This window comes from Dasypus novemcinctus, chromosome 13 (assembly GCF_030445035.2).
Source record: "Dasypus novemcinctus isolate mDasNov1 chromosome 13, mDasNov1.1.hap2, whole genome shotgun sequence".
Classification (NCBI taxonomy): Eukaryota; Metazoa; Chordata; class Mammalia; order Cingulata; family Dasypodidae; genus Dasypus; species Dasypus novemcinctus.
This window is the reverse complement of record NC_080685.1, coordinates 44,288,216-44,432,394: the sequence shown is the minus strand read 5'-3', so window position 1 is coordinate 44,432,394 and position 144,179 is coordinate 44,288,216. Positions and strand designations below refer to the sequence as shown.

At 38.4% G+C, this 144,179-nt stretch overlaps 1 protein-coding gene and 2 pseudogenes across 1 annotated transcript; 2 read left to right on the top strand and 1 right to left on the bottom strand.

The window, feature by feature from the left end:
* Window positions 1-11,113: 11,113 nt before the first annotated feature.
* Window positions 11,114-12,607, top strand: LOC101434330 (ubiquitin carboxyl-terminal hydrolase 14-like; annotated as a pseudogene).
* A 66,535-nt stretch (window positions 12,608-79,142) lies between these two features.
* Window positions 79,143-113,956, bottom strand: LOC101434761 (flavin-containing monooxygenase 5-like). Its single transcript, XM_058310060.1, has 8 exons — window positions 113,822-113,956; window positions 91,779-91,967; window positions 89,675-89,837; window positions 87,315-87,457; window positions 86,498-86,697; window positions 82,478-82,827; window positions 80,985-81,057; window positions 79,143-79,825 (listed from the first exon to the last, which is right to left on the bottom strand). The coding sequence occupies exons 1-8, from the start codon at window positions 113,954-113,956 to the stop codon at window positions 79,471-79,473; spliced, it is 1,608 nt and encodes a 535-aa protein (XP_058166043.1). The 3' UTR covers window positions 79,143-79,470.
* A 13,531-nt stretch (window positions 113,957-127,487) lies between these two features.
* On the top strand, window positions 127,488-128,929 carry LOC101435198 (motile sperm domain-containing protein 1-like; annotated as a pseudogene).
* The last annotated feature ends 15,250 nt before the right edge of the window (window positions 128,930-144,179 follow it).

Below are 144,179 nucleotides of genomic sequence, written 5' to 3'. Positions count from 1 at the left end.
ATAGCTTCAGCTCCTGCTAGACAAGCTTGCCATGGTTCCAGCTTCCCCTGGCCCCTGGCCTCTGGTGATCCTTCCTCTTCTCTTTGACCCTCTGGATTAGGAAGTTGTGGTTTCCTGCTTTGCCAATTGCCTCCCTGTTTTCTGTTTGGCTTTATAATTACCTATGTAGTGAATTTTCTGGATTAAATGCCCTCTATTTTAAATAACTAAAGCAGTTTCAGTTTTATTGGTGGCCCATGAATGATGCATCATCCACTTAACTTATACACCAAATAGTGGGACCAGAAATATTGGACAACAATTCACATGCTGTTTTAGTTTGCTAGCTGCTAAAACAAATGCCATACAATTCCCACCATTTAACCACAGACCTGCAAATCCCCAGAGTTTACCTGCTTCTTCCCCTGACCCTCCCCCCAGTTCCATGGATAGTCCAACCCAACCTCCCCTCTCTACTTCCTATCACAGACCAGCACCACTGAATCCAATCACATCACTGCATCACTGTCATGCTCCTCCACTGCACAACTACACAACTTCCATCTTATCATAGATTTTGCCCGTATGTGCATCGGCTCACCACCTCTATTCCCTTCTGTCTCCTGAAAACCTATCTTCCAGACTCTAGGTCTGTGAGTCTTCTCATTTGATTAATTAATATCAGTGAGGTCATGTAATATTTGTTCTTCAGTGCCAAGCTTACTTCACTCAACATAAGGTCTCCAAGATGCATCCATGTTATCCATGTGTTAATACTACATTCCTTCTTACAGCTGAATAATATTCCATTGTATGTATATACCACAGTTTGCTTATCCATTCATCTGTTGATGGACATTTGGGTTGCTTTCAATTTTTGGCAATAGTGAATAATGCTGCTATGAATATTGGTGTGCATATATCTGCTTGTGTTCCTGCTTTCAATTCTTCTGGTATTTACTCAGCAGTGGGTTTTGCTAGATCATATGGCAGTTCTATATTTAGCTTCCTGAGGAACCAAACTGTTCTCCACAATGGCTGCACCATTCTACATTCCCACCAGCAGTGGATAAATGCTCCCTTTCCTCTACATCCTCTCTAACACTTGTAGTACTCTTTTTTTAAATAGCCACCAGTCTAGTGGATGTAAGGTGATATCTTATTATAGTTTTGATTTGCATTTCCCTAAGTGCTAGTGATGTTGAGCATCTTTTCATGTGCTTTGTAGCCACTTGTATTTCTTCTTTGGAGAAATGTCATGGTATTGGCACAAGGATAGATGTACTGACCAAAGAAAAGAACTAAGAGTTCTGATATATATGGTCAACTGATATTTGACAAGGCCATTAAGCCCATGCAACTGGGAGTGAATGGCCTCTTCAACAAATGGTACTTGCAGAACTGGATACCCATATTCAAAAGAATGAGAGAGGATCATCATCTCATGTCCTATACAAAAGTTAATTCAAGTTGAATCAATGATTTCAATGTAAGAGCCAAGACCATAAAGCTCCTGGAAGATAATGTAGGGAAGCATCTATGAGATCTTGTAGTAGGAAATGGTTTCATAAACCTTACGCCTAAAGCATGAGCAATGAAAGAAAAAATAGATAAATGGGACCTCCTCAAAATTAAAACCTTTTGGGAAGCGGACTTGACCCAGTGGATAGGGCATCCGTCTACCACATGGGAGGTCCGCGGTTCAAACCCCAGGCCTCCTTGACCTGTGTGCAGCTGGCCCACGCGCAGTGCTGATGTGCAGAAGGAGTGCCGAGCCACGCAGGGATGGCCCACGTGCAAGGAGTGCGCCCCATAAGGAGAGCCACTCAGTGTGAAAGAAAGTGCAACCTGCCCAGGAATGGCACCGCACACACGGAGAGCTGACACAACAAGATGATGCAACAAAAGAAACACAGATTCCTGTGCTGCTGACAACAGAAGCGGACAAAAAAAACATGCAGCAAATAGACACAGAGGCCAGACAACGGGGTGCTTCAAAGGAGTTTGTCAAGAAATTGAAAAGGCAGCCTACTCAATGGGAGAAAATATTTGGGAATGATCTATCTGATAGGGACCTAATATCTAGTATATAAAGAAATCCTACATCTTGAAAATAAAAAGACAAAAAACCCATTTAAAAAATGAACAAGTGATTTGAATGGACAACTAAGGTTTCTTAACTCACACCAACACTTTTATGAATAACTTTATTAACTAATTTTTCACATTATTTTGCAGGAGTTTAGCCCTTCAAATGAATAAATCAGTCTTTCATTCTTTCATTTGTTTCTTGATCAACCCCATTTAGAAGACCAGAATTTGAAGGTAAACAGGTATGCACTAGGATTAAAAAGCCATTCTTATGAAATCTTGTTTGGCTCTGACATCTTAGTGACAAAACTATAAGGGCATATAGCGTTACCACTTGAAGAAATTGATTTAGTTTCATCGTAGTTAAATGTCTTACTGCTTTTCCAGGTTGTTCCATTTGTTTGATATCAGCTACCCTATCACTCACTGAGGGTAATGTGTTCAGCCCTAGGAAAAAAATCTAGATTCTAAAGAAGATTCTTTTGACAAAGACCCCCAATCAAGGGAATTGGGTTTAGGAAGATGCTTTCACGTACAGGAGGTAACACCTACATGTGAGAACTTCTCCAGCAGAGGGTTTCCTAGATTCTGCTCTTTGATAGAGTCATGAAGCAAAATTATCTTTCTCTTCATGTGGGAAGAATTATTTGGATTTGTTCCCAATTTTTTTCCTAAGCTCATGCCTTGGAATGTTAGGTATTTACCCTGATATCTTTTATGTGTTTCGGTGTGCCTTTGTTTAGAATCTTTTTGAACATCTTGAAAAATTCAAAGACCTCTTTGTGCTCACATGTTTTTATTATGGTCCTCTGCTGACTTCAAAGGTTTCATTGTTTTGGAGTAACCTTCTTATATTCCATATCATTTACCAAAGATGGCTGATGTCTCAGTGAACTCCTTCATATTTGGTTTCACTTGCACTCTTCCAAAAATTATGCAGTTGGGCAGTTCATCACTAAAAGTAGCCTGGGGGCTGAGAAATCTGCAAAATAGAGATTCAAGGGAGTGAATGTAAATTTTATTTGGAAAAATGAGCTAAGTGAATGTCTCAGAGAAGAATAACAATTCATCAAATTTCACTCCTCCATACTTTCCTTGTTTCCTCAAAGAATATTGGATTAAAACTATTTCAATCCAATAAAATACACAGATTTTTGTCATTCTTTCCAACGTTTATTCCAACTTGTTGTAGTCAATGGGAAATTTCAAATGATTGCATTGGGTGTTTGTGGTCTGAGAAAACTTTGATGCATGCAAATTACAAGTGAATTTTTATCAAGGTAAACATTTCAGTAGAGTAGAAGGACCTACTGTATTGTGAAAATAAAAGTACTAGGGAGAGATGCTAATTGTAATTGGGAATGTTTTAGTTTCCTACCTGCTAAAACAAATACAATATAATGGAATGACTTAAACAATGGAAATTAATTGGCTCGTGATTTTGAGGCTAGGAGAAGTTCAAAATCAAGGCGTCACAAGTCAATTCTTTCTCCCTGAAGATGGGCATTCTGGGGCTGTCTGCTGGCAATATTGGGGATGTCATTTCCTTTCTCTTTTGGCTGTTCCCCATGACTTTCTCCCTCATTGTGTGTGAATTTCATTTTGCTGATGAAGGATTCCAGTAATCTGGATAAAAGCCAAACCTAATTCAGTTGGACCACACCTTAATTGAAGTAACATCTTAAAGAGATACTATATATAATGGGTCTACACTCACCAGAATACAGACTAGACCAAGAACATGTCCACTGTGATACACAATTCATTCCAGTCCATCCTCGGGACCCCAAAAAAGACATGTTTTACCCACATGCAAAGTATACTAATTTCACCACAGCATCCCAAAAGTCTTAAGCTATTTTAGAACAGTGTAAAGTAAAAGTGTCATCAAAGTCAGTTATGGGTGTGGTCCATCCTAGGGCACAATTCCTCTATCTGGTCTACCCATGAAACCTAGGAAAAAGTTATCTGCTTCCAATATGTAATGGTGGATGAATGTTCCCATTCCCATGGGGGGAAACTGGAAGGAATACAGGGGTCACAGGTCACATACAAGTCCAAAACCCAGCAGGGCAAATTCCATTAGATTTCAAGGTCGGAGTGTCATCTATGGATTGATGCTTTGTTCTCTGGGTCTGATGGAGTGGCAGCCCCACCGCCTCCAAGAGCCTGTGCAGTGATCATGCTCTCCCTGAACAGAGGGGAACAGGCCCCATCCTTTTCAAACATTGGGGTAGTGGCACTCTGGTAAAACAGGGCATAGGCCTGCCCGCTCCAAACTTAGGGGCAGATTCACCCTCTCCACATACATGGGTGGGCCTACTCTCTTAGCCCATGGAAGTCTTTTTGGTTCAGACCTTTGCTTACACGGTTCTGCCCTAGAAGTCATTCTTCCTTCAATTTATCCTTTCTGTGTCCTTTTCAGTCCAGGCTGGTGGTGGTTTTGCGTATACAAATTTTGTAAAACCTTGTTGATTTTAATGCAGTTCAAGTGGGTCCAAACCACCAGACAACAGAATTTTCCACAGATTCTTCCTGGATATCTGCATCTCCAATCCTGTCTTCAACTGAAATGGATGACTGATCCATATTCAGCTACACTCTCTTTAACAAAGGGTCGTTCAGTTAAACTGTCACATGGAGCGCTGTCCTCTGGGGACTCAGTTCCCAAAAGCACAGGGAGGTCTCTGATACAGCTGCTTCTGGCTCTAGTCTCAGAGCACACTATCTGGATAGGCTTCGAATTTTCCAAACCATCATTTCCTGGTTTCTTTGTGCTTAAGAGTATAGTTCTTTCTTTGTGCTTAAGAGCATAGTTCTTAGCTTATCTTTTTCTTCTCACATTTTACTCTAAGTTATAAGGAGAAACCAGTCTGGATCTTCCATACTTAGATTGGGGATCTCAGCTAAATACCCAAGTTCACTGTTTACAAATTCTACTTTCAATCTAACATCAGAACACAATTTTGCCAAGTTCACTGCCACTTTATGATAAGGATTGTCTTTCTTCCAATTTCTAATAACATGTCCATCATTTCCTTCTAAGTCTTCATCAGAAGTCTCTTCAAAGCAATTGAGGCTTTTTTCTATGAAGCACCTTACAATTCTTCTAGCCTCTACCCATTACCCAATTCCATAGTTTGCTTCCATGTTTTTAGGTATTTGTTATAGAAGCATGCCACTTTCTGGTACCAAAAATGATTTTAGTTTCCTAGCTGGCAAAACAAATACAGTACAATGGGATGGCTTTAACAATGGGAATTTATTGACTCATGGTTTTGAGGCTAGGAGAATTCCAAAATTGAGGCATCAGCAAGGTGATGCTTTCACCCTGAAGACGGTGGCATTTAGGGGCTGGCTGCTGGTGATCCTGGCAGGCCTTAAGCTTTTCCATCACATTACAATGTACATGGTGGTGTCTTCTCTTTTCTTTCTGGATTTCATTGACTTCCAGCTTCCAGCTGCTCCATGCTTTCTCCCTCTCTATTTGAATTTGATTCTGCTTATAAAGGACTCCAGTAATCTGGACTAAAGCCCAACCTGATTCATTGGATGACACTTTAACTGAAGTAACATCTTGAAGAGATCTTATTTACAATGGATCCATACCCTCCAGAATGCAGACCAAGATCAAGAAATTTCCAAACTGCTCTACATAATTCAATCCACCACAGGGGCTATTTGGGCTTTTGCAATTGCAGCACTGTCTGTAGCAATGTATAGTTACCCTCCTTGATGTTAACTGTAGAGGGAAGAGTTTACACTAAAACGTATAATTTTCTCTTGATGAATCAATTCAGTTAAAAAATGCATGTGTTTTAGTGCTAAAGGATGCCAATGCAAAATACCAGTAATGGGTTGGTTTTTATAAGGGGCATTTATTAGGGTAAAATATTACAATTCTGAGGCTGTGAAAATGTCCAAATCAAGATATCATCAGAGATGGTCTCACCAAAGGTTGACTACTGGCAGATCCTGGATTCCTGACACATGGCAAGGCAAAATGGTGGCTGGTCTTTGTTTTCTCCTCCAGGCTCGCTTTCTCCCTGAGCTCAGCTGTGCATGATCAGGCAGTGGTTCATCTCTCCTTGGGCTAGGTCTCTTCAGCTTTGGGCTGCTCCACTCATTCCAGCCTTGGGCCTCTCTCTTAGCTTCTCGGGATTTCTGACTTTCTATGACTATAGGCAATCCTGGAGTCCTCTCTGTCAGGACTAAAATGTCAGGGTTAAATGCTAGCTCTCTCTTTCTATGGTCTCCTCCATTTATATAGGATGCCAGCAAGAGCCCAGGACCCACCTTGGATCACATCTCACAGAAATACTCCAATCAAAGTCTTCCAACTGAATTCAATCCAATCAAAATAATGGATTAACTCCAAAAACATGATCTTTTTTTGGTTTCACAAAAACTGCCAAATAGGTGTTGGGGGTTACAGGTAAGAAAGATATTGTCCCTATTGCTTTCAAGCATATATAATTTGTGGGGGTTCAGATAGATAAATATGCAGTTATAAAATAGGGGTAATGATCATCATAGGGAAAGTAAAATTGTTGTGCTTGTGTCTACCTCTTATTCCAACAATCAAAAATAAAGTAGCAAAAGCCAAGGGGATGAAGGTTGTTCAACATGGAGAGGGTGGGAGCTGTTGGAGCTGCTAGGATGTTTTAGGAATTTAATTTCTTCCTCTTATGCTCACAAGGAAAATGAGGTGGTGATTATCTCCTCCACACATCACAGATTCCATTTAGGGTAGAAACTCAGTTTCGAGGTGCTATAAAGCCCTTCAATCTGGACTCTGGAGGATACCCATAGGGCTTACAATCTATATTCTAGGTCTCTGATTGCCTTTCCTACTCAAATTAGGAATTTTTAAAAAATCCTAAACCACACCTGTGCTGTGGCTGTAGATCATAAATAACATGATTTAATTAGTCATTTAATTTACTTTCTGCCCACCAGTTGATCAAGAAAGTGGGGAGAATATAATTTAGAATACTCTTAAAGTGAGTGAAGAGGGTAATGTCTACAGGGTACCCATTATCCCAAACTTGGTTCCATATCCATGCACCCTGTCTTGTGCTGAGGAATACCTGGAAGAGAGAGAAAAGAATACACAATAATCATTTCCTTTCCCCAATATTATGTTTTAATTATTATAGAAAGGTTTAATTAAGTGATAAGAAGTCAGGCTATTTTCTCTGTTTTTGTCATCTTTACCTATTCCATTCTCCTAAGCATTTTCATTTTACACATTTTTGCTGAAAGAGTCCCTTTTTCCCCTCTCTCTGTCTTTAAGGAAGACTCACCTTGAAAATTATGCAAAGTATTTGATTATGTTTTTCTTTCTTCCTATTGCACCAAGATGAAAGGCTTTATGAGAAGCTAATTATCTTTGAGAAAATAGCTTTCAAGTATTTAAATATGAGGAGTGGCCCTGGATAAGGCCACCATTCCTTGAAGTCTAGACTGCAAGTGAGCTATGCCCTGTGTGAAACACAGAAGGGTGGTTTCATTGTAGAAACAGAGTTGTCTTATTAATTGATTAATACATAGAGCACATATTCTGGTTCAGGTGCTAAGCATGTGTTGTGAATATAAGAATGAATAGAGCTTGGTCCCTTATTGTACACAGCTTACATCTAGAGTGGGAGACAGAGTACCAAACCTGTTCAGCAATGGGGCTGAGTTCACATGCTATATCAACTATTTTTCACAGTAGTTTTAGATCATCAAATACTAAATCTCTGAAGCGGTAATGGCTGTAGATTGACTATGTTATGGCTGTGATTAAACATTTGGATAAATTCTAATATGTTCTAATGTCCTGAAAAAAATATTATTAAATGATTTATTTAACTCGATAATTTTTATGTGCCAGGAGAGAGCAATGAATAGATTTTGTGTCTTGCTCTAAGAAAGTTTCCATCCAGAGAAAGAAACATTGCTTTATGATATTCTCCTGCTATTTGTATTTACTAGTTGTAAGAATCTCTAGAAGATCTCAGGAGGGACAAAGAATGCAGGAGAAGGAAGCCAGGACTGGTCTGCATTGGGGTTTGGAACCTGATGGTCACTAAGGGGAACTAGAGAGTAGTACAGTGTTTGGTGGACAAAAGATTGTAGCAAACCTGGGGACGATACAAGCCACCACTCATTTTCTAGGGGTTCTATAGAATGAGTAGGGCATGGTGCAAGTAATACCAGGCAAAGAAAATTCAAATGAAGATAGGCAAATAGTAAAATAGCTCTGGATGAAACAACCATCCATATGGGTGCGATGTTTGGGACAAGACATCAATCTAATTAGGAGATATGGAGAATAGACACCAGCCTCTTGGGGTGTGCGGGAGGCAAACTGTCTGAGCTCCAGTCAGTCAGAATGGACTTTAGACAAGTTGTTACTTCTTATAATTGGGAAATTGAAGCCCTGAGCAGAAAATCAAGGCATTCTTGTTCCATTTAGTTTGTCTTTTTTTGAGCCATATCATATGTCAAGCATTGGGGGTAAGCAATGAAGTATAAATAAGATTAAGATACAAACCTTATCTTCAAGGAAATTGTGTTCAGTGGCAAATACAGGCAAATAAAAAACATGCCTTGATAAACTATAGCATGGTATCTCGCATGGAGGGAAGTATCATGGAGGGAAATCGTTTTGGCAATTGGGAAAGGGAGATGATGCATTCAGTTTTCGACATGGTAAATTTGGGATGTGTGTCCATTTGGCAGTTGGATATGTGAATCTGGAGCTGGGCAGAATGATCGGAACTGGTGATATAGATTTGGGGTTCATAAGCCTATTCTCTTGTGGTAGCTAAAGTCACAAGGGTGGGCAAAATTGCTTAAAGAGATAATATCTACTGAAATGAGCAGTGGGTCAATATTTAAGGGACAGGAGGAAACAGAAAAGGAATGATCAGAGGGGTAGGAAGAGAACCAAGGAAGTAACAATGACAACAGTGATAATAATAATGATCACAAATGCTGACCATGCTTTAGGCTCTGTTCTCAAGCCTTTTAAAATTAATTTATTCCCCATTAATCAAATCGTCACCCAAATTTAATAATTGTAGAAATTGGGCCACAAGGAGGCTAACTAACAGGACCAACATCTCAGAGCCAGCGGGAGGAGGGTTAGCATTCATCCCTGGTGGTCTGGATCTTGAGTTTGTACTGTTAACAATGGGATTCATAAAAGTCACAGATGTAGGAGTCTTCGTCCACAGAGTTAGAAGCAGTAGAGGAGAAAATCCAGTGAGGTAAGGTCTGAGTTAGGTAAATTTCTTTTTCTTTTTCTTTTTGTTTAAATCTTTAGGACAAGCAGGTCCAGTAAAGTAATGGATAAGGGAAACCACACTTCGGTGGTGTATACATGAAAGGAAAGTGAGGAAGGGGTTCTGGAAAGGAAAAAGCCTGTTTGAAAATACTAGGAATGAGATGGGATAGTAGAGATTGATCTTGTTCACAGCTGAGCGAAATTCCCTAAGGGAATGAGTTAGGTTGGCGATGATAGGGAGAGGCATAATTGATGGAGGAGCTCTGAGGGGTGGATGGGCTCCAGGACTTCCACTGAGATGCTGGCCTTGACCTTTGAGAAGGGACTCCTCCCAGGCTGGAGGGAAGGAGGGATATAGGGCAGATGGGAACAGGAGTTTTGAGGGGTCTTTTATTTGATTGCCTCAATTTTCTTGATGATTTTGAGAGGCAAGGCACATCCTGAGGGTGCTGGAATGTGGGCTGAGCTTGGAGTTAGAGGAAAGAGATAAAAGCTGAAGGAGTTCACTGTGAGGAATGAGAGGGGGAGATGAAAGACAAGTACACAGTCCCCTGGGAGGCTGTTCCTGATCTCCCGTCTGAAATTACAGCGTCCCTGTCTACCTGTCTACATCATCATTTCTGACCCCCTTAATTCACACTGTGTTTCCCCATGATATTTATCATCTTTGAATGTACTCTATAGTTTACTTGTTGGATTCAGCTTATTTTATTAGTTTTCCACCTCTAGAATTTAAGCTCTATGATTGTCTATTTGTTTACTAAGGTACAGTGTAGGCACTGATACATATTTACTGGATGACTATTCACATGGATTACCAGGCACCAACATTCCCAGAGATGTGTTTTTCTCCAGCAGTGCTAAACAGGCTGAGGAAAGTTGAGATTGGGCTGAATCTTGAGTGAAGATTTTGCTAAGTGATGTAGCCGAAGTGCAAATTCTGAGGTGTGTGAAATTTCATCTGATGAACAATCTTAGGCAGGGCCTGGGCATAAATGGGACCAGGAGAGCTGATGGCCCAAGTTCAGCTGAGTCCCGGCTCACACAAACAACACATTCCAGACAGTAAGGATCCGGGAAGGGCTGTGCCCACAGGTCACACCCTTGAATGACTACTGCTGACTAGGGGAAGGGAGGCCAGAGGCAAAGCAGGAAAGTGCATCTCTATCATAATCTATTAATTAGCATGGTTTTAACTGGATAATTATCTCTGGTTTTTATGTGGAGCGTGTTTGCACAGTTGCTCTGTTAGCAAATCATATGTCAGATGAGAGATTTTTAAACAAGGATACCGTGAGTGAAACTATCCACTGGGTGCAAGAAGAAAATATTATGCTCCTACTGTATTTACTTTTGCTTTAAAAGTGAAAAATGCATCAGCTTTTTTGTATTCAACATGCGCATCTATACTGTCATAGGACCCATGTCAAAAGGTTCAAAGCACGTGCCCTTTGCAATGATCCTGGGGTAATGGTGGGTTTGACTGCGACACCTTCACTCAGTCACTTCCTCTCAGCAAGTGGCAACCCGTGGCGATTGACCTGAGCTGGGTTATATGGATTTATAGAATAAGCTATTTTAGTTCAACTAAGATAACCTTCACAAAATGGACATGTAGCTTAAAAAATGTCCAGAAATCCTTGATTGAAGATAATATCGAGCAGCTGCCACTACTGTGCTGCTACAACAGCTTCTTCTTGCTTCTTTCCCTCACCAAGCCCTGCCAGGCCAGGCTTCCTGTGCCACCGCCTCCCCTCGCTCCCCACCATGCTGCTGTACTCTGTTACTGTAAAATGAGGAAAGGAGAAATTTCAATGTGTGGAATTGATTGCTGATGAACCTCCAATGGTATTCACGGCTCAGCTTTTTGCACTGACTGAAGTCCAGTTTGACAGACAGAAAGTTACGGTGAAAGGAGGAACGTTGAAGGATGATGATTGGGGAAACATCAAAATAAAAAAAGAATTACTCTACTAATGATGGGGTCACCAGATGCTCTCCTGAGGAACCTTCAGTTAAAACTGTCTTTGTAGAAAACATGACAGAAGAACAGTTAGCATCTGCTATGGAATTACCATGTGGATTGACAAATCTTGCTAACACTTGCTACAGGAAAGCCATAGTTCAGTGTTGTCTGGTCTGTGCTTGAACTCAAAGATGCCCTTAAAAGGTATGCACGTGCCTTGAGAGCTTCAGGGGAAATGGCTTCAGCACAGTATATTACTCTAGCTCTTAGGGATTTGTTTGATTCCATGGAAAAAACTTCTAGTATTCCACCTATTATTCTACTACAGTTTTTGCACATGACTTTCCCACAGTTTGCACAGAAGGGCAAACAAGGACAATATCTTCAACAGGATGCAAATGAATGTTGGATATTATTACAAATGATGTGAGTATTACAACAGAAATGGCATCTTCATCTGCATCAGCAGTGGCACCTTCTAAAAAGAAAAGTTTAATTGATCAGTTGTTTGGTGTTGAGTTTGAAACTACCATGAAATGTACAGAATCTGAAGAAGAAATCACTAAAAGAAAGGAAAATTAGCTTCAGCTTAGCTCTTTTACCAATCAAGAAGTTAAGTATCTTTCTATAGAACTTAAGTTGCAACTTCAGGAAGAAATCACCAAATAGTCCACAACATTATAAAGAAATGCTTTGTGTATCAAATCTTCCAAAATCAGCTGGCTACCTGCTTACTTGATTATTCAAATGGTTTAGTTTTTGTTTTGTTTTGTTTTATAAAGAGAAACAATCTGTGAATGCCAGTGTTCTTAAGGATGTTAAATTTCTTCTTATGTTAGATGTGTATGGACTATGTACACCAGAACTTCAAGAGAAAATGATCTCTTTTTGATAAAAAGTCAAGGATCTAGAAGATAAAAAAGTGAATCCCGAAAAGAAAGAAAAGAAAAAAGAAAAAACAAAAATAAAAAAGTGAATCAGCAGCCAAAGAAAGTGACAAAAACAGTGGTCTCCAGAAGGAAGTTAAGTGTGAACCCTTTTCTTTTGCTGATGATATTGGCTTCATTAACTGTGGATGCTATGACTTACAAGCAGTGCCGACACATCAGGGAAGGTTGTTATATGCCATGGGTGAAAAGAAAACAAGATGAATGGATTAAGTTTGATGATGATAAGGTCAGCATCGTTACACCAGAAGATATTTTGCAGCTTTCTGGGGGTGGAGACTGGCCTTAGCTTATGTTCTACTCTACGGGCCTCGCAGAGTTGAAATACTTGAAGAAAGTGAACAGTAATCTTCATTTTAGCTATTGATGCCTAAGTGTGAAATAAATGTTGCTTGTTGATAATTTCTGTAATCCAGAGCTTTAGTGGAAGCTAGTCAGCTGATTTTGTTCCCCCTCATGTGGAACAAAAGAGGGCAGAAGCAGACTTGAAAGCCACAACATGAATCAACATAAAATTTACAGAAAAGATAAAATTATTCTTGGACTGTGCTGGCTGCTCTATATAAAAAGTGTTAGGAAGACATTTTTAAAAGGCTTATTCCTAGCATAATTAAAAATATATATATATACACTGAAATGCCTTTCAACTGTGACCTTCTGAGATTTTTCTCCCTGTCTTTCTTAGCCCAAGATTCAGCAACCAGGTGTTTATTGCATACCTGTTACTTTGTTATTTGTTGTTGTTCTTGCATGGTTCAAACCAGCATTCATAGTTGCCCATTCTTTGCCTTATCTAACAGAAATTTTTTCCAGGAGGTAGAATGGAAAGGAAAAGTGTTGCTTGCATTGTATAAACTTAGTGCTGCTGTCTACTTCCCATGAACGCATGGGTACAATCAAGCACTTGCACAGCCTGACCAGCTGACTCAGCCTGTTAGGTTGCTGGCTTTTTATGACTTTAAAATAAGTTGTGATCAATAATAATTTTTAAAAAGATAATATTGATAATATAAGCACCGTCTAACAAAGAGCCTGAATTGATGCATCTCTGATTCCTAGTATGAGCTCTTACTCCACACATTAAGAGGTAAAAAAAATCATGATAATTGCATCAGATTCATCAGGTTCTCTTGTTCTGTCACTGTGGAGAGGCACTTGGGAGCCATGTACCTCAAGACTGCCGGCCAGTCAGAAGACACCCACTCTGGCAGGAAGTGAGCCTTCTAGCCTCTCACGCCAAGCACCAGCTAATTCCTGTTGTTAAGCCAACACATTTTTTTTTTTAAGATTTATTTATTTTATTTATTTCTCTCCCCACCCACCCTGGTTGTCTGTTTTCTGTGTCTGTTTGCTGCGTCTTCTTTGTCCGCTTCTGCTGTTGTGAGCGGCTCGGGAAACTGCGTTTCTTTTGGTTGCATCATCTTGCTGTGTCAGCTCTCCATGTGTGTGGCACCATTCCTGGGCAGCCTGCACTTTCTTTCGCGCTGGGCGGCTCTCCTTCCAGGGCGCACTCCTTGCGTGTGGGGCTCCTCTACGCGGGGGACACCCCTGCGTGGCGCGGCACTCCTTGCTTGCATCAGCACTGCGCATGGGCCAGCTTCACACGGGTCAAGAAGGCCCGGGGTTTGACCCGCGGACCTTCCATGTGGTAGGCGGACGCCCTAACCACTGGGCCAAGTCGGCCGCCAAACCAACACATTTTATGGTATTTGTGTTAGCAGTTGGGAAACTAAGATACCATCTCAGGAATTGGGGACAAAGACCAGCCAAGTTTTTCATTATAGTGCACTAAGATAAAATAAAACTATGAAATTATGGGATGTTTTGCAGTTTGTTTAAAGGAGTAATAAGAACTTATTTTTAAATAATGTAAAATCTCTATTTTCTGTAAGTACTATCACTTACTGAAAATCTGTAATCTTATAAGTCTTTACACAGAACTTTTGAGATGGGAGAGACCTGAGGTGAGAAACCTGAAGTGCAGGGTAGTTAAGTGAGCAGTGTGATGCAGTAAAGAAACCACAGGCTTGGAGGTAGATGGGTGTGACTTTGGATCCTAGTTCTTACTAGCTGTGTGACTTTAGGCAAGCTACTTAACCACTCTGGTAACTTAACCTTATAAATGTGGAGCTAATGGATAGTATCTACCTCACAGTTTGTCTGGCATATATAGGTCCTTACAAGTGCTGGTTACCTGGGTACACAGGATTTTCTGGGTACACAGAATTTTGTGGCTCACTGGGACAGAGGGAAAAATAGAATTCATTGACTAAATTGTCTTCAAAGAAAGGGGGAACCCTTTCCAGCATTTTGATATCTTGCTCTGCCTAAGTTTTATTGCATATTTCCAAGATATTTTTTTCCGTCAAGGGAAGGTCTTTGTTCTCTTTGCTCTCTTAGATACACAGAGGAAGAGAACACATGCAGCTGCCGCCACCCGATCAGTCCACCTGTGTTTTCTGTTGCCGCGAGTACAGGTTTGTAGCAAGTATCAGTGTCTCCTGAGCAGTAGTTTTGCTGCAAGAGAAGAAGAGGAAGTTACAGGAAACTTCTTTGAGGAGGGCAGCTCAATAGCTTTGGGGTTGACTGTGGACTCAAGTGAGAGAGTGGCACCCCCCACCCACTCTGCCCCACCCTTTCTGGACTGCACTGGCATGGGTGTGACCATACCTCCAGAGAAGCATGGGGAGTTGGGTGGCAATCCTCAGGCTGAAGGCAGGAAGGATGAAGGTGTCTTCACGGGGAAGTGTTGCAATTAATTTCTTTAGGATAAATTTCACAGGTATTGCCAATGGGGGAAATTAACATACAGCTTTCACAATTTTGCATCTCCTCTGAAGCTAAGGAGGACGGAATGACCCAAGTACCTGGCCATCGTTTCTGTGTGTGTGCGTATATGCAAGCATTCAAGGAAACCGTGGCCTAAGGAATGTGCTTCAGAACCAGAGGAATGTTTTGTCAGGGGGCACTCATATCTCAAATTCCTATGGATTTAGCATGATCTGTAGACTCTGGGGATGCAAAAGTCATTATCGAGTCACAGCAGGAGTACCATTAACACAAGAGGAAAATTTTAATCGGCATATGGAAGAGCATTTGAATACACAATTGAGTTAAAACTCCGTGGGTTTTAACCCAGGCACGGTTTTGTGGCTTGGATTTCTGGAATAAATCTGCTTCTAGATAGACTTTGCCTCTGTTGATGAAAGCAGCAGTAATGAAAAGGCACAAAGTATAAATGAACTGTGATTAGTAAATATGCTTATTTTGTAGTTTTTGGAATGCTGCATTAGCTTAGATTCATTTATTTGTTCAGTCAACTAAGAATTTTAAGATGACAATTTTATTTTAGGCATTGTACTTGTCAGTGGTATATGCACTGGTTGCTGTAATATTTGATATACCTCAATTCAGGTTCACGGCTAAAATCAAAGTATTATTTCACAATGTCCACAAGCCAAAGTTGGGGTAATGCTGTCATGTATGCCCCACAAATATTGTAAACTAGCCTTTGTTTGAAGAGAAATGGTTTTGGATATTTTACTTGTGATGTAGAAGAGAAAATAAATCTCAAGTGGCAATGTTCCTCCAACTTCACCAATATATGCAGAATAAAAAATGAATCAGCTTCCCATCTTGCTCCATGTAGACTAAATCTTGGGTTTGGGGCTCATACTAAAATACTCAGGTTCTCATATACGAACATTGCATCTCTCTCTAGTGTTTGTAACTTCCTTTAGGTTGCTTGAGGAAGTTGTCCCATTTTTTTTATATAGGGGCTATACATTTCTAAAATGGTAATATATTTTGCTGCTAGTAGTGTTGGAGTGGGCATCTCCCAAGGTTTAAGAGAACTTAGTTGTACAACTATGTGGTCCCAGAACTTTTAAAAGAATAATTCCTTGGTATCTTTTTCAATTTTTGGTTATTGGTCTAGTCACATTTTTAAAACTCTTTTTTTGGTGACAATTTTGAAAATTTACATTTTCTCAGAAAATCAGCATCCTTACTTAAAATTTTAAGTATATAAATCCATAATAGTAGCCGTATAACTTTTTAAAATTTTCTGTTTCTGTTCTTAGGCCCCTTTCTTCTCAGTTTTGTAATTTCTCCCACTTTGTATAGGGGAGATTTATTCTTAGAATGTCCAATATTTTATGTAATGTCGCTTTTTGAGTATACATTTAAAATTCCCATTCATAAGGATGTTTGTGTTTGACATCTTTTGCTCAAAAGTTTCCTCTATTTTTTTCTCTTTCTCCCTCTAGATTAGAGCTAGTGGCAGCTGAGGCTACCCAGTGGCTCTTTCTCACTGTAGTATCTGAGTACCCAGGACAGTGCCTAGCCTCTAACTTCTCACCTGAGAGCCAAGGCTAGTCTCACAGGCACCTCTTTACACATATGCTTTGAACTTGCAGATTTAAAGTATGTGAAGAGATGAAAAGCAATAGGAACAAACCAATTAAAACAAGAACATCTGTACACAGACAATACAGAATCAAAAGTAAAATATAGAATTAAGAGTGAAGTAAAGTTTTAACTGGAATCTAAGCCCCATCTTGATCTAGAGGTGGAGTGAACATCACCATCCCAATGTCCACAGAATGGAAAAATAAAACATGGAAAAATAAAAACTCTAATGAGTGGACTTACTGATATTCTACTATAAAACTATTGTGACTATTAATAGAAGAAAATGTAGCACTGAGGTGGAGAAAGTGGCCACAGTAGTTGCTGAGGGCGGGGAGAGGGAAGAAAAGATGTGATGTGGGGGCATTTTTGGAATTTTGAGTTGAACTAAATGATACTGCAGGGTCAGATGCTGGACTTTATATATCGTGCCGTAACCCACTGAATGTACTGGGGGAAAGTGTGAACTACAGGGTAAACTATTATCTATGTGGTGTAGCAGTGCTCCAAAATGTGTTCAGCGGGTGTGATGAGTGTGCCACGATGATGGGGGAGGTTGTTGGTGTGGGAGGAGTGGGGTGGGTGGGGTAGGGAGTATAAGGGAACCTCTTATATTTTTTAGTGTAACCTTTTTTTGTGATGTATATACCTTCAAAAAATACAATTTACAAAAATGATGGGGGTGGGGAGAGGGTTATATGGGAACCGCTTATGTTTTAAATGTTTTTTAATGCAACATTCTTTGTGATCTATTAACTTTAATTTAAAAAGTGTAAAAAAAGTTTTAACTGAAATTAATAATAAAATATTGGGGAAGAAAAAACATATTCAAAAAGAAATAATGTACTCATCAAGAAAACAATGAATTAGTAAACAGAAAAGCAGTAGAATGAATTTATAATGTGAAGATATTATTCTTTAAAAACAAACAAAGCAAACCTCTTAAGGAAGAAAGGATGCAGTGATGTTTAACTAGTGTTTCCTGAGTATGTTGTTCTCCTGCCCAGCCCTTGCCCATGGCCTTTGGCATAGGACATGGGTTGCTGAGGGCTGTGTTGGGTGGGACTGGAGTTGGGAGAAGACTTGCAATGCTCTGCTGCAGGAAGGGCTTTCTTATGATTTGTTTTAGTTTGCTAAAGGCTGCTAAGGCAATATTCAAGAAATGGGTTGGCTTTTACAATGGGGGTTTATTCCCTTATAAGCTTACAGTTCCAAGGCTGAGGAAAGTGTCCAAATTAAGGCTTCATCAGGTGATGCTTTTTTCCCTAAAGACAACGGCAGGGGATTCTGGACTCCTCTGCACATGGTGGCATTTGCCAGTCTCTGCCTTCTTCTCCAGGCTCCATTGCTTTCAGCTGCTGGCTGTTCCTTCTGTGGCATTCTCTCTCCCAGTTTCCATTGATTTCAACTTCTTGCTTTTGTGGTTTTCTCTCTCAGCTTCTATAGGTTACTCTCTGAGCTCCTGGGTCTTTTCTCTCTGTCTCAGAATTCATTCCATTTATAAAGGACTCCAATAAGAGGATTAAGACTCACCCTGGGCTACACCTTGCTGAAGTATCTAATCAAATGGTCCTTAAATGAATCAAATTTAATCAGATGGCCCACCCACAATAGGTTCGCACCCAAAAATGAACCAATTTAAGAACATAATTTTCTGGGGTCCACAAAAGCCTCAAACTACCAGGCAATAGAGGTAAACATTTGAACCAGATTAGAAATGTTTTCCCAAAGGATATCATATGGCTGCACAAAGACAGTAACATTTCCTAAATTACGATAGGCTAGAGCACATTTTTGCCTTTTGAAAATTATATTTTAGAACCCCCAAAGGCCATAGACTTCTGTAAAGAGCCACCTTTAGCTGATCTTCATCACAATCATCCCATGAGCAAATTGGGACTATTGTAAATACTCCTTAAAATATAATAACTAGATATATTGCTATGATTAGGTCCTTTTGCGCATTCAGTATCTTAATCCCCTTGGATAAAACCCAGGATAGGCTTCCTTACACTACATTCTTCTTTAAAGCAAATAAACATTCTGAGCTGTGTATAGTAAAACTTCGTATAGTTTCTTCTAAATATGTGTCTATTTATTTTGTTATTGAATTCAAATTTTTTATTTTTGTTTGTTTTTGCCACCCTCCCCTAGGTCAGAAGCAGCCAAGGGCAATGATCTTAGATATTTATTTTCTTTTGCCTTTTCCAAGCTTTAGAACGTTATTGATTCTGAAATTAGTGTTTCCTATGTTCCTTTGACCTCAAAAAAAAATTTCTGTGGACCTTTTAAAAATTCCTTTACCTATGTCAGAGAAATAGTTGGATATGGACAAGTTTCCTCTTAGTTTCCAGTAGATGCAATATGGAGTAGAGGTTTTTTCACAAAATAATTAATCTGAGGTAACCAGGCTTACTGCCCTGGTTTTTTTGTTTGTTTATTTTTACATTGTTTTTTAATAAATCAATTTTATTGATACATATTAATAAAGCATAAATCCATCCAAAGTGTACAATCAAGGGAATTCAGTATAATCACATAATTGTACATCTGTCACTTCAATCCTTTTTATAGCATTTTCGTTATTCCAATAATAATAATAATACAAAAGACAGACAAAAAAACTCATCACCTCAATCTTTCTGTGCTTCCCCTGCCACACATAACTGTTACTCTATTTTTGTCTAGTTTACTTGTATTTATATTTTGTAAAAACAGTCTTATATATACGCAATGTTACCCATACTCATATTTTATATGAGGTTTCACTATGTTATACAGTCCCATGTTACATTTTTCAGCTTTCCTTCTAGCAGTATACATGACCTTAGACTTACCCTTTAAACTAGCTCTGCTAGTTATAAACACTATGATGTGCTCTCAACTTTTCTGTTAATTTCCAAACAACCTTTTTACCAGTTCTGCACAGATTAACCCTCAGCTTTCCATTCTCTACCCTCATTCTATTTTCTGGTGACCTGGATTCTAATTATTAACTCCAAGAGTTTACATAATAGTTCATAATAGCACAATCATACAGTATTTATCTTTTTGTGTCTGGCTTGCTTCACCCAAAATAATGCCCTCTAGGTTCATCCATGTTATCATATGCTCCATGACTTCATTTTCTTCTTACCGCTACATAATATTTCATGGTGTGTATACACCACAATTTGGTTTATCCATGCATTAGTTGATGGATACCTGAGTTGTTTCCATCTTTTGGCAATCATGAATAATGCTGCTATGAATATCAGTGTGCAGATGTCTGTTCATGTCACTGCTTTCAGTTCTTCTGGGTATACACCTAGTAAAGGTATTGCCAGGTTACAAGGTAAGTCTATATCTGACTTCCTTAGGAACTGCCTAACAGTCCTTCACAGTGGCTATACCATTCTGCATTCCCACAAACAGGGAATAAGTGTTCTTAACTCTCCACATTCTCTCACAAACTCTTATAGTTTTCCTATTTTTTAATAGTGACCATTCTAATAGATGTGAAATGATATTTCATTGTAGTTTTGATGTGCATTTCTCTAATAGCTAGTGATATTGGACACTTTTCCATGTGTTTCTTCATCATTTGTAGTTCTTCTTTGGAAAATTGTCTTTTCAAGTCTTTTGCCCATCTTTAAATTATGTAGTTTGTATTTTTATTGTTGAGTTGTATGATCTCTTTATATATCATGGATATTAAACCCTATCAGATATGTGATTGACAAATATTTTCTCCCATTGAGTCAACTACTTTTTCACCCTTTTAACAAAGTCCTTTGGGGTGTAAAAATGTTTAATATTGAAGAGGTCCCATTTATCTACCTTTTCTTTTGTTGCTCATACTTTGTGTATAAGGTTTAAGAAACTACTGCCTACCACAAGCTCTTGAAGATGTTTTCCTACATTTTCTTCTAGAAATTTTATGGTTGTTACTTTTATATTTAGGTCCTTGATCCATTTTGAATTAATTTTTGTATAAGGTGTGAGATAGGGGTCCTCTTTCTTTATTTTGGATATGGCTATCCAGTTCTCCATTTGTTGAATAAACTGTTCTGGCCCAGCTTGGAGGGTTTGACAACCTTGTAAAAAATCACTTGACTGTAGATGTGAAGGTCTATTTCTGAGTTCTTGATTGAGTTCCTTTGGTCAATCTGTCTGTCTTTAAGTGACCTTGTTCTTTTTTGTTTTGTTTTGTTTTGTTTTACCACTGTAGTTAAATAATATGCTTTAAAGTCAGGAAGTGAGAGTCCTCCACCTTTGTTCTTTTTTAAAGACTAATTAATGACATTGAGTGTGTTTACATTTGTTTGTTGGCCATTTGGATTTCCTACTTTGTAAAATGTTATTCAAGTCTTTTGCACATGTTTTTTAAAAGATTTATTTTATTTATTCCCCCTCCCCCATCCCTGTTGTTTGCACTCAATGTCTGATCTCTTTTTTTAAAGAAGACACTGAGAACAAAACCCAGAACCTCCCATGTAGGAGGGAGGCACCCAATCACTTGAGCCACGTCTACTCCCCGCTTGTTGTGTCTCTCATTGTGTTTCCTCACTGTGCCTCTTGATTGCATCATCTCGCTGAGTCATCTTGTTGCATCAGCTCACTGTGCCAGTTCATTGCATCACCTGGTGGTGTCAACTCACTGTCTTGCTTCTCTTCTTTAGGAGGCACTGGAAACTGAACCAGAAACCTCCCATGTGATAGGAGGGGGCCCAGCTGCTTGAGCCACATCTGCTTCCCATCTTTTGCACATTTTTAACTGATTATTTATTCCCCCCTTTGCAGCTTGCTTGCTGTTTGCTCTTTGTGTCCATTCGCTGCCTGTTCTTCTGTGTCTGCTTGTCTTCCTTTGTTGCGTCATCTTGCTGCGCCAGCTCTCTGTGGGTGCAGGCTATCAGCTCTCCGCAGGCGCGGCCCAGCTTGCCTTCACAAGGAGGCTCTGGGACGTGAACCCAGGGCCTCCTATATGGTAGACAGGAGCCCAATCAGTTGAGCCACAGCTGCTTCCTTCTTTTGCACATTTTTAAGTTTGATATGTCTTTTTCTTACTGATGTCCACTTTTCCATTCTTCATATTAGTAATTTGTATTCCTTTTTTTTCCCTTAAGAAGTCTTACTAAAGGTTTTTCAATTTTATTAATATTTTCTAAGGCATAATTCATTGCATTTACTTGTACTATATCTTTTTTTTTTCTTCTTTAATCTGGAACAGTCCCTTAGTCTTTGTTTATGTTCATGGTGTTTGCATTTTTAAAGAACACCATAAAATTGTTTTTTTATAATGTCTCTCAATTTAAGTTTATTTGCTGTTTCTTGATTATATTCAAGCTGTGCATATTTGACAAGAATACCATGAAAGAAATGTGTTCTTTCTCAGTGCATCACATCAGGCGGCACCTGATATCAATTTGTTCTATTATTGATGATGTTAGCTTTGCTTACTTGGTTAAGATAGTCACTACCAAGTTTCCCCACTGTAAAGTTATTTTCTCCCTTTGTAATTAATAAATATTTTGTGGGGAGATATGTTGGTACTATAGATATGTTATTCTTCATCAGACTTTCATTCTTTGCCTTTACTTCTTGTCTGAGTCAATTATTACTTTGATCCAATTATTATTCTGGTGGTTGGCAAATGGTGATTTTCTAATTATATTATTCCTTCTACATTTATAAGTAGGGATTATACTGTAATGTATAATTTCCTTATAGTCTGTTGTCAGTGTAAAAACACATTTTAAAAAAATTTTTGGCCTTGGATTATCCAGCAATTTTGCTAAAATTCTTATTAGTTCCAGCAGTTTGATGTTCCTTTGGATTTTCTATGGATATATCATATTATCTGATAATGAAAATAATTATCGTCTTACTTTTAAATCTTTTTATATTTTATATATTTTTCTTTCCTTATTTGTACTTGGTAGGTTCTCTAGTGTGATGTTGAATAGAAGTGAGTTAGTAGACACCCTTGTCTTTATTCCCAGACTCAGAAGGAAACTGATCAATATTGTACCAGTAAAGGCTTATTGCTGAGACCAGCTCAGCAATAGGTTTGCATGAAGGGAAGGTAATGTAGAACTGAAGAAATAAAAGGACAGAAAGAAAGACACAAGAGAGGAAATAAAGATGGGACCAGGGGGCTCAACAGCTTCTGGAACTGAGAGCCTCGACCCTAGTTTCCACATCGTATTTATTAGAAATTACAAAGCAGTAGTTATCTATGTTTATTTTCAAGGCTGCTTGTTATTAAAGCTGTAGCCCCTGCAATGCTAGAGAGCAGCAGGCCATAACAAAGTTCAAATGTTTCCACATGCAAACAATTTTTGTACTGACCAGACAGCGTTCCATCTAGTCAAGTCTGGTGTTCCTAAGCCCACACTTCTTATCTGCATTATGGAAATGTTTCAACTTCAAGCCTGGTTCCCACATTCAAATTCAAGCTATTTTCCCACAGCTTATCTGTAAATTTTTCTCATAGATTCTCTTTTTCAGATGAAAGAGATTCCCTTCTAATCTTAGTTTGCTGAGTCTATTTTTTTAAAAGTCATAAATGGATATCAAATTAGTGAATGCTTTTTCTGCATCTATTGAAATAATCATGAGATTTTTCAACTTTACTTTTGGTAATATGATGAATCATATGTTTTTATTTATTTATTTACTTGGGGCGTCATTTTTTTGCTTCCTTGTTACCAAAGCAAATGCCATGAATGCGTTGGTTTAACCAATGGGAATTTATTGGCTCATAGTTTTTAGGCTAGGAGAAACCCCATATCAAGGTGTCATCTTCCTGAAGATTTTTTCTTCCTGAAGTCTCACATTCTGGGGCTAGCCTGTGGTGACTCTTGGTCCTTGGCTCCTCTCTCATATGGCAATGCATAAGGAGTCCTCTCCTGACCTCTTCCTTCTCTTTCAGGTAATTGACTTTCAGCTTCTGCCTCTGTAGCTTTTCTCTTTATCTGTGACCTTTCCTATTTGGTCTTTGGTAATAGAATTAAGATTCATTCTGGGTCACACCTTAGCTGAAGCAACCTCATCAAAATGTCCTGCTTACAAGGTTTCACACCCAGAGGGATGGATTAAGATTAAGAACATTTTTTTTCTGGGGTTCATAGCTCAAAGCTACCACAGGACACATGATTTTGAATGTGAGAATCAATATCATTTATTAAATACAGAAAATTTTCACCCCTTTTCAAATATTATTGCTTTCTATTTTTCTTCTCTATGATTCTATTAGACATATATTGAACTGTTTAATTTTATCCTCCCTGTCTTTTAGTTTCTTTTTCTGACTTTTCCAAACCTTTATCTCTCCGTGTTGCATTTTGAAAAACTTACTCTGACATATCTTTCAGTTCTCTAATTCTGCCTTTGGGTATGTCAAACCTGTTGTTTAAGCCAATTTCTTAAATAACTTTGATGATCATAATTTTCTCTTCTTGATGGTTTTTCAAAACTGTGTGATCCTTTTTCATAGTGTCTTGTTCTTTTATATAGATTTATGTGTAAAAATTTTATCTTTTTAATAATTTTTCACCATATTGTTTAAAATCTTTGTTTTTTCACTTCCATGCTTCTTTCATTCTTGTCTGTTCTAGGTACAGCAGGTAGAGTGATTATTTAAATGAGAATGAGGTTATAAGACTCCCCTGTTCAAACTCTGTAAAGGTTTTCCATCATAATTACTAATATACCCCTCTTTTCCCTCTGTCTAGTTTCCCTTCCCCCAGGTATTCACAAAATCCACTCCCTCTGTTCTTTCAAGTCTCTGCTCAGATATCATCTATTCAGGGAGGCCTTTCCTAGCAGACGCCTCTGGTGTACTGACTCATATCCTCACTGCCTCATCTCTAATTCCATCCTCAGCCATGGCGCACAGGACTGTATATGCTTCCTCTTATCTCAGGCTCATCCATTAAGTCTTCCACTTTATGCCTAAGGACTTCTTCAACACTGTGGACTCTTGTGGGAGCTCTCTTAGCCCGTTTTCCTTGGAAGTGCTCAGAAATGCTCAGGAGTTAGCATCCCTTGGGGCAGCCCTCAGTCAATGGGGCATGAGAACCAAAGGATAAATTCTCCTGCCTCCTGTCCTTTGCACAGACAATTCTGGGAGGAATTGTTCCCTTGGCAGAAAAAACATACTCGTACATTAACTTTCTTTCTCCTTTCTAGTCCCACTTTTTTTGGTTCCCCACTCTTGTTCCTGGGATCACTTTATGACATACCATGTGTGCACAGCCCTTACCTCTTCAACATAAGACACCTTCTCTAACCACCCCATCTAAAAGAGCATGCTACTTTGTTTTGTCCTTAACTAGCTTTATTTTATCCTTATTGCATTTTACTGTCTGACATAATATCATATATTTACATTTTATTTGTTTATGTACTCCTTCAACTAAATGTTTTTCCCTCTTTATAGTATCCCTAGTGCCCAGAAAAATGTCTTTCATATGGTGGGCACTTCTACGCATTTATTGAATATGGAGGATGGGTGAAAGGCAATGCTTGGGTGTTAGTTCTGCTGCTTGTTTTGTTTTCTGACACTTGATTCTTGATGAAATATTTCTAGATGTGTTTTATAGTTTTTGATTATCACATCATCTTATGTGAAAGTTTATTGTATGACTTTTCTTTTTTCCTGAGAGAATCCTATGTGCTCTGGCGACTATTAGTTGTAGAACATGACATAATGAGATGCAGGCCCTAGTATTGGGTTTTGGTTAAATTTTCCTTGATTTCCAACATATTTTACTTCATATATTGCAGCACAATTTTTTTTAGGCATAAAGGTTCGTAACTATTGTTAATCAAATTTGAATTGCACCATTTACCACCATTTACCATAAAGAATGCTTAATTTAATGTTTTGCCTTAATTTCTTCTTTTAATTTTAATATAGCAAGCTCTATTTTTTTTTTTTACACATTTGCCTGGTATAATAACATGGACAATTCTTTTAATCTTTCATCTTTGTGTAACTTTGTTTTAGATATGTTTCTCTTATGTAATCTGGATTTGGATTTTGCATTCCAATATGAGATTTTTAAAAAATTGTCAAAGGTTTACCCATTTACATTTATTCATATATTTTGTGTTTCTTGTGTAATCTTTTTGTTTTCTTTTCCTTGTGTTTTTGTACTTTTTCTTATTTTGCTTCATAGGCTGTTCTAAAAAAGGAAGTCCTAGCTCTTCTACTAACTGCCATATTGAAATATTTCTGAAGAGTTCTTTAACCCACCTTTTTCTTATTGTTTGCAGTCCAGAATGAAATTGAACTTTTAAATCCTTCCCTCACTTTCATACTAATGCACTGTCAGTTACCTCTCTTAGGAAGAGTTAGAACTTGGGAAGATGTGTAAAGTCCAGAAGCAAGAACAGAAATATTTCTTGGACAACACTATTTTTCTTTGCCTATAGTTATCTAAGCAGCATGACTGCTGGTCTCCTGCTATATAAGAGGAATTGAAATACATAGCTTTATTTTATCAACATTCTAGCACTAACGTGATCGTCATCTTTTCTGTTTTGGAGAGTGTTTTTGTTTGAGGGTAAGGAAAAAGCAGTAATGACCTAAAAATTAATTCTCACCCATAAATCTTACTGAGACTTTCGGGCAGTGAGGACTTCTGGTTAGTTCAGAAACCCTGAACTGGGTCTTTTCCTGGCACTGGGCACCTACATGACTGCAGGCAGAGCGGGTCCTGCTTGGGAAAATGAGCTGTTGATCTCAAACCACGCCCCCACCCAAGATGGAATGTGGCTAGACTGCAGAGATCTCACAGATTTTGTGAGCTATCTGAGAAAACTTTAAAGGAAATTTGTATTTTGGTTACTATTGTAGAAACCTTTATCCTCTAATAACAGACTAGTGAATTTTTAAACTCATATTTACACTGTCCATCTGGGTGTTGCTTTTCTTTTTGATGGATTTTGTTGATTCTTAAAGATACATGTTATTAATAGAAGTGAAGTAGAGATTGACTATGTCTTCTAAAGTTCTTTCCAAGTGAGCTGAGCAACCACAATAACCAGAGAGGTTTAGATGAGGCCTGCTACAGACTATGGAATAAACTTTCAGAGGTCTCTGGCAATCCAGAGTTCACTCTGATTTTGAATACATGTTATAAAAATAGAAAAACAGGCTTATTTGCCCCAGACTCTAAATTTATTGAGGGCAGAGGTCATATCCCTTTTATCTTTGAAACCCCAAGGCTGAGGACAGTGTCTGGAATATTGTAAACCCACAATCATATGTACTGAACTAATTCAGTGCTTTAAAGTTAAACACACTCTAGAATTTCCAGGTCATCTTTTAACAACTTTAAAAAATTACGAAAAACTAGGAATAAGTCTGCAGAGATTTAATTGACATTAATATTTTCAGCAGGTTTAAACTCAAATTTATTTTTAGCTTATTTTTGAAAGAGCCCAGTATCTAATAATATCTCATATTTAGCTCTAGATTTAAGCTCTTCCTTTGTAGTTAGTAAACTGTGTTATGGGAAGAATTTCCATCAGCTTGTAAAATCTGTTTTTTTCTTAACTGCCTCTTTGTCAGATACCCCTTAAGCTATAAAATATTATGTTACTCAGTCAAAACTGTCAAGCTGTCTTTGAGAAACTCATGGGATTATGTCATGGGATTATGGCTATATGCATGTACAGACACAGGATTTATCTCTGCAGGAAAGAGAAAATGACAAGGTACAAGACTAGGTTAACTTCACAGAGGCGAAATGTAAACAGTTGGGAGCAGATGTCGCTCAAGCAGTTGAGCACCTCCATTGGTTCCCCAGTGCCTCCTAAACAAAAACAAACAGACAGCAAGCAAAAAACAATGAGCAAACAAGGAGCAAACAAATGAGGGAGGCAAAAGAGAAAAAAGAATGTAAACAGTTGTCAGCAGTGAAAAGAAATATTCTTGTCACATTGTAAAAACACCTACATCACTGCATTGTTTTGAAGCAGTTGCATAGATCCTCTCTACCTGTCAGAGAATACTCAATATTCACAAATTGCACATGTCTGAGAGAACATTGTTTTTAATGTGTTCCAAATGAGACTTTGCAAAGTGGGATTCACCTTCCACTTCCACTTCCAATAATAGTAAATCTGTTTCTTATAAAACCCCTTTGTGGTTGAATTCTTACTCCTATTTATGATTATTATTATTTATCAAATACATATTTATTGAGCATCCACTTTGTGCCAGTTATTTTTCTAGGGACTGGGGATAAAGAGATAAAAGGACATAGTTTCTGGCCTCTAATGAATAGCAGAAAATAGTCAACGACCAGACACTGTGCAACTCTGTAGTAGGTGCTCTAAAGGTGGCATGTAAAGGGTAGGGAGTGCAGAGAGGAGGGAGGGTTTCACCAGTTAGTTGCCTTATTAAAATGCTTGTATAGAGCCAATTATTCCTATTGTAATTCAGTTTGCAATATTTGATAAAGTATTCTTAAATCTCTATAACACAGCAGATAGTCACTTTTTTTCAGTTTTTTAGTTTCTTTAGTCTGTGTCACAGAAATAGCCAAATTCAAAATCCATAAACTGAAAGAACATGTTTCCAACATCATATTGTCTTGGTGCTTGCTCTGAACCTGATATGGAGGTGACTGAGATTTCAGGATGAGTCCATTCCATCATATATTTGAAGCCTCTTCACTATACACAACAGCTATCCTATGAGGAATGGATTTAACCATAAAATGTCCTCTTCTCACAGAAGAAATGTAAACGGCATCTATTTCTGTTCAGGTCCAATCAGGAAATTACCCTTGTATCTGGAAGGAGAAGAGAGAACACTGTGGCATCTGGAGAATAGAGAGCTAACTGGAATGTAGCTTAGGGGAGATGGAGGAAGCTTCAGGGCCATTCGGGTGAAGAGAAAAGCCATTTATAAAGAAATAGAAGGCAGCAACGTCACTGAGACCTTTAGAAGAAGAGCGTTATAAATATTATTGAAAAGGGCTTGGTGTTTAAACTTTGAGCAAATGAAAATAGACTAAGAATTTACTGCAAATTGTTATAGGGAGACTCTATAAGCCAAGAATTTGCAGAGAGGAAATTTCTTTTTTTGTCTCTGTGTACTGCACAAAAATCAGAACCCCTCTGTATTATTTACTTTGAATATTTTCGGAGAGATCTGTCCAGCTCTCAGCAACTTCCTTGATAGTCCTCTCTCAGTTCATGGGCTGGGCTCCCTGCTGCCATGTAACTATAAAATGGCTCTGTCCTCTTCTCCATACATAGCTGCTTGGTCCAGGGCTGGGTGTTTGACCTAAGTTGGGCCAGCGCCCCTTCACTGGGAATTTAAAACCAGTTTGGAGAGAGACATAGTTTCCTCATGTTTCTAGCCCTGTAATCACCCTGAAGCCTTTGGGCAGCCTAAATCTGCCTTGTAGTCTGGGAGGAGAGCTATCTGTATGGAGAGAGGAGGGAAGGAAGCATCTGTAAGAGCGGGCTTATAGCAGGGAGGGAGAAGGTTCTGTCTGCGTTTTGAGCGATTTTCCTATTTCTGGATCCCATCCTTCTTAAGGCCAGGCTGTGTCCCTGGCTTAAGTTAGATAACCCTGCACACATTCTCTCTTTTGTTTAATTCAGCTCTGTACTACAGAGGGCTGACAAATTGGCATTAGTGCTTGAATTAATTGTAAAATAAACCATATATAGTTCTTATTCCAAAGTGAGGATTCCCTCATTGGCAGCTAACCCCTTTGCTGTCTTCACAAATAACTCATGTGCCACTGTTAGAGTCGCACCTCTGGGACAGTGGACGCCCACTTGCTGGCCATAGTCACAATCTGGGGCTCAGAGTTGTAAGGAACACCCTCTACAAAGCTGCTTTGTTCTGGCTTTCTGTTTCCTGGGCAGGGTTTTGTCTACCAATATTTTTTCTTAAACAACCTGGTCTTTTTTTTTTTTTTTATGTTACATTAAAGAAATATGAGGTCCCCATACACCCCATACCCCCCTCACCCCACTCCTCCCCCAACAACAACCCCCTCCATCATCATGGGACTTCCATTGCACTTGGTGAACACATCTCTGAGCACTGCTGCATCACATGGTCAATGGTCCACATTATGGTTTACACTCTCCCCCAGTCCACCCAGTGGGCCATGGGAGGACATACAATGTCCAGTAACTGTCCCTGCAGTACCAGGACAACTCCAAGTCCTGAAAATGTTCCCACATCACATCTCTTCTTCCCACTCCCCACCCTCAGCAGCTGCCATGGCCACTTTCTCCACATCAGTGCTACATTTACTTCCATTACTAATCACAGTAGTTCCAGATTAGAATATCACTAAGTCCAGTCTAATCCATACTCTATTCCTCCATTCTGTGGGCCCTGGGATGGTTATGTCCACTCCACCTCTATATTGAGAGGGTGTCTGGTCTTAATATATGTGTTTAAAGGGTTCTACTACTAGTGATTACTCAATGGCACAAAAATAGCTGCTGCCATTTATCTGTGCCAGGCAGAGTGCTCTGTGTAGGACACAGACTGTCTTCTCAATAACCTTTTGAGGGATGTACTGTAATTATCTTCCTTTTACTGATAAGAAAATAGAGGTCCAAAGAGGTTAAATAAGTCACCCAATATTATGCAGCTAGAAAGTAGTAGAGCCGAGATGCAAACCCCATTCTGCCTGAGTCCCAGCTCACCTCCAACCACTGTGCTCCTTGGCCACTGCAGAGCCTCCCTTGCCTTGCGCTGCTGGGAGGGAAATAGGGGATCTCTGTAAGTCTCCAGCTGAGGCTTGCTACGGTGCTCCAAAGACTGCCTTCTCTTCCTTTCCTATCATCAGCATTTTCGTATCAGGGCCTGGTTACTGCTATTGCTTCTCTTCTGTGTTGTGTGGGACCTGCTACTGCAGAGATTCTTGGGCAAATTACTCTTTGGATTATTCGTATTCCTAAAATCCAAAAACTCAAGACATTGATGTAAGAGGTAGAATTATTCTCGCAATTCCTGGAAACAGTCCCAGGCAATCTTTAAAAATAGCTAAGTGGTACTGGTGGCTGAAGTTGCTCCTGGTGGGTATGTATTCAGGCAAGGTGCTGCTCAGTGAACTCAACTGTACATCTTAATGCCATTCAGAGTCAAGCACAGCTCAGGATCCCCAACAGATTTTAGTGGCCTTAATATCTGAATATATGTGTGCATATGTGTTTCTTAAACTTCTAAACCTCCTTAACCAACCAACACTTTCAGACAACCTTACTGAATTCTTCCTCAATCTTGGGTAACAAATGCATTGTTTCTATTTTTTTGTGTGTAAATTTAGTTTTTCCACAGGTAAACTTCTCATGTGGTTCAAAATGAAGACTATATAACACAGCATCCTTTCACTCCATCCTTGTATACCCATCCATCCTCCTCTCTGCTCCCATCAAGTACCTACTTTCATTAGGTTCTTGAATATCCTTCCAGTGTTTATTTCTACATAAAAGCAAGCAAATATAAATGTAGACTTTTATTTTCCCCCCTTTCATTCTCATAAGGCAGCATATTATTTACCCTGTTCTGTACTTTTTTCCCTTAACAAATACCTAAATATTGCTCCACATCAAAACACAGAGGATTACCTCTTGCTTTTTTGCAGTTATTCCATATTCCATTGCATTGTTGCATCAGTTCTTTAATCAATAATTTATAGATGGATATTTGGAGAGTTTCCAATGTTTGTAATTAAAAACAATGCTGCAATAAATAATCTTGATGGACCCTCTTTAAAAGAAAAATAATTCTTGAGACTCTACCATATTGACTTAAATTCTTATTATTAAAGTTACTTACAAATGTACAAACCTAAAAACCAGGCATCAATTTCTTATACTTAAGGCTCTTATATAACTCTAAAACCAAATCAAATTTAAAAATTTAATGCAAACAAATATATTACATTTATTTAACATAACAGATGCCATTTTAAAAACTTTATTTTTTAATTTTTTATGTTTTAAAAGATACTTAGAGTACATAAATGTCACATAGAATAGATAGGGGATTCCCATGTGCCCCACTCCCATGTCTCCCGTCTTTTCCTGCATTGGCAGCATCTTTCATTAGTGTGGTACTGTAATTGACAAACACATTTTGGAGCATTGCCCCTAAGCATGGATTATAGTTTACATTGTAGTTTACACTATCTCCGACTCAACTCTGTAGGTTATGGTAGGATATATAATGGCATGTATCTGTCATTGTAATGTCACTCAGGATGATTCCCAAGTCCCAAAAATGCCCCCAAATTACAGCTGTTTTTCCCTCTCCCTACCCCCAGAACCTCCAGTGACCACTGCCTAACATCAGTGATCTTTCTTCCATTTCTAGAATCAAAGTAAATCTATAGTAAAATACTAGTAAATCTACTTTAGCCCATAGTTCATTCCCCAATCCTGAGGACTCTGTAATGGTGATGCCAACTCCACCTTTAATTGAGGGGGCCTTCGATCCCATATAGCTGATGAACGGGACTCTCTTGCTGGCAGTTGTAGATACTCTCGGTTCCTTGATATGTTGGTTGTCCATCGTCTCCTCCTTGTTAGTTGTCCTGGGTGAGTCCAATGAACACAGATGTCATTTTGATGAAACTGAAAGACTGCTCACTGTGTTTCAACAGTGTTGCTTCTATTAGGGTCACAGTAGATTCATGTTTCAACTGGTTTTGTCTACTAATGAAGCCGTGTACTGGAGCCAGGTAACGGATGGATTTTCTGAGGCTGTAAGAAACCTGTCCATGCTTTGAAATGGATTGAGCTGGGCCACTAAGCCATGAACCCCCCATTGTGATGCCCATTTGAGTGGCAATAACTACAAAAACTGCAGGCCTGCGAGTCCTTCAGGTTGAGGTATCATTGCTTGAGTGTGAAGCTGCGTTGCAGTGGGCAGCACAAGCAGACGGTGCCTGCACCTCCTGTGGCCATGGAGTCACGTAGGCTCATTGACTGACTGATGAGGTGATTTCCTTCCAGGCTTTGGGAACAGTGACAGCACACCTGTGTGATTCGAACCACAAGATTGACTCTGGGAGTTCCAGGCCCTTGATCTCTACTCACAGTGGTGCCTTAGGCCAACCGACTTCACATTTCTGTTTCATCACCTGAAACACGAAGGGATATTAATTCTTCTTGGAATCTAAAGGACATTCTGGAGAGTAATTAGTTCATGTTTCAAATTGCTCCACATTTATCAGTATTATTACTTTGAAAGAGACTCCTTCAAAGATTCAGGGAAAACCACATGTTAAAAATACTAAGCTTATAACATGTCTTCTTAGTCAGTTACCCCCTTGGGCATAGGCCTGCTGAACGGCAGTTATTTGGTCAGGAGTGTTTGTTGAGCTTCACTGTGCCAGTTCCTTGTTGGGTGTTGTCGGAAGAGGAGGAGAAGTTGGAGGTTTTTAGATGCCCTACAAAAAAGATCCATGTGTTCCAAGGCAATCTACCTGTAGTGGATGATCCATGCTCAGCAATATGTACATCTTACTGTGTGGATTGATTTGGGGCTTCCTGATGGAGACCCTACTACCTTGGGTCACCCTCTCACCTTACAGTATCAGAGACTTCTATAGAACCAAGGACAGCAAACTATTCCTTAGCAGGCACCTGGGTTCACATGTGACTGCTGCCGTGCCAAATGCCTTCAGAATTTAAACATGTTTGAGGATGTTGACAACATCCCTATTTCTAATAAAACTTCTCTTTCAAGGATCAGCTCAACACTTTATTTTGAATTTCATAAAACAACATATTTATCATCAAAGTTAACATTTTGGGTGGGTATATTTAATGTGCTAGAGAATTATAACTATTTGGGAGGCACTTGGATTCAGAAAACTATATATGTAATTCCCTATGAGAGTACTGAGAGTCTAAAGAAGTTTAAGGGTGGTGGTGGACTTGGCCCAGTGGTTAGGGTGTCTGTCTACCACATGGGAGGTTCAAACCCCAGACCCTCTTGACCCATTTTGGGTAGCATGAAAGAAAGTGCAGCCTGCCCAGGAATGGTGCTGCACACACGGAGAGATGACACAGCTAAATGACACAACAAAGAAGACGCAGCAAAATAGACACAGAGAACAGACAACCGAGGTGGGGAGAGAAATAAATAAATAAATCTTTAAAAAAAAAAAAAAAGAAATTTAAAGGTATTTTATCCGGGGACTTTCCAGTCTTGGCTTGGATAAAGTTTTTCAGGCACATAATGTGAGTTCAGGGGCGTTCTGCTGCCCATGCCATCCCAATAGCTTTGTGAATGCCTTTTGTCAAAGGTCACGTGCTAACTTGCATTTTTACCTCTTCAGGAGACTAGGAATGCAGCAGAAAATTAGAATAAGCATAGTAATATAGTAACTAATGCTTATAAGGCACAGTGCTAAGAGGCACCACTCATGCTTTACAGATTTATTCCTCATGACTTTTCTGTGGAGTAGGAACTATTATTGTTCACACAGTGATAATATTATTAAGGACATAGGGGAAATGGCTGAGTAAGGCAGCTTGCCCAGTATTCATAACAATAAAATGTAGGGTTGGGATTTGAACCCTTGTCAGTCTGACTTTGAAACCTGAGGCTTTCAGCAACAGTCTTGTGTCTAGACTCCTCCCATGGCTCAAATATTGGGACTGAATGTGGAAAAAGAATTAAGGTATTACTAAAACCTTCTTTAATGAAGTGGGGAAGCCAAAAGTCTACTAGGATATATTGTACATTGTATATGTTCCTGCTATATTATTTAAATATTAAAACAAAGAAATTAAAAAGGTATACAAAAGAAAGAAAAATGTGAAGAAAAAAGGGGGCAAAAATGAACAACCAAATAGCATAGTAGAATTGTATTTTAAAATGACATTTGGCTGGCTCTCAAGCAGCCCATTCTCCACATTTGCTATTCTGAGCTAGGACCAAGATGCTCAACTGGTCATAAATTTGTGATTCTTTTTGAGGGGGTTGAAGTAGTTTCCCACCATTCCCATCTTTCTACACAGATTCATAAAAGGCAATTCTTAAAAACTAGTAGACTTGGACTAGTGGTGTTGGAAAGCTGGGTTGTTGAGGGAAGAGTTTGGGATGAAAATGGTATTATAAGAAGTGTGGTGTCCACAAATAAAACTCTGTAGGGCAAAAATAGAAGTTTTGGAAATGTAGTTTCTAATGTACTTTACTGGTTCAGTTTATCAAAGAATCAGATGTTGGAAGTAGGAAAAATATGACAAAACATAGGTGAAATAGAAGAATGATGACTATAAAGGGGGAAATTAACTGAAAGCTGAGCATATCAACTTGCCCTTCAGGTTCTGTTCTGAGAAGAGAATCTGACCATAACAAGAGGAAAACTAGGCCAAGTTCAGGATAATAGTGGGGGATTATTTGGAATAACGGTAATATCCAATATTAGTAGACTTGACTAAATAAATTACAAGTAGTAGGTAAAAAAGAATGTGCATGGTATAACCCCATTTTTGAAGAAAATAATAACGTAAACATCCTCAATGAACTTTGTAAAAAATATTAATTAGGAATGTAGAATTTGAGAGAGGGTCAATTATTTGCATATAGAAAGGCCAGGACTCAGGAATGATTTTGAGAAGGAAAAATGGTTTATTGATGGTTAACTGGACTCGGGAGCTTTCTGTTTCAAACCCGAGCCCTGAACAAGATTTTCATGTTCCTTTTATACAGGGTAAGGGCTAAATCGTTCTTTGTTTCAGTGCTCAATAGGTTTGAATTAGCATGTATCTTCCACATCCTAGGTAAGCTTTTAGCATGGACTTCATATATTCTAGATAAGCTTTTAGAACATTTGGTTTGCATTTTCCTTGAATATTTAAAGTTTATAGAGTTTGCTGTTTCTCCGGGACTGGAGTCGTTGCCATGGTCACCAAGGGCAGGACTGCAGCCTCTTACCATCCCACGCCCACAAATCGGGACAGACAGCTTAGGTTAACGTTATCTCCAAAGAGACAACGAGCCTCCTACCCATAGCCCACATCAGAAACACATATGATTTTGTCAACTTGGTGTCACATGAAAATTTTTCCACTAAAAAATATCATAGTCAGAATCAGAAATGTGTAACATATACATAAGAGAATTTGAAATGATAGTTGTTTAATAAAATAGCTATGTTTGAGCTCTGAATATATGGTGGGTATTATTTTAAACGTCTTCAGTGAATTAATTTATTTAAACTTCTTCAAACCCTTTGAAGCTGTGTGGTTGCTTAAAGTATGTACCCTAATTTAGATATGTTCTAAATCTTAAACATACAATGAGTCTGAACTCATTTTAAACAGGATATCCTGAAGATGTTGCTTTTCTTAAGATGTGACCCAGTTGATTAGGGTGCGCCTTAGTCAGGATTACCGGAGGCCTTTGTAAACAGAAGAAATTCAGGCACAGTGAGAAAAAGCCACAGAGAAAAGCTGGAAGCCAGAAGTCAATGGAACCTGGAAGAGAAGGCAGAGCACATTGCCATGAGACACTAGGCAGGGATACAAACTAAGAAATGTCAAGGATTAGGAAGAAAGCTTTGCTCCCCTGAATTTCTATCAGACTTAATTTCTGCTTTGCTTATTGACCTCATTATCTTCTACTTATTATAGCATCCTAATTTTATTCATATGCATTGTCTTCCTTATAGACTACAATCTCTAAGGACAAGTTGTGGATTCCTCACATCTTTAAAGTTCCCCAAGAACCCAGTAAAACGACATTCATGAGGAAATAGTGAATGAGTGAGTAAATGAACTCTTGGACATTGATCACCTTTCTAGACACAGAATCCAATTCCTTATGTAAACCTCGGTCGGTGAGAACTATGAGTTGAATAGAACAAAGTGTTAAACTTCATTGCTTATTTCCTGTTTCCAAGCTACATAAAATGCAAGTATTTTCCATTATTCATTGTTTAAAGTTACAGGCATAATTTCTGTCCTTGAATACTTCTAGACAGTCATAAATTAGTTTTAGTTTACTTTTTTATGACTTGCTCCAAATACCTGGAAATTAAAAACCTCTTTGTTAAGTTACTTTTGAATCAATGAGAAAAGAAAACAGTAATACTTGAAAAATATCAAATTTTATCAAAATTTCCAGAAGAGACAAATTAGTATTACTAAACAAATAAACAATAAATGGTAAATAAACTAAACAGGCAATACAAGAAGTTTGAAAAGAATAACAAAATAAGGTGAAGGAAGGAAGAAAGAAAGCACTAATTAAGACAAAAGACTAAATTCATTTTATAGTAATAATGTCCGTAAGTACAAGCATTAAGACCAAGAGCTTGACATATTGACTTATTTTCTTTATTAGACACAGCGTATATATTCCAGAGATTTTTGCCATTTAATTTGAGTAAGCAGCAGGATGAAAGTTTAATATTTTGTTATTTTTGTCTAGGCCTCTGTCTTTCAAGAAAATATACCCAGGACAACACAAATACATTCATATCCCATGGAAGTATGCTTTAGGTGCATTTTCCCCCATTCGTCATCCCACTATCAACAGCCTGTACTAGTAGCTTTATTATAGATCCTGGAAGAATATTCTTATATTTGTATTCTTAACCACAATCCTTGGCCACCCCAGAATTCACTGAGTTATACAGTCATTCATTTTATCCTCTAGCTTTCCTTCTAGCATCATGGATGGCTCAAAACTTCCCCTTTCAACCACATTCACACTCCCACATCAGCACTGTTAATTACACTCGTACTGCTGCACCATCATCCCCTCCATACACTTCCAAACCATTACAATTAGCCTAATTATAAATCCTTGTTACTCAAATGTGGACACTATCTAAGCCAAACTCAGCAAATGAGCTCACTACCTTCCCCCTGACTTGGGACATGACCTCCAGGGATGAGCCTTCCTGGCACTGTGGGATTACATGTGCTAACCAGTGATGCATTTGAAAAAAAGACCTTGATCAAAACGGGAAAACATTAAATACAAATGCATTTATACACCTAATGGATTTCAAAGTGAGTTGGAAGGTCATTCTGAAGGTTACATCTATGTAGATCTCAGGCAGACTTTGCTGTCACAGTAAACTAAGCCTCAAACAAGAGTGCTCTTCAGGGCTCTAGGAGGTCCAAACAACAGAGACAAGGCACATGGACTCATGAAATCAATGCCCTCTTGGCAGGCCCTATTTGGGAATATATGATAACCTATTACTATTTCCCCAATATAACAAAGCTATACTCATTTATAATTCCCATATACATGATTCTTCTACTCCTTTTGTTTAAACCTATAATTCTGGATAAATATATCCCTCAGAGACCTAAGTCTTTGGATTGTTCATATGCCAGTTGAGCCCTGAATCCCAGCAGAGTTGTGGCTGATTCTTACTCTCCAGTTCTTCAGGTTTGCCCTGGACAACCAACAAAACGATGATAAGGGGCAAGTCCCATCCTAAAAAACAAGTAGAATCTACTTCCATCTGCCCCTTAATATCTAAGTCCCCTCTCAGACTGAAACAGTCAGAATGGACATGATCCCAAATCCTTCAAGATTGAGGAAGGAACAAACATAAGGGAGAGTGTAACCAAGGACCAAAGCAATTTCATTGATATTATAGTTATCCTGTATTAATGGAAGAACTTGAAACATTGGTATAAAGACAATGGTTGCCAGGAGTTCAGTAGGGCAGGGGAGGGATGAATAGGTGGAACACAGGGCATTTTAGAGCAGTGAAATCATTGGATATGATACTGTAATGATGGATACATGACATATGTTAGGCAAAGCATATAAAACTACAGCACAAAGTGTAAACCAAAATGCAAACTATAGACTTTGATTCAATATTGGTTCATCAATTGTAACAAATGTACCACACTAATTTAAGATGCTAATAATAATGAAAACTATGCTTGTGTGTGTGGGAGGAAGGGTTATATGGGTATACCCTATACTTTCAGTGTAATTTTTCTGTAAATCTGAAACTCTCTAAAATAAAGTTTATTATTTCAAAAAAAGACTAAATTCAAGAATTTGGGAAAAAGGAGAATTGACAAATGAGTCCCTAACATGGTTGTTTGAAAAATAGAAATACACAATAAAGTGGATGGAACTATTGAAAGTTTAATCAAGAAAAAAGAGAGAAAGCATAAATTCACACATAAAAAACAAACAAGAAAATAATTTTATACAAAGATATGGAAGAGAATAAAATAAGAAAATATTATGCTTAACTAACATGGTTGAAATTTCTATAGTTAATAGCAATATTGTAATATTCTTGCATCAATGTCAAAGAAGGTACTGTGTTAATAATGGGAGGAATGTAAAAACTTACCAAATGTACGCTATACCATAGTTAGTGGTAGGTCTGATGATGTTCTGTCATAATCTGTAACAAATATTCCACAATAATGTAAAATGTTGGTGGAGGGGTATTGTATGGGAATTCTACACATTACACATGATTTTTTTAAAAAGATTTATTTATTTATTTATTTCTCTCCCCTTTCCCCCTCCACCCCAGTTGTCTGTTCTCTGTGTCTATTTGCTGCATCTTCTTTGTCCACTTCTGTTGTCGTGAGCGGCACCGAATCTGTGTTTCTTTTTGTTGTGTCATCTTGTTGTGTCAGCTCTCTGTGTGTGCGGCGCCATTCCTGGGCAGGCTGCACTTTCTCTTGCACTGGGTGGCTCTCCTTACGGGGCGCACTTCTTGCACATGGGGCTCCCCTATGCTGGGGACACCCCTGCATGGCAGGGCACTCCTTGCGCACATCAGCACTGTGCATGGGCCAGCTCCACATGGGTCAAGGAAACCCGGGGTTTGAGCTGTGGACCTCCCATGTGGCAGACGGACGGCCTAACCACTGGGCCAAGTCCGCCGCCCTGCATGATTTTTTTTAAGGTTACAGCTTCTCTCATAAAAATATATAGAAACAATAAAAAAATAAAAATTCAATTAAATGATAATTTTCTAATAAAATGTTTTACATTTGATTCAAGAATAAGAAGATATAAATAGACCAATAATTCAGGAAAAATAGAAAATGTGGTCTAAGAATTACTTCTAAAATAAGTGCTAAACTCGAATTTTTATATTAGTGACTGTATTAGCTAGGGTTCTCTAGGGAAACAGAATCAACAAGAGATATCTGTCAACAGTATGTGATTTTTTTACTTTCTTTTTTTAAAAATTAAATTTAATAGATCACAAGGAATGCTACATTAAAAAACATAAAAAAACAAAAAACATAAGAGGTTCCCATATAACCCACTCCCCACCCCCCACATCATTTTTGTAAATTGTATTTTTTTGAAGATATATACATCACAAAAAAAAGTTACACTAAAAAATATAAGAGGTTCCTGTATACCCCCTACCCCCCCACCCCACTCCTCCCACACCAACAACCTCCCTCATCATTGCGGCACACTCATTGCACTCGGTGAACACCTTTTGGGGCACTGCTGCACTACACAGATAATAGTTTACCCTATAGTTCGTACTCTCCCCCAGTACATTTAGTGGGTTATGGCAGGATATATAGAGTCCAGCATCTGATCCTGCAATATCACTAAGGACAACTCAAAATCCCAAAAATGCTCCCACATCACATCTCTTCTACCCTCTCCTTGCCCTCAGCAACTACTCTGGCGATTTTCTACACCTTGATGCTAAAATTTCTTCTATTGCTCGTCACAATAGTTTTATAGTAGAATATCAGTAAGTTCACTCCAGTCTGTATTTTATTCCTCCATTCTGTGGACCATGGGATGGTGATGTCCTCTCTACCTCTAGATCAAGACAGGGCTTAGATTCCACATGGATGATGGATGCAATTTCTCTGCTTGCAATTGTAGGCACTCTTGATTCCCTGGTGTGGTGGTTGACCATCTTCACCTCCCTGTTAGTGACCTGGGTAAGACCAATGAACCAGAGAGTAGGAGTCACCACTCTGTTGAGGCTCAGGGCCCAGCTGGCACATGGATAGTCCAGAGATTCAAGTCTCCTGTGTATGGACCATCCCTAGCGCCAACCACAGGTTCAGTAAAAATGACAGAAGAGGCATGTGTAGAAAAGTCACATCTGAGTCCAGCTCCATCACACTCAGGAGCACAAATTCCAAAGTAGGGCCCTCTGACGTGGTACAGAGCTCCAAATCCATCTGCCATGACTATATACCCTGTGGATCTCCATAGCCTTCAGGAGAACTGGTACCTAGGGTTGTATCTACTTCGGCTTTTTCTGGGGTCCTGCTGAGGCGTGCATAAGCGCAACCCCTCTGATGACCTCCCGACTCTTTTTGGAAGACTCTTAGCCATATCAACTCATTTGTCTTTGCCATTTCCCCCTTTTATTCAAGGTCAAAGAGCAGTTTTTAACACTTGATCCAACATGTAGGCTGAGGTATTCTGCTAGTCTGAGTTGACCCTTTTATTCAAGGTCTCTTTCTAGTTGCTTCTCCAGTTAGTGATGGGTAGTTATCCCTCAGTGCCAGGGAGGCTTATCCCCAGGAGTCATGTCCTATGTTGGGGGGAAGGTAATGCATTTACTTACTGAGTTTGGCTTAGAGAGTGGCCACATTTGAGCAACATGGAGGCTCTCAGGAGGTAATTCTTAGGCACCCTATAGCTCTAGACCTAGTTCATGTTTCAGGCACACAGGCTCCAAAGCATAGTCATCAGTATCAAGGGCTCATTATTGGACCATCCTTCCTTGTTGGTCTTTGCCATTGCACTTGGGGGATTATTTCTGTTCCCCTGGGGAATGTGACAGAGCTCCCCTGGGTGGGAACTCAGCATTCCCTCAGCTGACATTTGTAACTGTAACTACTATAAAAATACCCAACATATATCCTAACATATTTACTTTCCCTATATACATGCCCTGGAGAACTCCCCCCCCCCCCCATAATAGTATGCAATTTTATGAGTCTCTCATGTGACCATAGGGATGCACAAGTCTAGGTTCTACAGGAAAGGTGCAACCAGAGGCTCCAATGAAAGTCCAGTGAAGGTTCTTGACAAGTTCTGGGAGACGTTGGCTGTCCAAAGACAAGCTGGGAAATTCTCACTCAATGCTGGAATCACTTCCCCTTTTAAGGCATTCAACTGATTGGATAAAGCGTCACTCATTGCTGATGGCAATCTTCCTAATTAATGTAATTGGAATCAGCTATCTATGATTTACCACTGCAGTAAATGGTGACTAAAGTCCATAAATACCCTTATATTACAGTTAGCCCAGTGCTTGCTTGACCAAACAACTGGGCACAATTACCTGGATGAGTTGACACATTTGCCTAACCATCACAGGGTATTCGATTCTCTTAGGGGTTGCTGTCCATTGGTGACTGGTTTGTGGCTGCTGTCCAGAAGCTCTGCAGGGCTTTTTGACCAGTGGTGATTGACCTCTGGTCACTGTCCATAAGTGTAAGGTAATATGGAAGTAGGTGGGTGGTGATGGTGGTGCCCCTCCTGCCCCTTTCATCTTTCCCACCGTGCACTGACGTTGCTGGCTGCCTTCTGATAATGAACCCTTGGGTATGAGCTGTGAGCTGCCCCTTCCTAATTTGCTTGTGTGAATCAGCAGGTTGATGCAAGTCAGCAGGCATTGCCTTAGCTTCTTTTACCAGGAGGTGTTTGTGCGGTTTATTAGGTTTTCTGCCCCTTCCTCCTCAGATCCCTGTTCTATCCTGCCTCAAAATCACTCTGTGATTTAATTTGTTTATTTTGGTTCTTGGATAACAATGCAATTCTACCAAATTTGACCCTGATTCTTTCTGGTACCAATTTTGTTTTGATCAGAAGCATAAATTTGGATATCAGAACTTGGAAAATGAGTAAAAAATATAACATGAAATTGGCCTGTGGCAAAGTAAAATATGTAAACTTCATTACCTTTCCTAAGTATGTTCATAGGTATGTTCTCCCTTGTTTTCCTACCTTCCCCATTTTCCTTTTACATAAAGCCTTTCCCTAAATAAATTTGCTGCTGTAAGTAATCAAATGAATGGATAAAAAATGTTACCTGATTACAGTTTCAGAGATTTTTTTCCAATTCCATGAGTGCTTGTATTAGTCAGTCAAGGGGTACTGACGCAAAATACCAGAAATCGGTTAGCTTTTATAAAGGATATTTATTTGGGTAGAAGCTTGCAGTTACTAGGCCATAAAGCATAAGTTACTTTCTTCTCCCAAGTCTTTTGCCATGTGTTGGAGCAAGATGTCTGCCGATATCTGCCAGGGTTCAGGCTTCCTGGGGCTTGCTTCTCTTTCCTCAAAACCAAGCTCCTCTGTGTACTTAACTTCTTGGGACTCCAGTTCAAGACTCCAACCTCCCTTCTCTGCAGTGCCATTCTCTTTGAGTCCCCATCCACCAAGGGGTCGGGGATGCAATGTCCTACTGATGTGGCCCAATCAAAGACTTAGTCATTATTTAATCAAGTAAAAGTAAAACCTCTGAATCTAGTACACTGTAATATGCCCAGAGGAAAAGACCTGTTCACAAACATAATCCAATATTTCCTTTTGGGAACTCATCAATAAATATATCAAACTGCTACAGTGCTTTTATTTTACTGGATACTTTTAGAAATTAAAAATCAAATTCTAGAAAGTCTAGAAGAAATTAATTTCTAAGGGTGAAATTACAGGCACATTGATAAAACTAGAGGGAAGATATATTGAACAGACTTTCTGAGTACCCTTAAAATCTTAGCACACAATTAGAACTTACTTTACTTAGTTAGGTATATGGCTAGTATATACCTTTGAATATGATTACAGCCCATTGGCCCTGGACTTGTGATGTGGGAATGGTGACTCCCACTGGCTAGAGGATGCCAATAAAAGCTAGGGTTGTCTTCTCTAGCTGAGGAGGGAAGACAGACTTAAACACGGAACATTGGCTAGCCGGGATTGTCCCGCCATTCTCCAAGAAAAGAAAAGAGAAGGTGTAGCCTGTGGCAAAGATAACAGCATCAATTTCTCTTTAGTACCACCCTTAAAGATGGTTGATAGAGAAGTTCTTCACATTCAGTTTCACTTGAACTCTTCCAGCAATTATATGGTTTGGCAGTTCATCACTGAAAGTGGTTTGATGGCTGAGAAATCTGCAGATTTAGGAGTGTAATATTAAGAAAAGAGTATATTGGGGATTCCCATATACTCAAATCCCTCCTCTTCTCCCATTCTCCCCTATTAATAAGATTTTACATGTGTATGGTACATTTGTTACAATTGATAAATATATATTGAAGCACTGTTTCTAACCATGGCCAATGGTTTACATTATGGTTTACATTTTGCATTGTACCCTTTTATAAGTTTTGGTAAAATTTAAAATGGCCTGTATCCATCATTTCAAGCTCATGCAGAACAATTCCAATGCCCTAAAAATGTTCTATGTTCCATCTATTCTAGTCTTCCCTCCCCCTCTCCTTGGAAACTATGGTAACCACTAAGTTTCAATTTTTGACGAATAAGGTTCATAGTTACATGCAATAATATTGAGGGCTTGACATATTGGTCTGTTTTCTTTTATTAGGCCCTGTCGATGTTCTCAAGAGATTCTTACCCATCTAATTTAGAACATAGCAGGACTCCCTAGGATGGGAGTTTAATATTTTCTTGCTGTAAACTAAAGCTTCTATGAAGATAAAGTGAAAAAAAAATAAGACAATGGGGGAACATACAGAAGAAACTGTCACTGTAAATGAAAGATAATAGATCTTACTGTGATAAAAGACACAATGAAAACATTTATCTATATTTTTTAATTTAAATTTTTAAAATTTTTGTATCTTAATTGCTATTTATTATTATTTAATTTTATTTTCTTATTATTTATATTTATTTTTTGGTTTTGTTTCTGGGGAGGTTTTGGATTGCAGAAGGGTCACAATTGTGGCAGGGGAGGATCACTGATGCGGGGTATAAGTCAAAGGGGGATTTGTGGAGAGGGGTGAACCTGGGGCATGCCTCTATGGCATATAATATGTTCAAGTGGTGAAGAGGCATTGTCTCAGTGGGTGGAGACACACACAAAAACCGAAAGAAGATCTAATTCCCATCTTAACTTGGGAAGTCCTGCTACATTCTTTAATAGAGTGACAAGAATCCCTCAAGTACATGAGCAATGCTTAGCGAAGGAGGACAGACCATTATGCCAGGCCCTTGATATTGATGGTTGTACTATGGCCTTATCTTGTGAAATTGAGAGTTAGCCTAGGATTTTATATTGTCTAAGAGTTACCTCCTGAAAGCCTCCTTGTTGCTCAAATGTGGTTACAGTTTACATTAGGGTCCAATGCTTGTATTGTACAGTCCTAGGGTTTGCAATTTTTTTTTACTCTAGTAGAATATCTATATACATATATATAACCTAAAATTTCCCCTTTTATCTACATTTGCATATATAGTTCAGTGGTATTAATTACATCCACAGTGTTATGCTGCCATTGCCACCATCCATTACTGTGGCAGTTTGGCATCGTTTATGAATTCCAAAAATAGATATTGGATTTGTGTTTGTAAACTAGTCTGGTGTATTGGATTGTATTAGATTCAGAGGTTTCCCTTTTACTTTATTAAATTAAGATTAGGGCTTTTATTTGACCATGTCGTTAGGGCATGCAGGGTTGAGTCCTCACCCCCTTGGTGGGGATAAAACAGACTCATGCACAGAAGTAGACACAGAGAAGTGGATATGTGAGGAAAGAGAGAATGCTCCATTAGACATCACAGAGGCCCCAGGAAGAGAGGTGAGTCTGATAGTCTATAGCTGACCTTGTGAAGAGAACAGAGCAGCTGAGCCCAGAAAGAAACAAGATCTGGGGAGAGACAAGCCTTATGCCAGCCTATAGCTGAGTTCAAAAGAAGCTGGGACCACGGAGTGTTAAGAGGAAGAGGGAAGGCTGAACCCTCACAGACATCACCTACCACCTTGCTTCAACAAGTGGCAAGTGATTTTGGGTGACCAAGTACCCTTCTGGTACCTTTAGTTGGACTCTTTAGGGCCTGGTAACAGTAAGCTTCTACCCCAAACAAATATTCTTTATAAAAGCCAACAGAGTTCTGGTAATTTGCATCAGTGCCCCTTTGGCTGACTAATACAATTACAAAAACTGTTCCATCACCCCAAATGAAAATTCTGTACCAATTAAGCATTAACTCCCCATTCCTTATCCCCACTCAGGCCCCTGGTAATCTGTTTTCTCATTTCCTATTCTGTGAATTTTCTTTTTCTAATTATTTAATTTCAGTGAGATCATACATTATTTTTCCTTTGGTATCTGGCTTATTTCATGCAACTTCATGTCCATGAGGTTCATATATGTTGTTGCATGCATCAAAACGTCATTCCTTTTCATGGCTAAAAAATATTCCATTGTGCATATATATCACATTTTGTTTTTTATCCATCATTGGTTGAGGGACACCTTGGGTTGCTTCCATATTTTGGCAACTGTTAATAATGCTACTATGAACATTGGTGTGCATATATCTGTTTGAGTCCCTGCTTTTACTTTTTTTAGGTATATACCTAGGAGTAGGATTGCTGGGTCATATGGTAATTCTATACTTAGCTTTCTGAGGAACCACCAAACAATCTGTATTAGCCAGGGTTCTCTAGGGAAACAGAATCAACAGGAGATATCTAAGATTTTGTAAGAGTCTCTCACATGACTGTGGGGATGCACAAGTCTGGGTTCTGCAGGCAGGCTGCAAACCAGGGTTCTGATGAAAGTCCAATGAAAATCCTTGATGAGTTTCTGGGAGACACTGGCTGTCCAAAGAAAAGCTGGGAAATTCTCTCTGAATGCTGAAATCACTTCCCCTTTTAAGGCATTCGATAGATTGGATAAAATGTCACTCATTTGCTGATGGCAATCTCCCTGATTGATGTAGATGTAATCAGCTGACTAAAATCCATAAATGTTCTTGTATTACAATTAGCCCAGTGCTTGCTTGGGCACAATTACCTGGCCAAGCTGACACACTGGCATAACCATCACACTGTCTTTCACAGCAACTGCCCTATTTTACTCTCACACCAACAAAGTACAGAGGAATGCACATACCTTACATACCTCTCACTGTGCACTCACCGGTCACATCAATTTTATGTGAGTCTCTGGGCGTATCTGTCTCTTTCATACTGTATTATTTTTTACACACTGCTTCCTTTGCCTGCAATGCCCATCCCTAGACCATGGACTGCCTGAGGAACTCTTAGGTACCAGTTCAAGTGTTACTTCTATTATTAGATCTTTCCAGACTGTTCTGGAAAGTTATTGCACCTTCTTCTGTATCCCTACTGCACCATGAAAATAGTTCTCTCCAATGCCTATAACCACTGGAGGCACTGTAATTCTTAGAATGCAGATTCTTCTTACAAACTCATCAGTTAACAATGGAAAGTTCTTTAGGAGCAAGTTCTTTTCAGTTTAGTGGCCACTGCAAATGATAATCCCATAGAAAACAGACTTTCTGCTTCCCACCAGCCTCCAGCACAACATCCTACTGCCAGAAGAAGAAAAATCAGGGTAATTCCTCACACTTTCTTTCCTTTTTTTTTTTAAAGATTTATTTATTTATTTATTTCTCTCCCCTTCCCCTCCCCCCTCTGTTGTCTGTTCTCTGTGTCTATTTGTTGCGTCGTCTTCTTTTTCCGCTTCTGTTCTTGTCGGCAGCACCGGAATCTGTGTTTCTTTTTGTTGCGTCATCTTGTTGTGTCAGTTCTCCATGTGGGTATCGCTATTCCTGGGCAGGCTGCACTTTTTTTCGTGCTGGGCGGCTCTCCTTATGGGGCACACTCCTTGCGCGTGGGGCTCCCTTACACAGGGGACACCCCTGCGTGGCATTGCACTCCTTGCACGCATCAGCACTGTGCATGGGCCAGTTCCACACGGGTCAAGGAGGCCTGGGGTTTGAACTGTGGACCTCCCATGTGGTAGGCAGATGCCCTGACCACTGGGCCAAGTCCGCTTCCCTTCTCACACTTTCTTTGACTGTGAACTAAGTTGCAAAGGCAGCCTTAGTTTTAGAGCATTGTCTTCAACCATCAGTTTTCTTTTTTTTCCTAGAATTCTGTGTCTTGGAAAAATTAAACAGTTTGTAGTTTCTATTTTCACGATGTCTAGATTTCCATGGGAGATCTTGAGGAATTTCATGGACATACGCTTCTTAAAACTACCACTTCCAAGGGAACAAACCACCTTGATTATTTTTTCCCTCTGACCATGATTCTATACTTAATAAAATTAATTGAAAACTAGATTTCAGGTTCATACCATGAGACAAAACTTTTCCTCTGGGAAAAAATTAATACTGAAACAAAATTATTCTTTAATCTTTAGACTGATGGGAGTCACAGTATTTCTTTGAAATTGTGGTGGAAAATGTAAATTGAAGCTGTGCTTCAGCTCACTCTGGCCTGCTCTTGCTTTGCCAGACCAATCTGCAGGTGACAAGCTCAGTTATCATTCCTTCCTAGGAATTGAATGCTTTTCATATGTACATCCTGAGGTATTCCATCATTTTGCAATTGTGCAAGTAGTTGGGATCAGGGAGAGAGTAGTCTGTGAAGGCCGTCATCTCCCTCCAAGTGACACATGTCACAGGTTTGTATGTCCTAGGCCTTCCAACTTCAAGTTTCTTCTATAGGAGAGAAAACAAACTGATGGCTTCCAGGATTCACCATGAAGTTTTAGGTATGACCAGTCATGTGGTCTTGAATACATTTTTCTTGAAAAGGCATCTTTGTCAATTTCCTGTCATCTTGCTCAACAGGATGGAGGCTTTGGACTCACCTCCCTGTGAAAGGATGTCTGAGCATGACATGTATGGACAAGGCTCTGAAAGTGAGGGCACCTAACAGGTGCATGCAAATTGATGGCTTGAGAAGGCATGTTTGTTTTCCTACAGAATTTGGCACAATTTATTTACCCAAAATATATATCTCCCAAGGAAGATTTTGCTTTCTATCAAGTCAGGAGCAGCCCTGATTTCTGTAGGAGAGCAGCAGCTAGAATTAATTATTTCTGCTAGCCAGGATTTGGACACTGGTTTTCAATAAAGTTCTCAAGTAAGGAGGAAATAGCAAAATACGTTGCTCGTACAACATTAGGAGAAACAAAAGGGAACTGGCAAGTGATGGACGAGATGGAATGAAATAAAAGGAGAGCAATATAAAACAAAACAAGCATAAAGGAAACCCAGGGCCTTGGGTTTACATTCTGCTTCACAGGCATGGGTGAGAGGAGTAGAGTCAGGTTTTGTTATGGCAGGGGATTATGCAGAGAGGAATTAGAGCTGTGTGTTAAAGCTGTGATCAATCTACAGAAGGAGGGAAAAAATTACAGAAGTCCTTTGGCACAGAGGGCACTTATCCATTAACAAAGTCATTTAATAAATGGTGATTCAGTGCTTTTCTTCATCAAAAGATCCCAGGATCCTTTGGAGGTCTCAGAGAGGCCATAGCTGCCTGAAAGGTCTGGGTTGTGGATCAGGTCCTAAAGCAGGTGATAGAAGAATTCATTATGGTTGAACTCTAATTACTTCAAAACCTATCATCTACCACTGCCCTCACACAAACGCTTTGGTGCTAGCCATTTGGCATACACTTTGTTTGTCAGAATCCTATTTGTAGTGATAGAACACAGCATGGTGATACTCAGTGATGCATATATATTATCACATGGGGAAAAGTCTAGATATTAAAAATATACCATAACAAACAAGATCAACACAAACAAAATAGGGAAAGAGAAACTTCCAAAGAACAAGTAGACATTGCTACTAAGGGATTTTGGACTAAGGAGAAAGCCCTAGAAGACCATTACATGATTTAGGAGAGAAAAAGCATATAAATGTGAGATAGGGTAAAATATTAAAGGCTAAAAACTGACAATAAATTACATAAACATGACAAATATTTAAAAGCAAAGGTGGCTGCTCTTAAATAAAATGTTGTATTTCAGTAAGACATTATTTTTAAGACTGAATTCATTTCCTTCTGTTCACCTGGTAACTCTCCTTGATGTAAAACACATTGCTTTGATCTAAACATGGTTGCAATTCTGGTCACACACACCGTTCTTGGTAAGAGTAGTATTTTAGCGTCTAATAAACAACACGAAGCAACACAGGGGGTGGTCTAAGGAATAGTGGGAAAATGTCAGAACTAGGATTCAGGAGAACTTAAGCCCTATTATCAATTATACTTCTAAATAACTATGTTAATCTTCTCACCTGTAAAATTTGCATACCCACAGGATACTCTGGGGTTGTTGGGAAGGTGAAAAGAAATAGGATTATCCAAACACTTTGCAAAGTTTCAAGTTTATGTGAATGTAAGATATTACTACTATGAAAAGAACACTGATGTAATAAATCACTTATGTGTCACCATGATTCTATTTCCTAATTAGAGAGAAAAAATGCTCCTCACACACAGATGTGTCAGACTTTATGAGAAAACTTATAGACTTACCTCATATCTTCTCAGTCCTCTAATGTCATTGCCTTTTGCAAACTAATGGATTTGAGTCCCTCATCCAAGTAACTCTTTTTTTAATTTTTAATTTTTGTTTTTAAAAAAGCCTTAGATTACATAAATGTTACCAAAAAAATATAGGGGATTCCCATATACCTCACCTCCACCCCCTCCCACACTTTCCCACATTAACAACATTGGTGAGGTATATTTGTTACAACTGATGAACACATATTAAAGAGTTGCTACAAACTGCGTTCTATAGTTTACATTATACTTTACACTCTATCTTGCACAATTTTGTAGGTGATGACATTTTTAATGGCCTGTATGCGTCATTGCAATGTCATGCAGGATAATTCCAATTCCTGAAAATGTCCCTGTGTTACACCTATTCTTCCCTCTCCCTCCCCTCAGAACCTCTGGTGGCCACTGCCTTTATATCAATGATAAAAGTTCTTCCATTGCTAGAATGATAATAAGTCTATAATAGAATTATAATAAGTCTACTTTAGTCCATTGTTCATTCACTGGTCTTGAGATTTGGGGATGGTGATGCCCACTCTGTTTCTAATTGAAAGGGGACTTAGGTTCCACGGTGCAGATGAATGGAACTATCTTCAAGCAACTCTGAAGGACAGGTAAACCGCTGACTCCAGCACCCATCTCTATAATTTTTCTTACACGCACAGTCTCTTGAATAAAGAAAAATTTTTTCATGCATGTAAGAAAAATCATAGTGGCTGTGCTGCAGTCAGCAGTTTAGAGAAGAGCTCTTTCATTTGTGCTTTGAGAAATAAAATCAAAGTTTATTGTCATGTCACTTCTCCCCTTCATTTTAGCACTATCATCATTTCATTTGATAGAGGTTTCCTTACTTCTACTGCAGCTGAGATCATCTCAGAATCAATATAAATAATCAAAGACCTTTTGTCACTCTATTAAAACTATAAAATATTTGAGTCGTTTAATCAAAACAAAGTTTGCATGAATTTCTAACAGCTGATTTAAACCTTCTATTGTGGAAATGCCCCAGAGATTTCATATTTCATCAGTTTTAACCCAAGAATACAGTCACTTATATAATCAAGGTAATCCTGATATACCCTACTTACTAATACTAAAAAATTTACCAGCATTGCCAGAAATGTGCATAGGAGTGTTGTGTTGAGTCTCAATTCAAACCCAAATAGTTGCTGGCCTTCTGTAAGTCACTACTCTGCTTTTGCCAACTAAGATGAACAATATTTTAATCACTACCATGTAACAGTCAGAAATGGAAAAAGAACAGAAACATTGAATAACAGTCTTTCTTGCCTCCTCATTGGTTAAATTGACATGAAAATTTCTAAGGTTTTTGGTTTTGATGGTGGTGAGGAGCAATAATTTTAGAAGATTGTTCTCATTTCTTATTACATCCAAGCTAAACATCTCTATCTGGCTTTCTAGGTTCTTGAATTGGCTTCACTCTATTTGCTTTTAGTCCCCATTCTTTGGCACCACTGTCCCTCTTTGCATGTTACCATTACATTACATAAGACCTTGAGACCTTCCTATTTTAGTATCTTCCTGCCTGTTATTCCCTTTGTTCAGAAACTCTTTCCTATTCCATATATACCCAGTGGCATCCATTCATCAAGAATCAAGTTATGCTAAATGAAATACTGTCAAAGCTCAGATCTTGTCTACTCTTAAAAGACATCTTGACCATTTCAACGCTCTTTGACCTTCTCTTTAATACCCACGTTGGAAATACACAATTTAAAACTTAACCTTATAGTGTTCTCTTCCTTTGTGTTATTTTATATGTGACACATTTCTCCTCCAACTAGATAGTGAGGTTAGGAGGAGAGGGACCTGATTATTCTCTTTGATTCTTCATCATTGTGCCGAAAGATGGCATAGGGATTCACTGACAGAGAAAATGGGCTCAGTACTCTTAGGTTGTGCCTCCTTCACAAAGCTAATTAGCAATCTGCAATGACAAAGCATTGCTTTCATTTCCAAAGTGATGTGTTTCTTCCCTCATTAGGAGAAATTTATGAAATTAAGGACTACATGGACTACACATTATTTCACTGGTTCTGGGTACTCAGCAAGAGTCTATAATGAGAATATGTTAGACATGTACTCTCTACTGTTCTGTATAGTGTAGGGATGATGAAGAAAATATTGTCTGCATTGTGCTGATGAAAGAATAGTTGGTGCCTTTGGTTCACACTCACCCAAGCAGGCTATTTCAAAATATTTTATTTTTATCCTTACAGAGACATAAAGTCAGTAATCAAAAGATGCAATGCCTAGGCATGTTCTTTTCTTCAGTTTATTTGAAGTCCTGTGAAATTAAAACTCTTTCACAGGTGAAGGTTTTTTACAGTATTTAAATTTCATCTTGATCATATAAATTGCCTCATTCTTCTATCGCTCCCTGAAATTTAAAAATATATATACTCTGGGCTTTTGTTTTCACTCTCTCTTCTCCCTCTCCTCCTACTCCTTAAAGTAAGTGTATAATCTATTTGTCTGTCTTTTACACTGTTTTATTCCCATAATATGGCACAGAGCCTGGCCCCAAAGTAAGTACTAAATAAATGTATGTTGAAAGAATGAACAAATAAATGTAAGAAGTCCGATGTTTATAATCCATACCTACAGACTCTGTCCTGGATTTTTCCTTTTAGTTCTATTCATTGCTAACTGCATGTTGTGAACAGGAATGTTTTGCTAAAGAGTATGAGGATCCCAGGTGACCTTAGTTCTGAAATGGCTTGGGAAACCAGTGGGGTCTGAACTCCAGCCAGGACGGGAGGATGTCCCAGTATCCACTTCCCACTGTTGGGACTCAGGCAACAACAAGAACAAAACTACCTGAGCCCACCCAGTGTCTCAGAAGTTGAAGGCACTGGCCAGAGACAGTGTTGTGGGAAACTATACAGTGAGAAATGCTTATGTTTGTGTCTTTCTGCTTTTTATCTACATGAGAACTTTCTCCCTTTCCACATGCCTCAAGTGACTTACCATCACACTCCTTCCCTTCTAACCTTATTGAAAAATGCTTTTGGAAAATACCAGGTTAATATGCTTACATTACACCTGCTGTTTCAAAACTTGTATTCAGGGAAACTTTTTGGGAGATATTAATAGCTACAAAGAAAGTAAGTCATTTTCCAAGCAAATAAGTTGTTAGTTGAAAGGTTAAAGAAAGTTAAACTAATTTAACCAAAAAAAAAAAAATCTCAGGGTCTTTAGTGTGCTGATGTGCACCAGTGGTCTCAAAGAAAGGAAATTACTATGCCACATATTGCCAACTTCCCGACCCAGTAGCCTGGCTTCTTATAGTTCCCTTCAGTTCCATACAGATTCATTTTTTTGTGGGATTGTTATTATTGCTCCTGAATATTGACTTAGATCATAGCACTGTCATAGCTTATAGGGATCATCTTGTGATTCCATGGTCCAAATTCAAACTGCTTGGGAATAAATTCTTCAGAATGCATTTTGGGAAATGCTAAACAAAAGTATAAATTACTTTAGGAGTTTAATTTGTATATTAGTTTCATATTGCTGCTGTAGAAAATTACCATAATTACCACAAACTTAGTGACAGCACAATTTTATTATATTGCAGTTCTGGAGGTCAGAAGTCTAAAATGGGTTGGCAGGGATGCATTTCCTCTCCAGGCTCTAGGGAGGAAATAGATTCTATTAACTTTTCCAGCTTTTTGAGGCTACTTGCCGTACGTGGCTCATGGCACTGACGTTTTCTTCATCATCACATCTCTTTCTTTTTTCGTTTTTTTGGAAGGCTCTATGGTTATGGCAGATAGCTCTGGAGTTCAGTGCCTTGTCAGTAGGTCCCACTTTGGAATTTGTGCTCCTGAATGTGATGGAGTTGGACTCAGGTGTGATCTTTCTACACATGCCTTTTCTGTCACTTTTACTGAACTTGTGGTTGGCGCTGGGGTTGGTGTATACTCAGGAGACTTCAATCTCTAGACTGGCCATGTGCCAGCTGGACCCTGAGCCCTAGCAGAGTTGCACCTCCTACTCTCCAGTTCCTTGGACTTACCCAGGTCAGCTAATAGGGTGGTGAGGCTGGTCAACCACCACACCAGGGAACCGAGTGTGCCTACAGCTCCAAGCAGGAGAATTGCATACATCAGCCATGTGGGATCTAAGCCCCTTCTCGATTTAGAGGTGGAGTGGACATCACCATCACAGGGTCCACAGGATGGAGGAATAAAATATGGATTAGAGTGATCATACTAGTATTCTACCATAGAACTATTGTGACTAACAATGGAAGAACATTTATCACTGATGTAGAGAAAGTGCCCACGGTGTTGCTGAGGGCAGGGAGAGGGAAGAAGAGATATGATGTGGGGGCATTTTTGGGACTTGGAGTTGTCCTAAATGATATTGCAGGGACAGATGCTGGACATTATATATCCTGTCATAACCCACTGAATGTATAGGGGTAGAGTGTAAACTACAATATAAACTATAACCAATGCAGTGCAGCAGTGCTCCAAAATTTGTTCACCAAATGCAGTGAATGTGCCACAATGATGAAAGAGGTTGTTGATGTAGGAGGAGAGGGATGGGGTGGGGTGTGGAATATATGGGAACCTCTTGTATTTTTAATGTAACATTTTTTGGTGATCTATAGTATCTTTATTAAAAAAAGACAATAAAAAAACCTCAGAAAAAAACATGTTAAGGAAAAAATAAAATAAAATTACTGCTTCGTATTAAAAATAAATAAACATGTCTAAACGGAATTTATTTCCTTTTATCTTCTTCCATCACTTTACAGATCCATCATGATACTCTGAGTAAAAGGGGATCATATATTTATCATCTTCATTGATTCTCTTATTTTTCTGTTCTTTAATGCTACCACCAAAACCTACTGATCCCAGCTGAAGTCCTTATTTCTTGCCTTTAGTGCTTTTGGAGTCTATTTCAGTAGCCTGTTGTTGCTTTGACAGTGAGAAAAGTCAGATTAATTATCTAACATTTTGTTTAATCTATGCTAATGTTTCACTTCATCAGCTCAGATCATTGTAATTGATTTACATGTGTTTTTCTACTTGAATATGAAGTATTTGTTTTGTGTTTATCCTCTCTTACCCCTGAATTTCAGCATCTTGAGGTCAGGGCTCCCAGATTTCATGTTCTTTTTTGATCTCTCATATATCATAGGCTTCCACTAATGAAAGTTGTGGTTTTCTAACAAACATATCTTAATTGCTACACAGCCAAGCTCCACTGCAACATTCACTCCAGAATTCCCAATATCAACCACTATGATTGGTTTTCCTTAAAATTCCTTGGGACTTTGTCCTCTAAACTGTGAAACTAATAGCCTTCAAACTACTCAATGCCTGTGGTGGAAGAATGGAAGTTTTCCTTACAAGGAGTACTTTTTCACATTGATAACACAGAGAAGGAAGTTATTTTCTTAATCTGTAAAAGCAAGTCTTTGAGTTTGGGTCAGTAAATTGAATATCACCTTTTGCCTTAAAGATGTAATTTTCTCTTCCATAGAGCTCAGGGAAGGAGGGAGTCAACTCAGAATTAGTACTTGTGGGTTCTAAAGACAGTGGCCTTGTAGGCCTGCCTTGGAGTTTTTCAAAATGAAGGTTCCCCACAATTGCACTATGATTTCACTTTACTCATTACTTTATTTTATGCATAGTCAGTTGTAAGTAAAACTTTGATGCAGAAGATTGGTGTGTGTGTGTGATGGTGGTGCTGTTGTTTTGCTATCTTCTATGAAGATGTGGGGTCTTTCGTTATTAATTTGGCATTTCACCTGCCTTCTAGTGCCTGATGCCTTGTGGTCCCTGGTTCTGTTGAAGGCTGTGTCACAGTCCCCACTCTGTGTCTGGAATTCTCAGGTATTGTCCCACCCTGGACATGTCTCTTGCTCTCTGCTTTGTATCCAAATATAAATATTCTACTTGTCTCTCCATCTTTGCTCTCAGCAAAAAGGCAAGTTTTTCAGGGTACCTCAACTCCCAAAGAAAGAGTTTCTATGATGGTTCTTTTAGACATCATAGAAAGGAACTGAGAGATCAAATATATCTTGATTGATACCCCATAACAATTGATAGAAAGGAAGGGAAAAATGGAACAGGAGCAAGGGAAGAGTATTTAATTATTTGGGGGAGATTTTTTAAAAAAGCAATAGTCTACTTTGCAAACATGTAAAATGGGGACAAATTTATCATACAGTTTCTTTATTAACCCATGAAAATTCATGATAAAGTGAATGCCACTTTTAGAGTTTGTCCCATAGTCTCCTTTATATTGCAAAGAAGCAGATTTCTAAGTTTGTGGATTTTGCCAGCTTTTTGCGCATTTTGCTTGTCATTTGTCCCTTATTTTAATTGATTTCACTTTTGCTAAAAGGGAATGAGATCAAATGAATGGACATAAAATTAAATGTTATTTATTGGAAACTATATGGCACTATAGTAAAAAAATTAGAAAGTATTGGACTTTGTCTATTTTTATATTTCAATGGTTGTCTATTTTTGTATTTCAACAGACTCTACTGTCCTGTTAAGATAAACGTTGGCAGTTAGTTGTTATTTAATGTAAGCAGAGGCATTTCATTAATTCTAGTAATAAAATTCATGCTTCTTCACTTTGCTCTGTAAGTTATTTGCTTTTCTACCCAAACAGATTTAGTGACATACCTGGGAAGGACTGAAGTGGTAAGAAAGGGTCTGTGTGGTAGCCAAGATCCCATCAAAAAACATAGTCTGTTGGTTTCCATTTGCCACCACCACAACATCCCAAATGTCCATGGAAAGAAATATCTGGGCACTTCCTCACACTTTGTGCTTTAGTGTGAGAATAAGGGCACGAACATTGATCATATACCATCGCTGTCCTCAAGTATAATTCCTCCTTCCAAAAATCCATAATCTTTAAAACACAACTCATCCTAAGCATTCATGCCCATTTAGCCCCACTTCTGGGTACTCTCATGGTGCATTTGCTGTGGGTGCAACAAGAGTTAAGAGAAAGTCTTTGCCTTCTGATGGACAAGACAGGCTTACATGCCAACACACATTTAAAGTCATTTAAACAAAAACTATTGTACTTTGTCACAAGGACCAAGAATTTGCTCTCCTAAATATCTATTATTTTTACTCACAATGAGAACACCCATTTCTTGATTACCAGCAGAAATTATGGTTGATATAAGGGATGCAAGAATTTACAAAAATCGATTTCTTTCCTTACACAGTCTCTGTAAAGTCAGGACAAGAAGCACGAATTCATAATGACAAGACTGGCAAATACAAACTCACCATCCTTTGTGTCTATTGGCAGGCAGCACAGGTTAGGGACTCTGACCTTCTGGAGGAAATTACACTTGAGCTAAGTTTAAAGGGTGAATAGGAGATATTCAGGTAAGAGGCCAGGAAGGGTGGTGATGGTGTGAGTGTGTTTGACATTCCAGCCAGTGGAGAGAGCGGTGAGAAATGCAGCAAGACTGGGGAGAACCACAAGCAGTCCAGTCATCTTACCTCAGTTTGGTAAGATGAGAGCTGAAGAGGCCCATCACGTTTATCAATATAGCAGGGTCATCAGTGGTTTGTGCCAGAGAAGTTTCAGTGACGTGGGGGGTAAGAACAATCTTACAGTAGTTTGAGGAGAAACTAAGACCAGAGAGATTAGATTCAGAAACTTGTTATTACACTCCAGAAAAACTTATAGAAGCAAAATCCTAACTGGAGTTTTGGAATACAAATTGATTAAAAAAAAAAAAAAAACCTTCCAGGAAAGTATAATAAATAGAGAGACAACTGAAGGAAAAAAGAAAAGAAAAGAGGGTAACCAGTAAAGAAAATTCAACACACAAATAACAGGACCTCTAGAAAGAGAAGAGAAAGTAGAGTTAGAGAAATTATTTTTTTAAATTCAAGTATATTTTCCAGAGCAGAAGGATCCAAATTTCAAAACTAAAAGGTCTCTGAATGCCCAGCACAGCAAATGTAAAAAGATCCATTCCAAAGCATATCACCATGAAATTTTAGATCACTGGGAATAAAGAAGACATCCTAAAATATTTCAAGAAGTAAAACAGGTCACACTTAAAGGCTAGAAGACAATGAAGAAATACCTTAAAAATTTTGATAGAAAATCATTTTGAAGCTAGAAATCTATAGGTAGCTAGAGTATCAATTAAATATGAAGGTAAAATTAAGATTAAAAAAAATATTTTTTATGACAGAAGTTGTAAACTTATAAAACAATCATGCACATGTGCAGAATTCCCAAACAACAACCCTCCATCAACACACCACAATGTGGTGTGACATTTGCTACAGATGAAATAATATTATCTGATTGTTGCCATGTCCATAGTGTACATTTGGCTAACATTTTCCATACTGTCGCAGTATCAACACAGTACATCTTTTGTATAGATGCGAGAATATTATATTATTACTACTAACCACGTCCATAGGTCATTCCAGTTGTATTTTTCCCAGCTTCTCCACATTCCCAACACCCTGCAGTAGTGATATACATTGGCTCTAGCTAACAAAGTACACTCTTGCATCTGTACCATCAAACACAATTCTGATCCACCTCTTGGTTTACTGTGCTATCCAGTTCCTAGATTATTCTCTAGCATTCTGTCAGTTGGCATTTATATACCTAGACTACCAGTTTCAGTCACATTTCCATTTATAAGCTAGCTGTTACTCACTGTGTGTTACCATCTACTCTATACATTTCCACAGTTTTACAGAAGAGCTAATTAAAAATTCTACATACATTAAACATCAGTAGTCCATTCAGTCCTCCCCTTATCTCCTTTAAGAATCTACCACCACCTACCACCAGGTCTTGAAGATATTTTCCAATAATTTCTTCCAGAAGTTTTATGGTTCTTGCTTTTATTTTTAGTTTTTTGATCCATTTTGAGTTAATTTTTGGATAAGGTGTGAGAGAGGGGTCCTCTCTCCTTCTTTCAGCTATGGATGTCCAATTCTTTCAGCACCATCTGTTGAATGGATTGTTCTGCCAGTGCTGTGTGAGTTTGACAGGCTAGTCAAAAATCACTTGACCATACCTGTGAGGGTCTGTTTCTGAACCATAAATTTGGTTTCATTGGTCTATTGTGTCTGTCTTTAGGCCAGTACCATGCTGTTTTTACCACTATAGGTAGGTATTATGATTTAAAGTCTGGAGAAGAGTGTTCATTTTTCCTTTTTATGATGTTTCTGGTTATTCAGGACTCCTTACCCTTCCAAATAAATTTAATGATCGTGTTTTCAATTTTTTCTTTAATGCTGGTGGAACTTTTATCGGGATTGCATTAAATCTGTATATCAATTTGAGTAGAATTGACATCTTAATGATATTTAGTCTTCCAACCCATGAGCATGGAATGTTTTTCCAGTTATTTAGGACTTTCTTGATTTGTTTTAACATTGAGTTGCAGTTTTCTAAATACAAGTGCTTTACATCATTGGTTAAATTTATTCCTATTTGAGTTTTATCTGCCGTATTTTATTTTCACCACTCTTTTGACACTAAAAGTACTTTTATTGATATAATATTCATTTCTAGATTCTCTTCCAGGCCCCTCTCTCCTGTCTTTTCTTTTCAGGCCCTAGTACACCCTTCAGTATTTCCTGAAAATTTGGTCTCTTGCTTAGAAATTCTCTCAGTTTCTGTTTATCTGTGAATATTCTAATTTCACCGTCATTTTTGAAAGACAGTCTTGCTGGATATAAGATTCTTGGCTGGAAATTATTCTCTTGTAGCTCTTATATATATCAGGCCATTGTCTCCTTGCTTCCGTGGTTTCTGGTGAGAAATCAGCACTTAATCTTATTGGGTATCCCTTACATAGAATGCATTGCTTTTTCTCTTGCTGCTCTTAGAATTCTCTCTTCTTTGTCTTTGGCATTTGACATTCTGATGTGTATGTGTCTTGGAGTTGGTCTATTTGGATTTTTTCAGATGGGAGTATGTTGTGCTTCTTGGACATGGATATCTATGTCCTTCAATAGGGTTGGGAAATTTTCTAACATTATTTCTTCAAATATTCCTTCTGCCCGTTTTCCCTTCTCTTTTCCTTCTGAGACACCCATGACACATATGTTTGCATGCCTTTTGCTGTCATTAAGTTCCCTGAGACCTTGTTCAATTTTTTTCCATTCTTTTCTTCATCTGTTCTTTTGGATGTCCACTTTCAGAGGCTATTTCTTCAAGTTCACCAATCCTTTCTTCTGACTCCTCAAATCTGCTGTTATATGATTCCAATGTTTTTAAAATTTCATTTATTGCACCTTTCATTCCCATAAGATCTGCTACTTTTCTGTGTATGCTTTCAAATTCTTCTTTGTGCTCATGCAATGTTTTCTTAATATCCTTAATCTCTTTAGCCTTCTTATTAAATTTATTAAGGAGATTTGTTTGAACATCTATAATTAGTTGTCTCAACTCCTTTATGTCATCTGGAGGCTTTTCTTTTTCCTTTAACTGGGCCATACCTTCCTGTTTCTTGGTGTGGATTGTAATTTTTTGTTGGTGTCTTTGCATCGTCTTAGCAGAGTATTTTTCCTGGGTGCAGTTTTTCTCTTTAGTTTAGGGCCTCCTATCCTTTCTCTCTTGCTGGTTGTGCAGTAGGAGCCAAGTATGTAGTTGGTGCTGTAAGCAGTGGAGGTTCAAGCAGCCCTCATTGCACCAGGGACCACTGAGGCTTTTTCCAACTTTCTTCTTTGCCAGGGGTAGGGACAGAGTCAGAGCTTTGTGGAATTATCCAAGTGCAGGCCTAGACTATAGTTGCCCAGAGAGACTGATGAAGCTTCACATCCTTTTCTCTCCTGCCCAGGGCAGGAATGGAGCTGCAGGTGTGGGCAGCAATCTATGCAGTGCGGGTCCAAGATGACCACAGTTGCCCTGGTAGACTTCTGATTTTCAGTCTATGCCAGCCTAAGTTACCTGCATTTATCTGTATTGGCTGGTGCAGGGCTCCTCAGCCACCTCCCTGCCAGAGGTGGGGCTGAAGCCTAGGCGGGCTGAAGGCTGATCTGTATGGAAGAAACTGGTTCCTGCTGACATTAGGAGTTTCAGTCAGCCCGGCTTCCCCTTAGGCTGGGGCAGAGTCAGAATGGTGGCCTCTTTCTGACCTGGGTAGGCTGAAACCCCCGTTGTTCCCAGGGTTATCTCTTAGCCAGCCAAGTCTACCAATCAGTAACCAAAATTGGCAGCCAACCATCTCCTCCTCCCCTGTTTCTGGGGAATGGAGCTTCCAATTCCAGCAACAGAATAGCTCCTGGGGCGGCTTGTGCCGCCAGAGTAGGACAATCACCAGCTTCCACGGCTTGGCTGGCAATACCCGGAAAGGCTGGTGCAGATCCCCGCAGTTTCCTCCCTGCTGGAGGTGGCACTGGGGTCTACGTTAGAGCTGCAATCTGATCTGGATGGGAAGAAGCTGGTTCCCGCCAGCACTGGGATTCTCAGTCCACCCTGTTTACCTTTGTGCCAGGTGTGGAGTTAAGAGGCAGCTCCCAGCCTTTTTCTGACTTAGACAATCTCAAACTTTAGCTGTTCTCAGGATTGTACTGTAGCCCACTGAATTTACTCATCAGCAGTTGAAATTGGTGCCCAACCATCTCTTCCTCCCCCATTTTGGGGAAGTGGAGCTTTCAATTCCAGCCGCAGAATAACTCCCAAGGCAGCTTGTGCCTCCAGTGGAGGATGGGCACCAGCCTCCGGGGCATGGAGCACTCTACTTATGAGTCTTCTCTGCAGATGGGCAGTCTTCTCCTTCCACTCCTTCAAGGATGTTGCAGGATGCACTTTTGGTCTGCCAGAGCCCCCAAACATGTGCTTCAGTGAGCTCCAGAGAGCTCTGGGTGTTTGCTAAATGCCCTGCCGCAGGAGCTGACTCGAGGAGCTCCTTATTCCGCTGCCATCTTGCTGGTTCTCCCAAAATTAAGACATTTTAAGATGTGCATGGTCTAATAAAATTTACCACCAATGAACTTTGCCTTCAGAAGCTACTGGAGGTTATGGTCAACCAAAAGAAAGTAGTAAGAAAAAGGCACAAATTTTAGGAAACAGGTAACTCAAACCAAGACAGGGGCAAAGGAAATTCTCAGATGATGATGAAGAAAGGCCCTGGAATGGCAACAAGTCTAGACTCTAGCAGGTGGGTAGGCATCAAAAGATGTGTTTTCAAGAAGGAAAAAATAAGAAAAAATATTTTTACCTTAGGTTTTTTAAACCAAACTGAGAGGAAAATTTTAGTTTTTCTGGAGGGTATGTGTTATATAAGTACCTGGAAAAGTAAATGAATAAAAAGTGAAACAATTATCTCCAAAGTAAAACAAGATTTTATAAGAAATGAAATGTAATCATAGTATTTTACCCTATATAAAAATTTGTTCTATAGCAAAGAAATTTACAATACTCAGACCACTTGATTCTTCAATGATTTTCTTGGACGCAAGGTTATCATGCCTAGCAAATAATGTTGAGATAAAAATCCAATGTACAGACTTTGGAAAAATATAACCAGGCTCTGAAAATTCTGATATATTAAGGGATGCTACATATTTAATGTACATATTTAAAATGACTATATAGTTAACTGGTTACTACTTTTTCCTCCTCTTTTCCATCCCCAAATTAAGTTGCTGGATTTTGTCTAGGTTCTGGGCTAAACTGCAAGAAATGAGTTTCAAGAGCACACCACATTGATAAGGCCAGTAATTTATTTAGTTAGGGAGGGAAGAGAAATGGGAGAAAATAACAGATCATGGGTCCCAGGTAGTGAGGAAGGGGTGGAAGAGTGAGGAAGAGGACTGATTTATAGAATTCAGTTCCCCATTGTAGATGATAAATCCCCAGGTTTACTTGCATATTGATCCAGGTGGGGGTGAAGAAGGCCAGAATAGGGCAGGAACAGGCACAAGGCCAGGGCAGTGTCCCTTCCCAGTTGCTTTTTAAGCCATTAATTATTCCATCCCTTTGCTAACGGCATGGGAGGAGTCCCAGCTGTTTGCTGTTTTGATTGATTACCCCATCCATCAATCCCCTGGGAGTGCCCAATGATAAGGTCCCTGGAGAATATCCAGGGCTTCTCCAGGCTTCCAGAGGAAATCTCGTTCTGAATGCGAGTTCTCATGAGGGTTTTCCAGCAGCCATCTTGGGAGTACCGAAGGACATGTTAATGGCAGTGGTTTTTCTGCCAGGTCCTAGATCTGTCTATTGATTCCCTATCTAGTCTGCTTCAATTACTTTTACTGTTTGGCTTTTTATAAATTACAGAAGACCATGCCTGAGTTTCTGTAATAGTTTTCTACTACCGCACAACAAATTATCACAAATTTAAGGACTTAACACACATTTATTATATCACGCTTGCCAAAGGTCAGAAATTCAGGCACACCATTGCTGTGTTCTCTGCTCAGCAGTTCATGAAGGTGTAATCAAGGTGCTGGCAAGTGCTGAGGTCTCATCTGGGCCTGGAAGTCCCCCTCCAAGCTCATCCTGAATGAGGCCGGTCACACCTTAACTGAAGTAATCTTATCAAAATGTCCTACTTACAGGAATTTATTAAATTTAAGGACATGTTTTTTTTTCTGGGGTATGTATAGTTTTAAGCCACCACAGCAAATTTATTCAATTTTCTGAAACTTCCAGATGGAATTTTTCTTGCTTCCCTCAAACATCTTTTATTTTCTTATTTTCTCAGTTTTGTTTTCCTCCTCCCCATTCCCTACCCCCAATATCCGCAGATCAAGCTCTCTCTCCATTTCCTCAATAGAGAAAATTCAAGACTAATTTCTAAACTCATGTAAAGAAACAGATCTCTATTCCTCCCCCTCATTCTATTTTAAACTTCCTGCCCTCTCTCACGCATACCTGCTTTTTTCAACCAGATGAACATTTCTCTTTTGGCAGTAGGTATGGAAAAAAAAGAGGAGATAATCATGCCATTATAATAGTTGCAATTTTTTTCTAAAGCATTCACAAAAGCCTTTAATTCTGAATATATAAAACACAGTAAGACGAACCTTGACTAAGAAGTCAAATTTTACTCTGAAGTCCTCAGTTCAGAGAAATGAACTTCTATGTCTGAAATATGAAAAATAGATGCATTGTTTACTTTTTCTTCCCCTACTCTAGTCTGTAATGCTCTCTCTGGATTAAGTTTATCTTTTTGTGATGGTTTGAATACAAAGATGACTCCTTTCTCTGTTAGGGAAATCACAGATACCTGCTAAGTGGCCTTTACCTAGACCTCCTCTATTCCTACCTGCATCTCTAAGGAAGCCACGAGCACATGCTAAACTGCCATCGTATGCTACCTCCACCTCCTTTTCTACTGTGTCATTCCATAAACTGGGGAGATGTGAAGTCTAATTAATGTAAAGGACCAGCCAGACCTTTAACCGGTAAACTGGGAATGAGCAGCACCATATGCTTATCAGAACAGGAATTCTCAGTGGTGGCACCCCGCCCCCCAACAGGTGGATAAAAAATACACTCAAACAATTACAGATTTGTCTTCTTTCTCTGGCACAAGGTGGGGGCATGTGGAACTTGCCATCTATGGGCCCCATCCCAGAGCACTTTTGACCACCCTGGGAGACCACAGCTAATAATTAATAAGAGAGCCTCAGAAAATTTTAATTCCAACACAAACCCTTTGGCCTTGGCCATTTGGCATATGCTCTGTTTGTCAGAATCCTATTTGTAGTGATAGACACAGCATGGTGATACCCAGTGATACAGGTATATTATCACATGAGGAAAATTCCAATAAATATTTATCCTCCTAGTTTTCACTTATCCCAACTTATCTTTTTCTGGTATTTTATTTTCACCTATTCAAACCTCTAATTAGTTATTACTTCTATTATTTTTTATATTTAATTATTATTTAAGACACTAATTTTATTAGCATTTTGTACACTGTTCCATCTAGCATCCTATGCTTTCCTTCTGGGTTAAATTTCCCTTACTCTGAAGAATGTGCTTTAGAGTTCTTTCAGTAAAGGCCTAGGAGTGGTAAATTCTCAGTCCTTATTTAAAAAAAGAAAGAGGCTTTATTTTGCTCTATTGAATTATACTTTGAGTATAGAATCTTTAGCTTTGGAATGATATTCCCTCAGCATTTTGAAGATATTTTTCTGCTCTCTTTTCCTGCTATTAATTATTGTTCCTTTTATGAAATGGGTTTTTCTTCCTCTGTCTGAATATATATACAATATTCTCTTTTTCTGTAGTATTATGCAGTTCACAATACTATGATAAAATAAATTTATTTTGAAACTATTCTACTCAGAACTGATCAATCTGAGTATTCATGCCAGTCATTAATTCTGGAAAATCTTTACCCATTCTCTCTTTGAATATTGCCTTTCTGCCATTCTTTCATTTCCTGGTTTTTGACATTCTGTTAGTCACATATTCAACTTTCTCCTGCAAATCACAATGAATTCTAACTTCTTCTCTAATGTTTCTATCACTTTATCTCTCTATGTTGCATTCTGGATAATTCCTCTAATGTATCTTCCAGTTCTCTGTTTCCCTCTCCAGCTATGTCTAATTTCTATAACTATATGTTTTTATTCCAGAAGTTCTGTTTATTCTTTTTTATAGCCTCCTTTCTATGACTTATATTCAATCTTTTATCTCTTTAATAATTTAAACTCACTTTATATTTTCTTGATATTGTTGTATTGTTCTGAAATTGTTTCCTTGCCTTGCATTTGAAATTTTTATATTTTCTTAAATATTGGAGGGATTAATACTGCTATATTTTGTGTCTTTTGATACTGTCTCTTCTTGGATCATTTCTGTGTGGCTTGAAATTTTTATTGTAATCTCATCATCAGTGCAGATGTTTCCCCATTTGGGAATCCCAAGTACCCTGAAGTATACAAGAGCAATTTCACATACGTTTTTGCTAGGTACTCTAGGAATTTTATGATTTTTCAATTTCTTGCCTTGGAAATTTACATATGATACAGTAGTATAAAGTTCAACTCCACACCGTATGTTATAGACATTTCTGTTTCTCATGGGGGCCTATTTTCCCCATTCATGCATTCAAGCAAAGTAAATGTCCTTGAGTCTTCCCTAGGATAGAGATAAAAATTCATTTAGACTTTATTTTATTCAGAAGTAACCTCTCTGAGCTCCTGGCTTTATGCAAGGGTTATATTTTGAGATCCCCATGTCATATGTTCCCTGTGCTCAATAAGGTTTTCAAATTCCAGTCCATAGCCTGCAGGGTCTCTTTAACCTGATGTTTCCACTGACCCCCTTGACACCCCACTGCATCATTTTTGTAAATCGTATTAGGTGGAGAGGACATCACCATCCCAGGGTCCACAGAATTGAGGAATAAAATATGGACTACAGTGGACTTTTTCCTGGATAGGAAGTAATTCCACTCCCCTCTGCATCCTCAACAACCAGTGCTGGTCAGTAGAGAGGGAGATTGAGAGGGTTGGATCACTGTGGTTTCTTGCAGCCTTCTGGGGCAAACAATGGCATGGCCCCACCTGGCCAGAAGTGCTCATGGGACACAACCAAACAAATTCGTGGGTCAAAAGCTGAGTCCATCTTAGGCTGTGTCCCTCTCTCCACTTTCCTGGGATAGTGGACCCCTGAAGCCCCCTTCGACTGTAGCCGACCCAGAGGCCTGAGAATTCTAAAGTGTCTTTAGTGTAGGGGAGGGTGCCGGCAGTAGCAGTTGCCACATTTGACTCATGGTTTTGTCCCTCTGTCTTCGCCTGGCATCCTAAAGCCTAGAAGTTTTTTACCTAGCCTGTTTCAGCCTGTCCTCTAAACTATTTTTCTGGGAGAGAAAAGAGCCTTTCTTTTCTTTTAGATGGAGGGTTAGAAAGACACTAGAAAGTGTCTTTCTATTCCACCATCTTCCCAGAAGTCCCCAAAGGCATTCTTTGTTGTTATATCATTTTAGCTAGCACTTCCATATTTTTCTTTTTATAATATCCATCTCTCTGCAGAAATTTCTCATATGTTCATACATGTTGTCCACCTTTACCACTAGAGCTTTTAGCAGATTTATCATGTTGTATTAAATTTCCTTTCTGATGGGTACAGCATCTGAGTCATATATGAGTCTGCTTCTGTTGATAACTTTTGTCTCTTGACAGTGTGTTTTTTTACTTAATTCTTAAATATAATGTGCCTGTGGAGTGACTCAACACATGAACAGTGTCTTAGTTTGCTGAAGGCTACCAATGTAAAATATAAGAAATGGGTTGGCTTTTATAATGGGAATTTATTAGGGTAAAATATTACAATTCTGAGGCTGTGAAAATGTCCAAATCAAGGCATCATCAGATATGCTGTCTCACCAAGGGTCAGATGCTGGTGATCCTGGACTCCTGCCATGTGGCAAGGCAAAATGGCAGCAGGTCTCTGCCTTCTTCTCCAGGCTCACTTTCTCCCTAAGCTCAGTTGTGGGTGATCAGGCAAATGGCTTGTCTCTCTTCTTTCCTCCAGGACTCATTTCTTCAGTTTCCGACTGTTCTACTGATTCCACCCTCCAGACTCTCTCTCAGCCTCTTGGGGTTTCTCTTTCTTTCTGCAGTTGTAGGTTATCCTGAAGTCCTCCCTCACCTGGTAGGGTAAAATGGCAGCTCTTTCTCTCTGTCCTCCATTTATATAGGACTCCAGGAAAGGATTAAGACCCACCCTGGGTCCCACAATCGAATCAAAGTCCCTTAACTGAAGCTATCTAATAAAAATGATCTAATCAAAATGTCCCTTAGCTGAGTCTCATCACAAGGTCCCACATGAATAGATTCACATGCACAGGAATGGGTTAGCTTAAGAACATAGTTTCCTGGTGTCCACAAAGACTCAAACCAGGATAAGTAGCATTTGTGTTTCCTTTTTATTTTATTTTATTTTTTATCAAGTCTTAACTTCTTATTGACTGTTTTACATAAAACAGAACACTTTCTTGGGGTTCACAGAAAATTCAGATCTGAGAAAATAACTCACCTCTTAAGGAGATTTTGAAATCTATTTAAAAATGAGATTGCCCTGCTTCTCTCTTTGTTAGGAAATCACAGAATTTAAGTCTTGAAGGTGTCATCAGTCAGCATCCTTTATAGCATCCCTAAGAAGAAGCCAACCAGGCTTCCCTTAAAACTCTTTAGAAATAGGGATTGCTTCACTTCCTAAGTCAGGATATTCATTTTCAGGCAGTTCTGATTGTTAGAAAGGCCTTCTTCACTTAGAGCTAAAATCTGTTTCTCTACAGTGTCTACTCCTCAATCTTAGTTCTGCCTTCTGAGGTGTCACAGTACAAATACGGTCCCTTTTTATATTACAATTCTCAAATGTTTGGAAAACCCATTACAAAATTTTCTTTTCTTGGCGAAACATTTCCTCTTTTTAAAAGTCCCTCACTGTTTGGCACTTCCTAAGGAAGTTGAATATAGACTTGCCATGTGACCCAGTAATACTATTTCTAAGTATGGAAATTTATGTATGATACAGGTAGTATAAGGTTTAACTCCACAGCTGTATGTTATAGACATTTCTCTCTATATGTAAGTACATATGGATATGTGTAATTTATATCCAGAAGAACTGAGAGCAGAGACATGAACAGACATCTGCACACCGATGTTCATAGTGGCATTATTCACAATTGCCAAAAGTTGGAAACAACCCAGGTCTCCAACAACTGATAAATGGATAAAAAAATTGTGGTATATACCCTGATGGAATACTATGCAGTGGTAAGAAGAAATGAAGTCATGAAACATATGACAACATGGATGAATCTGGAGGACATTATGTTGAGTGAAGCAAGCCAGACACAGAAGGACAAAGTGATTGTGCAGTTATGAACTAAATATATTGTGTAAACTCATGGAGTTAATAATTAGAGTATAGGTCACCAGAAAATAGAAAGCCACATGACAGAAAAGCCAAGGAACTCCAATGATTTACAGCTTGCCAAAAGATCATTACCTCAGGAGAAAGTAAGCCTTCTAGCCTCTGAAACCATGATCCAATATATTCACATTGTTAAACAAACCCATCGTACGGTATTTGTTTTAGCAACCAAGAAACTAAAACAAGAGAAAATATTGGATATCATATATCTGATAAGGGTTTAATATACAGAATATATAAGGAACTCTTACACTCAAGAACAAAAAGACAAACACCTTTTTAAAATGGGCAAACGATCTAAATAGACATTTTTACAGAGGATATACAGATAGCCAAAAAGCACATGAAAAGATGTTGCACACCATTAGTCATTAGGTAAATGCAAATAAAAACCACAATGAGTTACCATGTCATACCCATTAGGATGGCTATTATTTAAAAAATGGAAAAAATAAGTTTTGGCAAGGCTGTGGAGAACTCAGAACTCTCATACATTGCTGGTAGGTATGTAAGATGGTGCAGCCACTGTGAAAAACATTCTGACAGTTTCTCAAAAGTTAAACTTAGAATTATTATTTGACCCAGCAATTCAACTCTTAAATACATTCCTCAAAGAATTGAACGCAGGGACTCAAACAGATACTTGAGTATAAATTAGACACAGAAAACAATGCAGATGGCGCAAGTTCAACTGAGTCTGGGCCTACACAAAGAACACATTCCAGACACCACTTCCTGATGCCAGGGGCCCAGGAAAGGCTGTGTCTACATGTGACTCCCTTTTAATGACTACAGGTAGTTAGAAGAAAGGAGGCCAAAGGTAAAGTAGGAAAGTGCACCTCTAGCATAGTCTTATTAGTGTAGTTTTAATTGAAGAATTGTCTCTGGTTTTATATGGAATGTGGTTGCTTGGTTGCTGATCATATTAATTAATCATATGCCAAATGAGTGGTCATAATGAGGAGTCCATGAATAAAGTCATCCACTAAGTACAACAAGAAAATATTATACTTCTTTTACTTTTGCTTTATAAGTAATGTGCATTAGCTGTATTTTACTAAATATATGGGTGTATACTGGCATAGGTCCCATGTCAAAAGGTCAGAGGCACACACCATTTGAGAAGATCCTGGGGGAATGGATTTTGATTATGACACCCTCACTTTGTCATTTGCTGTCAGCATATGGTGACCTATGGCATTTATAAGTCACGCTATTCTACTTCAACTAAACTGAACTTCACACAAAGGACATGGAGCTTAACCAAGATTATGTCAAGAAATCCTTGACTGAAGATAATATTAATAACACAAGTACCAGTTAGCGAAAAGCTTGAGCAGACATGTTTGACTCCTGTTGTGAGCTCTTCATCTACGACATCAGGCTTGTCAAGTTTGCTTGTTCTGTCAGTGTGGAGAAGATCGCAGGTGCCATATACCTTGATCCCTTACCTTTAACTGACTCCTCCTAAAGACCATCAGTGGTTTCTCTTTTTCATTTACAATATGATTTGATTTGTGAAGGGTGGTTTGTAACATGGATTGTCAAATTATAACCCATGGACCAAACCCAGTCCACAAGCTCAGAATGGTTTATGTTTCAAATAGTTGGGAAATAAAAAAACTATAATATTTCATGACACATGAAAATTATATGAAATTAAAATTTCAGCCATCCATAAACAAAATTGCATTGGAATACAGCCATTTCTTTTTTTTTTTTTTTACATATTATCTATGGCTACATGTGCTACAATGACAGAACTGAATAGTTGCAACAGAGACTGTATGATTTGCAAAGCCTAAAATATTTATTATTTGATCTTCTACAGAGAAAATTTGTTGCCCTCAGATACATGTAGAATTCATGTATTATGTAAATAGAAATCTCAATAAAAAATTTTAAAATTTTATTGCAGTATTATTACATGAAACCCATCTATGTGAAAGTAGGAGACATTGCCCTAGACATTTGGAATATGTCAGTGAAGAAAACAAAGGTGCCTGCCCTTGTGGAGCTTATGTTTTAGCATAGAGACAATAAGTAATCAGCACAATAATTAAGCAAAGTATATAGCATGTTGGAAGACGATAAGAGCTATGTGAAAAGAGAAAAAGTAGAGAGGATTGAGTACAGCTGGTGGGGTTGGGAGTGGCGTGCCTTATTCTCTAATTGTTCTCTTAACCTTTGTAACTTATTTTTTTCTTTCCAAACTTACGTTGTAAATACAGGACTTACCCTAAATATTTTCTGGATTAAGGTACGGTATAAATAAAATGAGTTAATGGTCTGAAAGTTTATGTGTTCCTCTGAGTATCTGGGAAAAATAGATAATACAGATAAAATATTCTCATCCTTGGCACACTTACTTCCAGAAACAGAAACTGAGTTGTGAAGATGCCTGAGGAAACTCCTTGGCAGGTAAGGCACCTAATCCTCTAAAATGGATTCTGGGCACAGGTCAGTAGTTTTCCAATAAGATTAAATAGAAATGAGCAATGTTTTTCATAACATTCAATCTTTTCATCTTGTCAGTAAGAATAGAGATCTTGTAACAGCTCTTGCTCACTGGCAATGCTATTTGCCTCATTTTAATCATATGTACAATGTATTTGAGAAAACTCCTTGAGAATCATTCTGATCTCATTGGTAATGAGACAGATGATGACACTATCACAGTCCTTAGGAGGGAAAGGTCTGCTCTGCTCTGCTACATCTTCTCCTTGGAGTTGCCCTTGCTCCTCACTGCCATATCTCATTCATTCAAAGTTTATTGAGTGCCTTCGGATGCAGGACAATCTGCTAAGTACCAAGAAGGATGAAATAATAAATAAACAAAATAAAGAAAAAGGCAAGAAAGAAAAAGGAAACAGAAGTTATATGCCCAATATTTAAAAATTTGAAGAATTTTCCTCGTACTCATAAAATTCTGTGCTCCCGGCTTATCTGGTTCTGCAATCTTTCTTTTAATTTTTATTCCTTTAATGTAAAAGTATAAACCAAAGGAAAATATACTAGAACTATCCACCAATAAGACCATTCACCAGCAGGTCCTTGTAACCTCTGGATGCTACAATTAGTGTAAAGCCTTGTACCAGAGTCTTGGAGTCTGAGCTGTAACATGATGTAAGGGTGGCTCCTAGGCAATCTTTCTTCCTACTGACATTCCCCCTACTACTTTATTACTTGACAATAACATGTAAAGCCAAAATTTATAAAGGTGCCAAGACACCATATTAATTAACTGTGATTAGGATGATGGTAATACAAGGGGGATGGGGTTGCAGGATTAAGCATATGAAATAATTTCATAGTTTAATTAGCACTTACCTAGTGTAATGCAAAGCCTCATGTATGGGGCAGAATTTTGTTTGAAACTCAGTATAAGTTATATCTATTTGTTTTGTGTACATGCATCAGTATTTTGTCCTTAAAGATACTTGTCAAGAATAGGAACATGGGTTTTTTTCTGTTGAATTACGGTGTTTAATATAGTTAGATAAGGTCTCTGGTGGACAAAAACAAAGTTGAAACAAAGGGACCATTAGGAATCAGGGAGACGTTACCAGATTGGTGTTAGAGTCTAGAGACTGGAAGTGAGGAAAGAGAATGCAAAGGCATTAACGACCCCCAAGAGCTTAACATCAGGAGGAGCAGGAGAAATACAGGGTCACAGGACTAACAAGAGGAGACAGAGAGCAAATCACCAGATTCCAGAGCCTGGGATTGAAATTAGTCGATCCCACCCAGTGGAATCACCTCCATCCAGTTCCAGGGCATTGTGGAAAATGCTTTCTCTGCTTGTCTTCTCTGGTATTTAGAAATTGCATATATTGTTTTTAGTTTTAAATTTTTTTACTTTAAAATTTTCAGAAGCATTCTTTAAACTTTCTCTGTGTCATAGCCATTCGGGCTGTTTAAAATTATTTCCTGGGAAAGTGGTAGGATTGTACTTTACTCCTGCTTTGAAGTTTGGTATGGCCATACAATTTGTTTTGGCCAATAAAATATGAATGGTGATGACAAGTGTCACTTTTAGGTTAATTGAAGAGCTCATGCACAATTAACCATGTTCGCTTTTTCATATTCTCAACCATCTTGGGAGCATGGGTTGACTATGATGTTTGGAGCCTTCCTAGCAACTTGCCATGGGAGCAAAACACATTTGTGCTTTAAAGCTAAGGAGACTTGGGGGCTGTTTATAACTGCAGCCTAGCCTAGCCTATCTGAATGGCAGAGAAATTGATACCTTGAAGGGAGGTACTGCTGCACCCAAAATCTAAAATATATGGCTATCAGCTGAGGGGTCAGGGTGAAAAATGAGAAAAGTGTTAATAATTCAAATTATGCAGAACTGAAATTTTTGTTAAAACTCTCACCTGTAATAACTTGGAAGTCAAATGATAGAGTAACTTCTATCTTTTAAGAAAGGTTCCACAAACTATGGCCCATGGGCCAATTGTGGCCCATCCGTTTATACCTGACCCGTAAGCTAAGACTGATTTTTCATTTTTAAACGGTTGAAAAAGCCAAAAGAAGAACATTATTTTGAGACATGAAAATTATATGAAATTCAAATTTTAGGGCCCATAAATAAAGTTTTATTGGAACACAGTCATGCTCATTCATTCATATACTGTCTATGGCTGCTTTTGTGCTACAATAGCAGAGTTGAATAGCTGTGACAGTACAGTATGGCTCACAAATCTGGACCTTTACAGAAAAAAACTGCTGACCTGCTTTAGACTCTAGAGAAAGAGGTTGGAAAATAATGCTAGGAATTATATTGGTTGTTGTTAATTGGCTCAGTACTATAATAAAGAGATAGACATAGACAAGAATTGCTCAGTTTACAGTTTGCAAGCAAGAATAAAAGAAATAAAGATAATTCAAAAATTGTAAGGCTTGCAAGGTTGGAAAAGGCAATTGTTTTCTAACCTGGAAGGTAAAATATAAAACTGGGAAGAGCTTGGAGTGACAAAAATTCATTAAAACTCAGCCTTGGGTCCAGGATCAAATTAAGAGTATACCAATTATGTCTTGTCAAGTTCTAACATAGGGCAGTGGTGCCCAATAAATCCTTTTGATTGAACAAAATAGCTCAGGATGTTGCTCTCCCAAAAGTATCTGACAGGGCCAAAGAGCCTCCAATTAACTCAAGGTGAGGGGAGGAGAAAGAGAGAGACAGTGACAGAGAGAGACAGAGAGACAGAGACATAAACAGAGAAAGACACAGAGAGAGACACACGAGAGAGAGAGACAGAGAGATGGGAGTATGTGTGTGTGGGCAGGGTTTAAGAAGGCAAAGCAATGAAGCAGATTTAGAAAGTATATATAGAAAACGCTTTGGGCACAGCTATTGATATTTGGAGCTGACTGGAACCTAATAGAGAACAAGCTAAGTTTTTGAGAGAGTCGTATTGTCAAAAGAACCATCTGCCTACGCTAGAATGAACTGTGCCTGGTAACTTGATAGACTGTAACTGACCCTTGTGTTCCCAAACATTTACGGATGAAGAACCCAGACTGAGAAAGCTGCCTAGTGACTACGGAGGGAGTAGGCCTAAAAGTCTATTTCTGGTGTGGTCATTAAGTATAATCGAAAAAGAACATCATCCAGGTCGGGGAGCCAGGGGGAATCTCCACACTTTCAGAGAGTGGAAACAACCTAATCGTGGAACATTCCCCATCCTAGTCGTATTTCAGAATTACTACAATAGAGTCACAAGTAAATTGACATCTTTTCAGTGTGCCTTGTGATGACAAGGAATTTAGCATGAGTTTAGTCTCTCCTCAAGCTCCTCATCTCAGCCTGTCTTAAAATGGTAATTATTAAGTAACTTAGTTTTCCAGAAAATAACATTGACATTTATGTTCAACATTGGATTTAGGACTGAAATAATGATTAGGCATTTCTATGTTTAGTTGGTTTCAGAGAATAATTCCAGCTTTATAGTTTCTCTAATTTTAAACTCTTAATTTTCTTCATTTCTTTCAGCAATTTCTTTAAGAAGGGTGAAGGGACTGTGACTGAGCAGCTATGTTGTTCCAGGCACAAGATGTAACTCCAAAGAGCTCTGTGTTTTTAATCTCCATATCTAACAGTGGCTCAGTGTGCAGCCTGAGGCCAGGCAACTTAACGCATCTGTTTCATTTCTGTATTAGTCAGCTAAAAGGGTGCTGATGCAAAATACCAGAAATCTGTTGGCTTTTATAAAGGGCATTTATTTGGGTTAGAAGCTTACAGTTACCAGGCCATCAAGCATAAGTTACTTCCCTCACCAAAGTCTATTGCCATGTGTTGGGGCAAGATGGCTGCCAATGTCTGCCAAGAGTTCAGGCTTCCTGGGTTCCTCTCTTCCTGGGGTTTGCTGCTTTCCAGGCTCAGCTGCTCTTTTATCTCAAGGTTAGCTGTAGACTCTTAGGTGAATGGCTTGTTTCTTTTCCTGGGGACTTCTCTCCTTCCTCATGACCAAACTCCTCTGTGTCCCTACTTCCCGGGGCTCCAGCTCAAGACTCCAACATCAAAACTCCAACTCTGTCCTTTGCCATGTCTTTTGAGTCTCTACCCATCAAGGGGCGGGGACTCAGCACCCTACTGATGTGGCCCAATCAAAGCCTGGGTCATAATTTAATCACACCCACATACAAACCAGTTTACAAATATAATCCAATATCTATTTTTGGAATTCATGAACCATATCAAGCTGCTACCATTTCTCAAGGATGAAAAGACATAAAACCTTCATTGCCTCTGAAGGATTTTGTATAAAGCATTATCTAACATCAAAAATTATAATATACATGCAATATTGTTTCTTTGAAATAGACACCTCAAAGATTCCAGATAACCATATGGTGAGTCAAATATGGAAAGTGCTTTCCATTTGCACTGAACCCTTAGGGTGTATTTGGGTTTAGTGAAATTTGGCCATTTAGCTGTAAATATTCATTGTGAGCTTACAATGTTGTGAGCTCTGTGATACGTTTTGTGAGTGTAGAAGCTGAGAGAGGATCTTTACTGCCATTTATATGTCCATCTAAAGGGCCACTGGGCAGCGCCAGTGCAGCTTAAGGCAGAAATCTATGTCTTTCAGATGAAGGTTAAAACGGGGAAGACTTCTTTGCCTCATTTGAAGAGGATGCTGAGTTGGGTCTTCTGGGTTTCTGGAGGGCCCAGTACCTACTATCCCCATATCAGTTTCTGTAGTTGCACCAGAGTGAGAGCGCAGGATCTGTCACTCTTTTGTAACCTCTGTGCTTTGCCATACTCGGCTGGGTTCATTTCCCATAGACATATAAATTGAATTCAGAAGTGGTCTTGCTAGTCTCCTGGCTACAGCTGTTGTAAGGCAGTAGTCCTCAAAGTGTGGTCCCCAGACAGCAGCAGTAGCACTTTAGAAGTTGTTAGAAATGCAAATTCTCAGGCCCTACCCCAGACCTACTGAATCAGAATCTCTAGGGACAGAGTGCAGCAACCTGTATGTTACCAAGCCCTCCAGGGGATTCTGATGCACACTCCAGCTTGAGGACCATTGTTGGAGAGGACTTGTCAGTGATAGACAAGACCAAAACTATCCAAAAAAAACAAAACAAAATGAAACAAAAATATCCTTTATGCCTCAAATTACTCTTTTGTGACTATTTTTGTAACTGTGGAAGAAGAAGGGGCCATGGTGATGATGAGTCTCCTCAGAAGTATGCTCAGAGGTCTGATGTGGGGGCAATCAAACATGTATCAGATTTAAATTTGAATTCCAATATTGCCTTTCTGGATTAATAAAGTAAAGAAAACTTAAAAATGGAAAGTTTCCCTTTGCTTAAAATCTATAAAAAAAAAAAAAAAGAAACTTTGTATGCATGCTAAGGAGTTTGAGCCTTGTTCCTTAGACAAGGAACTTTGAGATAGGTTTTAAATAGGGGAATGGTGTGGCCAGATTTGATTTGTAGATAGTCAGCCCTTGAGGCAGTTTAGGAGGTGGCAAGCTCTGGGGAGAATCTGGACACAGGGAGATGGAGGCTGTGATTCTGGTTCAGGTGACGGAAGGAGTGGGGAGGTGTATCGGGCAGAGGTTCTTCCAGATCTGTCCCTAGACCACCTCTTCACATCATCTCTGTCACCCACCCACATGCCCTGAACATTCTAGCATTTCAGGCTGTTCCACTCACCCACACATTGCATATTTGATGCCCTTATCTTTTTCCATAAAAATCTCCTGCATCTTTGAAGATCTTTCTCCACCCTCCTCATCTCTGCAAAGCCTTCCTCACATCCCTCCACTGACTTCTTTCCTGTATCCTTTTTATTCCAGCAGAACTTTGTTCATATTTTTGCCAAGGGCAGATGCATAAATGCTGAATTGTAATTTACCTATACATGTCCCAATTTTTTTTTTTTCTCGTTAAATTGTGAGCCCTTGTCAGGTAAGAAAAATACTTACTTGTTCATTGTTCAGCAAATATTTTTAAGCACCAATTTTGTGCCAGGCACTATAATTGAAACATGAAACTGTAAAGATTCCTGCCATATTGAGTTTATATTCCAGAAGAGGGAGCTAGGAAAACAACTAAAAAACAGAATAATAGTTAATATGTATTATGACAGAGAGAAAACTAAAATGCAGCTAGAAGTATAGGTAGTGACCATATATTGGGGTGTTACCATTTATTTAGTAAGGAAAGGCCCTACTGACAAGGTGACATTTGAACAGAGGCCTGAAGGCAGTGAGGGAGGGAGCTAGGAGGATATCCAGGGAGAGGCATGTTCCAGGAAAAGGTAATGGCAAATGTGATGGCCCTGGATTGTGAGTGGGCTTGGATTGTTCAAGGAATGAGCATGGAGGAGAATAGTAGTAGGTGAGGACAGAGAAGAAGTAGGGAAGCAGCTCATGAATGGACTTGTAGGCCATTGCTAAGGTTTTGCTTTTCCTTGGAGCCAAGGGTATAGAAACCATTGTCTGTTCTGGACAGAAGGTGTCTTGATCTGACTTATGTTTTTAGAATATTGTTTTAGCTGCTATAAGGAGAATAGGCCATAGAGATTAAAGGTGAAACCAGGGGTCCAGTTAGGTGACTACTACAATAATACAAACAAAAGATGGTAGCATGGGCTTAGGAGGTAGCAGTGGAGCAGTGATGAATGGTGACAATCTAGATTTATGTTGAAGGTGACAAGATTTGTTGATAGACTGGATATGCAACATGAAAGAGAGGAATCAAGGAGACTCAACTTTTCTGTTTAAGACTAAAAAGATACAGGTGCCATTTAAGGAGATGGGGTTGTCTGAACAGGTTGAGGGGTAAACTTCAGAAGTTTAGTTTGTTAGGTCTGAAGATGCTTAATTGGCATTTGGTAATGTGAATCTAAGCTTCAGAGAGAGGTCAGGGTTGGAGACGTGCTTGGGCATTACCAAAGCATAAATGACACTAAAACCACAAAGCCAGATGATAACTAATGCATCTGTTTATTCCCAGTGTTTAGCACAATGTTTGGCATGGCAGATGCTCAATAAATATTTGAGTAAATGAAAGAATTAATAATATAATTCAGGTTTAGGAAACAAATTTATATACAGAATATCAGAACTAGCCTCAGTCATAACCTGGTGATATGAGTGATTAAATCAGAGGTAAAGAAATACTTCAACTCTCCAATTAATTACAGAAGTCTCTGTAAATATTCCAAATACTTGTTACTCTATCCCCCCACTTCTGCTTCTCATTTGCCTGGGTGTTTTTATAGAAATTTGAAGCACAATTCCATATATTTTTGATAGTTCTAATAAAATGTAAAATTATTTCTAGTTTCTGCCTTCTATTATTCCCTCTTTTCCCCTTCATGCTACCCTCCATTACCTAAAAAAAAGACGCTCCTCAGTAATATATGAAATAGCCTATTACCTCAAAATCCATGATTCAATAAAATGTGGCTCTGGTGGAAAGGGTTTCTGATGAAGACATCTGTTCAGTTAAATTTTTCTAGATCATTTGAAGAGATACCTTTCCCCCACCTGTACTTTAGATGCAAAACCAAGAATTCACCAGTTGCAAATAGCTAGAAAATTGTGCATTTACTATAAAAGGTAGGCCAAGGAGAACTTCATGTCCCTGAGAGCCTTTGTCCCATTATAAATATGAAATGTGTCCTTCTAAATTAAGCTTTTATACAAACCTCTTCATTTGAAATCCCTGCTAAAAAAGTCTCTAAATTTTCCAAGATCCTCATGCCTATGAAATTTTGGAGGTCTTAGATAATTCACTACCTTAGTCTAGTCTGAACTGAGGGGTAACGAGTTGCACGTGTCCAGCCTCCTAATGAGTGTGTCATTATTGGCACATAACATAATAGTGACCATAGAAGAATTAGCCTTTAAAAAAGACTAAAGTGAGGACAAAGAGGAGGAGGGCTGCACAGACACTTTTAACCCACAGTGGCACCGAGGAAGGAGGCCGATTGCTTCTGAGGATGCGCGTCTTCAGGGGCTTGATGATCCGCTCCCTCTGGGTCAGGATGGCCTGCCGGGCCCCAGCCCACTTCCCCGGCCCCTGCAGGCGGTACTGATATGCGGTGCACGGCCCAAAGAAGATCTCCATGGTCAGCTTTGGATCCCGCAGAAAGAATGAGAACAAGTTGGGCTTCACTCCCATTTCAGAGGCAATTTCATCCATGTAATCTACGTATGGCACTCTGCGTGTATCCCGAGGGTTATTCAGGAATCTGAAACCAGAAGGAAAAAAACCCGGAAACCTGAGTCAGATGACCATCTCCACCCTGCCAAGCATAGTTTCCTATGAATGTTGTGTTGATCTCATGTAAGGAGATAATCTGTGGGGAAACAATCAATGGCAATTAAGCCATCCAAGATTTCCCCCCAAAACAAGAGATGAAATGGACGTTCTTTGTTTTGTTTTCAGTTATCCTGGTCTCCGTGATTTTTAACAAAATACTCGTCATGTGTATTTCTCCCCCTCAAATCCTTCCAGGGATTTTTGGATAGTAGTAAGTGTGTTTCAGAAGATATTTTTGTCTTAATAAGGCTATTTTTCTTTTCTTAAATTCTGTAACTGAGACCATTCTGTTTTTGCCACTAATTTGGTTCTCATTCAGAATATAATTTCATTTTGGAAAATTGGTAGTGAGAATTATGATATATAAATTGTATAGGGCAGTTACTTAGATAATGTATGAGATTACCCTTCATTTCCCAGTTTGGGGTATGTGTGACATTAATTTGATTTTAAATATTACTAAAATTCAATTCCTTGCACACATTTTTAAACCAAAGTTACTGGACAACTAACTCTTTTTAGATGTTAAGCTCTTTGATCTTAGAAATCATGCTGTGACATTTGCACTGTGGATTCTCAATAGATATTTGTTGAATAGAAGTAAATTAAATTCCCAACCCCAAAGGATAAGAATAATTTTCCATTAAGAAGATTTGGCACAATCTGCAAATTTCTGCCCTCATGTCAAAATTTTAATCAGATTCTATAGTGCTTTGCCAACTCATTTCTCACAATGATTTATCTTTCTACCTCCTTAAGAGGATGAGACAGTCCATTTCATCTTACATTTTCATGTGTCTCATATCTGTAAGGCTATATAAATTTATTATTGTATTTGTTGTATTCCATGGACTTTAAATAATGTTTCCATGGCAGATTACTCTGCCTCCATTCCACCCCATAAACATTCCATAAGTGATATTTTGCTCAGTTGAGAGGAAATGAAAAAGTTGATAATTTGAGATGCAATTATCTATGCAAATAGTCCCAGATTCTATGATGAGAAAAATATACAGAATACTTGAGAGGCTTCCAGGTCCACCCAAGCATATTCAGATTTTTCACACAAAAAAAGCCAAGTTTCTTACATTTTTTCCATTTTTTTCTTCTTCTTTTCTATGTCAGCCATCATGTCACTCACTGAAGGTAATTTGTTCAATCCTAGGAAAGAAGTTTGAAATTTGATGATGGCATTCTTACCTAGAAGATATGTTTTCAGGGAGAAATAGATATCCTAAGAAGCAATTTGGTGAAATACATCTTGAGGAAGGTGGCAGAAGAATTGGGGACAATGGCTCTAGAGGTTGTTCAAGAATGCTCTCCACTCATTGTTTTCTCAGGTGCACATGCCCAATAGGTGCAAAAATGTGTCCTTGTTGCATGTCTGATGATTCCAGTCTTGACTAGCAGACTCTAAAGTCCATGAACAAGGGCTGACTAAAGAAGTCTAACCCAACTAGCAACACATAAATTACAGTGTTTGTGGTCCCATTACCAGAGTACTCAGTCTAGCTTGCCTATAAATAGTTGAGTTACCCTTGTGCATTTATATTATGACTCAGTTTACAAATATGCAATTGTACGTATTAATGGTGACATTATGTCCTGTTTTTTTTCCCGATATTTAGAGATTTATTCCCAATTTTGGACTTCATTTATGATTGGCACCTCCCTACAACTCTCCTTCATTACTATGGTGGAAGACATCCTACATTTTGGAACACATAGAATGTTCTCTTGGAAATATGGAAGATTTTTAAAGGAGAAGGAACGAATGAGCAAAATTATTAAAATGTGATAGGCATCATTTCATAGCTGTTGTGTCTGCCTCCACCAATTTATTCTTACCCTTAGAATTAATAATGATAATAAAGATTACAAAAGAAGTACTAATCTTCATTCATTAAATCAATATTTATTGAATACCTATAAAAGTCAAGGTGCTACCGCCTTGCAAAGTAGATATAGAAGTGCCCATTTTTACAGATAAGGTAATTGAGGCTTGTGGATGTCAAGTAGCCTGCCAAGGTCATGCAGCCAGTTCACGGTAGCACAGGGGTTTAACCCCAGATTTGGTTATAAAGGCCTTGGCTCTTTTGATTGTGCTACAGTATGTTCCAGGTACTCTGTGACTATGGTTCACCTACTCGTCCTCTTTATATTTTGAATGGACACTTAAGAGACAGGAAAAAAGTACTTTCTTTGATTTCAGATTATTCCAGAATGATCTTGGCAAAGATGGGAAGTAGGGTAACTGTTACTTTCCATCTATATTTCAGGTTAATATCTCTTTCCCCTTACTGCCCCCAATTCCTACACTGTATACATCCCTGCATGCTCTAGTGAACTATTTGACAATTTGATGATTGCTTAAGGTAGCAATTTTCTATTTTCATTTTCACACAGGAATCTTAAAGATTAAATAGCTATCTGTGGAAGTAATGAATCTCAAATGGCAGAATTTCAGATATTATAAAGGTTAATTGCAGAAATAGATTGCAGCAGAATATCTTCACAAGCCTCTGACTTCACAACACCTGGGTGGCTACCTTTTCTAAATACATGTAAGGTCAGCACATACCCTTGAACACGCGTACAGCCCATCGGCTCTGGAGTTCAGAGGTGGGAATGATGGCTCCCACTGGCTGGAGGATGCCAATGAAAGCTAGTGTTGGCTTCTCTAGCTGAGGAGGGAAGACGAATTTAAACATGGAACACTGGTTGTCCAGAACTGTTGAATCATTTTCCAAAAAAGGAAAAGAGAGAGTATATCCTGTGGCAAAGATAACAACATCTACGTCCTCTTCTGTACCATCTTCAAAGATGGCTGACGTCTCAGTGAACTCTCTCACATTTGATTTCATCAGAACTCTTCCAGAAATTATGTGGTTGGGTAGATCATCACTGATAGTAGCTTGATGGCTCAGAAATCTGCAGAATAATAATTGAAGTCCAGGAAAATTAGTATGTCTTTTTGGAAAGGAGTTGAGCTAAGAAAATGCCTAATGAAGAACCACATTTTTGTTTTACAAAAGATTTCTTTTCCTAAATTATTTTTCTGAATTATTTACTGAAAAAATTCTGTATTTATAATAATGCCAATAATATTTATCAAGTGCTTACTATTTGCAAATAGAAGATTTTGAAATGTAGCATATGTACTTATACCAGTGATACATCAATATCTAACTTCTGTAAAACAATTTCTTTGTAGAGTGTTTAAGTCATTAGCAAGGTGTTCATATTGAAACAGGAAAATCAGACCATATTGTGATTTTCATTTTATTATGCGAACCTATGGTTTTTAATAATGTAAGAATATGCTGTTTTCCAAATTTTACCAACATTTATTATTTATTTTGATACTGTTAGTAGTCTCCCTGCTTCCAATTTTGATTCCATACAATTTCTCCTTAACTCAGCAGCTAGAACCATCCTTTTAAAATGTAAAAATATTCCACATTGGCTTTCTATTTCACTGAAAATAAAATCTGAAATCATTACCAAATCTAGTTCTACAAAGCCCTATGTCTAGTCCCTGCCTACCTTTATGAACCCATTTCCTACCATTTACCCCCCTTTAAACTTGGTATTCCCTCTGCCAGGAATGTTATTCTCTCAGAAATGTGAAGCATTCCCTGACTTCTTTCAGATGCCTATTCAAATGCTTTCTTTTAAGCCTTCCCTGGCCACCTCATGCAAAAAAAAATGGAGCTTCTTGTTCCTCTCTCTCCCCCATCCTACTTAATTTTTCTTCACAGTGGGTAATACTCCATGACATATTATCTATTCACCTGCTGGTTTCTCCTCTCCTCTAAAGGAAGCCAACTAAGAGCTGGGACTCTACCCTGGATAAGTCACCACTCTACCCCTAGAACCCAAACCCTACTTGATCACAGTTACAACTTAAAATATATACCTTAAATTTATCTAGACTGTACAGATAGGCACATTTATGTTTTCCTATTTATACCACACAACAGATGAGGAGATAAGTGTTGCATGTTACCAACATAAAAATGAGAGAGAGAGAGAGAGAGTAAGAGAAAGGGAGAGAGAGAGAGAAACTTGACTACCCTATGGTCACAAGGAAAGTAAGCCCTAGAGATTTGGTAAAACAAATCTGCTGATGGCAGGTCCAGTGCTCTTTCTGTTTTGCCATACTTTGTTTCAAACTGCCTGTTATGCTAATTCTCACAAATACATATTTTGTGGTAATATATAGTTTTCTTCTCTATGGTGAACCTGATATCTAGAGATACATAAATTCAAATACCCTTTTTCCCATTAAGACAAAAATGGGTTATCTTCCATGATTTTAACAAGAGTTTTAACTGAAAAATATGTATATTCTTTATACGACAGGAGAATATATATTCCCAAATGGAAAAATATTTTTCTGTTATCTTTTCTAATATCTTCAAGCAAAGTTTTATTCTAGTAACACCATATTGTATTTTTCATGTATTATATGTGTATATTTGGCCTAAATTTTGCCCTTTTCATCTTCATGGATATTTCCTACTGATTCATACTCAAGGATTCAGTGAAGTCTGTGGAGTGAGTTGCTTCTCAGTACGTCATGGGGACACAGGCTTAGGCACAATGGAAACTTTCAGCAAATGGCCACTTAATTATTTACAAAGGGTCAAAGAACAAAGGAAGAGATCATATTGTGGCCACCAAGGTTGGTAGATGGCAGCTCCACATGCCCCACTTTGCATCAGAGAAGAGAGAAGGTTGTGCTGCTTGAGGACGGGTATTTATACAGTCCAGGTGGAGGGGGCCCTGCCACTGAGAGTTTCCTGCCCTGATAAGCATCTCGGGTTGCTGGCTCCTGGTTTCTGGATTTTAAGTCTAGTCAGGCCTTTTCATTAGACCTAACATCTCTGCCTGAGGTGTGGAATGGAGTCGGACTGAAACATTGTCACACAGTTGAAAAGGAGGCTGGGCGTAGGTGAGGGCAGGGAGATGGCCACTGAGCTTGTATCTATATGACCTCCCCAGCAAAGTCAACATTCACTGTTTCCTCATACTCTTCGTATCTACAGATTTCTACTGTGTCTTCATGGAGCAGACCATTAGTCCACCTTCATCCTTTTTGTTGTCTTTCTCAGAAGAGTTTTCTTGCTCTATTAGATATTTTTTAAGGTTCAGTGACCACAGTAGACCATTCTCTCTGTTTCAGAGGCAGACAAATCATGGTTTTGACAAAAGTTGGGTAATCTTTCTTCATTTGTTTCCAGCAAACTTCCTGGTGAGTCTTAGCTTTTGTTTTGTTTGTTTTTCTTTTTGAGTTTTGAGACACGATAGTCGATGCTTGCAATCTGTTCAACACCCAAAAGGCGCCCAGATAATATTTGTTGACTTGACACTGCTGACCATTCTCTTCTTGAAATTTTTCTCCTTTCCATTTGCCCATTCTTAATACTGATTCTTCTACTTCTCCGCCTGTACTTTCTTTCTCAGTTTTTAATGGCTACTCTTGAGCTTTCCTGTTAAAATTTAAGATCTCTTGCCTTCTGATCTAGGTTCTCTTTTCTGCTCTTTCTAGGTCATTGGTTCTTAAGTCAGAATGTGGAGAGGAATGTGTGTGTGTGAGTGTATGTAAAGGAGAATATCAGAGCCTCTCCACTCCCAATCTAGAGAATCACTCCCACCACCACTGAGATTTGCTATACATTCCAAGGGCTGATGACTTTGAGATTACTCTCTCTAAGGCTAACCTCTACTTGCAGGTTCAAATTATCTATCCTAATGCCTGCCATGTATCTTTCTTGGAATATCCCATAAATATCCCAAACACAGTTTTCTAAAACTTAAATAATCGACTACATTTCCCCTACAGGAAAGAGTTCTTTACTTCTGAATTCATTATCTTGATAGGATGGTGGATGTCAGTAAATAATACAATAAGACAACACAAAAATTGTTAAGTATTTACTATGTACTGGGCACTAGCGTAAGTTATACACATTTTCCTATTTAGTACTCAAAACAACCCTCAGAGTTGGTGCTAACAGTATCCTCATTTTATATACAAGGGGAAAGTGAGGCACAAGTAATTAAATAAATTCTACACTATCACACAGCTAGTAAGTAGGAAGCCAGGATCCAAACCCCACCTGCCTGGATCCAGAGGGCATACCTAACCCCTGTGCTTTCCGGCTTTCTCTCAATCAGAAAACTCAAGGCAAAGGGAAAGCAGGTGTTACATTTCAAAGACACCCCTTCCCCCAATCTCTTCTGCTTTATACAGCAGATTCCTGATCGTTTCTTTTTGCCTGGGAAAATGGAGTTCATTCTTACCACACAATATCCCATCTGCTGTTGTCACCCTAGGGGGGTCTCAGAGTCTAAAGAAGTGAACAGAAGCCTGAGAACATGAAGGGTGGGGACAGAGGTAGCTGTCACCAGATTCCTGAAACTCAATTTCTTTCCTCTAAGGTAAGTAAGTAGATTGGTCCAAAGACACATGAGGAAGGAAATGATGATCAACATTCTCATACGATTGTTGAAGTTTATTTTTGAGGTGATATAACATGGACTCCAAACCATCCCTAAAAGCAGAGGTAAATTTTTTTTAAATCCTAGAACATACCTGTGTTGAGGCTGCAAACCATAAATGTCATGGTTAAACCGTGTGTTTAATTTATTCTCTGCCCATCTGTTGATTAGGAATGTAGGGCAGAATTTGTGGAGGGAGGAGTTAAAGCGAGTGAAGAGGACAGTGTCCATGGGCATCCCGTCATCCCAGACCCGATTCCAAATCCAAGCACCCCGCCTTGTGCTGAGGAATACCTGGGGGAGAATGCAAATAAACTAAAAATAGGTGGCTCACAATATAACATTTTCTTTCACAGTATCCTTTTCCCAGCTCCTTAAATATCTTTTACTTGTTTCATGAGGAGAAATGGACAAGAGCTCTCTTGCCTGTCTCCAAGGCAGGAAGACCCCAGAAACTCACACACCCAGAGGCACACACTCACACACACTCAACACACCTGACATGTTGCTTATACCCTAGTCTCCCTCTGGATCTCACCCACTATTATCTTGAACCTTCTCTAATGTAGTGGTAAATGACTACAATCTTTTAAGTTCTAAATTCTGGGACAAAAATAATGCAGGAAGACTAGAGAACAATGTCTTGGCATATATGTTCTCAATCATCTAGCAATCACAATATTATGGTCTCTAGGACATTATTTAATCTGTATTCTTAGAAATTTAAGTATGGAAGGGATCAGAGTTGGGAGATGGTGCAAAATGTCATGTCAATGAAAAATGAAACAGGTATAAAGAGGTAATTATTAAGCCAGAAGCAGTGTGGCACATGCTACACATTTCACACTATCCTTCCATCTGGGGGGTGGGCAGGGTCCACTGGGAGGGTAGAAGAATTTTTAGAGCCATACCTGTGCTGCTACGTGACTGAGCTCAACCGCCAAATCAGCTCCAGAATTTCCAATGCCGATTACAATGACTTTCTTCCCTTGGAATTTCTCTGGTGTTTTGTATTCCCAACTGTGGGTATAGTGACCTTTGAACTTCTTGATTCCTGTGGGCAAAAACAGAATTGCTCAAGCCTTGGTCCTTATTTTATTTAACTTTTAAATTTCTGGTGTTTTCTAAAGCTTATGACTGAATTCAAAGGCCATCCTATTTAAACCACTTACCTTCTGATCTACTCATGCCAGTTCTGTGGACATCAGAAGGCAGAATGAATCCTTCTACAGTTTTGTTCTAGATGGTAAATTCCATGTTCAACCCAGGCTACTGAGAAACTTGGATGACTCATTTCTGCCTCCTTTCCACTTATCTGTATCCTGCTACGCCTTCAAGGAGGAGCTTGACTCTTATTTAAATAATACCTCTTTCTGATCAGTCATCCTTGTTATGTACAACTGCCGCATCTGGACTCAGTTCCCTCTGTCTTACTTTCCCAGCCCAAGCTTTACCCTCGTCGGCTTTTTTCCATCACTTCTTGGACACAGTATACTCTTTCCATCTTATAGCACAGTCTACTCTGCTTTCTTACTGGGACCAAATGTTTCCATATCAACCACAGGGTCTGAAGCTGAGAGGATGTCAAAACTCTTTATTTTTGCCTGCAGTTTAAAGATAAATTTTATCTGGTTGATTTCTCAGCAGAAATCACCGGGTCTGCACATACGAACTTTCCCTTCTCTTGTGACACTGGGCAGTGCCACTTGGTCCTGATTGTGGTTGAGTTCTTACCCTGCTCCTTTACCCTTACACAATTGGCTCTAAAACCTCAGCTTTCCTTTGAAACACTTCATTGCTCATCACCTAACGAACTCCTTGATCTACTTGTTCCCAAACTTCATCTTTGCCCTATAAATTACTTGCCAAAGCAATATCAGTTATTTCCCCTCTCCTTTGCCCCACTGCTATCCCTATCACTACCCAATGATAACCTATTTTTCACATTTGTATGAAACGACAAAGATTTATGCTAGTTCTTCAAGACCTAAACATTACTGGGCTTCATCCATCCTTCCTTTTTCTCCTTTTTCCCTTTTTCTTCTCTTCCAAACTGAAGCCTATATCCTGTAAGTTATGTGGACGGAGACTTTGAGTTCAAACAGACTTAGGCATAAATCCCAGCTCTTCAACTGCTGGCTGCATTTGTAGTATATAAAATGGAAATTATATCACCTATTTCACAGGAATGGTATAAGGATGACTTGAAATGCTTGAAAAATAATTTTAATGCTCTCCTTTGAGTGATTTCAATCCCACCCAATCCCAGTCCATTTTAAACTACATTTCTGGGAACTTGTGTCCTTGTGGCTTCCTCCAATGGCTCCCATTTCACTCAAGTCAAAGCCGAAGTTCAAACAAGGGCCTGTAAGACCCTACTTGATCTGGCCCACCATTTATTCTCTCATATCCTCTCCTTCCTACTCACTCCTTGGCTCCAGTCACCCCGGATGTGGTGGGCCCTCCCACCTCAAAGCCTTTGTACTTGCTGTTCCTTCGGCATGGCATGCTTTCCCCAGATTCCTGCATCACCTCTGCGACTCTCCTTTGGGTGTTAACTCAAATGTCCCTTTCTCACTGAAGACTTGACTGGTTACTTTATCTAAAATTGCCAAAAGACTCCCCCCAACAAATTATTACTTTAGCTATTCAAACAGTGTGAAACAGAGACACCGGAAACAACATAGGTGGAAGGAGTCCACCTATGGGGGTTTTGAGAACCCCCCAAAAAGTTTAAACTTCAGCTCTCTCCAGAATGACTGAGATGTCCAGCTTCTAGAGATAAACAAGACCTTATCCAAATAAATCATACCTGCACTGTTACTTGTATGCTCAAAATAGTAAATAATAGCAGTGGCAATCTGTTCTGATACAAATGGTGACACTAACCTATAGCTGTTGTATTCATAGTGCTATGCAAATACACACATTCATAAATAAAGCTAAATCTTAAAATATTTTCTGTAGCTTTGAACTCACTATTTACTCCAAACTATTATCAATACAAAACAGCTCCTACATTTTGCTTTCCAGTTGTGTTACAATGTAGGATTTTTCTCTTAAAATAGCCCAGAAGTGGTGGTGATGAGATAGTAATAATTTTTATTTCCAATTTTATAGCATTTTGAATTATTTGGATGATCTTTCAAAGAGCATGAATTACTTATAACCAGAAAAAATTATATTTATGTTGAAAATAAGATGGTTTTCCAAGTTCTAAACTTTCTTCAAAAAGATAAAGCCTTATACAACCAATGCCTTAGAGACATACCTGGAAAGTTATGAAGTGGCAAGGAGGGATTACCATAAAGGCCGTTGCACACCATAATCCCATCAAATACGTAGGAGTCTTGCTTCCCTTCAACCTCAACCACAACATCCCACTGTCCCGTGGAAGAGAAGTCGGAGCGCTTCCTCACACTGCACACCTTTGACTGGGAATGAGACAAACCCAGACTTGTGACTCCCATTCCCAATTTCCCTCCTGTCTCAGAATTCTTGACCTTAATGAATAAAGTAAGTTACAGCTACTCTCCCCTGAAGGTTTCCCTATCAGTGGTTTCATAAAAAAGTTCCTTTCCCTACAGAAGCTTTCCAAGTAGAAACTTTGCCTGCCTTCTTCCTAATGGTGATTCTGAATTTAGTTAATGGTGAGCAGTCACTTGGGTGTCCAACCAGGTGTTTTAGGTAATACACTATATTTTTTTTCCTGAAGGAAGTTAGAAGAGAAGCTATTGTTGACTTCCCTGAAGATCTATGTCAAGTTAATGCTATGATGTTGCAGGCACCTTCGAGACTGAGCAGATACCTCACTGCACTTTGCTCTGGCATGGCTTTTTTTTTTTTTTAAATACTACATTCAAAAAATATGAGGTCCCATTCAACCCCACTGCCCCCACCCCCACTCCCTCCACAGCAACACTCTCTCCCATCATCATGACACATCCATTGCACCTGGTAAGTATATCTCTGAGCATTGCTGCACCCCATAGTCAATGGTCCACATCATAGCCCACACTCTCCCACGTTCCATCCAGTGGGCCCTGGGGGGATCTACAATGTCCTGTAGTTGTCCGTGAAGCACCACCCAGGACAACTCCACGTCCCGAAAACGCCTCCCCATCTCATCTCTTCCTCCCATTCCCCGCACCCAGCAGCCACCATGGCCACCCTTCCCACACCAATGCCACATTTTCTCTGTGGACATTGGATTGGTTGTGTCCATTGCACATCTATGTCAAGTGGGGGCTTAGATTCCACATGGATACTGGATGCACTCCTCCTGCTTTCAGTTGTAGGCACTCTAGGCTCCATGGTGTGGTGGTTGACCTTCTTCAATTCCATGTGAGCTGAGTGGGGTAAGTCCAATAAATCAGAGTGTAGGAGCTGAAGTCTGTTGAGGCTCAGGGCCTGGCTATCATATTGTCAGTCCAGAGATTCAAATCCCCTAAATATATCTTAAAGCCCAGCACCAACTACAATTCCAGTAAAGTAGCATGAAAGTCTTGTGAAAAGAGATCCCATCTGAGTCCAGTTCCATCATGCAGAAACACCAGCTCCAAAGAAGGGCCATCTGACATGGCAGTGAACCCCATCTGCCATGACCATAGAACCCGTGGGTCTCTTTATCCCTCACTAGAACCAATACCTGGGGTTGTATCTACTTTATCTGTCTCTTAGACTCTGCTCAGTTGTGCATAAGGGCATTCCTTCTGACAACCTCCAGACTCTTTTTTAGAGACTCGTAGCCATATAAACTCATTTCTCCTTTCCATTTCCCCCTTACATTAGGTCAAACAGCATTTTGAAGTCATGTTATTATATGCAGACAGGGATATTCTGCTGATCCACATTGAACCTTTAATTCAAGGTCATTTTCTAGTTGCATCTTCAGCTGGTATTTGGTAGTGATCCCTCGGTGCCAGGGAGGCTCATCCCCGGGTGTCATGTCCCATGCTGGGGGGAATGCACTGCATCTACATGCTGAGTTTGGCTTCGAGAGTGGCCACATTTGAGTAACATGAAGGCTGTCAGGAGGAAACTCCCAGGCACAATGCTACTCTACGCCTTGTTCTTATTGCAGGTGTATAGGCTCACAAGCATAGCCATTAGTATTAGTATCATAGTATTAGTATCATTGTTGGACCCTCATTCCTTCCTGGTTCTTACCGTTGCACCTGGGGGACTGCCGCTGCTCCCCCAGGGACCACGACAGAGCCCCCCAGGCCAGGAACCCAGTACCCCCCCAGCTGTTGTTTTTAATTGATTCCACTATGAGTATATATAAACATTACCATGTACCCTGGACATATGGCATGGCTTTTGATTCCACCCAATGGGCACCATATATGCTGAGAGTTCTCCATCCTACTTACCAGAAACTGAATATGTTTCATAAGCTGAAAGTGTTCGACATACATCCTGAGGTATTCCATGATTTTGGAATTGTGCATGTAGTTGGGATGATGATCAGGGAAAAGGTAATCACTAAAGGCTGTCATTTCCTTCGAAGTGTTGCTGGTGGCCGATTTATAGATACTCGGCCTGCCACCTTCAGTCTTTTCCTACAAAGAAAAAAAGAAAACACTGTATTTTAAAATAAAAGAGTAACAAGTAAAAAAGAAATCTCTGTATGTGTCATATTACATGGCACCTGGGTTGAGTGCTTTTAAGAAAGTAAAATCAAGTTTCTATTATCTTCACTAAGGAATAGTTAAAAAGAGCAAATAATTTTGTTGAGGAACAAATATAAGGTCATGAAAAGAAAAATGCATGTAGAGCACCAGAGAGTGAAAAATATATATAAAACACCAGAGAGTGAAAATAAACAGAGGAAAATGTGGGTTGACAAGAAGTTCTGGGTGGGGTTGGGATTGGGGTATCCAGGAAGTCCTAGTCTGCTTGGCAGTAACTGATGGAAAAGGATAAAGATCATAATGAGATTGGGCTTTTTTTCATTAGCAATTCTAACTACAAAATCATCATGTTCATTATAATTTTATAGACAATTACATAGAAGAATATAATTCATGATAATTGCTTTAAATATTTTGATGTATATCCTTCCAACCTTAGTCTTTCAATCTCTTTCAGATCAAAGTGTTTCTTTCTTCAAAATGAAGCAACATTAGCAAGCAGGAGATAAAGATCTGAGAAACATTATCATATATTTGGTAACTGAAGTCAAGGGGGGCATAGAAGGTATCCTTGGGAACTTCTAAAAAGTTAAAAGACTACAGGACTAAGGACAAAGTCACAAGCAGTTAAATTTAAAAGTCAAATGGAAAACCATTGAGAAAGAAAAGCAGAGAAGAAAAGAGTGGAATCATAGAAGATAGGGAAAAGTGTTTTTGAAAGGATTTGGTTTAAACATTATTAGATTCCCTTGAGAAATCAAAAAAATTTAAGCCCAAAAGCCCATTTGATTTGACAAATTTGACTGATGAGGACATTTCTGGGGAATTGCTAGGGATGACAATCATGTCACAATGGTTGAGACATGGAGGGAGGTGGGAAAATGCAGGGAGCAAGCAAGCATTCTTCCTCCAAGAACTCAGACCCTAAAAAGAAGAACTGATAAAACACCATTCTTGGGGAGAGGAGACTGGGATTCGATGAACAGGTGTCGGCACTAATAAAAGTAATGGTGTCCTCATCAACATGGTGACATGAAACAATCCCTGGAAAAGTTCCCCCTAGAATCAACTAATAAAAGGACAAATCACACATGGTTGGAACTCTGGATGACAATAGACACTGGAGAAGGACTCCAAAAACACTGAATTGAAGAAAACGAAAAATAATGACCAAATTCAGGTAGATTTTCATTCCAGACCTGCCAGTCTGGAACCCTCCTCCTTACTCCATCCCACACAATTTAAGAGTCACACAGAGGCAGCATGGACTGAGTCCCTCCGGCCATACATGCAGACTATAGAGCCACCCACAGCGGCAAGTTAGAACCCCATGCATATCCGGTCACAGGGACCCAAGCCTGCAAAAACCCAGGGCAGAACAAAGTGGCTGAGGAGTGCCACATACAAAAGAGTACCATGGGAAAAAAGAGAGAGAGAACATGGCAGAATTGTTTATAAGAGGTGTGCATACTCAATTCAGCCTCTGTTTTCTGGACCATCTAAATGCAAAACTGACCTTTCTGGGTTGGCCCAATGTAGGTCTCCAGGAAAGGATACTATAACGGGGAAGAAGATGGAGGAAGAAAAGCCTAGCAGGAAAAAAAAAGTGGTGGTGGGGGCAGGGGGAGGCGGGGACGACGAGGGAGAACTGAACTGCTCTATGGTAGGATGGGTCTCAGAACAGGAAAGTGTAAGGAAAAGAGGGCACTGAATGATGAAGAGAATTTAAACAAATCAAAGAAGCTGGAGAGAAAATTCTGCACAAAAACAGAACAGATCAAGATTCCTGGAGAAGGAACAGAGGACAGGAAGATTTCTCCTGGAGGTGAAACAATTGCACAAAAAGTGCAATCTTTAAAAATGTGCTGCAGGAGAATGACATCATCAATATGGCGATGTAAGACATACCCTGAAAAAATCCTCCCCAGTGATTCAGCAAATAGAAAGACAATTCTCACTTGCTTAGAACTCCGGAGGATGGTAGAGACTTCAGACAAATGCTGAGTCAAAGAAATAGAAAAATATCAGACCCACAGGTACACTCCCTCTCCCTCACTCAGTCCCACACTGCTTGGGATGTTGCTCAGAGCCAGTGGCTCAGAACTCTCCCACCTCCCACTGGGTACAGCAGTGATAGAACCCCATGCATGTCCAGGCACAGGGTCCCAAATCCACAGAGACCAAGAAAGAACACAAGCCACTAAGGAGTGCTCATATGATAGGGCCCCCAGAAGGGAGGATGGGGGAGGGGGGCAGGGGAGAAAGAGAGAGAGAGAGAACAGTGAAACTGTGGCTGGATAGTTTTATGTTCACTCAATCCAGTTTCTGTTGACTGGACCACCTAAACACAAAACAGACTTTTCTGAGATGACCTACTTTTCTGGACTGATCCTATCTGGATCCCCTGGGTGGGATACCCTAATGGGGAAGAAAACAAAAACAAAAACAAAAACAAAAAAAAAAGAAAAGAGGGCACTTTAAACTGAACTGCTGTGAGAAAGGAGGATCCCAGAACTGAACTGAAGACAGTATGTAAAACAGGGTACTGAGTGAGGGAGAGAATTTATACAAATCATAGGTTATGGGGAGAAAATTCTGTATAAACACAAAATTCCCATATAAGGAGCAAAGGAAAGGAAATTTTCTCCTGGAGGTGAAACAATTATACAAAAGTGCAATTTTTAAAACTGTACAACATATCCAGGATGAGAATCATATGAAGAAGAGCTGAGGAAATTGGATCGGTTAAACAGGGGCTATTCTATGGACCAAGCCTAGTGAAAAGCCTTAACACAAAAATAAACAAAAAGACCCTAGGTAAGAAGGAGAAACTGACCTTCAGAGTTAACTCATCAAGATAATCAGATGCTTACATATCAGCAGAAAAATACAAGCCATACTAAGAAACACGAAGATATGATTCAATCAAAAGAACAAATGAAAACTTCAGAGGAGACACAGGTTTGTAACAACTAATCAAAGGAGTTGAAACAAATCTAAGTAAATTCAAGGATATGAAGGAAATAGGCAAAAAGAGATAAGGGATATTAAGAAGACAAAGAAGAATTTGAAAGTATAGAGGAAAACAAAACAAAAATTATGGGGATGAAAGGCACAACAGTAGAGATTAAAAATAAACTAGAAGTCTGGGAGAAGGTGGAGTCAGAAAATCAGTTAGACCTCCCCTAGCACACCTAAGGGGAAGAGACTGTAGGACGTGCTATCCAAGCTTCCAATAGCGTATTTAGGGTTTCTGGCGAGGTGTAGGTGCTCTCACACTGGAAATAAAGAGTCATAGTCTTCTGTGTTGAGTTGGTTCAACAAGGACCCACTTGAATCTCCTACCGGACCTCTCAGGCAGCTTTCCTGCTGCCCTGGGAGAGAGAAGTGAGGAAGGGAGAAAGGGGGAAGGTCAGATCCCTAATTGTTTTATTTAACTCCAAAGAGGATTCCTAGCTTGAAATGTTCTTTTTTCTTTTCTCTTTTCTTTTCTTTTTTTCTTTTCTTTCTTTCTTTCTTTCTTTCTTTTTCTGTCGTGGTTGCTAATATTGCATTGTCTCCTGGTCTTTTCTCCTGTTTTATCCCCCAAGGTCCTTTTTCATTTATTTAGTTTTTTTCTCTTTTTCTTTTTCTTGCTTGTTTCCCCCCTTTTCTTTGCCCCCTTTTTCTCTTCTCTCTTTTTTTCTTTTCTCTCTTTTTCTTCTTTCTTATTTTATTTTCTTTATATAATAGGTGCTGCAGGGAGTGCTTCACATTTGCTGTGTTTCCTCATCCCCCATTTCCTCTTTTCTGTGTGTATTGATTTTGGCCACCTACACTATCCCCTTTCCCCTACATCTTTCTATCCTCCATCATCTACTATTTCTCTTACATTCCATCTACCTTTCTTTGGCCACCAAATTGTCTGACTTTTTATTTCTAATACCTTTTTTCTATTTTCTGTCTTTCATCCATTCTTGATATTATTGTCTTTCTTTTCTCTTTCCCTCTCTCATGAAAACACTGGCCTTTTAATTCATACTATATTCCTCCCCATATTCAGTTGACTGTCTCATTATAGGTACTCTACTTAACTGCTATAACTATACACAACTTACATGAGTCTAATATCTATTCTCCTAGATCTCACATCATTGCTCTGTTAATATTTATTAACAATACTACTTTACACATTTTCTTTTCTTACTCATTTTGCTTTCCCTGGCCGTAATATTTTCCTTCAAAGTGAACTTAGTTGGCGGAGGACTTGGCCCAGTGGTTAGGCCATCCGTCTACCACATGGGAGGTCTGTGGTTCAAACCCTGGGCCTCCTTGACCCATGTGGAGCTGGCCCACGTGCAGTGCTGATGTGCACATGGAATGCTGTGCCACACAGGGGTGTCCCCTGTGTAGGGGAGCCCCACGCGCAATGAGTGCGCCCCGTAAGGAGAGCCGCCCAGTATGAAAGAAAGTGCAGCCTCCCCAAGAATGGTGCTGCACACATGGAGAGCTGACACAACAAGATGATGCAACAAAATAAGAAACACAGATTCTCATGCCACTGACAACAACAGAAGTGGACAAAGAAGACGCAGCAAATAGAGAACAGACAACTGGGGTGGGGGGAGGAAGGGAAGAGAAATAAATAAATAAATCTTAAAAAACAAAAAAACAAAAAAACAAAGTGAACTTAGCCAGCAACAAGAAAATAGAGTAAGAAGAACAAAGTGACAAAGAGAAGACAAAACACTTATGCACAAACAACAACTAATTAATCCCCAACACTAGACAAAGAAGCTAAGGAACTGATTAAATCTGTCAAGATAAAATGATGACCAGGCAGCAACAAAAAACTACAAACCAAACCAATAATCAGGAAAACATGGGTGAATCCAATGAACAAACTAAAAACCAGGAAGAGGAGCAGAACATCAGACAAGTAATTAAAGATCTCAAAACATACATTAGAGACCAACTTAATGAAGTAAAGAAAGAGAGTAACAATATGAAGAAAACACTTGGAGAGGAAATTGCAGACATAAGCAAAAAGATAACAGATATGATGGGAATGAATACCACAGTTCAAGAAATCAAAAATACACTCTCAGCAAATAGCAGAAGATTAGAAGAGGCAGAGGAGAGAATTAGTGACATGGAAGATAGTACATCTGAAATCAAACAGGTAGTAGAACTGATTGATAAAAAGATAGAAAAAATCCAGCTAGGACTTAGGGACCTGAATGATAATGCAAAATGCACAAACATATGTATTATAGGCATCCCAGAAGGAGAAGAGAAAGGAAAGGGGACAGAAGGGATGTTGGAGGAAATAATGACTGAAAACTTCCCAAATCTACTGAGGGAGATGGATGTACATGCCCAGGAAGCCCAATGCACCCAAAACACCAAAAATCCCAACAAGCCGACCCCAAGACATATACTTGTCAAATTACCCAATGCTCAAGACAAAGAGAAAATTCTAAAAGCAGCAAGAGAAAAAAGAACCATCACATACAAGGGAAGCTCCATAAGATTAAGTGCTGATTTCTCATCTGAAACTGTGGAGGGAAGAAGGCAGTGGTATGATATAGTCAAGGTACTAAAAGAAAAAAATTTCCAACCCAGAATACACTACCCAGCTAAGCTAGCATTCAAAAATGATGGAGAGTTCAAAATATTCACAGATAAACAGAAATTAAAAGAGTATGCCAACAAGAAACCTGCCCTTTAAGAAATACTACAAGGAGTTCTGCAGGAAGAAAGAATAAAAACAGGAGAGGCAGAGTTGAAGGACAGTGTAAGAGTAACAAAAATGACAAAAAGAGAAGAAAAAAAGTAAACAAAATATGACAAACACAAGTCCAAATAAAATATGGCTAACATAAATAATTTCTTGAAAGTAATAACACTGAATGTCAATGGATTAAACTCATCTGTCAAAAGATACAGACTGGAAGATTGGATAAGGAAATATGATGCATCTATATACTGTCTACAAGAAACACATCTTAGGCCAAGGGATTCAAAGAGGTTGAAAGTGAATGGCTGGAAAACAATCTTACAAGCAAACAATAACCAAAAAAAAGGCAGGAGTAGCTATATTAATATCAGACAAAATAGACTTTAAATGCAAAACAATTGTGAGAGACAAAGATGGATACTACATATTACTGAAAGGGCTAATCTTTCAAGAAGACCAAACAATCATAAATATTTATGCACCTAACAAGGGTGCCTCCAAATACGTGAGGCAAACACTGAAAAAACTAAGTGAAAGAATAGATGCCTCTACAATTATAGTGGGGGACTTTAATACACCACTATCAACTTTGGATAGAACATCTCAAAAGAGAATCACTAAAGAAACAAAAACTCTGAACAGTATATTAGAGGAGCTGGACCTAACAGACATATACAGATCATTACACCCGAATACAGCAGGATATACATTTTTCTCAAGTACACATGGATCATTCTCCAAGATAGACCATAGCATATGGCCACAAAGAAAGGCTCAATGAATTCAGAAAGATCGAAATCATACAAATAATATCTCTGACCACAGTGGAGTGAAGCTGGAAATCTGCAAGGGCCAGAGGCCCAGATTTCACACCAAGATATGGAAATTAAACAGCACACTCTTAGAAAAACAGTAGGTCAAGGAGGAAATCTCAAAAGAAATTAATAACTACCATGAAAATAATGAAAATGATAACACAACATACTAAAACTTACGGGATGCAGCAAAAGCAGTTGAGACGGAAATTTATAGCCATGAATTCATACATCAAAAAAGAAGAAAGAGCAAAAATTGAACAACTAACCGCATATTTGGAGGAATTAGTAAAAAAACAACAAAGTAATCCCACAGGAAGAAGAAAGAAAGAAATGACAAAGATAAGAGCAGAACTAAATGAAATAGAAAATAAGAAAGCACTTGAAAAGATAAACAAAACCAAGAGCTGGTTCTTTGAGAAAATCAATAAAATTGACAAACCCTTAGCTAGACTGACAAAGAAAAAAAGAGAGAAGATGCAAATACACAAAATAAGAAATGAGAAAGGAGATATCACCACTGATCCCACAGAAATAAAGACTATCATAAGAGGATACTTTGAAAAACTATATTCCAACAAAAATGACAATTCAGAGCAAATGGACAAATTCCTAGAAACATATAAGCAGCATATATTGATAAAAGAAGAAATTGACCATCTGAACAAACCAATCACAAGTAAAGAGATAGAATCAGTCATTAAAAACCTCCCAACTAAGAAGAGCTTGGTTCAGACAGCTTCACAGGTGAATTCTACAAAACATTTCGGAAAGAGCTAATGCCAATCTTGCTGAAACTCTTCCAAAAAGTCAAAACAGAAGAAACATTACTTAAGTCATTATATGATGCCAACATTACCCTAGTACCAAAGCAAAAAAAAGACACCACAAGAAAGGAAAACTACAGACCAATTTCTCTAATGAACTTGATGCAAAAATCTTCAACAAAATACTTGCTAACTGTATCCAACAACACAGTAAACGAATTATACACCATGACCAAGTGGGATTCATTCCGAGTATGCAAGGATGGTTCAACATAAGAAAATTAATCAATGTAATATACCATATAAACAGACTGAAGGAAAAAAAATCACATGATTATATCTACAGATGCAGAAAAAGCATTTGACCAAAACAGCACCCTTTCTTCATAAAAACACTGCAAAAGATTGGAATACAAGAAATTTTCTGAACATGATAAAGAGTATATATGAAAAACCCACAGCCAACATCGTTTACAATGGTGGAATCCTAAAATCTTTCCCTCTAAGATCAGAAACAAGACAAGGATGCCCACTATCACCTCTTCTATTTAACATTGTCTTAGAAGTACTTGCTCAAGCACTGAGGCAAGAACCAGATATAAAAGGCATTCAAATTGGAAAGGAAGAAGTCAAAATTTCATTATTTGCAGATGACATGATCCTATACATAGAAAACCCTGAGAAATCTACAACAAAGCTCCTAGAACTCATAAATGAGTTTAGTAAAGTCGCAGGTTATAAGATCAATGTGCAAAAATCAGTAGCATTTCTGTACACCAATAATGAGCAAGCTCAGGAGGAAATCAAGAAACAAATACCATTTACAATAGTAAATAAAAAAATCAAATACCTAGGAATAAATTTCACTAGAGATGTAAAAAACTTATTCACAGAGAACTACACAACACTGTTCAAGGAAATCAAAGAAGACCTAAATAAATGGAAGAATATTCTCTGTTCATGGATAGGAAGGCTAAATATTATTAAGATGTCTATCCTACCAAAACTGATCTATACATTCAATGCAATCCCAATAAAAATCAACACAGCATTCTTTAATGAACTAGAAAAACTAGCTATGAAATTTATTTGGAAAGGAAAGAGGCCTCGAATAGCCAAAGACATATTGAAAAAGAAAAACAAAATTGGAGGAATCACACTACCTGACTTCAAAACATACTACAAAGCTACAGTAGTGAAGACAGCATGGTATTGGCACAAGGAGAGATACACAGGCCAATGGAACCTAATTGAGAGTTCTGACATAGATTTTTTATATATGTAGTCACATAATATTTGATAAAGCCATCACACCCTCTCAACTGGGAGAGAATGGCCTATTCAACAAATGATGCCTGGAGAACTGGATATCCATATGTAAAAGAATGAAAGAAGATTACCAACTCACACCTTGTACAAAAATCAACTCAAGATGGATCAAAGACCTAAATATAAGAACTAAGTCCATAAAGACTTTGGAAAGCAGTGTAGGGAAGCGTCTACAGGACTTGTAATAGGAAGTGGCTTCATGAACTTCACACCAAAAGCACGAGCAGCAAAAGAACAAATAGATAAAAGAGATTCCTCAAAATTAAAGCCTTCTGCACCTCAAAGGAGTTTGTCAAGAAAGTGAAAAGAGAGTCTACACAATGGGAGAAAATATTTGGTAACCCTATATCTGATAGGAGACTTATAGCCTGCATATACAAAGAACTCATATATCTTGAAAATAAAAAAACAACCCATTTGAAAAATGGGAAAAAGATTTAAAAGACACTTCTCCAAGGAAGAAATACAAATGGCCAAAATGGACAAGAAAAAATGTTCCAAATTTCTAGCTATTAGGGAAATGCAAATTAAAACTACAATGAGATATCATCTTACTCCCAAAAGATTGGCAGCTATGAAAAAAACAGAAGACTACAAATGCTGGAGAGGATGTGGAGGAATGGGAACACTCATCCACTGCTGGTGGGAATGCAGAAGGATCCAGCTATTCTGGAGGACAGTTTGGCGGTTTCTCAAAAAACTAGCTATAGATTTGCCATATGACCCAGCAATTCCACTGCTGGGTATATACCAAGTAGAACTGAAAACAAGGACACAAACCGATATATGCACACCAATGTTCATAGCAGCATTGTTCACTACTGCTGAAAGTTGTAATCAACCCAAATGCCCATCAACAGATGAATGGATAAATAAAATGTGGTATATACATACAATGGAATACTACTCAGCTTTAAAAACGAATACACTACAAACACATGTGATAACATCGGTGAATCTTGAGAACCTTATGTTGAGTGAAGCAACCCAGGCATTGAAGCACAAATGCTATATGACCGCAATGATATGAAATAAGTAAACCAAGCTGCCTCAGAGAGCTAGAGACTGGATGATAGGTTTAAAGGAAATTGGGGAGTAGAGGAAGGATGCAAGCTGACACCTACATGGGTGAAATCTATGATAAGCTGGAGGTAAGTATTTGTACAAGGAAGGGATAAAATGCGGGAATAGGGTTACCTTTGGGTGGGGCTTTGCAGGCTTGAGGGGGGCTAGGCATGGGAGGATGGGTAATATTGCCCAAGAAATTGGGGGGAGGATGAGGGTGGGGCAACATACGAACATAGGAGATTGTCAGGTATTTGGTTGAGAGTATAATGCTGAGAAAACGTTTACAAAAATATAATAAGGAAGGTTACCTGTTTAAGATGCTTAAAGGGGTAATCTGATGCAGGACAGGCTTCTAGGGAGTGTGTGAGTGCTCATTTTGCCATAGTGAGTTATATCATCGGATAGAGACCCATATAACGAGAGTGAAGGTATACCCACATCCTAGGGAGGACTGATGTTCTCAAATAGAGGGAATTGTATCTCTCTAGAGAAATGGTGGCTCCCAATGCATTAGGGCAGTTGAGCATGTCAAGCCCTTAACACTGTTGCAAGTATCTCTGAACATGGCCCTTCAAGTAATGAAGATTGACTGTCACTGTGGGCCCTAAGGGGAGGGGGAAAGAGGTATTGAGTAGATGGAATCAATGTAACTGACTGTGTGGGCAATAGAAGTGTTCCACAAGATTATGCAAGGATGGATAGAAGACATGTTAAACTACACCAAAATTATATAGGGGCTGGTAGGCTAAAATGTAAATCACAATGTAAAACATAAGATAACTAAAAATTTAGAAAATTTTGTATAGTCTAAAATGTAAACCACAATGTGAACCCTAATGTTACCTTGTTTGAAAGCTATTGTCTCAGTATCTGTACATCAGTATGAAATGTAAAAAGATTATTGCTGTGGAAGGGAAAAGGGTTTTATACTGGATATGTGGGAGTACTGTATATTGTATATATGAATTACTGTGTTCTAAAACTTTTGTGAAGATAAGCTTAATAATTAGGAAAAAAAGAAAAGAAAAAAAAGGATGTAGACACTGAGGAAAAGACAGAAGAAGATGCCTTGCCAATTTGCATACAGGGCAACACTTATTGCAGTGATGGACAGCAAAACATCAAAAACAAAGCCTTTGCATTTTTTAATTCTTTGATACCCCAATTTATTTTTACCTTAATTTTTCTAAATTAATATGTATTCTATATCTAACCTTTAAACTCATCACTATATTCCATTTTACTATTAATGGAACCTAGCAATATATTGGGCTTCATTTTTTAAAAAAAAATATTTATTTATTATTATTATTATTTTTTAATTACATTAAAAAAATATATATGAGGTCCCATTCAACCCCACCGCCCCCGCCCCCCACTCCCCCCACAGCAACACTCTCTCCCATCATCGTGATACATCCATTGCACCTGGTAAGTTCATCTCTGAGCATCACTGCACCCCATAGTCAATGGTCCACATCATAGCCCAGACTCTCTCACGTTCCATCCAGTGGGCCCTGGGGGGATCTACAGTGTCCCGTAATTGTCCGTGAAGCACTATCCAGGACAACTCCACGTCCTGAAAACGTTGGGCTTCATTTTTTAAGAAGTTTTGGATCACAGAGAGGTTCAACAATGACAGGGAAGGAATACTGGTGTGGGATGTTACTGACAGGGCACACATGGTTGGCAGAGAGTTCTCCAGGGCATATATCCAGGGTACATAAAAATGTTTGGATATTTTCATAGTGGTTACAATTAAAACAACAACTGAGGGAGTGCTGAGTTCCTAGTCAGGGGAGCTCTATCAGATTCCCTAAAGGAACAGCAACAACCCCCCAGGAGCAACAGCAAAGACTGAAAAAAGAAGGAATGTCCAACAATGAGCCCTTGATATTGATGACTATGTTTGTGAGCCTGTGCACCTGAAATAAGAACAAGACCTAGAGCTGCAGGGTGCCTAAGAGTTACCTTCTGAGAGCCTTTGTGTTGCTCAAATGTGGCTAGTCTCGAAGCCAAACTCAGCATGTAAATGCATTGCCTTCCCCCCAGCATGGGACATGACTCCTGGGGATGAGCCTCCCTGGCAGTGAGGAATTACTACAAAGTACCAGCTGATAATGTAACTAGAAAATGACCTTAAATAAAAGGGTCAACTTGGACTAGCAGAATATCTCAATCTACACATATAATACCAGGAGTTAAAAATGCTTTTTGACCTGAATAAAAGGGGGAAATGGAAAGGACAAATGTGTTTATATGGCTATGAGTCTCCAAAAAGAGCCAGGAGGTTATCAGAGGGATTGCCCTTATGCACACCTGATCAGTCCCAGAGACTGCTAAAGTAGATACAACCCCAGGTATTGGTTCCTCTGAGGGCTACAGAGACCCACAGGTCCTATGGTCATGGCAGATGGAGTTCAGTGCCATGTCAGTTCACCCTACTTTGGAGTTTGTGTTTTTGTGTGATGGAGCTGGACTCAGATGTGATCTTTACCCACAAGCCTCTCCTGTTACTTTTAATGGATCTGTAGTTGGTGCTGGGGTTTAGTGTATACCCAGGGGACCTGAATCTCTGGACTGACCATGTGATAGCCAGGCCCTGAGCCTCAACAGACTTGCAACTCCTACACTCTGGTTTATTGGATTTACCCCACTCAGCTAACATGGAGGTGAAGAAGGTCAACAACCACACCAGGGAGCCAAGAGTGCCTACAACTGAAATCAGGAGAATTGCATCCAGCATCCATGCGGAATCTAAGCTCCCTCTTGACATAGATGTATAATGGACACAACCATTCTAAGGTCCACAGGATGGAGGAATAGAGTAGGGATTAGAGTGGACTTACTGATATTCTATACATGAGCTATTGTGATTAGTAATCAAAGAAAATGTGGCATTGATGTGGAGAAAGTGGCCATGGTGGCTGCTGGGGATAGGGAGTGAGAGGAAGAGATGTGATGTGGGGGCATTTTCGGGACTTGGAGTTGTCCTGGGTGGTGCTGCAGGGACAGTTACCAGACAATGTATGTCCTCCCATGGCCCACTGGGTGGACTGTGAGAGAGAGTGGTCTATGGTGTGGACCATTGACCATGAGGTGCAGTGGAGCTCAGAGATGTATTCACCAAGTGCAATGAATGTCTGATGATGATTGAGGAGGTTGTTGTTATGGGGGGAGGAGTGGGGTGTGGGGTTGGGGGGTATGTGGGGAACTCATATTTTTTTAATGTAACAAATAAATAAAGACAAAAAATAAAAAAAATAAACTAGAGGTATAAAACAACAGATTTGACCAGGCAAAAGAAAGAATCAGCAAACTGGAAGATAGGACAATAGAAATCATAATATCAGAAGACAGAGAAAAGAGTAGAAAAATTGGGGCAGTGTTTCAGGGATTTGAGTGACAGCACACAGCACACAAACATACATGTCTTTGGTGTCGCAGAAGGGAAAATGGACAGAAAAAAATATTTGAGGAAATAATGGCTGAAAACTTTCCAACTCTTAGGAAAGACATAAATAAATGTGTCCAATAAGTGTAATGTACTCGCAAAAAATAAATCCTAAAAAACCAAAACAATATGTGCTGGGGAGGATATGGAGAAATAAGAGCACTCCTTCATTGTTGGTGGGAATGTAGAATGGTGCAGCCTCTGTGGAAGAGAGTTGGCAGTTCCTCAGGAAGCTAAATACAGAACTGGTGTATGATCTGGGGATCCCTCTATGTGGAATAGATCCAGAACTGAAAACAGTGACATGAACAGACATTTGCACCCAATTTTTATATCAGCATTTTCACAATTGCCAAAGATGGAAACAACCCAAGTGTCCATCAACCCCATCAATCAATGAATGGAAAAATAAAATGTGGTATATACATACAATGGAATATTAAGCTGCAGTAAGAAGAAATGAAACTGGGATACATAGATAACATGGATGAAACTTGAAGAAATTATGCTCAGTGAAATAAGCCAGGCATAAGAGGACAAGAATTTCATGGTCTCACTAATAAGAACTTAATAAGAAGAATGAACACATAGAGTTAAAACCTAAAGTTACTAGGAGATAGGATGAGTGCTGAGAAGAGGTACTGATATTTAATGTATGTAGAATTTTTAATTAGCATGACTATAAAGGTGTGGAAATTGATAGAATTGATGATAATACATTATAGTGAGTATAACTAACACAGCTGGTTTGAAAATGGAATTGTGGCTGAAAGGGGTAGTCTAGGGATATAAATATCAATTGAAAGAAAGCTAGAGAATAACCTAGGGACTGAATAACATAGTGAACCCTGAGGTAGATGAGGATTCTGGTTAATAGTTCAAGCACAAGAATGTTCTTCAATGAACTAGAATAAATGTGCATCACTGTTAATACAATTAATGTAATTTATGGACTATAGTTAACAGCAATATTGTAATATTCTTACATCAATGTCAAAGATGGGACTGTGTTAAATGTATGCTATAGACCATAGTTAGTGGTAATAGTCTGATGATGTTCTTTCATAATCTGTAACAAATGTTCCACGCAATGTAAGGTGTTGGTGGAGGGGTATTGTATGGGATTCTGCAAATTATGTGTGATTATTTTGTAAGTTCAAAACTTCTTGAATAAATATATATATATATATAGAGAGAGAGAAAGATAAATCTTAACATATCTACTGCAAGACACATACTAATCAGAACATCAAATGCCAAAGATAAAGAGAGAAATCTGAAAGAAACAAGAGGAAAAGCAATTCATCACATACAATGGATCCTCAATTAGACTAAGGGCCGATTTTCATCAGAAACCATGAAGGCAAGCAGGCAGTGGTATGATATATTTAAGCTGTACTAAGAGAAAAACTGCCAGCCCCAAATTCATTATCCAGAAAAAGTGACCTTCAAAAATGAGGGAGAGTTTAAAATATTCACAGAAAAACAGAAACAGAGAGTTCATCAACAAGAGACCAGGGATTTGTGTGGGTTGAAAGGAAAAGACAGGAGAGAGTGACTTGGAGTAGTGTGAAGAAATTAGGATTATCAGTAAGAGTGACTAAAAGGGTAAATGCAAAACCCACTAGTATTGCATCCTCAATATATAACTCTACTCTTTAATTCCTATGAGTCAGAAAGCAATTGAATAAGAAAAAGTCACTTATACTGAAAATATGAAGAGGTAATATACAAAAGCAACATAAAGGGGAAACAGAGGGATATGGGAACAGAGAACATGTATGTATGAAGCTAAATTGGTATCTTTTCAAATTAGTAGGTTTTATTTTTTATAATTAATAATTTTACATACATGTTATATAAAAAAATAAAGAGAATTCCCATATGCCCCTCTCCCTCCCCCTCCCATCCTTTCCCACATTAACAATATCCTTCATTAGTGTGGTACATATGTTACAATTGATGAACCCATATCAATGCATTGACTTCAGTTTACATTATAGTTTACAGTTTGTCCCGCATAATTTTGTAAGTTATGACAAAATATGCAATGTTCTGTATCTATCATTCCAATGTCATGCAGGGCAAATTCAGTGTCCCCAAAATGTCCCCATATTACACCTATTTTTTCCTCTCCCATCCCTCAGAACCTCTGGTGGCCACTGCCTTTACATGAATGATGAGTTCTTCCATTGCTAGAATAATAATAAGTCTATAGTAGAATAATAATAAGTCTACTTTAGTCCATTGTTCATTTTCTAACCTTGAGGATTTGGGGATGGTGATGCCTACTCTGCTTCTAGTTGAGAGGGAGCTTAGATATTATGGGGCAGATGGATGGAACTACCTTGCTTGCTGTTGCAGATACTCTCTGTTCCTTGGGATGGGCATTGTCCATCAACATCTCCTTATTAGTTGTCCTGGGTGAGTCCAATGAACTGGAGAGAAGGTGTTGCAACTCTGCTGAAATTCAGGGCTTAACTGGCACGTGGACAGACCAAAAATTTAAGTCTCTGGGACATATATTTATTTTTAGATGTAGGTTGTGAAATACAAACCTCAAGACTACCACAAAGAAAGTATTTTTAAAAAATACAGAAATAGAAATGAGAAAGGAATCAGTCACATACATCATAACAGATCAACTATATAGAAAAGGAGATTGCAGTAAAGAAAAAGATTTAAAAAGTTATGACATCAAACCAAAGGACAAAATGGCTGAAGTAAGTGCTGCCTTTACAGTAATAACACTGAATTTTAATGGATTAAACTCCATAATCAAATGGCACAGAGTGGCAGAATGGATAAAAAAGCATGATCCTACTATATGTTGCCTACAAGAGACTCACCTTAGGCCCAAAGACACAAATAGGTTGAAAGTAAAAGACTGTAAAAAGATATCCACACAAATAGCAACTGAAAAAAAGCTGAGGTAACTATTCTACTATTAGACAAAATAGTCTTTAGGTCAAAAGCTGTTATAAGAGACAAAGAAAACCACTACATATTAATAAAAGGGTCAATCCAACAAGAAGAAATAGCAATCATAAATATTTATGCACCTAACCACGATACCCCAAAATACATGAAGCAAACACTGGCAAAACTGAAGGGAGAAATAGACACATCTATCATGATAGTTGGAAATTTCAGTACACCACTCTCATGAATAGATAGAGCATCTAGACAGATAATCAATAAGGAAACAGAGAACTTGAATAATATGATAAATGAGCTAGACCTAATAGACATATACAGAATATTGCACCCAAAATCAGCAGGATATATGTTCTTCTCAAGGGTACATGAATCATTCTCCAAGATAGATCACATTTTAGGTCACAAAACAAGTCTCAGTAAATTTTAAAAAGTCTTATATTATACAAAGCATCCTCTCTGACCATAATGAATGAAAAATATAGAATGAAAATCTATAACAGGTTGGAAAACTTGAAAATCCACAAATATGTGGAGGTTAAATAGCATACTCTCAAACAATTGGTGGGTGAAAGAAAAAATTGCAAGGGAAATCAGTAAATATTTTGAGACTAATGAAAACAAAAACACAACATATCAAAACTTATGTGATGTAGCAAAGGCAATGCTGAGGGCAACATTTACAACCCTAAAAGCTTACATCATGAAAGAAAGAACTAGTAACTCAGGAGAAAATCCGCTTCCTTGGTCTGCCTGTTTGGAGACTGGCTGGTGGGTCCAAGCTGGCCATTAGTCCCAACAACAACCTGTCCCCCTGTTCTTAGAGACCTCCCGGGCTGCACACAGGTCTTATTAACAGAGTGGGCTAGAAACAACCTTGGCTCCAGTGTTTTGTTCAGGGGTAATGTGACCAGGGTCTTTTGAAAAGTAATGTCCCAATGAAGTACTAGATATTTATGTAATGAATGGGCTTTTTAAAAAAATTATTATTAACAATAATATCCTTTCAGAAATTTCTAGCTACTTTGTAACTGAATGACTTAACCTGTTAATAAACGCATGTATTAAAAGTCTACATTCCCCCCACCCTCCCCAAGAAAGAACTAATAACAAAGACTAACTATACACCTGGAGGAACTAGAAAAGAACAGGAAACTAAATCCAAAGTAAGCAGAAGGAAAGAAGTAAAAAAGATAAGAGCAGCAATAAAGAAAAATTGAGAATAAAAAACAATGGAAAGCATTAACAAAACTAAAAGTCAATTATTTGAAAAGATCATTAAAACTGACAAGGAGAGTAGATGTGGCTCAAGGATTTGAGTGCCCACCTCCCACATGGTAGGTCCTGGGTTCAGTTCCCCATGTTTCCTAAAGAAAACAAACAAACAACAAGCAAAATAACTAGCAAAAAAATGAGCAAACAGATGAGGAGCCAACTCAGTGGAGCTGATGTGGCTCAGTGGTTGAGTGCTGGCTGCCTGCATATGAGGTCCCAGGTCTAATCCCCAGTCCGAGTACCTAAAAAAAAAAAAAATTGACAAACCCTAAGCTAGACTAGAAATCATAGGCAGAGAACTGGAAAATTCACAAAGAGTATAGCACTTAAATAAGGAGAGAGTCAAAGAAGAAATTTTTAAAAAATATTTATTTTTTATTTATTTCTCTCCCCTTCTCCCCCTCCCATTGTCTGCCCTCTGTGTCCATTTGCTGCGTTTTCTTCTTTGTCCACTTCTGTTGGTCAGCAGCTCGGGAATCTGTTTCTTTTTGTTGCACCATCTTGTGTGTCAGCTCTCCGTGTGTGCAGCACAATTCCTGGGTAGGCTGAACTTTCTTTCACGCTCGGCGGCTCTCTCTACGGGGCGCACTCCTTGTGCGTGGGGCTCCCCTACGCAGGGGCACCCCTGCGGCACAGCACTTCTTGCGCATATTAGCACCATGTGTGGGCCAGCCCCACACAGGTCAAGGAGACCCGGGTTTGAACCGTGGACCTCCCATGTGGTAGATGGACACCCTATCCACTGGGCCAAGTTCGCTTCCCCAAAGAAGAAATTGCAAAAGTGATCAGTAAATATCTCAAGATGAATACAAATAAGAATACAACATATCAAAACTTATGGCAATGCAGCGAAGCCAGCACTGAGAGGGAAGTTTATAGCCCTAAATGCCTAAATTAAAAAAGAAGTAAGAGCTATGGAATAAGAAAAAGAAGAAATTAATCCCAAAGCAAGCTGAAGGAAATAAATACAAATATTAGAATATAAAGAAATTAAATTAAGAATAGTAAAACAATAGAGAGAATTTAACAAAACCAAAAATTGAAAAAGATTTTGAAAAGATCAGTGTAATTGACAAACCCTTAGCTAGACTGACAAAGAGAAAAAGAAAGAAGATGCAAATAAATAAAATCAGAAATGGGGGTGGGAGGTGGGGAACATTACTACTGACGCCAAGAAATAAAAAAGATGATAAGACAAATTGTATGCCAACAAATCAGACAACCTCAATGAAATGGACAAATTTCTAGAAAAACACAATCTGCTCTGACTATAGATGAAATAGAAGACCCCAATAGGTAAATAGGTTGAATCAATCATCAAAAACTTCCCAAGAAAAAAAAAGGCCAGGGCAAGATGGCTTCATAGGTGAATTCCACCAAACATTCCAAGAAGACTCAATACCAATCCTGCTAAAACCCTTCCAAAACATTGTGAGCAGGGAGTACTACCTAACTCATTCTACGAGGCTAACATCACAATAATACCAAAGCCATATGAAGACACTATGAAAAAAGAAAATTATAGACTGATTTCTCTTATGAATATAGATGCAAAACTCTTCAACAAAATACTTACAAATTGAATCTAATAGCATATTAAAAGAACTCTACACCATGATCAAGAAGATTTTATCCCAGGTATGAAACTGGCTCAATGTAAGAAAATCAACTAATGTAATACACTGCATTAATAAAACGATGGGAAAAACTACACGATTGGCTGCATTGATGCAGAAAAGGCATTTGACAAAATCCAGCATACTTTTGTTTTTACAAAAACGCTTAGAAAAACAGGATTAGAAGAAAACTTCCTCAACATCATAAAGGGCATATATGAAAAACCCACAGCTACCATCATACTCAATGGTGAAAGACTGAAAGCTTTCACTCTAAAATCTAGAACAACACAAGGATGACCATTCTTGTCACTGTTATTCAACATTGTATTGGAAGTTCTAGCCAGAGCAGTTAGGCAAGAAAAAGATATAAAAGACACCCAAATTGGACAGGAAGAAGTAAAACTTTCACTATTTGCAGGTGACATGATCAAATATACAGGAAGTCCCCCAAAAAGTCTACAACAGAGCTACTAGTGCTAATAAATGAATTCAGCTAAGTGGCGGGATACAAGACCAACATGCAAGAATCAGTAGTGTTTCTATACACTAGTAATAAGCAATCTGAGGAGGAAATAAATAAAAAAGTTCCATTTACACTTGCAATTAAAAGAATCAAATATTTTGGAATAAATTTAACCAGAGATTTAAAGGACTTGTATACAGACACCTTCACAGCACTGCTAAAATAAATCAAAGAAGACCTAAATAAATGGAAGAACATTCCATACTCATGGATTAGAAAGCTACATATCATTAAGATGTTAATTATACCCAAAATGATTGACAGATTCAATGCACTCGCAATCGAAATTCTAACAGCCTACTTTGCAGAAATTGAAAAGCCAATCATCAGATTTATTTGGAAGGGTGGGGGACCACAAATAGCCAAAACCATCTTGAAAAAGAGAACATAGTTGGAGGACTCACACTTCCTGACTTAAAAGATTATTAACAAAGCTACAATGGCCAAAAGAGCATGATACAGGCAAAAGGATAGACATATAGACCAATAGAATTGAACTGATAGTTCAGAAATAGACCCTCACATCTTTGGCCAATTTATTTTTTACAAGACTACTGAGTCTACTCAATTGGGAAAACGTAGTCTCTTCAATAAATGGTTCTGGGAGAATAAATGGGATATCCATATGCATAAGAATGAAGAAGGACTTCTATCTCATATCATACACAAAAATTAACTCAAAAAGAATCAATGACCTAAATATAAGAACCAGGACCATAAAACCTAGAAGAAAATGTAGGGAAATATTTTCAGGATCTTTTCTTAGGCAATGGTTTCTTAGACTTTACAACCAAAGCACAAACAAGAAAAAACAAAGAAAAAAATGGATAAATAAGACCTTATCAAAATTAAAAATTCTGTGCATCAAAGAACTTTGTCATGAAAGTGAAAAGATAACCTGCTCAAGGGGAGAAAATATTTGGAAACCACATATCTGATAAGGGTTTAATATGTTACAATTCAACAATAAGAAACCCTACAATTTAACAATAAAAAGATCAACAACCCAATTTAAAAATCAGCAAAACACTTGAATAGACATTTCTCCAAAAAAGATATACAAAAGGCTAAAAAGCAAATGAAAAGATGTTCAACATCACTAGCTATTATGGGAATGTAAGTCAAAACCATAATAAAATATTTCATATCCACTATTAAGAAAACAGAAAACTACAAGTGCTGAAGAGGATGTAGGGAAATAGGAACACTCATTTACTACTGGTAGGAATGTAAAATGGAGCAGCTGCTGTGGAAGACAGTTTGATAGTTCCTCAAAAAGCTAAGCAGAGAATAATGCTACTAGTTATATACCCAGAAGAACTGAAAGCAGTGCCTCGAAATATTTGCACACCAATTGTTCATAGTAGGGTTATTCACAGTTGCCCAAAGATGGAAGCAACAAATGAATGGGTAAACAAAATGTGGTTTATGTATAATACATACAATAGAATATTATTCAGCTGTAAAAAGGAATGAAGTCCTGATGCATGCAACAACATGGGTGAAACTTGAGGACATTAAGCTGAGTGAAATAAGCGAGGTACAAAAGGGCAAATATTCTATATGTTACTGATATTAACTAATCATTAAATGCAAAATCATGGCATTAGAATCTAGAATATAGGTTACTTGGGACTGGATTGTGGTTAGGTAATGGGAACTTGATGCTTAAATTATACAGAATTTCTATTTGGGTAGATTGTAAAGGTTTGGAAATGGATGGTGGTGATGGTACCACAATACTTTGGGTATAATTAACAGCACTGAATTATATATGTGAATGTGGTTAAAAGGGAAATTTCAGGTCATATATATGTTATTAGAATAAAAATTGAAAGATTAAACACATGACTGTGTAACCCAGTGAACCCTATTATAAATGATAGTTAATAGTACAATAATAAAAATGTTCTTTCATTAATTATAACAAATGTAGTCCATCAATGTAAGGTATTAATAATAGGATGGTATATGGGGAAAATACACTATAATGTAAACTATGGACCATAGTTAATAGTGCAATTATAACATTCTTTTATCAATTGTTTACAAAGGTACCACACTAATGCACAATGTTAATAATGGGGGGCAAGTATATGGGAACACTGTGTTGTCTACATTATTTTTCTGTAAACATATAACTTCTTTAATTAAAAAAAAATGTAATAAATGCTATGTGGGTATCACTTAGTGCTGTAATCCTTGTATTCCTTTCCTCACATGTTAGGGGGAAAAAGTCATCATACTTATAGAAGCATAAGACTATTTAAACCTACCTCATATCTCCACAGTCCTCCAATGTCACTGCTTCTTTCAAAACAGACAGGCTCCAGTCCTTCCTCCAGACAGCTCTTAATGGCACCCAATCCACTGACTCCAGCGCCAATCACTGCTATTCTTTTTCCTGGCATTGTTTCTTGTATCCAGGAAACATATTAGTATAAAGTCAGATTTTATTACCATGTAAGTTTTTCCCATAGTACAAGATCATTTGTTGTTTTCCTAAAATTGCAATTTAGTGCAATAAAGAATAATCTTACTCAAAGCTGTTGTGCCATTCAAAGCCTCTCAGCGTGAAGAAAATCCTACCTCTCAAAATACTCTCTCATTTTCAAGTAAAAAGTAAATCGTTTTATATAAAGGTTTTGACTCCTAAAATTTTCTTGGCTGTGCAGCTTCATTTTTGTGTAATTGTTTTGATACGCTGCTTCTACCTGACACATACATACACTCCCTGAAAAATATATATTAACATATTTTGTCCAAACTGACTTTTAATCCTTTCTGCTATTATGCTCTGCTTATTGAAACGCTCATTTTGGTACTTTTGCACATTTTACTTCATGTAGGCCAAAGAATCCCTACTTTTGCTCCTTCACGGGCTTTGAAGTGAGTGGTGGTGAATAATAATAAAAGCTAAAGTTGATTAAAAACATTAAAAAGATCATTCTCTTTTTAGTTCCCGTGCACTTTTTAAAAGGACAGAGCAAAGAAAATAAGTCGACCGTTCAGTATCAACAGGTATTCAGAAATACCACTTACCTGTCCGTGCCTCTAGGACACTGCTTCTCTCCTCACCCTACCTACTTATCAAGGTTTTGTTTCACCCTCCACCACTCAGCTGAACCAGAGAAACCGATTTTCCTTAAGGTATATCTCCTTCACTTATTGTCTGGTGATTATTTCCTGTACCTTTGTTCTCTACTCAGAACCCAAGGAGAAAAGGAATTCTGTACTGCATTTTAGCAAGCTTATGTTAGAGTAGATTATATCAGCTATTGTAATATGAAACTTTTTAAAAATCTAGAGCTCCTTGGTAACTTCTTTTTATTTAAGGTTTATTAGCATAACCCTGTGCCATTGAGGCATTGCCTTTCACTACTTGAAAATGTATCCAGAGGGTAATAAGCAGTAAGCCCACCTAATGACGACAGTAAGTACCTAAATAATCCCCCTTACTTACCAGTTAATGCATAGGTCCTCCAGGTACTTGCAGGTTTGTAATGTCAGCCAACACCCCTGACCACACAATAGCAGAATGAGTCTATATTAATGAGGAAAATTAAATCGCAGAAATACATGGATAAAGAATATGACATTTATTAATTTAAAAATAGACCCAAATGTTCAGTGTCCATTCAAAAAAGCTAAGGCTGTTAAGTTTCCATTTGGATATATAAATTTGCTTGAACAATCAGGTTTCAAGTGTTAAAAAATATCTTACTCAAATGCTTTTTCTTCAGGGTACTTGAATTCCTTAGCTGTGGAAGTAAAGAGCTATTAACACATACAGTCTGTGTTTAGTATCCTGTAGGTGTGTCCTTGATCACCCCTATCCCCTCGCTTCTCCAGGAGCGCCCCTGAAACTCCATTTCCCAATCGCCCCTGTTCATTTATCCTCTCATCTGAAACAAACTCAAGTAAAACAGCAGCGGGTCAAATCACTTACCTCTTGCGCTGCAGACACTGACCGCAACTCGTCCTCTGTTTCTCTGGAAGCACTGTGCAGCTTTTTTGAGGCATTCCTGGTCTACTTAAAAAGCTTTATGTCTTCCTACCTTTGCAAAGATCCCGCACTAGTCAGTTAGCCTTTGTCTTTTGTTTGCGTATACGGAACCCAAAGATATTTTTCTAATTATGCAATTATACGGCAAAAATAAAATTTTAAAAATCCCATTGAGCGCCAGAGTGTTCGTGGAAATAAAAGTCACAAAACTAACCTGTAGCAAGAAGAAAAAGAAAAATCGGCTATGCTCCTGATGTTTCCAGGCGCTGAGGTGGAGAAGCGGGCTCCAAGAGTGCTTGTCATCTACGAGTGTCCTTGCTTCTGCTTCCCTCCTTCCTGGGCTGCCAGAGCCCACCAGGGTGAGTTTTACGTGATGGCTAATTTGCAAAAGCTCCTTCTGTCTTTCTCATTTCCACCTGACTTTATTAGTTGGGGTTCAGGTCAAAAAGCTGGCATGTTGTCAAATTTTTCTAAACTTAGTAATTGTGTTGGTCTCACAAAGACTAATTAAATCAAAAGAACGAAGAAGCTCGGGTGGAACTTCATTAAGGCAGTGAGTAAACAGCCCGGAATTGATCGGTAATGAAACTCAGACAATATAAGGAAATATTTCAGCTCGTGGGTTGGTAGATAATGAGTATTAAACGTGTTTCAATGGAAGAGCATTATCACCACTGCTAGAATAGGGGGTGGGAGGGAACCAGACACTAACATCCTTGTACATAACTTTTTGTATATTTTTTACTATTTCTTTATGATAAACCCCTAGAATTGCAATTGTGGAGTCAAAAGGCATTGGGAACAATTTTTCGGATCTTCAGTATGCTGTCTCCTAGAAAGACTAAATTCAGCTTTTAGTATGATTTTAAAAATGTTTGAAGATACCCTTGTCCTTCTCTTTACTAATTACATAAGCATTTCATTTTTTTTATCTGCAATTCTTTGAATACCAGTGAATCTGAACTCTGTTCGTATATTTTTAGGCCATTTGTCTTTCTCATTTGGTAAATTTGATGACTATCACTTCTAAATTTTTGTTTTTTCTTATTTGTTTAAAGTAATTCTTCATGTTTTAAATAGGAACCATATTCCCTCTCATACATTTTTCAAATATTTTCTTCTATTTTGCCATTAGCTTTTAAAAAAATACACAGATTTTATTTTCCATTTCTAATATGTGAAATATATCTTTTCCTTTATAGTACTCGCTATTTTATCATGTTCATAAAGAGACTTTCTATTTCAAGCTTAAAAAAAAATTCCTGTATATTGGTTCTCTTTCTTATGATTGTATTGTACTTAATTCTGATGTTTTGAAAGTTTGATTTTGAAATATAGTATGAGATGATAGTCCGTCCTGTTCTTTATTTCTCAATAGCTCACCCATTTTATTGAAAAAGTCATCCTTTCCTTAACATATTGGAAATACCATGTTATCATAGCTTCAGTATTTATACACTTAGGTTTACGTTGGATCTTCTTCTTCTCTTCTCCTGATCCTTATTTACATTGGGTCTCAAAAACACACTAATTAGTATTGCTTTAAATGATTTTTGATATATCCCTGTGCAGTATTTAATTATTACTGTTTTTTTTCCCAATATGTTTTTGGCTTTTCTTTCAAGCTTATTTTTCTAGATGAACTTTGTAATAATTTTTCACTGTTCCAAGTAATAAAATTGCATTAATGTATCAGTTAATTGTGGGAAAATTGACTTCTTTATAACATGAACCCTCTCTACATTTATTCACATCTTCTTTTATATCCTTTAGTAAAATTTTCTTCACATAGGTTCACAATTTGTACTGTTCATTTTGAGTTAAATATTTTATTATTTTTGGTGATGTTAATCTTCCCATTATATTTTCTAAATATTGCTAGCATATGAGGTAATTATTAGTTACATGTTTTATTTACTTATATATTATATAGAAAATTATATTATATATATTATGTACATATATAGTTTTATTCTGTACATTCATACATATAGTTTCATTAGTCATTTGCTTAACTCTCACTCATTCTAAATATTTCATGCATTTTCATATCATTGGTCCAAGTAAAGAACCAAAGTGATAAAATTTCATTTCTCCCTTTTCTGAAAATTATTCTTGTATTCCCCCTCTCATTTACTGAGTTGTCTAGAATTTTCAGTTTCCAACAGAACTGGTGTCTAAGCACGTTATCCTTCTGTTTCATCATTGAGTATGATGTTGGTTCTTGGTCTGAGGGACGTATGCTCCATCATATTCAAGAAATATTTTTCTCTTCCTAAATAATTTTGTGTGTGTATATATGCATTTAATAAGGAAAGATAATTCACTTGATTGTTCTGAACCCAGATTTTTGTCTTGAAGGTAATTTAAAAAAAATTTTTAGTATGTTTTCTACTTTTTGTTTGTCATTTTAGTTATTATTTTCACTGAAATTATTGAGTTTCAAAATTTTAACCTACTGTGATATAGAATATTATAACTTTCTAATCTTGTTACTTTGTAATTGCCCTTTTGTTCTTTATTAACTTTGTATCTTTGAGGATTAGCTTAATTTTAATATAGACTTATATCAAGCCTATTTCAATCAGTCCCCAGGGAGATAAGAAGGTTGCAGGAGGATGTAAATTAATGCATTAAATGTCTTTTTATTTTTTTCTTGTCTGATTGCCCTAATTCAAACCTCCAGTACAATGTTGAAGAAAAGTTGTGAGAACCTTGTGATCTTAGAAGGACAGCATTCAGTCTTTCTCCATTATGATGTTAGCTATAAGTTTTTCAAAGATGCCCTTAATCAGGTTAAGAAAATTTCCTTTTATTACTAGTTCGTTGAGGGCTTTCTTATGAATGGATATTGGATTTTGTCAAATGCTTTTTCCACATCTATTGAGATGATCATGTGAGTTTTTGTCTTTATTTCTATTAATTTAGTGTCCTACATTAACTAATTTTCAGATGTTAAAACAGACTTGCATTCCTAGAATAAATCCCACTTTGTCATGAAAGAAAAAAAGGTATAAATCTTTTTTTTTTATGTTGTTGAGATTTGATTTCTTGTTGTGGATTTTGCTTCTATATTCATAAAAGATATTGGTCTGGAGTTCTCTTTTATTGTGATGTATTTATCTGGTTTTGGTGTCAAGGTGATACTAGCCTCATACAATGAGTTGAAAATGTTCCCTCTTCCTTATTTTCTGGAAGAGCTGGTGAATAATTGATATTAATTCCTTTTTAAATAGTTGGTGGAAAAGAAGTCATGGTTAACTGACCCAGAGAGGGAGCTTTTCTTCCTGGAAGTCTCCCAGAGACGACTTTCATGGCCTAAGTCCCCTGTTGTGCCGGGTCACCACTTGGCAGCCTGCCTCTGTTCTGCAACTGGCTCAGCAACCACTGTGGCATGTGAAGCTGAGCATTGCATTGTTCTGACCAGGATAGCCACTCTTACCATTCTCTGTTTTGATTTTCTTGATACTGAGCTGCCTTTATCCTTGATATCCCTCTGTACTGAAGATGACCTTCATTATTTTGGGATTCCAGGCTTAAAGTAGCCTGGAAGTTCCCTATAGTTTCCCTTTCACCACTCAGAAGCCTCCTTCTGGTCTACCTTAAGGCTTCAGGCCCAGCTGCCCCATGTTCTTTGATTGGTGCTATTCTTTTCTGGTGGATTTAATGTTACTGATACAAACAGCCACTGCAGGTCACAGCTGAAGATGAGTATCTGAAGCCTGTACTATCCCCAGCCCAGGACTTGGTACCTGCAGTCTCTTGTCTGTTTGAGGACTTGAGGGCAGAGAGAGGAATGCTGCTGATCTTGAACCTCCCTTTACAAGGAAAAGGCATAAAAGAAAGGAGTTGCTGCCACCCACTCACCTACACACACACACACACACACACGTGATTATTATAATTAATTAAGAACAGACAAGGTAAAAATCTATGAACTAGGGAATTGGAAGTTCTGTGAAATATGAAAATTAAGTCCCTAAAATCAACATTTTCAGTTCCTTTGAGACCTTCTGAAGTAGTTGCAGGAAGATAGAAACTCAAAGCTGATTTTCTTAGTACATCTGCAGTAATCAATTTACATACACACAGAAACATACATTTTGAGTAAAAAATGTATTACATTTATAGGTTATTGATAGTCATACAATGCTTCTTATCTTAAAGAGTTAAACCCATCTATTAAATGTTTCAACAGAAAGCAAATATCCAAACTGAAGCAGTTAGAAACACTGTGGGTGAAAAAGCATTGGACTTACAGGTCAGAAGAATTATTCAGTGCTGTATTTGTTACCATTACCTGTGTGAACCTGAGCGAAGTGTCTGTGCTTTTTTAATCTATAAAGCAAGGATGAAAATATATGAGTATAAACCTCACAGAGTTATGATATAGTTTAAATAAAAAGCTATACAAGATATATTTTTTAAAAATACAACATAATCTGCAAGTTCAGATTTTATTACTTAGAGGGTTATCCAAACTTGGTTGACCATTAGAATCATTTTGAAATCTTAATAATAAATAAAAAGTCATAAAAAAAGAAAGCATAAAATAAATAAACCATAATAAATGGTGAATGTCCTGCATTTCACCCTATGTTTACTAAAGCAGAATCTCCTAAGGAGGGATCCAAAACTACATTTATATTAAACTACCAAGGTGCTACAAATCTTTATCACTTAGCCAGGCCCTGAGCCTCAACAGACTTGCAACTCCTACACTCTGGTATATTGGATTTACCCCACTCAGCTAACATGGAGGTGAAGAAGGTCAACAACCACACCAGGGAGCCAAGAGTGCCTACAACTGAAATCAGGAGAATTATGTCCAGCATCCATGTGAAATCTAAGCCCCTTGTTGATATAGATGTGGAGTGGACACAACCACTCTAAGGTCCACAGGATGGAGGAATAGAGTAGGGATTAGAGTGGACTTATTGATATTCTATTCATGAACTATTGTGATTAGTAATCGAAGAAAATGTGGCATTGGTGTGGAGAAAGTGGCCATGGTGGCTGCCGGGGGTAGGGAGTGGGAGGAAGAGATGTGATGTGGGGGTGTTTTCAGGACTTGGAGTTGTCCTGGGTGGTGCTGCAGGGACAGTTACCGGACATATGTATGTCCTCCCATGGCCCACTGGGTGGACTGTGGGAGAGTGTGGGCTATGGTGTGGACCATTGACCATGAGGTGCAGTGGTGCTCAGAGATGTATTCACTAAGTGCAATGCATGTCTCCTGATGATGGAGGAGGTTGTTGTTATGGGGGGAGGAGCGGGGTAGGGGGGGGGGAGGTATATGGGGACCTCATATTTTTTGAATGTAACATTAAAAAAATAAAGACAAAAAAATCTTTATCACTAATAAAACAATAGCCTCTATTTATCCCATACTTAGCATGATTTCAGACAATTTGTTAACTGCGCGCTTTTCCTACATTTGGTATCTCATTTATTTTATTTTATTTTTTTTAAAACAATAAATGTTGTCAATTTATTAGACCCTGTATGAAAAGGAACATAATAAAGGAATATCAGACAATGAATGAAACTAGTTATTTTTTGAAAATTTTCTGGTAATGTTTTTGGCATTTTATTTTATTTTATTTTATTTTTTCAAATTCTACTCAATTTATTCATTTTTTTAAAAATATTACATTAAAAAAATATGAGGTCCCCATTCACCCCCACCGCCCCCATCCCACCACTCCCCCCACAGTAACACTCTCCCCCATCATCATGACACATCCATTACATCTGGTGAGTACATCTCTGGGCATCGCTGCACCCCATGGCCTGTGGTCCACACCATAGCCCACACTCTCCCACGTTCCATCCAGTGGGCCATGGGAGGACATACAATGTCCGGCAATTGTCCCTGGAGCACCACCCAGGACAACTCCAAGTCCCGAAAATGCCTCCACATCTCATCTCTTCCTCCCATTCCCCACACCCAGCAGCCACCATGGCCACTTTTTCCACATCAATGCCACATTTTCTCGATTATTAACCACAATAGTTCATGAATAGAATATCATTAAGTCCACTCTAATCCTTACTGTATTCCTCCTTCCTGTGGACCTTGGCTTAGTTGTGTCCATTCCACATCTATGTCAAGAGGGGGCTTAGAGTCCACATGGATACTGGATGCAATCCTCCTGCTTTCAGTTGTAGGCACTCTAGGCTCCATGGTGTGGTGGTTGACATTCTTCAACTCCATGTTAGCTGAGTGGGGTAAGTCCAATAAATCAGAGTGTAGGAGCTGAAGTCTGTTGAGGCTCAGGGCCTGGCTATCATATTGTCAGTCCAGAGATTCAAATCCCCTAGATATATCTTAAACCCCAGCACCAACTACAATTCCAGTAAAGTAGCAGGAAAGGCTTGTGAAAAGAGATCCCATCTGAGTCCAGCTCCATCATGCAGAAACACCAGCTCCAAAGAAGGGCCAACTGACATGGCAGTGAAGTCCATCTGCCATGACCATAGAACACGTGGGTCTCTTTAGCCCTCAAAAGGACCAATACCTGGGGTTGTATCTACTTTATCTGTCTCTGAGACTCTGCTCAGGTGTGCATAAGGGCAATCCTTCTGACAACCTCCAGACTCTTTTTTAGAGACTCATAGCCATGTAAACTCATTTGTCCTTTCCATTTCCCCCTTTAGGTCAAACAGCATTTTTAACTCCTGTTATTATATGTAGACAGGATATTCTGCTGGCCCACGTTGAACATTTAATTCAAGGTCATTTTCTAGTTACATCATCAGCTGGTACTTGGTAGTGATCCCTCAGTGCCAGGGAGGCTCATCCCCAGGTGTCATGTCCCAGACTGGGGGGAAGGCATTGCATTTACATGCTGAGTTTGGCTTTGAGACTGGCCACATTTGAGTAACATGGAGGCTGTCAGGAGGGAACTCTTAGGCACAGTGCTGCTCTAGGCCTTGTTCTTATTTCAGGTATATAGGCTCACAAGCATAGTCATTAGTATCAGGGGCTCACTGTTGAACCCTCATTCCTTCCTGGTCCTTACCTTTGCACCTGGGGGATGGTATCTCATTTAGACCTCCCAAGATCTCTGAAAGAAGGTATCATTATCCTTATTTTACAAATGAGGAATGACTAAGTACTGTGCCCAGGTCCCCAAGGTCACATAATCACTAAGAGGTGGAAACCTCTTTAGAAACCCAAGACTGTCATATTCTAGAACCATTGCCGGTGGTTTTCAATTTTCAGGTGTTTGTGGCATATTTTAGGGACTAGAATTTCTAGCAGTGTACTTGGAAGGATTAAAAGACCCAATAAACTCAAAACGAGGGAAGGCTAAGGTATAACAGTGTCCTTATTAGCAGGTGGGTTTCACTCAGTTTGCCCATCTACCCGGGGATGCTGTTGGAGTAGAACGTTACTGCCTCTCGTGAAGCAGAGTTTTCATGTTCCACAAAAAAGGTTTCACAATACATCCCCTTCTGCTGTACCGCACCTCTTCTAAACATGTAGGTGGTTTGTTTTTGTTTTTTATTTTTAAGAAGGGCTGGGGGTGGTGGTAAATTCTTTTTTGTCCTAAACTTCAACACTTATTTAAGATCTAATTTATCTTGTTTTATCCTCTTTTAACATGTGCCCTTCAACAGTAATTGATATTAGGTTGGTTTTTTCCCCCTCCATTCAGGACACAGTGTTACTACTTTTAAAAAAATGAGGCTGTGGTCTGCTCTTTAAGGCACAGAAGGTGTCATGTGTCCTCTCCACAAGGAGGGTCATGGAACCTGAGGCAGTCACCAGGCCAGGAAGGGAGTGCTTTTCTTATTCCTTTTTCCAGAACACTGGTTGGAAGGTATTACTCTAATAGTGATATTAATGGCTTCTTTAGTCTTCTCTTCTCACATTTTCTGGCTCACAGCAATTTTTGTTGTTTTTCTTTTTTTCAAAGTGCTTTGAAAGATTTCCTTCTTTACTTAAAATCTGACTTCAAAATTGTACCTCGTAAGATATTTCTATGACATAGATTATGGTAGTTAAGTACTCTGATCTAATTTAGATGGGGAAACTATTATTCATTGAGCATTAACTATGTGCCAAACATTGTAATAAGCACTTTGTAAGTACAGTCTCATTTAATCTTTACAATGACCCAATTAGGGAAAACATTATTTCCATTTCATAGATGAGGAAACAGGCTCAAGGGAGATTAACTTTTGAGTAAATGAGAGAGCTAAAATGCAAACCAACTAATTTCAAAATCCTTCCTCATTCCACTGCTCTTAGAAGCCACTTTCATAATTGGTATGGTGAATTTTTTAAAATGGCCACTAATTCTTTGAGAGGTGGAGCCTATGCCTCCTCCCCTTGAAACTGGGTGGGCTTGTGACTCACTCATAACCAGTAGAATGCAAATGAAAGAGAATGCATGACTTTTGAAGGCACATCATTAAAAAGATGCAGCTTCCATCTTACTCATTTGGTCACTCATTTCAGAGGCTGAGCTGCCCTGTGAGATATCCACTTATCCTGAAATCACCATGCTGTAAGGAAGCCCGAGATACTGGGAGAAATCCCTCTGATAGTAGTTTCAACCAGCAGACATGGGAATGAAGGTGCCTCCACATTTCTGGTCCCAACTGCCAAGTCTTCCCAGCTGAGGCCCCAGGCATCATGGTGCAAGGCATGCTAGTCTTACCATTGTTCCCTGTTTGAATTCTGAACCCACAGAATCTGTGAGCTCTAAAAAAAATGATTGATTGAAGCTTCTAACTTGGGGCGTAATTTGTTACATGGCAATAGTAACTAGAACAATTGACCCCTATCTCACTGCCCATATGTCTTTCTCCACTCTCCTCATGGAAGCCAAAGTTTCTGCTTTAAATTCTTAGTTTCTCCCTTTGCTTGGCATGCCAGACCCTAAGTTAAGATCTAATCATCTTTCAGGACACAGGTTTAGGTGTCTCCTACCCCACTTATTGCCAACTCTCCTTTCTCCCCCATTGCAGGTCTCTATGATGACAATGATCATTTGGGATACTTCCCGTTCTCTCTCTTTAATGCAGCAGGAAGATTCTCAAGGGTGGAGATGATTTGTCTTTAGTTTATACCTCTAGGGTCTAGAATAGTGTCAGCACATGGTATGCACTTTATTTCTTAAAGGATAAATAATTGAGTTAATTAAGTAGACACATTAGGATGTAACAGAGCAAAAAATATACATCATGTAATATCTATTCCAAGAAAATTGGTGAAAAAAGTAATCCTGAAATATCCTCTATGATTAATGCAAAATTCAGAAATGTAGTGAAATATTTGCCTTGTATATACATAACTTGGATAAAAAGAGATTGAATAAATTATCAGTAAATATAGCTTATATGTTGTAAGCAGTAATTTTATACTTGAAAAAAGACTGGGATATACACAGAAGTATTAAGTGGTGAAGGAGCATGATGTATGCAAGCTATTTTCAAATGTTTAGAAAATAGACATATAGATGGAAGGAAGGGAGGGAGGGAGATGTCGTAGTTTTCCAGAGCTGATATAATAAATTCTACACAATGGGTTGCCTTAAAACTGGAATTTATTGGCTCATGATTTTGGAGGCTAGAAGTTCAAAATTAAGATGACAGTAAGGTCATGCTTTCTTCCCAAAACCTGTAGGGTTCTGGTGATGGCAGACCTCCATCACTTGGCAAGTTCCTTGGTCTCCTGCTAGTCTGCTCTTCCGGTTTGCTCTGACTTCTTGCTTATCCCTGTGTCTTTCTCTGATCCCTGGTCTAGCTCCTCTTCATAAGCCTCTAGTAATACAGATTAAGGCCCACACTAATTCAGTGCGGTCACACCTAAGCAGGATTTTTAAAGATCCTCTTCACAATGAGTTCACATCTTAACCAATAATACATAGTCAAAAGGTTCTATTTACGAACAGATTTACACCCACAGGAATACAGATTAATATTAACGACATATCTTTTATTGGGGTACATAATTCAATCTACTACAGATAATATAACTAATGTGGCAAAATGTTAAAGATAGTAAATCTGGTTGCCTGGGTGGGGGATACACTGGAGTTCTTTGGGTTGTTTTTGTATAATTTTTCCAACTTTCCTGTAAGTTTGAAATGATTTCAAAATTAAAAATAAACAAAAATAGGAGAAGGCAATGATGAAATGTTCTGGAACTAGACAATGGTAGTAGCTTCTTAGCATTGTGAATATACTAAATGTCACTAATGGTAAATTTTATGTTTATGTGTTTTACCACAATTGAAAAAAAAAAAAACAAAACTAGGTTGGATTTCATAATATTGCTTACAAAAACTTGACCAGAGGAGTACGTTGTACAAAAAGAATCAACTGGAAATTATTGAACTGAAAATATAATATATGGACTTCTGCTGCTACCTATGAACTGCATTGAAAATTGCTTTCCTGCCATAAATAAATAGCTAAGAAATCTGACAAAATATATGAAACAATTAATTTTACACATTGGGTAATGGATTACTGAGAAAAGGGAAGCAGATGAGATAAACCATACAATTCTCTCGCCTACCATTTAAAGGCAATTCCCAATGCAGAGTGCAGGAAGGGGGAACTTCAGTGTCTCACTGAGGTGAGGAGGCAGGGATTGGAGTTGAAGAAGGCTAAGGCAGCTAGAAATTGTGGGGTAGAAAACTAGAGAGGAGGGAGCTGAATGGAGAGAGGACTCTAAAGATTTGCCAAAGGATCCATTTGAATCTTTGCTTGAATAATACTCTGCACAAATGTGAGATGAAAATCCATGAGGCTGAGGGGTGAACCACAGGAAATCAGTAAGTTAAAAAGTCCTGAGTTCACACAAGGCTGGGAATAGTTCACAATCCAAAAGCTACAGTGCAGAGTCCTTGTAATACTTGAGGCATTAGAGTCCCCAGAGTGGCATTGTCTTAGAAGTGGTTTAAATTAGCTGCAAGGTAAAGTGTATACCAGATGAGTGCTTAAAACATCTTAAAAGCAAGCTTAGAATAATTAAATTGATTTCAAAATAACTGCATACCAGAAAAAATATATATATATTTTATAAATGCATTAAAATCCAGTACTCCAAAATATAAAATTCAAAATTTCCAGCATCCAAAAAATTACCAGAAAAACTAAGAAGCAGGAAAATAAAATTTGTAACCAGAGGAAAAATTAAAAAATGATATTTTGGTCAAAAATGACAGATGATAGAGACAAGAGATTGAAAACAACGATCATAACAAAGCTACCTATGCTTAAAAATGTAAAGGGAAGTGGATGTGGCTCAAGCAGTTGAGTGCCTTCTTCCAACATGGGATGTCCCAGGTTAGGCTCCAATGCCTCCAAAAAACAAAAATAAACAACAAGCAAACAAATGAAAAAACCAACTCAGGAGAGCTGATGTGGCTCAGTGGTTGAGTGCCAGCTTCCTACATATGAGGTCCTAGGTTCAATCCTTGGCCCCAGTAACTCAAAAAGAAAAGAAAGAAAAAAAAAAAAAGGAAAGAGAAACACAAGTATGAGGAAAGAAATGTGAGGGCTAAAAAGACCTAAATGGAATTTCTAGAGATGAAATTACAATGTATGAAAGGAAAAAAATCCTAACAGTGGGCTTAATAGCAGAATAGATACTGCAAAAGAAAAAATCAGTGTATTTGAAAACATATTAATAGATACAATCTAAAATGAGGCAAAGGAAAAAACTGACAATCAAAAATGGAACAGAGCTTCAGTGACTTCTAGGGCAACATTGAGAAATCTAACACAAGTACAACTGGAATCCCAGATGGGAGACAGGAAAAAATAGCTATAGAATAACAGCGAGAGTACAACCTAGAAAGGCTGACAAAGGAAGGAAGAGCAGCTGCAGCTGCTTTCTGAGGAGCTGTTGCTGCCAAGACTGCCAGAATGCTTTGGAGTTTTTAACTGAATGTAAGAAAAGTCCAGAATAGATGAAATTGTTAAAACAGAAGCTGCAGCTTGGGGGATTAGTGCCAAGGTATCAACAAAAAAGATAACCAGAGTTAATGGAAGGAAATCTTCCTGTTCTTGTGTTTACCATGGAGCTAATTTTTAATGCAGATGATCAGTCAACACATAACCAAGTGTTGACTCTGTATAATCCTTACGAGTTTGCCTTAAAATCAGTTTTGTATACTTGTAGCAGTGTGGCATTACTTACGAATTCCAAAAATAGATATTGGATTATGTTTTTAAACTGGTCTGTTCCACTGGGTGTATTAGATTGTATTAAATTCAGAGGTTTCACTTTTACTTGATTAAATTATGATTAGGGCTTTAATTGGGCCAAGTCAGTAGACTGTCAAGTCTCCTCCCCCTTGGTGGGTGGGGACTCACAGAGAAAACAATGCAGCAGAGGAGTTAGTTGGAGTTTTTACACTGGAGCCCAGGAAGTAAACACACAGGAGAAGAACACAGAGGAATAGAGATGGCTCCACAGACATGGCAGAGGCCCCAAAAAGGGAGAGGGCCTGATAGTCTACAGCTGACCTTGTGGAGAGACCAGAGCAGCTGAGCCCAGAGAGAAACGAGCCCTGGGAGAGAGACAAGAATTATCCCAGCTACAGCTGATAACTGGAAGAAGCTGGACCACAGAGACTTAGGAGGAAAAGGAAGCCTGAACCCTTGGCAGCCATCTGCAGCCATCTTGCTCCATCCAACACGTGGCAACAGATTTCAATGATGGAAATAACTTACTCTTTATGGACTGATAACTTTAAGCTTCTACCCCAAATATATACACTTTATAAATGCAACCAGATTTCTGGTATTTTGCATCAGCACCCCCTTGGCAGACTAATACAGTACTCCTCCAAATAAGAATGTTGTCGTGGATGCTGCAGGTGCAGGGGGACCTCGGGGCTGTGTGGATACTGTGACTGGTCTCAGAGATGTCCGATCTTGTCACTGTGGTGCAACAGGCAAATTCTGTCTCCAAGTTTCTGAGCAAAGCCAATAAGGCTTTAGGAAGGAAAGAAGTTGTTGCTATTCTTCTATCTGCAAAGGAACAATGAAAGGAAGAAGAGGAAAAAAGGATAAAGGAATATTTAACGGAAAGTTTATTTTTGGGCATACGTTTCATCCAGGAAACAGAACTGTCTCCTCAGGACCTAGTTTACTACCTGTCTTCCTGGGAGCAGTGTGCATTGCAGCCCTCATGCTTATGCTGGGGGATGTGGAATTGCTGGTACCTCTTTACCTCCACTTAAGTGTGAATCAAAAATTAGTGTCTGCTTACATTTTAGGTCTTTTCACAAGGCTGGACTTGGAACATGAACAAGGACTTCAATTGAATTCTGAAGTAATTTTATCTTCTGAACATCATGAATGTGGATGGCCTTTATCACTACCTCACTCCATTAACATGCTATAAACTATTGAGTGATTTAAAATAATTGCAAATATACAATAAATATTTAAAGCACACTATAATCTTATTTGAGGGACTCTAGCACATTATGTTATATACAGCAAGGATGCTTCTGAGTGACATATATGAAATTATTTCAATAAATTCTTTTTATATCTATACCTACTATGCAAAAGACTTTAATTAAAACAAGATTTGTTATTTTATCAGCTTTTTCTAGTTTGCTTTGATTGTTAAGGTCATGCGTCCTTCAAAGTTAAAGGCCTAAAAGAACAAACTGACGAGTCTGAAAATTAAAATTACACTTGCTTCTTGGCTACAAGCATCAACATTACTATGTAAATTATATCTTCTCCTCCAGCACCATAAATAGTTACCATTGTGTTCCTAAAATAAGAGTTTTACAGTTAATGCCCGGAGGTTAAAAAAAAAGCATAAGGTACCGAGGGATCGTGTTTATCCCAGGGTCTCACAGAACCTATAGGGCATATTTGATTCGTCTGGTGAGCTACAAAATAAGCTGTGGTCCAGATGCCAAGCATGTGGGGTTTTGTAAAATAAAATAGAATACGGCAATCTCTCTATTTGGTCTGAGAGTTCTAAAGGGAGGAAGGCGTGTTTAGCTTGTAGGCTAACCCTGGCTTTAACCATGGATGATGTCTTAGGTTAACAGGGAAAAACCAATTTTATCTTTTCTCCCAAGCCCCTTTGCCTGACTGATTTGACTTGGCCAAATTGGAATTACTGGATGTTGTGTTATTCCCATGGAGATTATTTTCTCCTTTAAACTCTAAACTAAGTATAGAAAATCCTTGAGATCTGTGTCTAAATTCTGTCAGTTACTGAGATTTTTAAGGTTTTTGTTTATTATTAAAAAAATTTTACCAAAAAAAAAAAATTCCCTAAGCACAACTATTTACATTTCTTTACAGTCTCTTCTGATCTCTGACATAAATATGCAGTTTTAACTGTTGTTATCTTTTGATTTATGATTTTTAACTGAGAGCACAACACATTATGAAAAGTCTCTTAAATCATCTTTCAGATCTTTTTACAGAAGGAACTTAGGCACTGCTACTGTAATATTCTCAAGGACTGTACATAAACCCAAAATTTATGCCTACCTGGTTATTGCAAAAAAATAGGACTTTGCTTCTAAAAAGCTTTTATGTATACTCTTTCATAGAAAATCTTCACTGTTCAATCATTTGGGGAGCATAAATCATTAAATGGATCATGTCTCTTCATTGAGTAATGACTGAATAGCACATAAACATAATCGACTATGAATTTTGTAAAAAAAGAAAGAAAGAAACAATAGCTAAAATATTTCCAAATTTTATGAAACTTTTAATTGTAGATCCTATAACCAAGAAGCTCAATAACCCTCAAGCAGAAGAAGCTTAAAGGAAATCACACCTAGGATAATCATAATCAAATTGCTAAAAGAAACGCAGCAATGGATTTTAAAAATCTAAAAAAGAGCCAGAGAAAAATGACACATTACTTGTAAGGAGCAGGGGTAAGATTGATAGACTGTTCATCAGAAACTGCAAGACAGAGGACAATAGAACAATCGTTAAAGTATTCAAAGAAAAAAACCAAACTTTATTTTATATCTAGGAAAAATAACTTTCAAAGCTGAAGACTAAATAAAGACTTTATCAGATAAGCCAAAGCTGAGGAAATTTCTCACCAATAGATCATCACTATAAAATTGTTAAAGAAAGTTCTCTGGGAAGATGGAAAATTTTACCAAATGGGAAATTAGATATTCAGAAGGAATGAATAACACCAGAATTGATAAAGGTGACTATAAAAGGTATTTTTGCAATTAAAAATATCTTTAAAGGATAATTGACTGTTTAAGGAAAAATTAATAGCAATAGTATTATGGGCATTAAAATAAATCTAGAAGTAATAGGTATAGCAAGCATAACACAAAAGGAGAAGGAGAAGACAAAGTATACAGGTTTATGCATGAGGTAGTACAACATCATTTCATCCTGCAATATTTAAAATGTATTTTATAAACTCTAGATCAGTCACTATAACAAAACAAAACAAAAGAGAAAAAATACTACTAAATATTTTTAACATGTTATAAGCAATAATTTTATATTTGAAAAAGCTGGATTATATTTCATAATATTGCTTATTTTAAAAATCCTGCTAGAGGAGTAGATTGTACAAAACAAAATGTAGAGGCATTGCTAATAAGCCAATAGTGGAAGTGAAATGTATTCATAAAAAACTCAACAAATCCAAAAGACAGCAAGAAAATGGGGAGAAAAGAAGAAAGGATGGAATAAATATAGACCAAAGAGCAACTCTACAGAAAATTGTTATATATAAATAATTTCTAAACAGTCCAACTAAAGAACAGATTGTCAGATTGAATAAAGAAGACTCAGCTGTATGGTATGTAAAAGAAGCTAATTTTATTTTATTTTATTTTATTTTTTTAATTTTTTTATTTTTTATTGACTTTGTAATAATATTACATTAAAAATATATATGTGAGGTCCCATTCAACCCCACCCCCCCCTCCCCCCCCCCAACAACACTCGTTCCCATCATCATGACACATCCATTGGATTTGGTAAGTACATCTTTGGGCACCTCTGCACCTCATATACATTGGTTCACATCATGGCCCATACTCTCCTCTATTCCATCCAGTGGGCCCTGTGAGGATTTACAATGTCCGGTGATTACCTCTGAAGCACCATCCAGGGCAGCTCCATGTCCCAAAGACGCCTCCACCTCTCATCTCTTCCTGCCTTTCCCCATACCCTTTGTCCATTATGTCCACTTTTCCCAATCCAATGCCACCTCTTCTATGTGGACATTGGATTGGTTGTGTCCATTGCACCTCTATGTCAAGAGGAGGGTCAGATTCCACCTGGATGCTGGATGCAATCCTCCCATTTTCAGTTGTAATCACTCTAGGCTCCATGGTGTGGTGGTTGTCAAGAAGCTAATTTTAAACAAAGACAAAATCTTAGCAAATAAGTATTAATAAAAACAACAACAAAAGGAGTTATATTGATATCAGACAAAATAGTCTTTGTACAATCAACTCTTCTACTCGAAGTATTTGAATAAGCACTTTACCAAAGAAGATACACAAATGACAAAAGAACATATGAAAATATGCTCAACATCATTCGTCATTAGAGAAATGCAAACTAAATACAATGAGATATGATTACCTAACTACTGGAAAAACTAAAAAGACTACAATAACTTATATTGACAAAGATGTGGAGTAACTGGAACTCTAATACATTGCTAGAGGGAATGCAAAATGGTATAGCCACTTGGAAAATATTTTGGCAGTTTAAAACCTACTAGTCCCACCCCTAAGCATTTACTCAAGAGAAATGACAACATACTTCTACATGAAGATTTGTCTATGAACATCATAGACAGTTTTATTCACAAGGGCCTAAAAATGAAAATGACTCAAATGTATACCAGCTCATAAATGGGGTAAACAAGTTGTAGTAGATCCATGCAGTGAAAAACTGCTCAACTATATAAAGGAATGAACTACTGATACAAGAAACAATGTGGTTAAACCACAAAATCATTACGCTAGGTGAGAAAAACCAGGCACAGTAGACTACACACTGTTATTCAATTTATTTTAAACTGTTTAAAAGCTAAAACTATAATAGCATAAATCATATTAGTAAGTTGTAGGAGCCAGAGTGAGGGGAGTAAATTGACAGCAATGGAACATGAGGAAACATTTTGAGCTAACGGAGATGATTATATAGAATGATTGTAGTGGAAGTTGCATAATTGTGTACACTTGTGAAAACACACTTCGTTGCACACTTATAGTTGGCATATTTACTGTATGTAAATTATGCCTTAAAAAGGTAATTTTAAAATTCAATATTTAAAAGCAACATCTGAATAGATGACATCCCTCCCATTAGAACATGGATTTAACAGCAGATTAAACATAGCTAAGGGCATAACTAGTAATGTCATGTCAATAGAAAATATCTAAACTGAAGTAATGATGAAAAGAAGAATGGAAAATATGGGAAAGCAAATAACTGAAATATTGAACAGAATGAAAGGTCTAATATATGTGTAATTAGAGTACCAGAATAGAAGGAGAGAGAGTACAGGGCACATACAATATTTGAAAAGATTAAGGCTACTTTCCAAAACTGATGAAATATATCAACTCATAGATTTAGGAAGCTCTGTGAACCTTAAGCATAATAAATACAAATAACACCACACCTAGGTACATCATAATCTGTCGGCTGAAAATCAATGACATAGAGAAGAATCTTAAGTGCAGACTGAGAATAAAGGCACGATACCTTTAAAAAGCAATTAAAATATTGACACCGATTTGTCAATAGAAAAATATAGGCCAGAAAATGGAATAACTACCAACATAGAATTCTACTGTCAGTGAAAATTGTCTTAAAAAATAAAGTAAAATGGAAATAGTTTTACACACAAGCAGAAATAGAGAATTTGTTTCCAGGAGAAATGCGGTATAAGAAATTCTAATAACTTTTTCAGGGGAAGAGAAATCACAGATGGAAAGAGAAATTCAGGAAAGTATAAACAGCAACAGAAATGGTACATATAATAGAAATTTTTAAAAAGTATTGACTCATTTAATTTTTGTTAGAGAAGTTGTGGGTTTACAGAACAATAAAGCATAAAATACCATCCCACCCCCAATACCTGGCATTGGTAGGGAATATTTGTTACAATTGATGATAGCACTTTCTCTTTTCTTTTCTTTTTTTCAGGAAGTACCAGGATGACACCTAGGACCTCATTCATGGGAAGCAAGCACTCAACCACAGAGCTACATCTGCTCCCCAGTGAAAGTTGGTTTTTTCATTTGTTTACTTGTTTTTAGGAAGCAGAAGTACCAGGTATCAAACCCAGGACCTCATGTGTAGGAAGTAGGCACTCTACCACTTGGGTTACATCTGCTTCCCACCCCCCCATTTTTATAATTATACTATTAATTAAAATCTGTGGCTTAATTTAGGGTTCATTGTTCATGTAGTGCAGTTCCACGGATTTTTAAATTTTTTTTATCCTGTTACCATATATACAATGCAACATTTCCCCTTTTAATCATATTCAAATATTTACTTCAGTGCTATCAATTGTGTTCACAATGTTGTGCTACCATCCTTACCATGAACCAAAACATTTCCATCATTTCAAATAGGAACCCAGTACATTTTAAACCTTAACTTCCTATTTCCTATCTTTACCCCACCCCCTGGTAATCCATATTCTGGATTCTGACTCTTTGAGTTTTCTTGATCTAATTGTTTTTCAGATCAGTGAGATCATACACTATTTGTCCTTTTGCATCTAGTTTATTTCACTCAACATGATACCTCAGGGTTTGTCCATGTTGTTGCATGTTATCAGGACTTCATTCCTTTTTATGACCAAATGCTATTCCTTTATTTGTGTGCACCATATTTTATGTATCCACTCATTTGTTTTGGGACACTTTGGCAATCTTTTGGCAATTGTGAATAATGGTGCCATGAACATTGGTGTGCAAATATCTCTTCAGTTCTTTGGGGTATATATCTAGTAGTGAGAATGCCAAGGCAAATGGTGGGTTCTATACTTAGCTTTCTGATGAACTGCCACTCTCTTCCATGGCTGCACCTTTGATTCTGCCACCACCAATGAATGAGTGATCCTATTTCTCCACATCTCCTCCAATACTTGATATATTCTAATTTAAAAAATAACAACCATTCTAATGGGTGTGAAATCCTATCTAATTGTGTTATTGATCTGCATTTCCCTGATAGCTAATGATATTGCACATATTTTCATGTGCTTTCTGGCCATTTGTATATCTTCTTTGGAGAGATATCTATTCAAGTCTCTTTCCCAATTTTAAATTCAGTAGTTTGTCTTTTTGTTATTAAATTGAAAGATTTCTTTAAATAATCTGGATATTAAATCTTTATTGGATATATGGTTTGTAATATTTTCCCATGGTATCGGTTGTTGTTTTGCTTTCAGGCTAAAGTCCTTTGTGGCACAAAAGGTTTTTCTTTTGATATGGTCCCATTTACCTATTTTTTCTTTTGTTTCTTGTGCTTTTGGTAGAAAATCTAAGAAACCATTGTCCACACAAGGTCCTGAAAATGCTTTCCTATGTTTCTTCTAGGAGTTATATTTAGGCCTTTGATCCATTTTGAGTTTATTTTTGTATATGGTGTGAGGTAGGGGTCCTCCATTTTTTTTCCAAATGAAGATCCAGTTTTCTCGGCATCATTTGTTGAAGAGACTGTTCTTTCTCAGTTGAGTGACCTTTGACCCCCGTGTCAAAAATCAGTTGGCCGTAATTGTGAAGATTGATTTCTGAGCTTTCAGTTTTATTCCATTGGTTCATAGATCTATCTTTGTGCCAGTACTATGTGTTTTTTTGAAATTTATTATTTTATTTTTTAATTTTTATTTATTTCTCTCCCCTTCCCCCCCACCCCAGTTGTCTGTTCTGTGTGTCAATTTGCTGCATGTTCTTTTTTTGTCCACTTTTGTTGTTGTCAGCAGCAGGGGAATCTGTGTCTCTTTTGGTTGTGTCATCTTGCTGCGTCAGCTCTCCATGCGTGCAGCACCATTCCTGGGCAGGCTGCACTTTCTTTCGTGCTGGGCGGCTCTCCTTATGGGGTGCACTCCTTGCGCGTGGGGCTCCCCTACATGGGGGACACCCCTGTGTGGCACGGCACTCCTTGCACACATCAGCACTGCGTGTGGGCCAGCACCACATGGGTCAAGGAGGCCCACGGTTTGAATCGCAGATCTCCCATGTGGTAGACAGACACCCTATCCATTGGGCCAAGTCCATTTCCCTATGTTATTTTGATTAGTATGGCTTTGTAAGAAGTTTTGAGATTGGGAAGTGGGAGTCCTCTAACTTCATTCTTCTTTCATGAAATGGCTTTAGCTATTTGGGGTCCCTTATCCTTCCATATAAATTTGATTATTGGCTTTTCCATTTCTGCAAAAAAAGTTTGAATTTTTATAGGGATTGCATTGAATCAATAAATTGCTCTGTAAAGGACTGACATCTTAAGGATATTTAGTCTTTCCATCCATGAATATGGAATGTCCTTTCATTTTTCTACATCTTCTTTACTTTCATTTAGCAATGTTTTGTACATCCTTGTACATCTCTGCACAAGTTTTTTACATCCTTGATTAAATTTATTCCTAGAATATAATTTAATTTTAATGGTACAGAACCGTAATTCTTATCTTTTTGTGTTTAGAATATATGTAGAATTAAAATGCATATGATTAATCACACAAAAAGTTGGAGGAAAGCAAATAGATCTAGTGTTCTAAGATCTTAGTTTAGACCTGAGGAAGTTATTATTCTGAAGTGTCTCAAACGTAATTATGTTTATTTTAATCTCTAGAGTAACCACTAAAAACTAAGAAGAAGGCTGTACTACTAATAGTTTAGAGAGAAAAATAATAACATTTAAAAGTATCTGATTAATACAGAAGAAAGCAATAAGAATAAAGAAACATAAAATATGTGGAACAAATAGAAAAGAAATATTAAATATTAAATGTATATATATGCCCAAATATGTTAGTAAAATCATTAAACATAAATGCATTGTGGGGGATTGCATTTTCCAAAAAAATGTTGCAATAATACCTCCTATCCCACATGCTCTTCTTAAAGTATGATCTTGACATCCCTCCCATTAGGACATGTGAGGGGGCTGTCTATGCTCCATCCTTTTACATCTGAGATTAGTGAACATGACAGAAGTGGAGTTATATAATTTATTAGGTTAGGTTTAAAAAGCAGTAGAGCTTCCACTAGATTCTTTTAGGACTTCTGCTTTTGAGCCTAGCCTCCATGCTATAAGGAAGCACAAGACATGACATGAAGAGGCTATGTGTAGGCATTCTGGCTGATAGCCCCAAATAAAACCCTGGCTGGCAGCCCAGATTCAACTGGCAAGCATGTGAGTGAACCAGCTTTCAGGTAATCCCAGTCTCCAGACAGTGGGTCTTTCTGGCCTTCAAGTCTTCTAAGGCCTTGGGTACCTTAGAGCTTTGGTAAGACATCACTGCTGTGCTGTTTCCAAATTATTGACCCACAGAACATGAGACCATAATAAAATAGTTTCGGTCTCATGCCACTAAGCTTGGGGTGGTTTATTTGTTACTCAGCAACAGAAAGCAAATACATGGACTAATGTGATATATTTATTAAATAATATACAATATAGTGTGGACTTAGTGAGGGGTCTGTGGTTTTCACATGAGTAGCAAAAGGGTTCGTGGAACAAAAAAAGTTAAGAACTCCTGCCCTAGAAGCATATAATATCTTATTTCTGAATCCAGGTCATCTTCCTGTTTAGTTCATAAAAAATCATACAATGCTTTCAAGTCAAGCCAAATGAGTCATTAGAATAGTTTACATTAATTATTCCCTTCAGCTTTTCTGTGAGGCTTTGAATGAAACTGACGCTCCTAATCCTTGTTTGCCTTTGTTCTGACAACAGAACAGATTTAAAGTGATTTTTAGCATCCTTCTCTAGCCTTCATGTAGATGGACGATACTGTCCCTTCATGTGAACTTCCATAGAGACACAACTACAAAAGAGAAGAAGAAATCAAAAGGGGAGGGGTAGCATAGGGGCAGCATAGATCTCTGTAAAACAAGCAATGTCATATCAGCCTGAACTTGTTGCTGGTCTTAATTCCATTAGTGAAAGTCATTATTAGAGTTTAGGGGAAGGGAAAATGATCATGTTCATAAATCAAGGTTCCACTTTCAGATTTGGTTTTAGGCAAAATTCAGGGGCAAAAATTTCTGGAGACCACACCCTTTCCTCCATCCCTACTCTCAGTTTGGACTTCCCCAGCAAATACGTCATTTGAATATATGGCATATTAGCTCCTTTGTGTGTGTGTATGTAAATTCTTCTGTTTAGGGCAAGACTTCTCTTTTGTTCATTAGTATATCACTAGTACCATTATGGTGACCAGCATAGTAGGTTCACAATATTTTTTGATTTACTGACTGAAAGATCAGAACCCTCTGGAGAAGCAGGCAGATTGGGCACCATGAGTCAATCTTTGCATCTGGATAAAGAAGAAAAGAAGATGCTATCCTTGGTGGCCTGGTATTTAAGGCCTTCCCTCTCCCCTAAACTCCTTTCTGCCAATGGCTCCACTGCCAGCCTCCCTGTAACCCTAGATTAGATTTTTTTATGGACAGTTTCTCACTCTGACTTTTGGTGTGCCTGATTTTGGTGTAACAAAGCTCATCCTTGGGCTTGACCTCTTCACGTGGATCCTGACTGACCCAACCTTGAAAATGAATCACTGATTCCCTGTTCTTCCTTTAGTTGTTAGTTTAATTTGGAGCTCTCACTGGGGCCTGGATGCAGATTAGCCTTGTCATAATTATTCAGTAGGAGGAGGCTGTGCCAAGCCTGGGGGATAATATGTAGCTTTTACATCAAGGAACTCAAAGTCTGTAGAACAGACTAACACATAACCCGATAATTATTAAATATTGGGCTAAAAGCAATAATGAAGGTGTAATGATGGAACAAGCATTGGCATACACAAATTTATTACAAAGAGAATTTACCAACATTTAGCACATGCTGTTCTAAATTTCTAGGAAGGAATAACAACTCTTCCTTATGTGTAGGAAAATAGTCCTGAGGAGATTTCTCAGTGAAATTATAAGGAACAGATTCCTCTAATCTCTCAGTTTTCTCCCATGCCTGTTAGTAACTTCCTCCAATGTTGGAAATGGTGGCCCATAGTCCAAGCCTTTCGTTTCACCATCTGCTTCTTTTTTGGCAGCAGTTGAAGGAGAAAATCTATCATATAATGAGACTAATTACTGAATTAGGGGCCACAGATTATTTTGTATGAAGGCTACCAATTCTTTAGAGACTATAAAATTGATCTGAACAAATTAACTCAAGAACAGGGTGAAAAAACAGTTTTCTGTGTCACCATCTGTGGCAGTTTGAGATTATTTATGAATCCCCCAAAAAAGAGTTTATGTTTATAAACTGGCCCTTCCCTCTGGGTATGATACTCTTTGTCTGTATTAAATTGAAAGGTTTTAACTTTACTTAAAATCAATTTAGGGTCTTTGATTTGACCATGTCAGTAGGGCATGAGTCAGGGTTGAGTCCCCGCCTCCTTGGTGGGCTAATACAAGTGGATGCTCAAGAAGACATGGGAAGAGAGAGAGCTCTACAGATGCCAGAGGAGAGAAGGCTAGAGCCCGGGGAATAGAGAGAGCTCTACAGATGCCAGAGGAGAAACAGCTAGAGCCCGGGGAAAGATGAACCATTCATCTGATAGTTGCAGCGCAAGAGAACAGAGCAGTTGAGTGACCATTAAGGCCTGGAAAGAAATAGGCCCTGTGCCAGATTGATAATAGGAAGCCCTGAGAGATGAGCCTTGTATCAGCCTACAGCTGAGATCGTAAGAAGTTGGGCCCACAGAATCTCAAGAGGAAGAAGAAAGGAGAGACCAGGCAGGGATCTCCTGCCATCTTGCTTCAACACGTGGCAGCTGACTGGTGAGAAAGCAGCCTTGAATTGGACTCTTTAGGGTCTTGTAACTGTAAGCTTTTACCCCACAAAAATACCCTTTATAAAAGCCAACAGGTTTCTGGTACTTTGCAACAGCTCCCCTTTGACTAATATACCATCAAAGCAACAGCCTCTGAGTTCACTCTATGCCACATTTTGGGGGAGAGATACCGGACCATGGATGATCACACAGAAGTTGAAATAAGAGAAAGGTAAGAGAAAAATCACTCTAAGCTGAATCTTCTACCACCAGTGAACTTTTTGTTGACCTAGAACAGAATTTTTCAATCTTGGCACTGCTGGCATTTTGGATGAGGTATTTCTTTGTGGTGGGAGGCTATCCTGTGCATTTCAGGGTGTTTTTTTTTTTTTAAAGGATTTATTTATTTCTCTCCCTTTTCCCCTCCCACTTCAGAGTGTTTAATAGCATCTTGGTCTCTACCCAATCGATACCAGTACCACCCACACCCATTCAGTTGTAACAACCAGAAAAGTCTCCAGACATTGTCAGATGTCCTCCAGGGACCAAAACCACTGTTTGAAAACAACTCATTTAATATTCCTATATAACAGATGTATTTTAGTTAAAAGTAATAAATATCCTCTTGTGTAAGTGACTTGTAGCTGGGATCACTACTTGTGTTTTTGGAAAACTCTTGGAGAGGATAAAATATCCCAGATACTAAGATCCCTTTCCAGAAAGCCACATGCATATTAAGTGAAGGGAATGATCCGTTCTGCCTGGGGGAGATCAGGGAAGAACTTCACAAGAAATTGATAATAAAAATGGGTTTTGAATGCTAAGCAAGGAGATTGCCAGCTAAGTAAAGGCAAAAAGTTGGACAGCAATCATTATAGAAGAAATAGCACAAGGTAATGAATAGCAGCATAGAATAGAATATTTAGTCAGTATCATTCTCCATTTGCCCAAGATAAGTGTCTTTCTATGCCTATTGTCTACTTTCATCTTCAAAAAAAGTCTCATTTGAGTAATAAGTGATATATGGTTATCCTACATATTATTGAAATACCAAACTTTGCCTTCTTTAAACTAAATAATGTTAGTTCTTTTCTCCCTCAATTTTTTCTCCCTCCTTTTCCTTTAGCAAATATATATTGAATTTCTAATGTAAACCAGGCACTGTGCTCAGCAATGGGCATAAAGCAATAGAAAAGACATAGCCTCTGTCCTTAAGGAATGACAAAACAATAAATAAGCAATTATTACACTGAAAAAAAAAACAGTGAAAAAATTACAAACCTCTTGAACCCTCTTAGGACTTCACAGTGTCAAACAAAAATAACAAACTAGGCTGTAAGGCAAGAAAAGCAGTTTGGGTTGTTAGAATTGCAATTCAGGGAGCACAGATTCAGGTAGCAGCCCAAGTCCTGCCCAGGCCTGGTGCTTCCAGGCAAAGGTGATTAAAGAAAAAGATTAGATAATTTGTTTGTGACAATCTAATTGTTGGTATAATATTCTAGGTATATGGTGGTCTCCATGCTTTTGTGCTAGGAAACCAAAGGTGTTCCCTTCTCTTTCATGGACAAGGGGGATTAAAAAGGTAATTTCCCTCTTTTGGGAGAAACACATGTGTGCCTGCCCTAGAAGGTGAACTGGGGCAGAGAGGACTAACAAAAATTGATGAGTGCCTTGTAAAGGTCCCAATTTAAAGGGAATAGGGATGGATTTAAAACAGTCACAGGATTGTTGGAGACTTCCACCATTTGAATTGTTTCTGTACTCTGGAGAGGAGGGTTAGTAAGGGCATGGAGTTTAAGACAAAGAAGGTGGCCTCAGTAGATATCAGATCCCATATACCCTCATTTCCAATTATCAGATCTATTTCACCTAAAGATGTGATGTGGACAATCGGAAAAACCTCTGCCGTAAGTCTGTTGCAGCCCTGGCAGTCTCTCTGAAAGGTACCTTGCTTTCTCAGTGGGCAAAGAGCATTAAGCTGTTTTGGGGTAGTGTTGAGTGGTCTTTTTTCCAATGTTCAGGTTGTTTACAGTAATTACAAGTGCCAGCACCCTGAACCCTGGTACCTTAAAGGGTACGTTGGGGACTTATTTAGCTGCTGTAATTGGAAGCTCATGGTTTGTGCTAATTGTATTTGTGCTGTTTTATCTTGGGAGAAATTCTTTTTCTCAGCCTCTGTAGCAGTTTGATATGATTATGAATTCCAATAATAGATATTAGATTATGTTTGTAAACTGGGCATGATTAAGCTATGATTAGGGCTTTGATTAGGCCATGTCATTAGGGCGTTGAGTCTCTGCCCCTTGGTGGGTGGGGACTCACAGATAAAAGGCATGGCAAAGAACAGAGTTGAGGGTTCTTGATGTTGGAGTTCAATGCTGAAGCCTTAAGCTGGAGCTCCAGAAAGTAAGCTCACAGAGGAAAGAGAAGCAAGCCCCAGGAAGAGAGGACCCTGAGCCCAGGAAGAAGCAAGCCCTGGGAAGAGAGAAACCCTGAACCCAGAGAGAAGCAAGACCCTGGAAGAGAGGAACCCAGGTAGCCTCAGCCCTCACAGACGTTGGCAGCCATCTTGCTCCAACACGTGAAAATAGTCTTTGTTGAGGGAAGTAACTTTTGCTTTATGGCCTGGTATCTGTAAGCTCCTACTCCAAATAAATACCCTTTATAAAAACCAACCAATTTCTGGTATTTTACATCAGCACCCTTTTGGCTGACTAATACAGCCTCTTTCAAGGTGTGATCTCATTAATCTGTAAGATTTCCTAAATCATTAGGTTCCATTGTGGCCCAATTTAGTTATTTATGTTTATGTTTTAGAGTGATGCTTAATTCTTCTGAAAGGCTGTTAATGAAAATAGAATTAAAAGGGTACAGGTTTCAAAGTTAATATGGTCAAGACTTGAGAATTATTATAATGCTGGCAGAAGACTCTGGGTTCTGGGCTATGTTCTTGGCTTATGTCACACAAAAGAATTTAAGGACACACCATAGAGTAGGGAAGGGAGTAAAGAGTTTATTAAGAAACAAGAAAATGAGAAAAGCACACAGTCTGAGGAATAGACGGCTGCAGAGTGAGATGCGCACATGAGGTCCCAGGTCAGACCTTTTTAAAGTCTATCCTCCTCCTTCATAATGTTGGGGCAAGGCCCCAGCTGTTTGCTGTTCTAATTGGTTACCCCACCTGTTAGTTCTCAGAAGATTAATGGTGAGGCCTTTTGAGGGTATCCATCGCTTTCCCTTGAACCTGATTGGGATTCTCCTAGCCAGGGTCTCATAGGATCCCTCAGGAGGTTTCTGGGCAGGATCTCTCAGCCATGTGGTCTGCTGACCATGCTGTCTTATTGGCCATTTTGTCTGCTGGACCTCAGCCACCTTCCCTCTTTCACTATATTAACCTGCTTCAACTCCCCCCCATGCCACCCCCAGAGAGTTTACACCCTCATTCTTAAGGGGGTGATGAAGGGCAATGGTAATTCTTCTGTAGCTACTTCCTGCTGGTTTGGAGGGGTAGGCCTTAATTAACAAGGTTTGAAACCCTCACGCTGTTCTATTGCAGTTGAGGGAAGATGGGTCCAGCACCCTGGTTGGAAATGGATGAAATTCCTGCATGGCTAATAAGGTATTGATTCTGGAAGAAGTAAATTTAGTTAGAATTTAAGATACATGGTCCTACTTAAAAGGATAAAGAATATGGTGATAAGCAGGTCCAAAAAGGGGCCCAACCATTACATACTGGACCATGAGAATGAGAAAGCCCAGGTGACTTCAGAGGCTACATCCTCCCAAATTTGATGGGAAACAGCATTCTTCCTTGAGTTCTTTTATGCTATTGGTTAACTCTAGGGATATACTGTGGTCGACCTGCTGGATTTGGATATAAACTGCCAACCCCAGTGCTCAAAGCAGTGGTTATGCTTAGGACAGCTAGAAGTATGAAGAAAGGCACTGCCCTAGAAATAAACTCACTAAGACAGTATAGGCAACAAGACAGGCATATGGCAAGCAAAATAAAGACAGTACTTAAGAGAGTCATTCTTTTATCGTATAGGCATGTTCATTAACTACTTAGAAAATGAATCGAGTTTGTCAAGACTTATAGCATGCTCAATGTCCCTCTGCATATGATCTAGAATAGAAAAAATATCTTCATATTCATCAGGCATGTAGGTACAGTACTTAATATTAATCAATGCACAAGTTCCTATTTGAGCTGCAGTTAATAGATCTAAGCTCCAGTTTTGCAATACCATACGTGTCATCTCTCTGTGGGAACAGCCCATAATGCCAATGATGTTTTTTCTACTCACGTCACTCTAGTAATCATTCCACTTGGTATGCCCTTCACACAGCCAGCATGCTACAGCACTGTTGACCCTAGAGAGAAGCCAGGAAGGTAAGGTTCCAATGTTTCACCAGCCTGGTGCATATTGCCCTTCAGCACTATGAAACAGAACTAGTCTGGAGGCAATGTCCATTGTATATCTTCCCATATTGAGCCAGCACTGCTGCAGGAGTCTGAAACTGCAATGTACTGTCCATTCAGGAACATAACAAGAGATGTGGTAAATAACTTTATTATTTTCAGGGGTTGTAGTGACCCACCTAGCCAATAACTCAACTGGAGAGGCACCATGCAGTGTACTGAAGG

Coding starts and splice junctions, on each gene's coding strand:
- LOC101434761 (XM_058310060.1), bottom strand. CDS start 113,956: ATGCCAGGAAAAAGAATAGCAGTGATTGGCGCTGGAGTCAGTGGATTG. Junction 91,968..113,821: donor GAGGACTGTGGAGATATGAG/GTAGGTTTAAAT, acceptor TTTTCTTTGTAG/GAAAAGACTGAAGGTGGCAG. Junction 87,458..89,674: donor GCCACTTCATAACTTTCCAG/GTATGTCTCTAA, acceptor TTTTGCCCACAG/GAATCAAGAAGTTCAAAGGT.